At 37.8% G+C, this 144,179-nt stretch overlaps 5 protein-coding genes and 1 long non-coding RNA gene across 9 annotated transcripts; 5 read left to right on the top strand and 1 right to left on the bottom strand.

Annotated features, from left to right (window-relative positions):
• The first annotated feature begins 2,851 nt into the window (after positions 1–2,851).
• On the top strand, positions 2,852–11,796 carry ccdc126 (coiled-coil domain containing 126). The gene is made up of 3 exons (XM_062990170.1): positions 2,852–3,020; positions 9,454–10,058; positions 10,780–11,796. Exons 2-3 carry the CDS (start codon positions 9,821–9,823, stop codon positions 10,989–10,991), a joined length of 450 nt encoding a protein of 149 aa, XP_062846240.1. The 5' UTR covers positions 2,852–3,020; positions 9,454–9,820; the 3' UTR covers positions 10,992–11,796.
• Positions 11,797–23,748: 11,952 nt separating this feature from the next.
• tra2a (transformer 2 alpha homolog) lies at positions 23,749–28,172 on the top strand (the record flags this gene model as incomplete). The annotated part of the gene is given in 7 exon segments (XM_062985666.1): positions 23,749–23,754; positions 25,777–25,914; positions 26,006–26,137; positions 26,139–26,183; positions 27,064–27,252; positions 27,782–27,897; positions 28,031–28,172. Coding segments are annotated over 7 exon segments (768 nt in total), but the record flags the coding sequence as incomplete, so codon positions are not given.
• An 11,422-nt stretch (positions 28,173–39,594) lies between these two features.
• LOC134305564 (uncharacterized) lies at positions 39,595–44,226 on the top strand. Its single transcript, XR_010008642.1, has 3 exons — positions 39,595–39,659; positions 42,847–42,913; positions 43,007–44,226. It is a non-coding gene; the product is annotated as an uncharacterized LOC134305564 (long non-coding RNA).
• A 6,886-nt stretch (positions 44,227–51,112) lies between these two features.
• Positions 51,113–88,986, top strand: igf2bp3 (insulin-like growth factor 2 mRNA binding protein 3). Its single transcript, XM_063011751.1, has 16 exons — positions 51,113–51,287; positions 52,167–52,227; positions 68,068–68,116; positions 74,981–75,032; positions 75,134–75,197; positions 75,491–75,769; positions 76,748–76,882; positions 77,003–77,125; positions 77,230–77,365; positions 77,698–77,832; positions 78,915–78,974; positions 82,615–82,731; positions 82,822–82,896; positions 83,442–83,573; positions 85,355–85,468; positions 86,544–88,986. The coding sequence occupies exons 1-16, from the start codon at positions 51,113–51,115 to the stop codon at positions 86,643–86,645; spliced, it is 1,809 nt and encodes a 602-aa protein (XP_062867821.1). The 3' UTR covers positions 86,646–88,986.
• A 6,783-nt stretch (positions 88,987–95,769) lies between these two features.
• gpnmb (glycoprotein (transmembrane) nmb) lies at positions 95,770–123,805 on the bottom strand. Of its 2 annotated transcripts, none has more exons than XM_063011708.1 (12): positions 123,688–123,805; positions 122,289–122,426; positions 110,574–110,705; positions 109,616–109,789; positions 109,358–109,519; positions 108,126–108,446; positions 106,826–106,867; positions 106,025–106,261; positions 105,775–105,880; positions 99,249–99,469; positions 96,988–97,081; positions 95,770–96,137 (listed from the first exon to the last, which is right to left on the bottom strand). In XM_063011708.1, the coding sequence occupies exons 2-12, from the start codon at positions 122,413–122,415 to the stop codon at positions 95,999–96,001; spliced, it is 1,755 nt and encodes a 584-aa protein (XP_062867778.1). In that variant the 5' UTR covers positions 122,416–122,426; positions 123,688–123,805; the 3' UTR covers positions 95,770–95,998. The 2 variants fall into 2 exon arrangements, with proteins under 2 accessions (XP_062867778.1, XP_062867784.1); XM_063011714.1 differs by having other exon boundaries at positions 106,826–106,864.
• A 1,063-nt stretch (positions 123,806–124,868) lies between these two features.
• Positions 124,869–143,372, top strand: oxnad1 (oxidoreductase NAD-binding domain containing 1). Of its 3 annotated transcripts, none has more exons than XM_063011726.1 (8): positions 124,869–124,906; positions 133,535–133,759; positions 133,956–134,016; positions 135,426–135,532; positions 138,394–138,535; positions 138,765–138,995; positions 141,454–141,562; positions 142,092–143,372. In XM_063011726.1, the coding sequence occupies exons 2-8, from the start codon at positions 133,671–133,673 to the stop codon at positions 142,247–142,249; spliced, it is 897 nt and encodes a 298-aa protein (XP_062867796.1). In that variant the 5' UTR covers positions 124,869–124,906; positions 133,535–133,670; the 3' UTR covers positions 142,250–143,372. The 3 variants fall into 3 exon arrangements, with proteins under 3 accessions (XP_062867796.1, XP_062867801.1, XP_062867809.1); XM_063011731.1 differs by lacking the exon at positions 124,869–124,906 and adding an exon at positions 132,559–132,660; XM_063011739.1 differs by lacking the exon at positions 124,869–124,906 and adding an exon at positions 132,638–132,668.
• Positions 143,373–144,179: the final 807 nt, after the last annotated feature.

Raw genomic sequence — 144,179 nt, 5'->3', positions numbered from 1 at the left:
ACCATCTTTCCTTGGGTAAACAATGCAACAAGTGCTTGGTTGTCCACATGATCTTAGGGAAAACAGGATTTATCTGATCAAATAACTTTTTGCATTTAATTATTGTCCAGTCTGTTTAAAGAGATGTAAAAAGGTGAGTTGGTCAAATCAGTTATTCTTGCAAAAGATTTTTTAAAAGGGTTAATGCATGTGTGCCATACACAAAGAAAGGCCTCAATGCTGGAGTGCCTCCAGTAAGTGGTGTTATACAGTGAAGTTATTTTGCAAGTTATTGATTGATTAGTTGGATACTGTATATACCACTGTTTTGTGTTTTAATTTGAGGCGTACAATTTTAGCAATTAATCATCCTAGAATTAAAATCTTTTGGCATTATCATTTTAAATGTATTTTACACATTAAATAAAAAGGTAAACTGAGAAAGAACTGCTCTGATATAAAATGTAACCAAATTTCAAAACTTGAACCTTATGAAGAACACCTTAAATTAGACAGTAGGTTCCACATAGCAATATTGCACTGTTTTAAAAGAAGAATCAGTATAGCCTTTTTTGTCTGCAGTTGAAGTCTAGTTTAAATGGTTTCATTCCTCATTTCTGTATTACTTGTTTAAGTATATCATCTCTCAATACCATAGCTATGAACAGAATTCCTGCCATATCAACACCTGCCATATCAACAACTGCAACCCATAATACTGTATGTGCACTACTAAACAATTTCTGACTCTAGCCCATCAGTAAACATATTTCTTAGAACAAAATTTGCTTCTTTATAAATATGACAAATTATGTGTATTTTTAATTTAGAATTACTAATCTGCATCATTTTGTGAAGACTCTTCATAACACTTTTACACAATTTTTACATTTACATTTTCTGCATTTAGCAAACACTCTTATCCAGAGCGACTTACAGAAGTGCTTCCATAGTGAACATTTCAAGTTTAAGTAAACAACAGTCGAAGAACACAAATCTGCTGAAACCTGTTAGAACCAAAGTGTTTTTTGTTTTTTTTTGGAAATGGAAAAATTTTTTTTGTAAATAAGTACAGGTCAGCCTAAGTGCTTAGTAAAAAGGTGGGTTTTTAATCGTTTTTTAAAGACAGCATAAGACTCGATGTTCGGACAGACAGAGGAAGTTCAATATTGTCCAAATAAGAGTAGTGAATAAAGTCGGGTAAAACTGGAGTATGGAATAAAATGTCTTCAAATTATTTCTTAAAGCAACAAAACTAAAATGATTCCCTTTGGAAAAGATTTGGAAAAAGTCATTCTAAGCATATTTTTCATCCCCTTTATCAGTAACAGTAAACTTTATTTACTGCTCTCTAATTCATCCTTCACAGAATGTACCACCAGTTGTCTCTGTGATTAGAGAAACATAGCACTCTCTAAGCATACTCTATACAGTATATTACTATACTATACTGTACTATACTATACAGTAGATTAATGCATTTGTGCAAACTGTATGTGTGGCTTTTGGTCACTGTGGCAGCCCATTTAGGCCAAGCTAACAAAAAATGTTACAAACCTTTGCTTCCATATTGAGTGCAGAGTATTTGGGGAAAACAGTCAACACATTTCCAAAACTATTTTGTTAAAATTCCACAATTTTTTTGTAAAATTAAACACTGAACCATGTTTTTTCCGTCTCAAAACTGATTTCTTTCACCAAAACAATACACACAGCTTTCATATGCTTATCTCTTACAGAGCATCAAATAAATGCTCATAAGGTTATGTCAAATATTCAAATGCATACGGGTGTGTGAAAATAAAGTTTATTTTTTCTTGTTTTGATGACATATAGGGTTTTTGTCCCAAAATAGCATTTACAGTATTTCATGTATATAAAACACAAAGGTTGCCTAATAGATAGATAGATAGATAGATAGATAGATAGATAGATAGATAGATAGATAGATAGATAGATAGATAGATAGATAGATAGATAGATAGATAGATTCTTTATTAATCTCGAAGGAAATTAAGGCCTCAGTAGCAAGTTACATAAATCAAAAGGTAAAAGTAATAGTACACACTACAGAGATTTACAGTTTACAAACAAGTATCTGTATAATCACAATAACACTCAGACAACACACTACAACAATAGGACCTGAGGGTACATATGGAGGTGTTATTTCGGTTTACATCATATATAATATAATTTAAAATTTAGTTTACGTAGTATATAGTACAGTACAATGAAAAACACTATAAAAAAAGTGATACAAACAGATACAAAAAGGTTAAAAAAATTTATATTTATTACTGCAATACATGTTTGCTGTTCCACCTTTTTGCTTAACACATGTAACCTGTAAGTCACTTGAAGCCTCTTTTATACTCAGACAAATGATTTAAGTGCTCTTCTAATCGAGTTTGCACAGGTGCAACATGAGCCAGACTAACTGGCTTTATTTTGAAAGCCAGTGTTTCTAGGTGAACCAAGTGTGCCAAATGATGCAATTTGTGCACAGAGATTTGTAATTTGCCTTGTAGGCCTAATTTGTTACAGTGTTTGAGTGAAAAGATGAAATTGCGCATAGAGTTTAACATGGGGTCATGTTGCTGATACATGTGTTTCAAGCCTTTTAGAATTGTGTGCATAGTTTCATTTTTGTGTGTATAAAATGAGGAAAACTATAAATAGAAGTATCAATAAGTGTGGCGAAGATACAAGCAGGCTTCGTTCGGTTTTCGAAACCTTTTGCCACAGTAGACGTTGAACGCACCCCTACTGTTGAGAGCTTACGCAGAGAGGAAACGACCAACCATATCAGTGCTGAAACATACGCTGCTGATTCAGGAACTGTTCGTTATAACAGCCCGCTTCGTAACAAGACACTGACTCTTAATTATGATGTAAACTATAGATTGGTTTTATGTAGTACTGGTGTTTAAAGGAGATTGACTTAAAGCAGTCACAGTGTGTTAGTCATAGCGCAGACGTGACAGGAGGGGTCAGAGAAGATATTCATGTTCACACTTTTAACGCTTCGTACAATAAAGGTAAGTGCATGTTAAACAGGCCATAAAAAGCTAAACTCTCGAGTTTATAAATCCCTGTTAGTTTACTTAAACTAGCAGTATTAGTAGTAGTATTAGTTAATTAGCTTGTCAGCAGGCTCCGCGTGTGCTTACTAACATCCCGATGTACCATATAATAGTCAATGCAATAAGGTCACGGTGTTCCGTTCATTTTCATTTCCGTTCGTTGAGGTCAGGGTGACAGCACAGCTGCTGGAGAGACGTAGCTGCATTCCAAGCACTAATAGCTTCATAAACAGATATCCATACTGCATCATCAGCTAGATCACATGTCCGTTTTACATCACAGGACAGGAGAATGTAAACAGTATTCTCACTTTCTCTGCCCATGAAACACATACATGTGCATACCTCAGGTTCCTAGTACTGAGACATAGGCTGGCCTTAAGTTCTAGATCATACTAAAATTTTAGAATTCCAAAGCTTTTGGTATGGCCATGTTTAAAATAGTTGATCAATGGCTACAGATTTACACAAGCTCCAACTTTAACACGCTTCAGATGAGTAGATGAAATCCACATGTTGAACAAAAAGAGATTCAGTTGTTTGAACAGACAGGGTAAGTTCATTCCACCTCCTGCGTGCTTGTATAGAGAACAGCCTTGATTAGGAAACCAAGCGTGTGGCTGCATTTTGAATCAGTTGAAGTGCTCTGAAGGTGTTCATGGGAAGGTGCAGTAGTCCAGCCTTGAAATGGCTTCTGTAGAGAGCAAAGGAAGAAATGGCATGATCGGTCAGGTCAGCAGGGACGACAGAAATAGCTGGCTATACTGGACAGCAAGTTTTTGTACATTTTCAGAAGGTTTGATCTAAAAGGTAACAATAAACACCTGCTTCTAAATTTACATTCTATAATTACACAATTCAGCAGATCATTTTTAATACAAAGCAACTTAAATTCATGGTTGAATACAACCAAAGCAATGAAAGTTTAGGGACCTGCTCAAGTTCTCAGAATGGCAACCTGGCAGTGGTGGGGCAAGAACCAGCAGCCTTCTGATTACTAGTTCAGTCTCTTCGACGTTAAGCTACCATTATATAGTTATGCAGATTTTCTGATTTGTAATGCAAAATCTGAGATAAATGCAAAATGTTTACTAGTGGTCTCAGACATGTGTGGTCTCAGACATTTGGCCCCCACTGTAAAAGTAAGTGTACGTAATACACTACCAACCAAAGCTTAATAAATATATTAAAATGTTGTAGTTTTATAACAAGTTTTGCAATTAGTGATTGCAGTCTAGGTAGCATATTTATTTAATTACTGACTATCTACAGACCCAAAAAGTTAATCTTATGATTTGCCTTTTCCTGCAAATGATAAACATCAGAGTAGAAAGAAATACTAAAAGCTAGCCATGTCAAAATCTGACTGTACAGGATGTTTATTCACGTTATAAGTAAGAGTGACCCAAAAAAGAGACTAAGACATTGGCAATGGCTATCGAACACAACAATGCTGTTTGAGGTCTCAAGCTCCCATGTGGCCAATATAACGCGAAGAATACAGAGAAGAAAGTCTAAATGAAAATAGTGATTGATGCCCTGTGCAAATATTGAACTGTTTTTCTTAGCAGTGAAAAATAATAATGTTTAAGAAATCCAAAAATGTTTTACTACCTTATCAAATTTAAAGTTGGACACAAGCTTTTCACTACTTTTGTACTCCTTATATACTACTGAATTGATGAGTGAAATACTACTAGAAAACAGCTCTGCAAAAATACACGCCAGTATTTTTTTCTTTACTCATTTACTCATAGCATTTTTACATGTATGGCAGCCTGCTATATTCCAACACAGTCACACCTCATTTTACTTAATAAGTTACTGATTAAATGATCACCTGAACCCAATCTTGCCTATGAGGACAAGTATGCTGTGGTCACGATTACTCTTGCAAAAAGACAAGCTGGATTGCAAAAACTGTGCTATTAGTACATAGAATTGAGGAAAACTAGGCTCATGCTAAAAGAGCTGAAATGAAATGAAGGGTTCAAATCTGGCTTTACTGGCAGAGGAATACAGTGAGCATCAGGTTGGCAGAGAAACAGAGTGAACGTCAGGTTGCTTCCATTCTTACAATTTTAAAGACGGTGGTTCATGAGATGAATGTCAAGCAGCAGACATTGGCTACATCAAAGCTACAGATGGGCACAGAAAGTGCCTCTACACTGACCAGGATGACCGCCATCTCGTTGAAAGGGCAATTAACAACCATATGTGACATCCAGTGACCTAAAAACAGAATGGCAAATGGCATTTGTGGTAAAGTATATGGTGAGGATGTTTCAGAAGAGGCTCAGAAGGGCAGAGGCCTTTTTAAATAAGAATGAAGTTTGCAAAAGACTGATGAAAGGACTGATCTCTAATGAGTCCAATATTCAGCTTGGCCCAACACATAATTGCTTAGTGGTTAGATGGATACCTGGAGAGGCCTTCAAGCCACAGTGTCTCGCACCCACCTTGAAATTTGGTGGAGGACCAATTATGATATGAGGGGGCTGTAGCAACACTAAAATCAGGTGGATTTGGCTTTGTGGAGGACGCATAAGTTAAACCATGTACAAGGTTTTTCTGGAAAAAAATTCTCTTTCCATTCTAAAAATGCCCCCAACAATGTTGATTGTTTTTTTCCAACGGGAGAGTGTTTTATGCCACATAGCCTGGTTAATCTAGTGTGGGTGGAGGACCACCAGATCAGACCATCTCTTGGACAGCCCAATCTCCAGACATGTAATCCATTAAAAAGCTCTAAAAAGAGGAATATGGATGGTTGCATCAAACCATTTTTAAAGTTGTGTCAAAGACTGGTGGAGGGCATGCTAAGATGCATCAATCTGTGAATAATTGATTTTAATTATAGTTGGCTACGAATTTCATTATTAAAATCATTTACCAGCCCAACTTTTTTGGAATGTGCTGCAAGCCTAAAATGAGTAGATGTACATTAAGTATATCCACAAAGTTGAATCAGTTCATCTGGACACAAGTTTGTTGTAGAGATACTGTACGTTTCGTCACTCAATCCGAATGACTTCTTGAAGAAGTCATTTGGATTGAGTGACAAAACGTATCTCTACAGCAAACTTGTGTCCAGATGAACTGATTCAACTTTGTGGATTTGTGTACCTGGATTATTGAGCATGCATCAACAGATTACATTAAGTATATTTGACCGAAAAAAAAATTAAATGTCTTTGGTTCATACTGTCTGCAATGACATAAAAGCTCAGTGGTTAAGGTACTGGACTAGTAATCAGAAGGCTGCTGGTTCAAGTCCAAGTTGCCACTGTTGGGCCCCTGAGCAAGGCACTTAACCCTCAATTTATCAAACTGTATCAGTCATAATTGTAAGTCACTTTGGATAAAAGCGTCTGCTATAGGGCTGCAACAATTAGTCGACGTAATCGATAACTTCGACTATAAAAATTTGTCGACGTGGAATTTCATTGTCGACGCGTCGTTAGTATTGCAATGCACTAAAGGGACTGCAGGGGGCGCAGCATCGCTTCCATGGCGCAGCGGGGAGTTTATGAAGACAGAGAGGCAAAGATAAAGAGACTGAAACTTTCTAAAGTATTTCAGCCAAAATAACCCAAAGAAACGAGCTGGACGCAGACACTACAAAGCAGAGTTATGGTTTCACACCAGCAACACGGTGAAACGCCTTGCAGCCGTGATGACCAGCGTTATTCCGGTAAGTTTTTACACCTCTTTGTGCTTTAACCAACGTAGTTAATGTTTGTTAATGCTAGAGTACTTGTCGGAAAAATATCTAAGAGTTCGCCATTTTTCAGGTTTGTTTGCTAGCTAACTCATTAAGTGCAATAGTTAATCAGTCATTTATATGAGTAACGTTATGCTCTCGTTAATGAGAGCATTCATTCTAAATAATAAGCCTCCTCCACTTAATGATAGCTAGTTAGCTCAGCAGATAATTCAGTTAAGATATTTAACCCGTTATGGTTTAGTTGGCATAGCCAGTACACTATTTGTAATAAACTATGATACATAGCCTTCAGTTTGTGATAATTAATACAGCTTTCTCTTTTGCTCTTTCTATTAATAGCACTAAGCAATGGAGTGTGGATGACTTTGACCAGAGAAGAGGTTGATGCACCCCTCAAATGGCTGAGGTCCTCACAGACAGCATTCACATGTTTCTCAACAACATGTTATATATGTTTTTGACTTCCAGAGTGATAACTTCTGAAACATAACAGCTTCTAATTCTGTCCAAAGCTTTCTTATTAAATTGAATTTTTTTATTGTGATTGTGTATTAATGTTTCAAATATATTTAATTAAACTATCAAGCTTAAGTTTCATATTAATGTTTCATGGGTCATTATTTTAATTTGATATTGGAACTTAAATGACATAACAGAGTTTTGTTATGTTAAGGCAGAGATGGAGGGTATGACATAAATAGTCGTTGACTAGTCGACTAATCGAAAAAAAAAAAAAAGTGTCAGATTAGTCGACTACTACAATAATCGTTAGTTGCAGCCCTAGTCTGCTAAATGCTGCAAATGTAAATGTTAGAAACACTGTTGGTTTGTTTATTTGCATTTTCCATACTGTCCTAAATGTTTCTGATTTGAGGTTGTAATAACACAACTTTAAATAAACCAATCCATTAAAATAGTGCTGCTTTATGACACAGCTTGTGCTATGATTTAAATAATTCAAATTGCAAAAATCTCCAAGTTGCTGGGTGTATGGCTGGTGTAATAGTAAAACCAAGAGCTCTCAAGTTCAAATCTTATCTCTGCTTTTGGCTAGCCAGCTGACTACACAGACTTGACAGGTTTTGTTTGAGGATGGAAGGGTCGAATTAGGGTTGGGCGGTATGACGGTATTACGGTATACCGCGGTATTTAAAAATGTTGACGGTATTTTATAAATGTGACGCGCCAAATTTCTGCTTAAGGTCCACCTTGAAAACGGAGACTTTAAGACCTGCGCGCATCCACAATAAGGGAGGGCGGGAGTTGTAGGTGGTTGGAGCTCACTGATTGGTTGTGGAGGTGCTCACTGTTTGAGGTGATAACACAAAAGCTAGGGAGCGCTCTACATAGGGTGTGTTCAAACACCTAGTGAGCTGCCTTGCTGTCTTACTGCTTACATAGGCAGCTGCCTCAGTAGAGAGGATTCTAATAAGTCAATGACTTATTATAAGGCAGGTTATTCGGACGCACTACTTAGACAGCGATTCCATCGGGTTTTGCTTGCTAAGCTAACAGTTAGCATCTTGCCATTCAAAACCATGGGATGGGGTGGCACAACGCGCTAGCATGTCACTATAACATCTCCGTGTACCGAATACGGTTACATTCACCGACAAGCCCGAACTTGCAAAAAACACACTTGTGCAAGTTTATACAGTATAATATTATCTGTGTGTGTGTGTGTCGCGCTCACTATTCGCGATACTCGGATTTCGGATTTGAATTCCGACAATAAACAGCTTTTATTATGACTGATTAATTCCCCGTACTGATGTGAAGCAGAATGGGTGTATTACAGCCAATAAGAACGGCGCAAAAATGAAAAGAACACATAAAACATATATATAACGGTTCCCAGAGATGCGACTCGGTTCATTTGAAAGAGCCGTTCAATAGAATCGGATCGCTCGCGAACGACCCATTACTAACAGAGAGACCCCCCCCCCCGCGGTAATACCGTATACCGTGGTATTTTATGAAGACGGTATGAAAATCGGCAATATTGCCCAACCCTAGGTCAAATGCATTTTTCATTGCCTCTGCATTTGTGGCCTCTGTGGCGCTTGCACAGGAATGGGGAATACTAGAGAGCAGTGCATGACTCCATGTACGTAATACTGATGTATGGTAAACTGGTGTTGATGGGTATGGCTCTCTTCAGTCAGGGTAGGGGTTTGCAGCAGTAGAGGATATACAGCTGTGTAATTGGAGACTGCTAGATTGGGGGGGAAAAGAAAATACATAAATAGGATTTTAAATAGAATTTTAAAAGTTCTTAGTTGCCAACATGCGTTCGCAGTGGTAGTGTGGTGTTCATTAGCGCTAAGTATTATGTTTAGTTCAAGTTTTTATCCTTTGTTTTGGGTATTTCTCCTTTGCACTTCTCTGTTTCTTCTGTTATTTTTGGCCAAAGGTTTACATTAAATAAACAGGTAAAAATGGGTGAGCATATGAATAATTATTATTCCTGCCGAACCTTTAGAATGATAGTGAAATTGAGCACAGGTACTTGTGTTTGTTAGCCATGACATAGGAGCCATGACCAAATCAAATCACATATTTTTAACTCTTAACTGGCATTAGAAAAGCAACACCATTCCTTGTTTAGAAATTTAATTTGTATAATAATGCAGATGTTCTCTGTCAATGTTTCCCTTACAGACAGCTGCTGAATAGACCAAGTGAAGTATGAGATTGCAGGACTCATCAGGTGACCAGAGTTTGAGAGGAGATCAGACTCTTCTTCCCACTTAGTCTTGTCCCATTCCAAATGTCCTAAAACTCCCCTGGTGGTTTTGCCAGCAGCAGTCTCCTGGACATCTGAGTTTGTCTTGTCATCTTCTATACATGTAATCAACCCTTTCTATTAGTTATCCCTCCAGCCCTAAATACAAAATCCAGTAATTCCTTCTTTAGCTTACGTATCCATGTATCTACCAGGCTTAACCAGAGCATTTACACATCTCTAAACCTGCCCTCTTAGTCCCCTCCCCTGGCCCTGCTGGTTGCAGTGGGCACAGCTGCAGCAATGCTGGCCTGCCTGCTGCGAAGCAGAAGCATGTCTCAGAGGCTGAGCGTCTTACTCCTGCTGTTTGGCCTGGTTTGGTGCCTTCTTCTGCTCCATTACACAGTGTCACAGCCACGACGCCAGAGCAGCACAGAGCTCCGCAAGCAGATCCTCGAACTGAGCCACCGCTATGTCAAAGCCATAAGTGAGGAGAACAATGAGCTTACAAGGCCACACAACCCCTCAATGGCCGGATACGGTAAGACAGTCATGCTTGAAAACAAAATTAATCAGACTGATTAGGTATGATAGAACATTTTATCTTCATGAGATATTCATCTTCATGAGTCCCTTTCAGGATAACAATGCCCCGTATACAAGAGGTCAGGGTGTCAATGAATTCGTCGATAAGTACATAAATGATTTAAATCATATACTTTTGGCTATGCAGTTACCAGTACCTAGTTGAACACAATTGAATTGATTTTGGACTGATGTTAGACACTGCTCTCCACTATTATTATCAAAGCAACAATTCAGGATTGTTTTGTGTTTCATCCCTAATGTACAAGTTTAAAAACGTTGTAACCCTATGTTCAGACCAGCAAAATCCATCTGAACACAGATACGTGTGGAGCTTTCAGAGTGAATTTGGCGGTTATTCCACACAAATGCAGATTCGTCTCATATTCACACTTTGATGACATTTTACCGCACCGCTCAAGTCAAGCGCTGAACAAAGCGGCTGTTCATTGTTAATTTGAAATTAAATAAATTTAGGGGGGTTTTTTTAATGAAAACATGTCAAGTTTAAGGGTACAAATTTCTCCACAAAGTGCGTCAAGTTTTAGCGATTTTGAGTTTAGGGGACATCAAGTTAAAAGGTACCACTGTATTTAGTAATTTGATAGATCGGATGTCTTTTATTTCTGTATTTTTAATATTTTTGTATTCTTTTTCTTCCTCTCTGTATTTACTAGCTGATTTGAAGCGGACTATTGCTGTGCTACTGGATGACATCCTGAACCGTTTGGTGAAGCTGGAAGGCAGGGTGGATGCTGCTGTAAATGCTTCTCTGCACAATAGTTCTCACACAGCTGGGGTTGTTATACACAGAGCAACTAAACAGAACAAATCTGGCAATACTGTGGACGCTGGCAGCAATCAGCCCCAGACACTGTCACAGACTTAATGTCTCACTGGAAGTTAATGGTGGTGCTGGGGACATTTTGGCTCCACCACTGTTTTTGAGATATTTAATATATAGCTAGCTATATTTTTAGATTAGCTTAATATTTTTTGTTGACTTTTTTTATCAGATGGTTGATTGAATATGCACATATTGGTACAAATTTTGGAAAGAACATATTTATTGACTTTCATCTCACTATAACTTAGATGTATTTAGATATAACCTGCAATTATGACTAGTTTTATCACATTAGTTTATCATTAAAAGTAGTTTTAGCTATCCATAGACTATACCTAGCAGGAAGAGAGCATCCAGAGATCCAAAGGATGTTATCTGTTTAGGTAATGAAGACACTTGTCACTGATTTATGATATTATAATGTGATATTGTTTTGCTGTAAAAAATAATTTCGTTTGAAGTCAAAACAAATAGCAGTTTATTAGAAAGTTTTTTGCCTAAGCTTGCTAAAACCTTCAACAGAAGTTGCCAAAACTAGACTAGAACTGCCCAGCTTTAGCTCTGTCTTGCTCAGAATCAGAATAGAGCTGTGTGTTATTAAAATGGTATTAAAATCTCATTTAAAAATAAAAACAATAGGAAAACAATATAAACAGTGATTGACTTGGAGAATGGAAGCTGTCATTTGAAGGAATCTGAAGTACAGCTGGGTGCCAAAGGAAAACCCAACAGAATGCCTTAGTACTGTGTTGGACTGTCATGTGTACTGGTGTATCATTGCTCATTGGTGTAGATTTTAAGTATTTTTAACACTGTTCTTAAAGGATAAAACATTGTCCTTCAAATATTTCCTTAATCTTTGTTTTGTTTAATGGTGCTGAAGACTGCTTATCAATCTGATCAGTTTAAAATGTCCCTAAAATCATTCTTACATTTGTCAAACTTTATTGACCATCTTTATGGTCTGTGTCATTTTGGAAGAGATTATTTCTATCAAGATAAAAATTCCTTTATTTATTTTTACTAACAGTTTCATTTTAGTCTGTTGATTTAGCATCTAAATAGATACAGTTGCTCTGAGCTAGGGTACACAACACAACCTAGGTTTACAAAACACGAAGTTTAAATATTCCATCATAAAGCAGTCACCAAATTATCTATGGAAAATCTTAAGAGGAAACATTTGTAATTGGCCCATATGTAAGGAAAATGGAAAGGTATGCTTTAAAACCAAGAACACATTCAAAAAATTACCCATTTACATCACAAAACAGTCTGCTGTGAAACAAAGTTAGTGCACACTTTTTGTCTGAATGATTACAGACATAATGGCACAACTGCATGTGTAAGTACTGCACAGCAACATACTTCTACTTCTAAGTGGCCTCTAGCTGTGAGTGAATGTGCAAGTGTGTGAATAGCTTGTGATGGACTGATACCTTGTCCAGGGTGTATTTTTGCCACGCAGTGTTTTCAGGTGATGCCGATCGCAGTGACCCTCTTTAGAGGAAGTAGTCAAAAAACTTGAATAGAAAAACATTTTGTAATCATTTTATTTATTTGAGCTAATTAACAAAGATATAATCCTTGTAAAACGTTTAATAACTTGTAGCAACAATGCAAAAAATGCTTTTCTTTATTATGAATGGCTGTTAGTCTTTGACATCACTGTGGAGGACTTTAAGGCCACTCTGCTTTAGGAAACCACTTTAAATAAAAAAAAATGCTTGTTTCAAGTATTGCCCCAGTACAGTACAACTCAGAATCTTAAATTATGTTTATTTGATGGTGGCCATATGTGTGTTGGATAAATGTTCTTGCTTAATGAATTGTTTTATACAATGTGTCATGTTTTAACATTTTTAAGATTTCCCTTTGTTTGACTTCATGTTTGGTTTAATGATATGAATTTATTTAGCACTAAAAATGACAAAAATAATTAACAACCTTTTTGCTTGTACTGATTTGTACAAAGAAAAACTAATGCCAATCTGTTAAGGATGAAGCTGTCACAATGTATATGCAGGTAACTTTGTTGTACATCCCACATTCCGGGAAAAGTTGGGACATTTTGTAAAATGCAATAAAAACAAGAATCTGTGATTTCTAAATTCTCTTGAACCCTAAAACTGACAAAAATACAAATGACCAAATATTATGGCTGACCAAAGTGGTATTTTGTAAATATAAACAGATTTTCAAATTGATCCCAGAAACAAACTCAAAATATTTGGGCTGGGCAAATTAAAAGTGAAGTTTACATAATGTTATGGTTACACCATTGGGTATAAAATTAGTTTACTGTATGTTGTGAAAAGTTTTATGGAATCCAAATCTGAGTCCATGTAAAGCAAGGCTGAAAACCACTGTTGACTGTGTGTGACCGTCGAGCCCATAGACGGCAATACATGAGAAACATGTTGCTGTGATAAATATAGCCAGATACACTCGGGAGTCATTTCGAAAACTGAATACAGTCCACCGCTGCATCCAGTGATGCAACCTGAAATTCTGTTAATGCAAAGAGAAAGTGATGAGTTCATGGAGAAGACTTTATATTAAGATTTTAAGACATAATCAGCCATCAAAGTGACATTACAACAGGAATGTAATAATCCCACTTGCAAAATTGCAACAATTAGTATACTCATTTATTAAATGATTAAAACATTTAATTAACAGGAAAATGCAACACAGTGGTGAACATCCCTGTCCCAACTTTATTGTATTTTTGTCAGTTTAATAAAGTTTCAAGAAAACTAACAAATAATTATTGTTTTTTATTACATTTTAAAGAATGTGCCAAAATTTCTGAAAATATTTTTGTGTCAACAAGAGAGAGAGCACTGCATGGTATGTATATGCAGTATATTTATTGATGTATGTATCTAATCTTCCCCGTCATTCCTTTTGGCTCGAGATTTTTTCTATACTGGAAGTTTTCTAACAAATTACGGAAAAATACATAATACTTGTGCATTAATATTATGTAAGTTGGGACAGCATGGAAAATGCAAATAATAAAAAAAACAGTTTCTTACGTTTACTTTGACTTTTATTTCATTTTAGACAGGATAAACCTGAGATATTTTATGTTATGTCTGGTCAACTTCATTTCATTTATTAATAAACATCCATTCCTGCATTTCAGGCTTGCAACACATTCCAAAAAAGTTGGGACAGTAAAGCCACTTTGTAATGTTGTCGTTCCTTTTTACCACACTTAAATGATGTTTTGGCACAGAGGATACTAAGTGATTTAGTGTTGCAGCTTTTATTTTGTACCATTCCTCCTGCAAACACGTCTTAAGATGTGCAACAGTACGGGGTCGTTGTTGTCACATTTTTCATTTAAAAATTCTCCACACATTCTCTGTTGGGGACAGGTCAGGACTGCTGGCAGGCCAGTCCAGTACCCGTACCCTCTTCTTCAGCAGCCATGCCTTTGTAATGTGTGCAGAATGTGGTTTTGTATTGTAGATGGAGAAATATGCAAATCCCTTCCAATTCCAACTTTCTTTGAAGTACATTGTTTTTAAACATTTTAATAATTTTCTCACACATTTGTTGCAACAAACTGGAGATTCTCTGACCATCTTTGCTCATCAAAGACTCAGCCTTTCCTGGATGATGCTTTTGTACCAAGCCATAATTACAATCACTTGTTTACATTTACATTTTCGACATTTAGCAGACGCTCTTATCCAGAGCGGCTTATAGAAGAAGTGCTTCCATAGTAAACTTGTTGACATCACCTGTTTGGAATCACATCATTATTTAGTTTTTTCACCTCATTACTAGCTCTAAATTGCCCCTGTCCCAACATTTTTGGAATGTGTTGCAGACCTGAAATGCAGGAATGAGGAAGTTGAGCAGACAAAACATGAAATATCTTGGTTTCAAACTGTCTGCAATCAAATAAAAGTCAAAGTAAATGTAAGGAACACTGCATTTTTATTTTATTTGCATTTTCCCTACTGTCCCAACTTTTCTGATTTGGGGTTGTATTAAAATAATATGTTCGGACTTATAATCTAAAATGATACACCATTTCTATCCAGATGAGAGTGGTGTTTTTCAGGTGCCAACCCAGCTGAAAACCTAAACCTAAAAGTTTTTTGACCAATCTGTTAGACACTGCTGCTCACACTGACAGTACTGTGGAATATACTATGTCCATACATGTAATATACACTATATGGCCAAAAGTATTTGGACAACTGACCATGAGCTTGTTGGACATTCATTTAAAAAACAAATGGTATTAAATTAAAGCATCCATGTGATCTTTTCAGCAAAAAAAAACAGCCACTCTGATGAGAAGACTTTGAAGTATGTCTGTGTGAATTTGTGCACATTCAGTCAAAGGAGCATTTGTATGGCTGGGCACTTATTTTGCATAAGAAAGCCTAAATTGATGTTCCAGTTTATCCAAAGTTGTTAAGTGGGGCTAAACCCAAGGCTCTGTGCAGGCCACTAAAGTTTTTCTTCATGTCTTTATAGACCTTGCTTTGTGCACAGGGCACAGTCATGCTGGAACAGGAAAGGGCCTTCCCTAAACTGTTGCTGCAACATTTGAAGCATTAAATTTTCAATGACTAAAACACATGAATTTAAAAATTAAAAAGGGTGTCCCAATATTTTCGTCCATATAGTGTATGTACATCTCACTTGTCTTAATCTTACAAGCATTCAAACTTTGATAGGATAATTGTAGCACACTTTTATGTATTTAATATATACTATATTTATTATATATATCATTTTGGAAAGGGGTAGAAAGTGTTTGCAAAAAAAATCTAAGTTTTGAATTCTAAATTCAAACCACAAAGAAAGCCATAATATCAAAGAGGAAGAGAACTTGGAACAGTGCTAAATCTTTGGAGAAGTGGTCAGCCTGCTAACAAATCCTAAAGGGTTGAGCGACAGTTTATCTAGTTACAATACATTCAAATTAAAAGTAAAGAATTGCAGTAGTATCTAACTTTAGGGAGATGTAGGCTGTGAGGTGATGCTAAGGCAGACTTGTTTAATGCAGCACAACAATGACAAAATCCAATAAAGATTATAAGTTAAATGTATCCACAGCATTTAAAAACATTATAACTTTATAAGAAAAACAAAAAGCACAATTTGTAAATTATGGCATTTACCCTTAGTCAAAGAAAACAGTTTTTACACATGGTGGGTCAAGTACACATAGCAGTTTGACATAGTATTTGCTGTAAGACTATACCAAATTTGATGTTTATCCTTATGTTATGTTGTAACATTTTAGGTTTAAGTCAAATGGTGATGGGTAAATGGAGTCTTAATATCCATAAAATATATTTTATTTTAGAGAATGTGTGTGATTCTTAACTGCATGGCCCTTTTCTGGGTTTCTTTAAAATAACACGTAGCTAATTTGTCCAGTTAGATATTGCAACCTAACTGGGATAGAGCACTACATCTTATGAGTCCAGAAGAACAATATGTCCTTCTGTATACTTTATACCCTTTTTTACTAAATGTTGTTATGGCGTGTCGCGCCGTGGAAAACGACGCTGTCTGTGTATTATGTTATATGCTATAGCACCATCTACTGTTAGGATGTATGTTTATGAGGCCTTAGCCTGTGGTTCTCAAAATGTGCAGGCTAATGCCTAGTTCACACTACACGATTTTTGGCCGGATTTCGCTCGGAGACTGGTCGGCGATTGATTTTCCGGGTCGGAAGCAACTCAGCGTTCGCTCGGCGATCAAAACTCGGCTCTCAGTCGCTAAGTGTGAACTATCCAACAACTCGACCCGACCGGCTCGCCGACCGCTCGGCGACTGGATCGAGTTTTCTAGCAAGCCAGATATCTGATCTCAGATGTACGACTGGAAATGAGTGACATGTCGAACAGCCAATGAGAACGCAGGATACAGCGTGAGGGGAAATGCAGGAGAGGAAATAGTTTATATCAGGATACACCGGCACACACGTTTTACAGTATTTCTGATTTGGTCCTCTACAAAACATAACACCCACGCTGCATTACAAAATTATTAATTAACCTCCAACTTACTACAGAACCATCTATACTGTTTGTGTTGCCAAATCCACTCAGATTCATTTATTTTCCTCTTTGATTTTACGCTGCACATCAGCTCACAAACTTTGATCACTCGCTACTTGTTGACGTGCATTTTTGGACGTGGTATCATTAAACCATTGGTCACTTCTCGTGTTTGTTCTCGTGACTAAACGTAGAGAAGCTCACCTGCGATTCCAGTTGGTGATGGATCGTGTAGTGTGAAACCCCCGATCGCCGATCAGTCGTGTAGTGTGAAATATACACTGACTGAAAGACTCCCGAGTGCAGGAGATTCAGTCGTGTAGTGTGAACTGTACAGCGACCTGACGACTGGGAAAGTCGTGTAGTGTGAACTTGGCATAAGCTAAGCACCACATTTTATCCAATAAAACCTTTAAAAACAACTTCTGTAAGTCATCTTACAGGAAATCAAAATGCCTCTGTATGTAGTAAGCACTGTATTTCTGTAAAAGGGGTATGTCCGTTGTTTTTGTGTCGGTCTTTGTAACTTTAGGCAAATATAAGCAACTTTTGTTGTACTATTTTCCAGCCATTTTTTATGTTTGCTGAACAGCAATGTTGTCTGTGAATAGATTCATTTCTGATGTCACACAGCCAGTCTTTCTCCTCATTCCTAAGCAGTGTGCCTGATATATTAGAGTTGGAATTCTTTTAAATAACTGGTTGATTTCCATAAGGTATGTTTCCTGTCACTTTGTGGTTCTGGAAACATTCATCTTAAAAGTCTTGAGAGACTGAGTGTGTGTAGTGAAGAATTGTGTCTGTATAGCTTACAAAGTATTTTTACAACCCCAAATTAGAAAAAGTTGGGACAGTATGGAAAATGAAAATTAAAAAGCATTTCGTAGGTCAAATTTATACTTGTACTTTGATTCCTTGGTCCAGATCAACCATGAAAATGATACATTGTTAATTTTTTTAACCAAATAAAGTAAAAAATGTGACTAATGATGCATGTATGAAGTATGTTTTGTCGTCAGAACAATGCACCACGGTGGTACCATTACCAAATAGAAACACAGCAAGATGTGATAAAATGGATAAAGCAGTTAAAACAGTGCCAGAACTTCCTATGCTGCACATACCAAAGAGGATACTCTGTTCTCTAGCGTGTTTTAACATTTTACTTTCTTGACAGTACAGGTAGCTACAGGTTACAGATGATTTATCAGTTCAAGTTTAGTATCAAACACTGTCATAGACAGTTTACCTAACATACTTGTATTTGAACTGTAGGAGGACAACTGAGCTCCCAAAGGAAACTCACACAGACACAGGAAGAACATGCAAACTCCACACAAAACAGACCCAGGATGCTCCACATAGAAACTGGGATGGGACAATGCTACCCACTGAGCCACCGGTGATCACGGATGTGATCACAAGGTTTGTAAATCATGGCTGTTCAGCTTAGGCTTGCGCCCTTGCCCTTTACACACTGAAATTCTTCCAGATTCCTTTAATTGTTTAATGATATTATGCACCATACTGGGAAAATGGCAAATTCCCTCCAATCTTTCTTTGAAGAAACACTATGCTTTTTTAAATTTGACTTTTTCCCAACTGTCACAGCTTTTTCTGAAAACACTAAAAGAATAAAACAAATAAAACTTCAAATATAACTGCTTATTGCTGAAGAACATAAATTATAAATAAGGTTTGACAGAAATTATAAATGGTTACTTTTTTAAAAAGTTTTTTAAAATCTGAGGTAGTTTTGACACTGAAGTACAAATAATATTATATACTTTTACATGGATTAGGGATCAGATAAGGGATATTTAAATGTGTCTAGAACTTATTCTTAATGTACTTTTTTATTATGAGCTTCAACCCATACCTTATGTGGTGAACTTTTTCTCAACTGCTGAAGAGACTGCCCATGAAAAAGTGCTGCTTATTATAGTGTCTGAACAGACAAAAGTATTTCTGTGCACGCATGCCTAATTCCAAACCCTGATGTCTTTTACTGACTCATGCTCCATTCCCACATCCCTTCTTTTTACTTATTCATGAGAGTTCATGAGGTCTGAAGTCATCTTTCACTTTAGTTGAAGTGAATCGGAATAATATACAGGGGTTGGACAATGAAACTGAAACACCTGTCATTTTAGTATGGGAGGTTTCATGGCTAAATTGGACCAGTCTGGTGGCCAATCTTCATTAATTGCACATTTCACCAGTAAGAGCAGAGTGTGAAGGTTCAATTAGCAGGGTTAGAGCACAGTTTTGCTCAAAATATTGCAATGCACACAACATTATGGGTGACATACTAGAGTTCAAAAGAGGACAAATTGTTGGTGCACGTCTTGCTGGCACATCTGTGACCAAGACAGCAAGTCTTTGTGATGTATCAAGAGCCACGGTATCCAGGGTAATGTCAGCATACCACCAAGAAGGACAAACCACATCCAACAGGATTAACTGTGGACGCAAGAGGAAGCTGTCTGAAAGGGATGTTCGGGTGCTAACCCGGATTGTATCCAAAAAACATAAAACCACGGCTGCCCAAATCACGGCAGAATTAAATGTGCACCTCAACTCTCCTGTTTCCACCAGAACTGTCCGTCGGGAGCTCCACAGGGTCAATATACACGGCCGGGCTGCTATAGCCAAACCTTTGGTCACTCGTGCCAATGCCAAACGTCGGTTTCAATGGTGCAAGGAGCGCAAATCTTGGGCTGTGGACAATGTGAAACATGTATTGTTCTCTGATGAGTCCACCTTTACTGTTTTCCCCACATCCGGGAGAGTTACGGTGTGGAGAAGCCCCAAAGAAGCGTACCACCCAGACTGTTGCATGCCCAGAGTGAAGCATGGGGGTGGATCAGTGATGGTTTGGGCTGCCATATCATGGCATTCCCTTGGCCCAATACTTGTGCTATGTGCATCCAATGGTTCAAACATTGTATCCTGAAGGCGGTGCCGTGTATCAGGATGACAATGCACCAATACACACAGCAAGACTGGTGAAAGATTGGTTTGATGAACATGAAAGTGAAGTTGAACATCTCCCATGGCCTGCACAGTCACCAGATCTAAATATTATTGAGCCACTTTGGGGTGTTTTGGAGAAGCGAGTCAGGAAACGTTTTCCTCCACCAGCATCACATAGTGACCTGGCCACTATCCTGCAAGAAGAATGGCTTAAAATCCCTCTGACCACTGTGCAGGACTTGTATATGTCATTTCCAAGACGAATTGACGCTGTATTGGCCGCAAAAGGAGGCCCTACACCATACTAATAAATTATTGTGGTCTAAAACCAGGTGTTTCAGTTTCATTGTCCAACCCCTGTATATAATAAAAATCAGTGGCTCCACTGTGGCTGTTAGATTAAAAGTACAGACCCAGAATTATGATGAAGAATCTTCACACTTGTTCACACAAGTTTTTCCCTTTTTTATAATACTTTCCATGTAAGTGCTTTTGATTGCTTTCGGGGGGGTTTCTGTTTTTTTTTTTTTTTTTTTTTTACAACCTCAAATCAGAAAAGTTGGGACAGTATGGCAAATGCAAATAATAAAAAAACACAGAGTTTCTTACATTTACTTTGACTTTTATTTTTTATTTATTTTTTATATGCAGACAGGATGAATCTGAGATATTTTATGTTTTGTCTGCTCAACTTCATTTCATTTATTAATAAACATTAAGATGTGCAACAGTACAGGGTCACATTTTTTGCTTCTAAATTCTCCACACATTCTCTATTGGGGACAGGTCAGGACTGCAGGCGCGCCAGTCCAGTACCCGTACCCTCTTCTTCTGCAGCCATGCCTTTGTAATGTGTGCAGCATGTGGTTTTGCATTTTCTTGTTGAAAAATGCATGGACGTTCCTGGAAAAGGTGACGTCTTGAAGGCAGCATATGTTACTCTAAGATCTCAATGTACTTTTCTGCATTAATGCTGCCATCACAGAAGTGTAAATGACCTTTGCCAAGGGCACTGACACAGCCCCATACCATGACTTGTTGTTGATAACAGTCTGGATAGTCCTTTTCGTCTTTGACCTTTTGTCCTTTTGAGCTCTTGGCTCAAAAGGACGCAGTGAAATTCCTCCTGATTCCTTGAATGGTTTAATGATATTATGCACTGTAGAGAGAGAAATATGCAAATACCTTCCAAACTTTCTTTGAGGTACATTGTTTTTAAACATTTCAATCATTTTCTCACACATCTATAGACAAACTGGAGATCCTCTGGCCATCTTTACTCATCAAAGACTTAGCCTTTCCTGGATTCTGCTTTTGTACCAAACCATGATTATAAACACCTGTTTGGAATCACATCATTATTTAGTTTTTTTCACATTTCTAGCCCTAAATTGTCCCCGTCTCAACTTTTTTTGGAACGTGTTGCAGGCCTGAAATGCAGGAACGGAGGTACATTAATAAAATTAATTAGGTTGAGCAGACAAAACATGAAATATCTCAGGTTCATCCTGTCTGCAATTAAATAAAAGTCAAAGTAAATGTAAGAAACAATGCATTTTTATTTTATTTGCATTTTTCATTCTGTTCCAACTTTTGGTTTGGGGTTGTACATTCACTTTTTACAGCTATTTAACATAAGCCGACAATTTCAATTTACATAGGACAGAATTCACTTCTTACTACAAACCCCTCAGAATTATGTAAATGGCAGGGCTTTAAAAAAAAAAACTCTTTAAAAAACAGCATCAGCCAGAAGCTTGGTGGGAAAAAAAACCCTGGCAGGTAATCAGTCTGTCACAGGGCAGCAGTTACCAGCAAACTTTTACCTACTTACTTCTATAGGGGCGAGTTTAAAAAGCCAATCCACCCTCTGCACGGTTTTGAGAGTTCAAAGAAAACTGAAGTAGAACCCTTGACATGGTGCCAGTACTTTCTTTTATCAGGTGCATGGTATCAATTAGGTCAATTCCAAAAGTCATTTAAATAAATTGCTTGTTTTATTAAAAATTTTGATATTTAGTTGCTTTATAATATAATAAAGATACAGTGGTACCTTGTAACCCAATGTCCCCTAAATTCAAAATCTTTGAAACTCAACACCTTTCGTCAAGAAATGTGTACTCTTAAACTTAACGTTTCCCTTAAACTCAACGTGTTCAGTTTAAAAAAATATTTTTTTTATTTCAAATTAACAATGAACAGTCGTTTTGTTTAGTGCTTGGCTTGAGCGGTGTTTAGCTGAACTTTCCTCCTGTTTCACTTTTAAACTTGTGTTATAGCTTAGGGTTCTGAGAAATTGTAAGAATCATCTTTTTATTACGGTGTTTATTTATTATATTTGTGTTATTTTCAGTGTATAAGTGTCAAAAACAACCTCATTATTTGACATATGCCTAAAATACACTATATTGCCAAAAGTATTCACTCATCTGCCTTCACACGCATATAAACTTGAGTGACATCCCATTCTTAATCCATAGGGTTTAATGATGTCGGCCCACCCTTTGCAGCTATAACAGTTTCAACCCTTCTGGGAAGGCTTTCCACAAGGTTTAGGAGTGTGTTTATGGGAATTTTTGACCATTCTTCCAGAAGCGCATTTGTGAGGTCAGACACTGATGTTGGACAAGAAGGCCTGGCTCGCAGTCTCCGCTCTAATTCATCCCAAAGGTGTTCTATCGGGTTGAGGTGCAGGCCAGTCAAGTTCTTCCACACCAGACTTGCTTATCCATGTCTTTGTGGACCTTGCTTTGTGCACTGGTGCGCAGTCATGTTGGAACAGGAAGGGGCCATCCCCAAACCCTTCCCACAAAGTTGGGAGCATGAAATTTTACAAAATCTCTTGGTATGTTGAAGCATTAAGAGTTTATTTCACTGGAACTAAGGGGCTGAGCCCAACTCCTGAAAAACAACCCCACACCATAATCCCCCCTCCACCAAACTTTACACTTGGCACAATGCAGTCAGACAAGTACCGTTCTCCTGGCAGCCACCAAACCCAGACTCATCCATCGGATTGCCAGACAGAGAAGCGTGATTCGTCACTCCAGAGAACACGTCTCCACTGCTCTACAGTCAAGTGGTGGCATGCTTTACACCTTTTCATTGAGCTTGGTGATGTAAGGCTTGAATGCAGCTGCTCGGCCATGGAAACCCATTCCATGAAGCTCTATACGCACTGTTCTTGAGCTAATCTGAAGGTCACATGAAGTTTGGAGGTCTGTAGCGATTGACTCTGCAGAAAGTTGGCGGCCTCTGCGCACTATGCGCCTCAGCATCCGCTGACCTCACTCTGTCATTTTACGTGGCTACCACTTTGTGGCTGAGTTGCTTTGTTATACCACTGACAGTTGACTATGGAATATTTAGTAGCGAGGAAATTTCATGACTGGACTTGTTGCACGGGTGGCATCCTATCACGGTAACACACTGGAATTCACTGAGCTCCTGAGAGCAACCCATTCTTTCACAAATGTTTGTAGAAGCAGTCTGCATGCCTAGGTGCTTGGTTTTGGTTTAGGTGCTTCTTTCTATTCAGATAATCCAATATGAACTTACATTTATATCACGATAATTGTATTATTTTGACGATACCAATATCATATCACAAAACACCAAATCAGTTGCAATAATAATTTTTATATATATTTTTTTTTAACTAAATGCATGATTGCTGTCATTATTATATGAGTATTGTAATACATTGGATCAGTCAAATTTTATTTTGCCTTATTTTTTAACATATAATTAAAAGTATTTCTAAAAATTTATTTCTAAAAATGCAGGTATAATTATTAATAATAAATGTAAGCTACTCTATAGTGCTGGGTTTTTTACATTCATGTTGGCTTATTTCATTGCAGACAATATGAACCCAAAATACTTTATGTTTTGTTTTCATATCATTTGTCAATAAAGATTCATTCCTACATTTCTGGCCTGCAACACGTTTTTAAAAATAGAGATTAAATAAGATTAAAAACAACAAACACTAAATAATGATGTGATTTTAAACTGATTATGTCAACTGGTGATTGTAATTCTGATACCTCAGACGATACTGCATTAGTAACTGTCGTTCATCAGTAGCTGATATAATAGGCAGGAGATAACTTTGGCAAAGTTCCAACCTTTCAACCTGCCAAAAACTTGTTATAATAAAGCATATCCTAATAGAATGCACCAAATAAACCAAGGAAAGACAAGTACACATTCCTGAAACCGTAAAATAAATTCTTACATAAGACAACACAAGAACAGTTTTAACAATAACTTTTTTTTCCTGCAGCCATAAATGAGACATGATAAACATGGTGTTAAAACCCAAATAAATAAATAATAAAACTTTTTTTTTTTATTTGTGGTTCTAGTTAAGTAAAAAGAAAAAACAATTTTCAGACCCTTCTGGTTTAGAGAGTAAAATTTCTGACTTACCTTTGCTATGCCCATTTAAAGCCCACTATTCAGCTGTCAGACCACATCCAGAAACTATTGTAATGACAGCATAAAGCAATTTTGTGGTGGTTTCATGTCTCATGGTTTAGGCTACAGATGCACATTTGCCAGTTTCTTTTAACTGGTAATCTACCATCATTAGTCGATGGTTAACAAACAAGTAAAGTAATGGTTAGACACAGATCCACATGTACATAGATTACAGTTTTTCCTTTCCGAATAAAAACTCATAATACGTAAACATAGCTGGCACATGCACACTTAAGGTGGGTCAACAACATCGAACAAACAATGTCTTATCTGTTAATCACTAACATCCCTGGTTGGGGCTGTGTTTATCAAGCTTGTCATGATATAAGATGATGGTGATAAATCTATATAATAGGGAGATGTCAAACTGGTTTTCTCTTTTATTTCAGTACATTCTCCACCCCTTTTATCCATTTTAATAAAACCAGCATTACAGATTACTCATACAGGTTTAGGTGGTGAAGGTCAACTTTAGAGAACACTGTTTAAAAGCCTTGCTTTTGCTGCTTTTTCATATTTTTCCAATTTTACCTAGGATCTATTCTTATCTAATTACGAATGTTAATGTTTTTACTACCTCGTATTTATTTGATTTATACACACAGTTCAGTGTATAAAGTGCAATGTGCCAATGTTTAGATTTTGTGTTTCAGGATGAGCAGTTAAGAACTGAGTAAAAGCATTATATATTTTTTTTTTAATTACCCATGATCTTAATTTCTCTGAATGTTTTTTTTTCATTAAGGTTAATGAACGTGAAGGAGTTGAAGAGTTAAGACCAAGATTGTCGAAGAATATCCAAGATAAAAGAAGGCTTTTGAAAATGTTTACATGACAGACGGGGAAAAAGGGGAAAGGGGAAAAAGAACTGAAGATGGATCAGATAGAAGCACGCTCGTGTTATGTGTCTTAAGCAGAAAAAAAATTTTCAAATTTGGGTGAAGAAATGAAAAAGAAGGAGGTGAAAGATGAAAACTGAACAAATGAAGACAGAAGAACAATTAAATGGCTGAAGGAAAGGAATAGCGTTTAAAGAAAACAGAAGAATGAATGTGTCCATAGGTTAAGTAAATGTCCTGTGTATCTTCCAAGTGTATCTTCCAAGTGTTTTAAACATTTTTGAGGAAATTCATGTTGAGATGTTTTACTTTGGTGACTCAGAACAAATAATCTGATTAGCATTTTTGATGATTTCATTTCAGATATATTAACTTGTAACTTCTAACACTCTTCTCCACAGCTGTAAATGTATGTACAGTAAGTGTAACTAGATTTGTAACTGTGGATCGTAAGAAAGTATGACTTAATTTCTCTAACATTAGGATTCCCACTCGCCCTCCAAGTAAGAGCAGGACAATCCAGTAAGTGCTAAATCTGACAGCAGGTCAGGCTCTCACAGCCCGTCACATGCTTCCAGGCACTCTGAGTCCAGATCCCGTTCATGCTCCAGGTCCAGGTCGGTGTAAATAAATAAATAAACGCACAGCTGTTTTAGCACCAGTTTCAAAATAACTAATGGTTTTGTTGCTTATATCGTATTTCTTTGTACAGGTCCCGGTCACGTCGTCTCTGGCTCACGTTCTGGCTCACCGGAGAAAGTCCTGCTCGCGTTCTTACAGTCCAGACTACCGGCGCAGAAGAAGCCAGAACACATCACCTATGTCCAACCACCGGCGGCACACTGGAGAGTGCTGGAGTACCATACAATTCTAAACAAACTAAAACTGTGGTAAGGCTGTTAGTTGATGGTAAGAAACTCCTCAAAAGCCATCTGGATTTTAGCCAGACATCTGTTTCTTCTGCAAACAGATTTCTTTAAAAATCTACAACTGGGCATGTATTATGAAAATACACTTTACCACTGCTGTCATACTCTGTAGTGCAGTAGGACTTGATTTAGGACAATGTTTTGACTTAGGGTTAAAAAAAAGCAGTTACCTGTCATGTCAGCTTGAGTTCGGGGAGAAAGACTGTGTGTGTGCGCAAAAGGGTGTGTTCGCAAATGGGTGTGTGCGCAAATGGGTGTGTGTGTGTGTAAATTGGTGTGTGAGTGCACATACTCGTGCACACATGCGAGTAAATGTAAGTCAGCTTGATGATTTTATCCAAAGTGATGTACACCATTAAAACCGTTAAGCTTTCAATCCATTTCCTCAGGTCTGCCCTCCTGTACCAAGCTTGACTCTTCTGTTTTTTGTGTCAATATTTATTGCTTTTGAAACTAGTGCATTTTTTAACTTAACAGCTATGTACAGTCCTTATATCTGCATAATGGAGTTTCCTTTGGCTCACTCTTTGCCACTCGAAATCGAGCGAGCAAGTTATCAATCCAACTGAATACAGCTATCAATTAAATTTAAATAATATTTTATTTATTATTTAAGTAACTTGTGGAAAATTACTTAAAACTGTATTTTGTGAGTAAGGCTGTCTTTCCCTTGTAAATAAAATGTTTGAATATCTAAAACAATTGTGATGTGCAAAAATAGGAATGAAATTAGGAAAGGGGCAAATGTTTTTTATTACATTGTAAAACATGCTGCATTAAACAAGTGTGTAGAACGTAAATGGAGTGTTTTGTCATGTGTCTTGCTTTTTTATCTTTACAGGCTAATCCTGATCCTAGCACGTGTCTTGGCGTGTTTGGTTTGAGTCTGTACACCACTGAGAGGGATTTAAGAGAAGTCTTTTCTCACTACGGTCCACTTTCTGGAGTCAACGTTGTGTACGACCAGCGCACAGGACGCTCATGAGGATTCGCTTTTGTCCACTTTGAACGCATTGATGATGCCAAAGAGGTAAAGCCACAGCTGAAGTTTGTTCGTTTTGTTTATTAGGATTTTAACGTCATGTTTTACACTTTGGTTACATTCATGACAGGAACAGTAGTTACTCATTACACAAGGTTCACAAGGTTATATCGAACACAGTCATGGACAATTTAGTGTCTCCAATTCACCTCACTTGCATGTCTTTGGACTGTGGGGGGAAACCAGCGCTCCTGGAGGAAAACCACGCAGACACGGGGAGAACATGCAAACTCCACACAGAAAGGACCCGGACCACCCCACCTAGGGATCAAACCAGGACCTTCTTGCTGTGAGACGACAGTGCTACCCACCGAGCCACCCCCACAGCTGAAGAGCTGCTTGAATGAAAAATGACATGAATTGATGAGTGCTTATAGTTAGCTTTTGTCTTTGTTGCTGGTTTAATTATTTTATTTATTTACTTATTTATTTGTTTTGCCTTATATATTATTTTGTTTTATTTGTTATTTGTAGTGGTAGAAATGCTCTCAAATTATGTTTTGTCCCTTTTTTTCAGGCTATGGAGCGAGCCAATGGGATGGAACTGGATGGAAGGCGCATCAGAGTGGACTACTCGATCACCAAAAGGCCTCACACTCCCACGCCTGGAATCTACATGGGCCGTCCCACACAGTAAGTGACTTAATACAGACTGAATCTGACATGCGAAGAGGCCAGTAAGCTAAATGAAGTACCAAAATTCTGAATCTATTAGATGTAAAAGTGTTTCTCTCTTGCTCATATAAATATTTTTTTTTTTTTTTAGTATCAAGTTACCTTCTGTTGGATACCAGGGCTCTATGGGATTACAGGAAATGAACATGCAGAATGCAGAACATGCAGGTCCTGGTCCTTTCTGTGTGGAGTTTGCATGTTCTCCCCGTGTCTGCGTGGGTTTCCTCTGGGTGCTCCGGTTTCCTCCCACAGTTCAAAGACATGCAAGTGAGGTGAATTGGAGATACAAAATTGTCCATGACTGTGTTTGATATAACCTTTGATGAACTAATGAATATTGTGTGACGAGTAACTACCGTGTGTCTGTCATGAATGTAATCGAAGAGTGTAAAACATGACGTTAAAGTCCAAATAAAGAAACAAACACAGATGGAAACATAAGCACCTATGAGAAAATACCACAAAAAAATCAACACTAAAAATTATGACCATAAATATCACCAAGTATATGCCATGAATGTAATACTATTACTACATGCATGTAATACTCCTACTGTAATTATAAGTATTTAAGTCTTCCATAGCCTTCTGAGGCATTTCTTATAACTTCATTTGGTTAAACTTTCTTATTAACATACTTTTTTGTAGTGACCTGTAATTATTGTCCAATATTAACACTGCATTTATATGCAGCATCAGCTTGTGTAGGGTAAAGTTTTATTTACATTTACATTTACATTTTCTGCATTTAGCAGACGCTCTTATCCAGAGCGACTTACAGAAGTGCTTCCATAGTAAACATTTCATTTCTCAAGTTTTAGTAAACAACAGTCAAACAATACGAATCTGCTGAAACCTGTTAGAACCAAAGTGATTTTTTTTTTTTTTTTTTTTTTTTTTTTTTTTTTGGAAATGGAAAAAAATTTTTAGTAAATAAGTACAAGTCAGCTTAAGTGCTTAGTAAAAAGGTGGGTTTTTAATCGTTTTTTAAAGACAGCAAGAGACTCAGATGTTCGGACAGACAGAGGAAGTTCATTCCACCACTTGGGTGCTAGAACAGAGAAGAGCCTTGATGCTTGTTTTCCTTTAGTTCTGGGTGGAGGCTCAAGTCGAGCGAGACTAGTGGCTCGGAGGTTGCGTGGTACAGAGCGGGGTTTGATTAGACCACGAAGGTAGCTTGGGGCTGGTCCATTTTTGGCTTTGTAGGCGAGCATCAGTGTTTTAAACTGAATGCGTGCAGCTACAGGAAGCCAGTGAAGAGAACGCAGCAGTGGGGTGATGTGGCAGTGTTTGGGCTGGTTAAAAACCAGATGGGCAGCTGCATTTTGAATGAATTGCAAGGGTTTAATAGTGGACATGGGAGCTCCTGCCAGGAGGGAGTTGCAGTAGTCCAACCGTGAGATTACAAGTGATTGGACCAGAATCTTGGTAGCTTCCCTGGAGAGAAATGGTCGAATCTTCCTGATGTTGTAGAGGAGGAACCGGCACGATCTTGTCATGTGGGCTACATGAGGAGAGAAGGTCAGCTGGTTATCCAGGACAACACCAAGGCTTCTTACCTTATCAGATGGTCTGATCTGGGAGTCATCAAGAGAAATGACTAGGTCCTGGGTTGGAAACTGATCTCTGGGAATGAGCAACATCTCTGTCTTGCTGGGATTAAGTTTCAGATGATGAGCTGACATCCATTGTGAGATATCTCGCAGACATGCTGAGATGCGAGCTGAGACTTGTGTGTCTGAAGGAGGAAATGACAGAATGAGCTGAGTGTCATCTGCATAGGAGTGGTAGGAGAAGCCATGGGAGGCTATGACCTTACCCAGAGAGCGGGTGTAGATAGAGAAAAGAAGTGGGCCAAGTACAGAGCCCTGTGGAACACCGGTTGAGAGAGTGCATGGGGGAGTTATGGATCCCCTCCATGACACTTGGTAGGAGCGCCCTTTGAGGTAGGAGGCCATCCATTGCCATGCTGAACCTGTTACTCCAAGGTTGGAGAGAGTGGACAAGAGAATGCCGTGATTCACTGTGTCGAAGGCTGCAGAGAGGTCAAGAAGAATGAGGACCGATGACAGTTTGGCTGCTTTGGCTGCATGAAGCTTCTCAGTAACAGCTACAAGTGCTGTAGCACTTGTACTTTTATTCTATTGCAGGTGTACATTAAGAACCTCTCCTCTGCAAACGTCTTGTTTTTCTCTCTGCAGGACGATACTAAGACCAACTTTTTTTCATCAACCTGGATTAAAAAAGTTATTACATATCTATAAGAAGAAGAAGCTCTTATTATAGAGAATACACTCTGTTAAATAGCTTATTTGTACTTTCCAGTGTGATGTAGAGACATTGGATGTAGAAGGTTTTTGGCATGGTTATTTATCTGCTCATGTGTTTGTATATATCAAAAGATAGGTATAAAATTGTGGACATTTCTGTTGGGTTATGTGTGTGTATGTTTAATTTGTAAAAGAAAACCAGGGACAAGGTGCATAAACATTCTCTAACAATAACCTCTGTTCAAGTTTTTTGATTTGTTTATACACATTGTTTGAGAAATAAAATTAATTCAGGTTCTGTGTCTTTACGAAATCTATGATTCTTCATTCTGGTCTCTAAAGGTGTGGTTTTCTCATACTTTGGTTTGAAATCAGACAGCCAGTGGATGGTGGACCATTCTCAGCATCAAAATGACACTAAAACGGTAATGACATGGTGTTGTGTGTTTTGGTATAACTGTAGGAGGTGCAGCATCGTTGATGTTTAAACTTCTCTTTATTAGAAACACACATACATGCACACACGTATGTCAGACTAAAAGTTTCTCCTGCTTTTTAACCTGTCACACTAATTTGCTTCATACAATACTTTAAGCAACTTAAGATGGAAATAAATTAATTCAAGTGTATCGAGGAGACAGGTTCAGATTTTGCTTTTCAGTTTCCATTGTTCCTTGATAAAAGCTTTTATTATAACACTCATAAACAAATCATGTTGTTTTTATTGAATGCTTAAATGTGTACAAGGTGGTGTATGATTAATAATGATAAATGTATGAAATTAATACATTTAAACCAAATGTACTACAATATTCAGTCATTTACTTTTTTTTTTCTGAAGTCACTGCTTGAGGGTCAACAAAAGGAATACAGTGGGCATACCCTTGATGAAACCAAAACCTACAAGTGCTACCCATAAGCCTTCTTACTGAATTACAAGTCTGTTTAGAAGTACAAGGTGGTTTATGATGGTGTTTATTTTTATGTACATTTTCTGAGCAGTTCATATAAAGCACAGTATAAAAAGTTTTTGCCACTTTTTCATGTCAGACTTAATTAAATGTGGGGTAAACAATCCCAATTTTTTATATTTAAATTGGCACTGTGTGAAAAAGATAACTTTCCATTTGATACTTAATACAACAATTTACCAAAGTTAATTAATAATTGATAACTGGTTTAATGCCACCTTTTTTCAAGACATTTGGATCTTGAATTTTTAACTGATTTTCAGTGTTTGGAGGCTTATTTACTATTAAGTAGGCAAGGCAACTTTGCTGCCAACAAGGAGGAATCTGGCCAAGCAAATACATTTCAACAACTCCTTACACAGGCAGAATCTGAATTCATGCCAACTTGCTAGAAATGCCAACTACACTAAAAATACAGTACAAGTAAATCATGCCCAGAAACAACACAAGTGCCACCTACAAAATAAACATGGTTCAGTGTGTTCCAATAAAACTGTTAGGTTGGCTCAGGCTGTTACAGTAAATGCATAACATAAAAATCATTGCCACCAACAGTTTAAAGTGCCCCTAAACCACAATTTCTAAATCATTTTTGTAAACCTCCTGAATGTGTGATTTTAATAACATAGATTTGAGTCTTGAAACAAAGTAATAACATTGCCTAGGTTATATTTTTTTGTATTTAAAACAGGCACCTACTTAAATCACTATACAGCCAAATGTATGTGGACACCCCTCCTAGTGTGCCTAATGCTAATAGGTGTATAAAATATATCATGTCCTCGAAACAGTTTAGGCCTTTTTCTATTCAAGCATAAATATTCCTCTGTGTACAAAGCCAGGTAAATAAAGACTTGCTTACAATTCCAGTGGCCTGCACAGCATATGAATATGATGTAACTCTTCAGTTTAAAAATATTCCCCCACCTCCCAAAAACTAAGGAATATTTTTCAACTGAAGAGTTACATCATATTAATATGCTGTGCAGGCCACTGGAACTTGTAAGCAAGTCTTTAACTTACCTGGCTTTAGTACACAGAGGAATATTTATGCTTGACTAGAAAAAGAGGCTAACTGTTTCGAGGATTGATATATTTCTATACACCTATTAGCCATTAGGCACATTAGGAGGGTGTCAAATAATCTGGCATGTAAAAAATATATTGTTAGAACGTCAAACTAAAAATATATAAAGTAACCTGGACCAATGCTTTTTTCTTGTGTGCTGCTGATGTACAAACCCCATTTCCAGAAAAGTTGGTACATTTTGTAAAATGCAACGAAAACTAAAATCTGTGATTTGAACCTTTAACTGACAAAAATATGTCACTATATTTTGTAATTATTAACCAATTATAAACCAAATTAAAATGTATGTAATATTCAAGTTACACCATTTTAAAACCCAACAATTAGTAACAGGTGAGAGTATCATGATGGGTATAAAAGGAAAATCCAACAAAAGCTGAAGTCATGCTTTTACACATGAGTATTGGAGATACTGACATACTGGAGTGTTGGTGGGACAACCAAAAGAGATGCACTTTATGGTGGCATTTGTTTTAATTAGCCATATAAATATAAACTGTATAGATCACATATGCTCAGAGTTCTGTTTTCTGGTTTTTTTTTATTTCTTACAAGAATGAATACATTTACCTTTTTTCTGAAGTCACTGCTTGAGGGTCAATAAAAGGAATATACTGGGTCCACCCTTGATGAAACCAAAACCTACAAGTGCTACCCATGAGCCTTATTACTGAAATACAAGTTCTGTTCAGAATAATTCTCTCACTTTTATCTGTTACCATAAGGACACAAATCAAGCTTTGAGAACAAGTTGAACTATTTTGTAGGCATGTTGACACATGACTATCTATCTTTGTTATTCTTATATGTCTGTAAACACTGTATTTATTATTAAAATATGTAATCCTCATGCTGTCTGAACATTGTCACCTCAATGTTATTTTTATTTAACAGAGATTGTGTTAAAGCCATCACGTGGTGAGATCGGTGGATGGCGCTGTGGCACAGCAGATATTGTGAGTGCTTTCAGGGTCCTGCGAACTGGGGTTTCATCCTCGTCTTTGGTCATTGGCTGTAAAGAATTTGGCATGTTCTCGTCGATTACATAAGAAAAGAACCGATACCGAAATTTATTTGACTGTTTTAAGTTCCACTTGGTGTAAACTAATGTGAGAATGTGTACAAACATGCGATGAATCGGTACACTAGCCGAAGCTGCCCACACAGACTCCGTGCCCAGAGGATTAAGTTGATATGGTCAATAACTTTTATAATATCTGATTATTTCTAAAACATTTATTTTGATATTTATGTTGAGTGATTTACCAGCATACATGTAATACTGATTACGAGTTACTATTGGGACATAAATATTTTTGCCACAGGAGCAACCGGTTTTTAAAAATGGCGTATATGTTTTAATATGATTATCTTTAATACCAGGAAATCCTAGGCCAATTGCATTACTTTATCTACAGTATATCAGGCTGGATAGGACTCCTCAGACTACTTTTTTTCTATTAAATTGTGCACCTCCTGTGTTTAGACAATACATTGTTTTTTAGGAATTGTCAGAGACTGCAGGTTGAAGATACTGGGTTGTCAATGTCCCAGTTTTCTCTGGCTTTTTATCTAAAATTGTTAACATTAAAGTAGTGTTGATTTATTTAAAGCTCTGGCATTAACCAGACTTTTCTGATATTTATAAAATAGTCACGTTTCCTTTAAATCACATGTATATTACTTTTTGTGGTATTTTTTAGACGTCATAGATAAACATTTAAATGTAAAATGTTTTGCATTTATTGAACAACTGCATATTCCCCTAAAGAGGGAAAAGGTTTGCCCACTCTCCCCTATTTCTGTATTTCCTCGTGTATTAAAATGTTTAGTAAAGGCTTTAGAAGTATTTAAAGCAAGACTTACAGTGGTGTTCAAAAAAATAGCAGTGATTTTAAAAAAGTGAATAAAGCACAAAATCATTATAACATTTTTTATTTCCATAAATCCAAATGCACTGAAAATACTACACTTTCAATTCTAAATCAAAACATTAACAAAATTTTGCCAGTTTGTATTAATCCTTTACAGAAAGTTAAGAAAAATGAATATTAGAAAAAATAGCAGTGCCAGCATTTTTCTTTAAAAACTCAAAAATTTATGTATAACATGAAAAAATGTTTGAGGTTTCACTTTACTTTAAATTACTGAACTAATATTTAGTGGCATAACAATTGTTTCCGAGATCTGTGTTGCATGGAATCGACCAACTTCTGGCACCTCTGAACAGGTATTCCAGTCCAGGATGACTGGACTACATTCCACAGTTCTTCTGCATTTTTGATTTTGCCTAAAAAAAACACGTTTCAGATGTCAGCCCACAAGTTCTCTATGAGATTTAAGTCAGGGGATTGGGCTGGCCACTCTATTACCTCAATCTTGTTTGTCTGTAACCAGGATGTTTTGGGTCATTGTCATATTGAAACACCCATTTTAAGGACATTTCTTCTTCGACATAGGCCAACATGATCTCCTCAAGTATTCTGATATATTCAAACTGATCCATGATCCCTCGTATGTGATAAATAGGCGTAACACCATGGTATGAAAAACATCCCCATATCATTATTTTGTACCACCGTGCTTTATTACCTTCACAGTGAACTTTGGCTTGAATTCAGTGTTCGGGGGTCATCTGACATACTGTCTACGGCCACTAGACCCAAAAAGAACAATTTTGCTTTCATCAGTCCACAAATGTTGAGCCATTTCTCTTTGGACCAGTCAATGTGATCCTTGGCAAATTTTACCCCATTCAGGACACGTCTTTTTCTTAATAACGGGACTTTGCAGGGAGTTCTTGCTGGTAAATTGGCTTCACTTAATCATCATCTGTACTCACTGGTAACTTCAGATGTTCCTTGATCAATCTGGAGGTGATCATTGGCTGAGTATTTGCAATTTTGGCTACTCTTCGATCCATTCGAACAGCAGTTCCACGCTTCCTTCTGCGTCTTTCAGGTTTTGGTTTCCACTTCAAGGCATTTGAGATCATTTTAGCTGAGCAGCCTATAATTTGCTGCACTTCTCTGTATGTTTTTCCCTCTACAATCAACTTTTTAATCAAAGTACGCTGTTCATCAGAACAATGTCTGGAACAACCCATTTTACCCAATATTTCAGAAGGAAATGCGCTATGACCAACCTGTGCAACATTTGCCACCCTCCAACCTAAAATAAGGGCGAAAATTTACACCCGTTCTTCTGCAGAATAAATGACTTCAGCAATTGAACTCCTCACTGCTATTATTTTGAACAACCCCCTTTTAATCAATGCTTCGATTACTCAGAATGAGCGGCATGCATGTCCTAATTGTTGGGTTTGTTGGGTTTTGTTTTCATTACTCTACTACACTTTCAAGTAAATTTTTTGCTATGTAGAAATAGCATTTCTACTAAAAACAGTGATTTATCAGGTTAATGGTGTTGGACTGCTATTTTTTTGAACACCACTGAAAGTCACTTAAAAAACCTTGAAGTAAAGCCTCCAGGGTTTTGTACACTGTTTATGTCCTTTGGACGGACAGAATTTTGAAGTTTGGGCCTCCAAGAGTATGTTGTTGGTGAAAACATACACAAATAAATAAAAACAAGTCCTCCTGACCACACTGCTCCATTGAGCAGCAGTGACCCATAAAAATAAAAAAACCTTATAACCTTTTCTATTTTTAGCCATATTCACTGTCACCATAGGTCCAGGACCCACCCAGAAGAACTGAGCACAAGACTGGGGTGGCAGTTAATTGCAGGGCATCACTCATTCAAACCCATTTACTTACTCTCACCTAGGGGCAATTTAAAACAGCCAGTTCAACAACAGTCGTGTTTTGGGAGGTCAGGAAAAACTAGGAGACTATGCAAAGTTCTTCACAAACTCTGACTCAGATGCAAGAATAGAACCCAGGACCCTGGTTCTGGGCTGCACTTACACTACCTGCACTCTCAGAATTGGAAGTAATGGATCTTTGCCTTTTGCCATGGTGGTACCCTTGAGGATAGGTCTGTGCATTTAGGATGTACATTTTTACATGAGATAGAACCTGTATTGTAACTTAAACTGAGCAACCACACAACAATCATAACTACATTAGGTTTAATCCTCAGAGTGTGCTGCTGCACTGTGACACCTTACTTACTTCTTCTGGTCCTGAGTTTGATCCTCGCTTCTGGTCCCTGCCTGTAAGAGGTTTCTCCCCCACCAAAATCATACAGAAAGTAAGTTGGCTACCCTAGATCGTCTCTGGGTGTGAGTGTGTGTTGACCTGGGATAGATGGCATTCTTTCCAGGGTGTATGCCTGCCTTGTGTCTTGAGTTTCCGGGTGGCACAGTGAGCCTGACATGGATTAAATCATTGATAAAAATTTAAGAATGACATCATTAATCACAATCATTTGAAGTAATTAAAATTAACCAGTATATTTCACTGCCCAAAGTTTGTGTGTAAATATACTTTGTTAGACATGCCAAATGCATCAACAAACACCAGGTTCATTGGTAATGACTTATTAATACAATCAAATTACTGTGCCTTGCAAAAACATAGACTTAAAAATGCATACAGTAATGTAATCACATTAATCATGCTGGTATTAACAATGTGCTCTGAAAATGGTTTTACACTGTGTAATGAATGCCAAAGAACAGAAAAAGTTTTAAAACGTTTATATTTTAATGGTTTTTATAATATGTTTCAATGTAAAAAAAAATTTTAATCAAAGTCTGTTTAGGTTGAAATAAAATCATATGGAAAGTGGTGTAAAACCGTAACTTATTTGAGAAACATCAAGAAAAAAATTAATTGATCATAATCTCTAGCTTGATTCTGGTCAATCTTAACCGGAAAAGAGATTCTAATGTCAGTTTTTGTACCTCATAATTTATTACAAAAACAGCAATATTAATAGAATAGATTTTTATGCAGCTCCAACATAGAAACGTTCGTAATAAGAAATGACGTTATTGATTATTATTTATTTATTTTAATATAAAATTTAAATAAATGTAAAATTAACTGTGTTATTATTGGGCTATAGTGTGTTAAGGAGAACAATTGTGTTAAATAAGATACATGTAAAAAAAAAAAAAAGGACTATAAGAGAGTGAATAAATTTACATTTATAGAATAAACACTGTTGTTATAATTCAAGCTAACAGGTACAGTCCTGAACCATTTAACTATTGGTAAATGTAGATGCTTGTGTACATCAAAAATTTAACATTTCTAAAATATATAGCACAGCATGGCATAATGAATATGCAGCTAATTATCAGTTTTTTGAGATATTACAATAAGTTTACATTAACTGACGAATTCTTTTAGCAATCAGTAAAGTCATTTAAAGCCATTCTTACATTTATAGCAGATCTTTTGTGTATTTCCATGTACCCTTATTTGGCCTTTAATGAGGAACCTACAAGCTCCTCCTTTTGAAGTGAACAGGAAGTGACATGACATGAAAAACAGTTTTACAGGAAACGCCTTCAGATTTCTACACAGGTGCAGGCCTAAAGTAGTATTAAGTCAGTACTTTTAAACACTGTGTTGTACAGACACTACCATAAAGAGGAGACCATTTGGATGTTTTAATAGCTGAACTTCGAAATAAATGGTTTATAGTAATATTTGGCTCGTAATCATTTACTATTTAATAAAACAATACACGGATAAGTCAACATTTCAAACAAGAAAAAATTAATTCTATTAACTCGTTTTTATGCCATTATGTGTCACTTAACACAGTAATTTCCATGTTGGTCCAACTTTGATAAAAGCATTCAGCATTTCATTAAATTCTGAACTGGTTTAACCTTAATGAAGTAAATTTAACTTGTTTTAAACATTTACCCTCTTTAAACAACAGTGTACTTTATAACATTATTATTAAACATTGAATAATGTGCTGTATTATCATGAAATGCATTACTTTTCTAATTGTATTCCTTGGTAATAAACAAATGCATCTTAATGCCAGATTTTAAATTATATTAAAGTAAATCAATGAGACAGATGTTACCGGAACAATTAAACCACTGACATATAATACAAATAACAAAGACAAATACTAAGACTGTAAAATCCACTTAGATTTTTATAACTTTAAACAGCATAGTAACACAATCTCTAATTTACAGAAAAAGTACAAGATTCCTGGTGAGGGTGTCAACACAGTTTGCAGTGATATAAAGCATTACAATGTACAGTAAAAATATGTACAATGCAAAATATAAAAGAAAAAAATATATATAATATGTGGTGGGTATACTTAAATTGTAAAAAAAAAATGATATATACCATTTAAGATGAGTTTACATGAAAAGTTGTGTGTACAATTACATGCTAAAACGAAACGTTAAAAGAACTTAAAAGTATAATATAAAATAATTCATGACAATGATTACTATGAAAATTTCGATGTATTGGGTTTTTTCCCCTAATACACAAGGAAAACCTTGATCAAAAGCAGTATTATGATAACCTTTAATTTTGTTCCTAAAAACAAATATACAATTAACAGCTTACTAGCTACACTTAAAAAACACACCTAGTTAAGATTGGCAACATTTTTTAATTAAGCTCTACAGTCTAGTTGAAGTTATAGTAATACTATGTGTGTTTTTCTGAGTAAAAAAAAAAACTGTCAATGGATTACATTGTAAATTAGAAATTTTTATGTCCCAAGAGTCAAAACTATTAGATGATGTGATCACACATTTAAACAATAAACAGTGTGATAATCATCTAAAATTTCAAATAAAGTCAACATTGTATGAAACAATAAACAATAAATGATTATTTGTTTGCTTTTTGTCTAAGTATTGTCATAGTAAATAGTAAAATGTGTGGTTCAGTCAGTAATTTTTGTTTTCATAAGTATCATACATTTTAAAGACATTTATCCTTAAGCTTTTTTACAATCTCTAATGCAGTATGGTACTTTAAAAAAGAATTAATATTGTATTTTGTTGGTTGTTTTTGACAAAGTCTGCACACCACAAAACATGTCATTCTGGCCATAAAATAAACACTTTACACATTTAGACAAATAATGCTACATAATTTAAAGTAAAATCTTACAGTTAAGATCCTGCAAATGTGAAGATATATTCAGTGTTAGCCAATAGTACAAAAACTTCAAATAATTACTATTAAAATATGATCAAATTAAGTGAATTTAAATTAAAGATGTTTAATTTTATTACAAATTAATGATGCATTTTACATAGAATAACAAATGTAATTATTTTGCAAAATAAAAACAAAGAATTTGTTTAATCAAGTTAAGTAGTTAGTGAGTGAGGAGTTTCAAATTCCGCCATTTTCTTTGATTTGTAGTTTATGGATTCATTGCTGAGACCATTTAACGAAAAACAGGCAAAATGTCAATAAGGTTTGTTTAAAATATGGGTGAGAAATAATGTATCTACCAGAATAGGTCGATCTTAAAAACAAATTATAGTTGTTTATTCTAAAACGCTGAACTCGACACCATTTTCCAGCAGTCAAATCAAACATGGCGTGTGTGCACTTCCATAAATTTAAACTACACTACTAGTGGAAGTCGGATTAAAAGACAAAATCTTTTAGCTAAACTTTGATTGTGATCATACTCACACCCGAAAGAAAAAAACATACTCCTCCGGACGAAAAATACGGTCGACTTACATATTGGTTAAGAAACATCCGTGTCCTTCAACGCAAACAAAGAATACGTTATTTCTTGCCATCCGGAGCTGCTGCTGTTGCCATATATATTCATATTTACTGTTAAGTACTACAAGTATAATCATACGTTTTAAAAGAGACGACTGGAAACTAACTCTGGGTGCAACGTAGCCTACTTGCATGATTTACGTTCTTCCTACAAAACTTCTTTGTTAGAACAGTATGCACACATGTGGCGAGTACAGCCTATAGAAAATATCAGATTACGGGCGGAGCTGCACCTCACATTCCTCAGTAATATAAACATACATGCATAAATATGCATACCATAGATCCTTATAGAGAGATCATCAAGCATAGAATGCGTCACATTCACACTGTAAAATACACCATGGTGACCCACACTCTGATATAGGACAGATAGGAAAAACTCATGTTTAATCGACTGATATAACGTTGATGTTCTGATTCAGGCTCTTGTATATGAATTGAATGGCTTTTCGCGCCAGGATTTGTATAAAAACGGCTTAGCAAACCAATGAATGAATCCTGCTGCGCGAACATGTGGGTGTATAGTATGGGGCAGAGCGGTAGAGAGAACAGAGTGGCGACACTCCCATAGGGAACCGTTGGAAAGGGGGCGGGACATATTTTCTGTGCAGCTTCCGGGTTGTGGAGCTCTGTATAGTTCCAAACAACCCATAGAGCCTCATTCATTTCCACTACTTATCCAGCATTTTTAGCTGTTTGTTGCTTTGTTTTAAAAAAAATAATGAATTTAATGTCATTAATATACTTAATACTGTTATTGTTTAGCATTTGCTCAGCACTAAATGTTACATGTTTATCTTAATTAATAGATATAACTGAATTTAGCTTAGTCAGCTAAGCTAAATTATTGACACGAGTCTTTTCACCTAAAATTGATTAATTAAAAGTTGATTAATCAAGAGTCTTGTTACAGAAATGATAATAAAACATCAGAGCCATAATAAATCATTATACTTTTACTTTCATACTTAAGTACATTTGAAGGTAAATTTAGTTTAGTACTTTAGTGGAGGTATTTTTACTTTTACTACTACTTTTACTGGAGTAATATTTTACCTTGGATATCTCTACTTCAACTCAGCTACATGGTTTGTGTACCTTGTCCACCACATACATTAGACAAAATGAACTAGTGCATATTAATTATGAATTAATTCATGTATTACATGTAGAAATAAATTATTACTTACTCATGAAATAGATGAATGAATGCTATGTCATGTACATGCACTATAATGTTAAAGGTGCGGTAGTGTGTTTATGAACCTGTTCATTTAGTGCAGGTAAACCTTATGAATCCAGCCACATGGCTTAGTGTTTAACCAAAATGATTATTATTATGAATCCTCAGGAAAGTGAAGGGAGATTAGTTTATGTAAAAAACAAAACATAAAAAACTGTTTAAACTACTTAATGATATCGCATTATGTAATGTATGCTAATATAATGTACTGTGTGTTAACAAGAACGACCTATTAAGTCATTATAAACATCAATCTTCCACTTCATATACCAAATTGACATTAAAGCAGATGCAGTAAATGTAAACGCAGTTGAAAATACCCAGAAATTGTACAAATGTTTATTATTTACTGTTTAATATTTCATTTACTGCTGCCTGTCCCATATGAGAACATGACAGCGCCGGGTTTGTTTGGAACTATCGGAGGGTTACATGAACCACGTGACCGCGTGGCGGCGAGATCAAGGAGTGTCGCAACTCTCTCTATCTACGGCTCTGGTATGGGGCGGAAAACCTCTCTCTGATTGGTGTATCACACCGACCAATAGGATCACTCAATACGCTTGTCATACTACTGTAATATTTATTGAGTGCCCAGTGAGTCATATTTAATGAGTCATATTAAATAACTCGGCTCAGCAAAGGGAATTGTTCAGTAGCTCTAAGCCGCAATTGCAGAAAATACGTTACTTTTTCTATCGTTCCTGACAAAAGTACGTCATAAAGTAAACAGAACAGTTGATTTAGCCTGAATGTCGATAGCAGTTGTGTTCCATACCGTCCACTTTGAGATATTCGGTTGTGTGGTGGACAACAAACAGCATGATCCACAGCATGTGTGTTGTATTTATTGTTAATAGATACAATTACATTATTGGTGCAAAACTTGATGTTTTAGAACTGTTTGGAACCCTGCCACTATTGATAGCTCACATCCATACTGAGTACAAACTTGCAAAAATGCAAAAATCTAAGATAAATCATATATTATTAATAGATGTATGATATTAATAATATTGCCATTGTATGGACTACTTAAGTTGTAAAATGTAACGAAGCGAAGAGTTACAAAAATGTTTTGCTACAAATCAGAATCAGATTTAATGCCAAGTACATTTTCGCATACAAGGAATTTGACTTTGTGTGCTGGTGCTTGACATACAAACACAGAAATGATTCTTATTAAAATGATATCAATTAAATTAAGCTTTTAGGTAACCTGCCATGTTAAAGTGAAACATTGCCAATGTGCAAATGGTTTTGTGCAAGGAGTGTAGATGTTTTTATTAATGTGATATGCACTGTCTTTGAGAGCCCTTTGTCTTTTAAATGGACAGCAAAACTCATTTAGTCTGTTGGCTAGGCGAGTCGTTAGTGGAGTGGAGGCCTTTTGGTTTAAAATTGGTGATTTGTCCGAGTCATTTTCTGAGAACTGCTGTTTCTCAGTTTCTCTGAGTACAATAGTCATATTTTGTTTATTGGTTTTAAATCAGTCAGAGTGACAAATGTGCAACATGCGAGGAAAAAGCAATTATCTGATTAATCACTTTTTAGTGTAAAAATAAGTGCAATAGATGATGTATTTTAAAGCATTCATTCACTGTCTGTTTTGCCACAGCTTCATCCTCTTCAGGGTTGCAGTGGGTCTAATTTACTGGATAGAAGATAGGAAACACCCTAGAGAGGTCGTCAGTCCATCACAGGGCAAACATACTCCCACACACATAGGGCAATTTTGTTTTTCCAATTAAACTGACTGCAATGTCTTTGGACTGTAGGAGGAAACCAGAGCACCCGGAGGAAACCCAACACAGACACGGGACAACATGCAAACTCCACACAGAAAGGACCCAGACAGCTCCACCAGGGAACTGAACCCAGGGCCTTCTTGTGAGGCGACAGTGCTACCCACTGTGCCATTGTGCCGCCCTGTATTTTAAAGCAGTATAAATTATCTCCTCTCACTCAAAGAAGACTGTAAGTTATGTATTTTACAGTATTTCATGTAGGGTGACTATTCGCTATGCGGGTTGTTTTTCACAAGAGTTTTCGTTTGTTTTGGCTTAATTTGCCCTAAAGGTAATTCGTAAGTCTGCTTGAAAGTCTCAAAGAGTCGATTCAAATTAACCGACTCATTGTCAAACTTTATAATTACTCAACACAGGAGTGCGTGTACAGGCGCGTGCTCTCAAAGGATGAAAACTTGCTCATACTATTCATTTAGACGGAAAATATTCAGAACTTCCCATTACAAATGTTCCCTTTTTAACCTCTGAGCAGTAGGAGGTTCTTTTGCGATGTGCAGGCTGTCAGTCAGAAATGGGCTGGTGAATAAACAGCGAGTATGAAGTGAAAACATGTTTTGTTGTTGTTTCTATTTGAACAAAACTAGGAGGTTTGTGTTATAACAGGACCAACACGTTCTGTATCGGTTATTCTCTCGTTAAACGTGTTCATTTGATCACAGCAGTTGGATCTCCCGCTGATACACACCCCCTGCGTACGTCACTTCTGGCCAATCAGAGCGGAGCTGGCAGGCATTTCTGGTGCTCGTGTCTGAGAGAGAGAGAGAACTCCTCTCTCCTGCCTGAATGCTCTACAAACCGAAGGCTTAAGAGAAGCCTGCTGGAAGGAGAAAAAGCCTAGTAATGGCGGTTGTATTAAATAGATTGACGTCACCAATGAGGCAATTACTGAACATTTATGGTTCTATCAAAACACTTAGGTTCCCATTCCTGGATGTGTTATGTTTCTTTAGTGATCTAATATGTTAAAACATAAAAGTAGAAAGGGGGCAATTACTGTTCTATACCATTGTATATATGTATTAAAACATGTTCCTTTTTATGTTTTACTTTTTCTTTAAATATAAACTTGTTTTGCTACTTGGTAAAAATAGGTAGACCTCGAAGGTTTACTGACTGTAGTCTACCCTTTTGCTATGCATAAATTGTGCATAAATTGCTATGCATAAATCTTCTGGCCATCATTAAAGTAATAAACAGAAATAATTTGGTAGTGTCATTGCTGTGTAATGTATGCCATATAATGTATGGAAAAGAGTGGTCCTATAGAGAAACACTACATCAAAAAGGACAAGGTATACAGGGGGTGAAAATGCACATACAGAGCTGTACTGTTATCTCTATTATCTACAACTCTCATTTCCAAAAAGCCAGGGCATTTTGTACAATGTTAAGAAACAATCGTTTTCTGAAGTACTTATTAGCCTGTGTTGCTTTATTTGTCGCAGTAGTATGTAAGTCATCTGAGGGAAAACCTATTTTGAGAATGTTTTTTAACAGATTGACAATTCTCTGACAAAGTTTTTCACCAAGTGTTGAGCCATGACAGTCTTTGCTGGCAAAGACCTTCTTTTATATCCGACCATTATACCCCTAACTCTTACCAGTTTATCTGATTATTGTGCAGTTGTTTAAATCTTATATTTTATAAATCTATGATAAATCCCTTTTGCTCTTACATGCTTTCTTAAATAGCATAATATGGTGTTTACAGTTTTTTTAGTAAAAGCAGCATATATATGCTATCAGAAAATACAGGAAAGATGTACACAAAATTTGTCTTGATGTTTTCTGAAGTAATTCTTTCAGCACTTCCCAGTTCTTCTTTAGATTTAGGCTGTCTTTTGTTTCTTTGTCTGTCCAGGTGATCCCATACTGCCTTCAAACTATTCAGGTCTGGACTCTATGGAGGCCAGTCCATTACTGTCAGTGTTTTATCAGTTCTCTCCAAATATGATTTCACTGCATTTGCAGTGTGCTTGGAATTGTTTTCATGCTAAAAAAATAATAAAACCAGTCCCAATCAGGCGCTTTTAAGAAAGAATGGCATGAAAAATAAAACCTGTCTGTACTTTTCTGCATTCATGCAGCATCCCATCAACACCACTAGCAAAAATGCAGCCCCAAACCAGGACAGACCCTCCACAAGCACTCTCTTCAACTGTTCTGCTCACATATTGTTGACAATTCAATTCAAAAATCTTAAACTTGGATTTTTAACTCAATAGTTTTCTTTTCCAATAATCTCCATTCCAATCTTTGTGGGCTTTAGCATATCATAGCCTTTTACCCTGTTTCCCTTGTTTAAAAGTGGTTTATTGGCTGCTACCTATCCAGAAAGATAATTTCTAATCAATCTTATTTGGACTGTAAAAGGGTCAGCTCCCAGATGCTAAACCAGCTCCAGACTGGATTTTTTTTTCTGGTGACTCAAAGAACAAACTTTAAGACACTTTCTTTATTATATTATATTTCTTTATAACAGCTTAAATACCACATTCTGAGTAGCCAGTTTGTTTGCTGATTTCCCTTTAAAAGTGGCAGACCTTAATTGGGCTACAAGGGAGGAATTTCCAAACATGCATTACCACTCCAAAACCTTAATTTAGTTTCATTTGGCTTTCCATACTAGTAGATATCAATGACTTTTTGCATCTGTGTTTGAGCCTTATTAGAAGGTGACATTTTGTGATGCTTTTTGAGACCTTCTAACCTGCTTCACATGGCCAAAGTGATGTTTAGATTCAACAGGTCTGGCAGTAATCATACCTGGGTGTGGCTAGTAAAATTAAACCCAGCTGTCAGTTGAACTTAGTCATCTTATTTTACTTAGTTCACATTTGGTTGTGGAACTTCCAGTAGTAACAAATGCAAAGAATTACAAATGTGTGTAAATATAGCTTGGAATAGGTCATTTATTAATGGCTTTTATTATTTATTTATGTATTTATTTATTTATTAGGATTTTAACGTTTTACACACTTTGGTTACATTCATGACAGTTCACAAGTTTTAATGTCAAACACAGTCATGGACAATTTTGTATTTCCAATTTACCTCACTTGCACGTCTTTGGACTGTGGGAGGAAACCAGAGCTCCCTGAGGAAACCCACGCAGACATGGGGAGAACATGCACTCCACACAGAAAGGACCCCGGATTGCCCCACCTGGGCAACTGAGCCACCGTGCCGCCCAATGGCTTTTATTAAACACCATTAATATGAGAGTCTCTCTCTTGTGTATATATTTCTTAAATTGTTTATTTACTTTTCTGAAATGTAAAAAAAATCAACTTATTAACCCGTAACCCGAGATACACCATAGCTCTGTTTGTCATGTCAATAAAGCAGTAAGTATTCCATGTGCGACAGCATGCTATGGTGTTGTTTGACATTGGTGTGGACTAGCATGATAGATCTGGTTTCTGGTCTCTTACATAAACTTTACAATATATTACTGATTGAAAGTCTCAGATCTAGTACATAAAGTAAAAGCAGGCATGCAAGCCTGTGTTTCTTTTATGAACTGGTCGAGGCCCACCCTATAAAAACACTTGCCACTTTTCATGTCCTAAGGCGCATACACTCTTTCTCCACAAACATGTACTGGAAACCACCTGCAAAACAACATAAAATATACAGTGTATCACAAAAGTGAGTACACCCCTCACATTTCTGCAGATATTTAAGTATATCTTTTCATGGGACAACACTGACAAAATGACACTTTGACACAATGAAAAGTAGTCTGTGTGCAGCTTATATAACAGTGTAAATTTATTCTTCCCTCAAAATAACTCAAAATACAGCCATTAATGTCTAAACCATCGGCAACAAAAGTGAGTACACCCCTAAGAGACTACACCCCTAAATGTCCAAATTGAGCACTGCTTGTCATTTTCCCTCCAAAATGTCATGTGATTTGTTAGTGTTACTAGGTCTCAGGTGTGCATAGGGAGCAGGTGTGTTCAATTTAGTAGTACAGCTCTCACACTCTCTGATACTGGTCACTGAAAGTTCCAACATGGCACCTCATGGCAAAGAACTCTCTGAGGATCTTAAAAGACGAATTGTTGCGCTACATGAAGATGGCCAAGGCTACAAGAAGATTGCCAACACCCTGAAACTGAGCTGCAGCACAGTGGCCAAGATCATCCAGCGTTTTAAAAGAGCAGGGTCCACTCAGAACAGACCTCGTGTTGGTCGTCCAAAGAAGCTGAGTGCACGTGCTCAGCGTTACATCCAGCTGCTGTCTTTGAAAGATAGGCGCAGGAGTGCTGTCAGCATTGCTGCAGAGATTGAAAAGGTGGGGGGTCAGCCTGTCAGTGCTCAGACCATACGCCGCACACTACATCAAATTGGTCTGCATGGCTGTCACCCCAGAAGGAAGCCTCTTCTGAAGTCTCTACACAAGAAAGCCCGCAAACAGTTTGCTGAAGACATGTCAACAAAGGACATGGATTACTGGAACCATGTCCTATGGTTTGATGAGACCAAGATTAATTTGTTTGGTTCAGATGGTCTCAAGCATGTGTGGCGGCAATCAGGTGAGGAGTACAAAGATAAGTGTGTCATGCCTACAGTCAAGCATGGTGGTGGGAATGCCATGGTCTGGAGCTGCATGAGTGCAGCAGGTGTTGGGGAGATACATTTCATTGAGGGACACATTAACTCCAATATGTACTGTGAAATACTGAAGCAGAGCATGATCCCCTCCCTCCGGAAACTGGTTCGCAGGGCAGTGTTCCAGCATGATAATGACCCCAAACACACCTCTAAGACGACCACTGCTTTATTGAAGAGGCTGAGGGTAAAGGTGATGGACTGGCCAAGCATGTCTCCAGACCTAAACCCAATAGAACATCTTTGGGGCATCCTCAAGCGGAAGGTAGAGGAACGCAAAGTCTCGAATATCCGCCGGCTCCGTGATGTCGTCATGGAGGAGTGGAAAAGCATTCCAGTGGCAACCTGTGAAGCTCTGGTAAACTCCATGCCAAGGAGAGTTAAGGCAGTTCTGGGAAATAATGGTGGCCACACAAAATATTGACACTTCAGGAACTTTCACTAAGGGGTGTACTCACTTTTGTTGCCGGTGGTTTAGACATTAATGGCTGTATATTGAGTTATTTTGAGGGAAGAATAAATTTACACTGTTATATAAGCTGCACACAGACTACTTTTCATTGTGTCAAAGTGTCATTTTGTCAGTGTTGTCCCATGAAAAGATATACTTAAATATCTGCAGAAATGTGAGGGGTGTACTCACTTTTGTGATACACTGTACCTAAGGTTTGAATAATTCAAAAGTAATGTTATGTGTAATTAATGTAGCTGCTGATATGCTGTAATTCACCACAATAAACTCAATTAAATGTCAGTGACACGCATACATGAACTGAACCAGACAAATGTGGAGTAATCTAGCTGATTAATTATGTGCATGCATGAAAAGTCAGAACGGGGGTTGTGCAATAAACATATTCAGGTATTCAATTACAAAAATTTGGTAATTGTATCCAGTCCAAAATAAGGCATTTCAGGAATTATTTCTTTCTTATCAGATTTACTTTTGCAACTTTGATCTTTCATTTTGTTAAAGCCCTAAAAGCAAAACAGAAACTATGGTTTGTTTTTTTTCCACTTTTATTTTCATTTTTATGTCAGTGTCTTCAGATGACCCAAGCCTAATACCTGAGCCTGTGAAATTCATGGAAAACCATGCATTCATTCATTTTCACTACCACCTGATCAGGTGCAGCATCACCTGAAAACATGGGGGTAAGGCAGGCAGACTTCACCACAGACACAACCAAAGACAGTTTAAAGCAACCAATGATGTCACTGTTAGTGCTAAAGTAAAATCCCAAAAATCAATTTGGTGACAAAAACAAGGAGCTCCATCTGTAAAACAGCAGTCTGAGTCTTCACCTTGCTTTAAAAAAGCAATCATGACTACCTATTTCTTCTGCATTTTTCTCATTTTTTTAAATTACAAAAGCTTTTCTGTGATTAAATAGCCAAACATCAAAAATTCTGATGCTTCTTAAATTTGTAATTTATTACATCACTAAAATATTACATACAGTGGAAGTAGAGATACAATCTCATTATATACTCCACCAATTCATTTCTAGCTATTGCTCAGTTTTGGGTAACAGACATGAGCTCCAACATGCATGCAACAAAGAAAGAGTGAAACTGTGACTAGTCAGCTGAATATTTGTATTTTCTTACTGCTCAACAATGCGTAAGCATTTTTTTTTACTAAAAATGTTTATATATAATATACTGTATATAATATTTAATATATATAATATATATAATATTTTTTTTTTAACTTAAATTCTATTTGAAAGTGAAATTTTGACAAGTTTAAATAGACCAGTGTACAGGTTTATTATTAACCTTTTTTATATGAATGTATTTAGGAAGTATTCTTCTGAAATATTTTAAGTTGTAGAGTAGGTTCTTTAAAGCAAAATGGTTCTGAGGTCCTAGGTTTGACCCTAGCTTCAAGTCAGTGTCAGTAAATGTTTTGAATTTTGACTTTGTGTCTGCCAAATCTGCAGGCGGTGAATTAGCTACTCGCATAGGTGTTCGGGGTGCTTGTTGGTGGGTTCCTGCAGTGAAAATACATGTATTATTTCAAAATTTATTTTAAACTATATACAAATACTTAATTCTTGAATTTTTCAACTGCCCAAACCTGCTTATGCATTTCTTTTTAAAAATGTATTCTAAATCAAGTAGTTTGCCATGAATTTCACACAGAGGAAGTATGGAGGGGGGCTGATTCTAACATTATGCAAAGCAAGTGAGTGGAATACGTTTATTTAAACTTCTTACATTAGTATATTGGGGGCATTTTTAATATTGGGGGACATATGTACGTATATTGTGAATATGGCCTTGTTCTTAATGTTTTCTGAATATGTTACTGTTACGTTTTAAAACAATAGGTTAGTATATACTTTAAATACAGTGTATTCAGTATTCAGCCATTAAAACTGGATCAAGGGAGACAATGTGATTGCTTACTGTAAACCCTGCTGTTCATTACACTTAATCATTACACTTACACTTCATTACACTTAGCATAGAGCATCGCCATAAATACTATTTTAGAGTATTCTGGTTTTACGTTAGCATGCAATGTGAACTGTGTAAAAGGTTACCATAATATATAAGGGAGGGGTGGGTCGCGTGTAGTACAAGAGCCAGATCATGCAGGATGTTCTTTATGAATGGCAGACCCTCCCCCTCTGCTCCTATACGGCAGGCCTCTATAGGCCCATGCCATAGGCTTGCCCCCCTCCCCCTCTCCCACCCCCTCTCCCACCCACAGTGAATATTACGTAGCCACGCCGCTTTACTACCTCACCGCCAGCCAATAATAGACAGGGAACGAAATCCGCCGAGACGAGGGGAGTTTGCATGGAATCCCTTAGTGCACACAGCCAGGTTTTACTTCGGCACACAGCCCCCCCCCCCCCCCCCCGTCCTACTGCACTTATCCTAATTATACAAGCGGCATTCCTCACGTGCGCAATTGATTTGCGAGTTGAACACGTCGCCCAACCAACAACATTTTATAATTTTTCACAAGAAATAAAAAAAGCGAAAAAAGTGCCCCCTCGTCTTCCCTTGATTTTATTAGGAGGCGGCGCTTACATTCACGTGTGACTTTTTTTTCGTGCTGCCTACCCAAGCCCCCCCACACCCCCACAAAAAAATAAAAAATAAAAAAAAGTTGCTTGCTTTTTTAAATCACTCAGAAAGCATATGCAGTAAGAACTTCGGGCAAGTCAGCAGCCAGTGCAGAGTTCCCTTGCCGTCCATCATAATTTTATTCTAAGCAGGCAGCTTTGGAGCGAGTGCAGGGAGAACACGCCCGCCCCGACTGATAGACAGACAGTGCGCTCTCTCATTCTCCCCCTCACTCTCTCACACATACACACTATCCTAACGCTGCCCATCTGAGGGAAGCGATTAAAAGGGCTGCTCTCTCTTTCTACCGCGGTCGCTCTTTCTTTGCTTTTCTTTTCCCCTCCCTCTTGTTTCCCCCGGCCGTGCGGCAACATGAACAAGCTGTATATCGGTAACGTGAGCGAGCAGGCGAGCGCTCTGGACTTGGAAACTATCTTTGAGCAGTGGAAGATACCGTTCAGCGCGCCCTTTCTAGTCAAAAGTGGCTACGCGTTTGTGGACTGCCCCGACGAGAAGATCGCAATGAAGGCCATCGATACACTTTCAGGTGAGAACTGAGATTGTGACCTGCTAACACCTTAAACGTGCACCACATTTAAACGTGCTTTAAAACAATAGGACTGTATAGTCTAAATGTACCCATAGCCTTTTATTACGTAAACTGTACCTTTTCTGGGGGATACAAGCTATTGAACTGGCTAATAAAGCCCATATTGTTGTATATGACTTAAGTCCACTCCATCCATCACATGCATGCAAACCAGTACTACGGAAATCACAAACTTTTTAAACTCAAATCATTCACCTATGTGTGTTTTAGTGGTAAATCTTGTGTACTGTTTTAAGCACGTTTTCAGAGTCTAATTGAATATGCTTTAGTGTCAAAGTATCTTTTGAGTCAGAAACTTGGATTTATTGCTATAAAACCGAATTCAACTGATCTCTGGTGCTGACCCGCCAGGTGGTTACATTTGGATTTGGGTTGGGTTGTTGGCGTGGAGGCCAGGACTTCCTTGTTAAACACAAACCATTTATTTTTAAAATAATTTTACGTTAAATATGTTAGAAGTGTTTCTGTTGATTTGGGAAGATATTTTGAAAGGCATTTCTCTGGTGTTTTGTGATATAAGCCAGTTTTTCGCTCGACTGAGGCCTGCACAGGGTTCAACTTTGTCTCCATGTTTAACCTCTAGGAAGAACTAGCGTGCATCTGTGCTCTGTGTATAGTGTGTGTATATAGCAAGATTTGTTGTAAAAATAAACAGATTGCACCCACAATGCAAATGAAGTCGTTATTGAGATGTATGCGGCAAAACTAATCACGACCATCAAGTAGCCGTTTCTTAGTACATCATTACATAGCTGTATTATTAGTATTGTTTAACATTAGGTTTTAATTTTCTGCTTTGGGTTTTTTTTTTCTCAGGCAAAGTAGAACTTCACGGGAAGCTTCTAGAAGTGGAGCATTCTGTACCCAAGCGACAAAGGTAATCAAAAATACAAATTAGCCCATAATTAATTACTAGATTTGGGTTTTGTATGTAAATTGTATTTGTGGTCTTTTAATGTGGATCCTGATTGTTGGGTTTCGTCTCAATAATGTGGTGGCGTATGCATGTGTATATTTATGTGTTGGTGTACGTAAATATGTTTAAATATATACACGTTAATAAGACGACGCAAAGCTAGACTTATGATGTGAATTGCTTGTATGATCTTGACTGGTTTGCGAGCCCTACTTACATGTAATTGTAAAAACTCATTGTTTAACTTTAATTTATTCATTTATTTATAGCGTATCGAACGCTAGTGATGTTAAAAAACCCATGAACATTCACACAACACTTTTTTTTTCATAAATGTCAGTATTTACACACGAGCACCCGTGTGTGATTGTTTTTTTCATTGGCGAAATTTTTTTTTTTTAAATGTGTTACATTTCATAAAATTAAGTGACTGTGGAACACTACGTTTAACCATACGTTAGTTTACGTGACTAGTGTTGCAGCTTTTTCATTAATGCGTAGTCAGATTTACGTGTCAGTTTATCGTTTAGGGATTTTAAATTATTTTTTTGTCTTAAATGCAAAATTGTATCCTCGGATTGATTTTTAACACGGTATTTCGAGTTGCATAACCACAACAGAACAGCATGTGCATATTTCCGACAATTATCATAATGCAAATAAGGTAGCACAATCGTAATCTTAGCAGCTGCAATTAAGCAGACAGGCCTGTGAGCGCTCAGCTCCATGCATGCAACGTAAGAACAAAGTGTTCAGCACACTCAGTTAAAGGATGTATTGCAGATCCTGTGTATAAAATGGGAGTATGTTAGGCCGTAGGGCCATGCTTTTTCCTGTGCTGTCTCTTACAGAAGGAACTGCTCTTCCCTCGTGCTGTCTCGCGCTTCCGTTTCTTCTTCTGCTCATGCGCATTGGGCGTAGCTCGCAAGCCTGGTTACGAAAAGCAGCCATTGTGAGGCAGGGGCCCACTCTGCATTTTACTGGATTTGATTAAAAAGCGCCGCTGTACACTTTAACACGAGCACACTGCTGTAAACAGCTCACGCTAATTGTACATTTGAACGAGGCAGGTAACGAAAAAGCTTCCCACATTGGGTTTAGCTGAAAGTCTCGTTCCGTCAGCACACGTAACGGTAAAACATTTAAACTGCTTTACAAACTGCCCACCCACTTAACATATATGTATTTAATAACTACATATTTAAACCATCCATATGCAATAACATAAAAACAGAAACGTTGCGTTTAATTTAAAGACATAAACCTTGACGAATGTTTGGTCATACTCTTGTAAATTTAGCCTGTAAATTTTTTTTTCATGTCGATTAGAATTTGTTTGTTATATGTGGATCATGGTGTTTTGTGGATTGTTAATTATTGCACACCAGCAAATAAACTCTAGAAACTGATTGTACAGTGTTGTGCAAAAGTTTTGACACTCCTAGTTACTGCTTGTTTTGATTTTCTGTGTATATATAAATAATGTGTATAAAAGGGAAAACACATAAATGTGCCTTAACTATTGCGCATGCAGAATATTTTTCTCACAGTAAATTAAATTTTTCCATTAGAAGGTGAAGACGTTTCAGATTAAATGTTTAAAAAAAAAATAATAATAACACCTGCACACACTAATTGAACTGAAGCATGTCCATTCTCTTATAATTTACAGTATTTTTATGCATGTTCATTAAGTCCCCCCCCCCCCCCCCCCCAACTTAACAGGGACAAAAAGTAGACTTTAACTTCTCAATAACTGCTTTCATTTAAAACTTATTCTTTTAAAAAACAGTCTATAAATGTCTATACACTTACACTGTTTTCTAGTGAACTAAAAGGAGGAAATTTTTTTTTACTTTATTGTTGTAAGTCCATCCCACCTCCAAAACAACAAGAGGTGTAACAATAAGTCTTTTGTTGCATTTGTTGGTATTATATAGGTTAACATGTAGGATTCTGTTATAGCACACTAGGTATGGTTGAACATGCTAGAACATGCTAGTTTGTATTTATTTAGCTAATATATGTATTAAGCACAGAGTTGAAATGATCAGTGTTATATTGTAACTTTATTGCTAATTAAATTATTGTTCTTTTATTTTTATGAGTAAAATAAGAACGTAAGTGTCTCTTCTTTCCTAATATGCTAATAACTAAATCCACCTTACCAGTAGGTCAGTTTGAAGCTCAGTTTGCATGATGCAAATAATTATCTGTGGTTTTCACTTGATACTAAAACTTTAAACAGTTCAATGCGTTATTATTTATTTGAGTTTGCTTTGCTTGTAAAAATTATTTTAGGCCATGCATGTGGTAAAAATATGCTACTAAAAAAACTGTATTGAGTAAAAACTGTATTAAGACTCATCTGCAAAGTTAATGAATGTAAAACTGTTCAAATCAAGCCAATAGGAATAAAGTTAATTAGGGCATGCTGCTAAATCTGCTGCATGCACACAAATCAACTATTTTTTTTTTTTAATTGATTGAAAGTTCATGTTTACATTTCAAAAAATTGGATGCTATTCTTAGGTTTTAATCTCCAGTTCACTACAGTAACCTGGTGTAAACAAATATTTGCATTTGGACCACTAAATACTAAAAAGATAGTTTTATTCTATTTTTATTTATTTAGTTATTAGCGTGTGCTTCATAGCATTTCATTTATGTTTTGCTTCATGAGCGAAAGTAAATAGTGTAATAATGAAGTTGCTTTAAAGACCTTAATATAGTATAGGTTAGTATATTACTTTTTACCCAGTAAGAATTGGGTATCTGTTCACTCTGGTCACATGACAAGGCTGCGATTCTATGTGTAGGCCATGTGATGTTAAGCTTATTGCTTAAAAACAGCTAAATATTTATAAGGTCTCATACTATTTTACTGTATTTCTGTTGGAAACAAAAACTAAGCCAATTTTGTATTTTATTTATTAAACTCATAATTAATGAAGGTTTGACTTTATTTCCTGTTTGGAAATTACACTTAACCAGCTGTAAATGCAATCATTTTATCTGCAACCTGAGATTGAGTTGGTAATATGTTGTTTGGTGGATTTGGTTGTTGTACATATGTTATTTATTTAAAAACTGTTTATGCTTCATTTCTTTCCTCATTATACCCAATAAAAGTTATCTCCACAATTAATAAACAGGCTGGTCAGTTTATAGTGGTGTTGTAAGTGGAAGAAATAAATAAATGATTGCATTATCTGTTTAAAATATGTATTTTTTCTAGACCAAATAAATTTTAAGCTGCTAATAACAGAAAATATAGTGTCATTGCGATCAATCTGTGTGTCAAAGGTCATAAACATAGAAGTCAGAAAGCGCAGCCAATAGGAATGCTAAAAAGGTGCATGCTGGGAAATTTGCTGCATTCCATCCAGTAAGCGTCAGAGAATCTGCCACACATTTAGGCAGGACATGGCAGTGATTTCTTTTGGGCATGTATGGCTTGTATAATGTTTCTATTAGGCTTATTGCTGGCACAAATAATTTACCTAATTACAGTGTTTCAAATAGAATAGTAAATGTACTATAGCAACATGTATTGCTTTAAGTTGGTTAAGTTGGTTGTGTATTGAATAATTTACTTATCTAGGGTTAATTCAGAAGTTTTTAGGGTCATAGATATCCATGTTTACCTGAAATACAGAAATGCCTAAAATTACCTTTATAATATTTTATATTAATATTTAACAAGTTGGCCAGCTTACTGTAAATATGTAATAGTTAATTAATTGCATAATAAGTCTGAAATGGCACATACTTGTAGTGTGTAGTACTAGGTACTAGGTTTGGTTATGGCCTGCTTTGATGCCCTACGTGGTTGGTACATTTATTTTGATTGTGTGCTGGATAAGTGTAAAGTCATGCAACTTGATGTTTAATAACTTAATCTCTTGTAAAACCGACTGATATATTTTTGTAGTTGAGAGTAAATGAACAAATGTTAATGCTGTAAATGTCCATTTTTATGATATTTGTTTCCTAGGCTGGTAATATAAAATGGCATTATCCAATAGGCTAGGGCCAATATGTTGTCACAGCAAGTTGGATTTTAGAATCTGTTTTACGGTCAGAGTTGACTTGCATTTACTTCTAGTGTAAACTGTTTAATTTCATTGTTGCAGTATTCAAATGTATTTAAGCTTATTTAAGGACTATGTAGTTGCTAAGTGAAGTTACTGTTCAATCCAGTTTTTACATTTATGACATTGTTTTTATGCACATAGCCAGTAAGAATAATGTAAAGTATTGCATGTTGGGAAATATGCTGCATTGCACAAATTGTGTGTTTTGTATGATGTCCCATCAGTACATATTTGGGTGTTTATTTATTTGGTTTTTCCACTAGTAATGGCTGGTTTCTAAAAATTGATGGGAAGATTTATAAAATAAGTTTCAAATGAAAGCAAAGGTCATGGCATTTTCTTAGTCTGCAGTGCCTATAGGGGAGACTGTCGATGTTTTGGAATTAAATTACTGTGGGGATTTTTGTTGTACCAGGTAATTCTGGGTGGCTTAAAAGGCTGTTTTTTCAAGGTGTGTGTGTGTGTGCGTGCTACAGTTTAGGTAGTGGGGGGGGGGGGTCAAGAAATTTGGCCTCAACAGCAAGGCATGTAGGACCAATATAGGACCACTATAGTTTATTCACTGTGTGAATAAAAGGTGCATTAGAAATGTGTTGGCTAGCGACACAGAATGATATGGTAAGCGTCTTTGCATCTTTGAACAAATTTTGATATTAAGCAGTGTATTGTTGGCTAATACTGATTTGTTGACCTATCAACTAAAGGTTTTTAGAACAGTATTTGTTACTAGCTGCAGGAAATGTGGATAGGATTTCTGAAAACAAGTGAACCTAAGATGAGTCATTTAAAGCTAAAACTAAACCATGACCAAACTTGAATCATTCTGTGTCATAGACAGTGATTTGTCATGATGCTTTTTGCAAATTGGTGCCTACTAAACCTTGTGAATTGTTGCTGTATCTTAAAATGAAGCTGATAAGTGATTTAAATGAACCTAGTTTTTCCTGTATTTGTTGGTTTATTGGTGTAGTTATGTGTATGATATTTGAGATTTGGGATGTGAATTGCTGAATTGTTTATTTAGAATAAACTTTGCTACACATTGTGTACATATTTTAAAATAACAAGAAGTGCAGCCTTTATGGTTTCTAATATCAAGGTATATGTAGACAGAAATTTGCCATCAGTTTTTTTTATAAGCGAATGTAGAGTATTATAGATTGGTTGTTGGGTTTTTAGAGTAAATAAATATGCCATTTAGTTCTGCTGTGTAGGAAGCAGTCATATCCTCAACACACAATATCTGTGTTTAGGCTAACCTGTAACTATAGTAACCAGGCCCCACCCCCATGCCAGAAGGGGACTCGCTCTTGTTCTGAAATGGGGTACTGAGAACTCCTATCCCCTACACCCATGCTCCCGCTCCTATAGGTTAATCCGCCAGAAAAGAACATTCCATAGTGCATTCCCACTGTAACGCAGGCCAGGGCTGGAAAAGTGTGCTAGTTTCCTACAAATGTAAGAAAGTAAAATTGTAGTCAAAATTAGACCCGTGTTAAATGGTGACTCTTTATTTTTTTGTTTTATAAATATTTAAGACTTGCAGTGTGGGAGGCTGTTGGACAAAACCTACACTCTCCTTTGTATGAGAGTTTATTACAAAACTGGTGTAAATCTCTGCAGTCAGATAACCTGTCACTATAACGTTTTAGCTATCAGCCAGCTTACAAATAACTGGACATAATTTCCTGTTGACTTTTACAATATATGCATCACAGCATGATACTAAACGCACACTTACATTTAGCACAACTTACAAACGCACCGTGTACAAGTCGTACCTATACATACAATTACACTGTCTGTAGAGCTGTTCAATTTCATACCCCCCCCACACACACATACAGTGTATCACAAAAGTGAGTACACCCCTCACATTTCTGCAGATATTTAAGTATATCTTTTCATGGGACAACACTGACAAAATGACACTTTGACACAATGAAAAGTAGTCTGTGTGCAGCTTATATAACAGTGTAAATTTATTCTTCCCTCAAAATAACTCAATATACAGCCATTAATGTCTAAACCACCGGCAACAAAAGTGAGTACACCCCTTAGTGAAAGTTCCTGAAATGTCAATATTTTGTGTGGCCACCATTATTTCCCAGAACTGCCTTAACTCTCCTGGGCATGGAGTTTACCAGAGCTTCACAGGTTGCCACTGGAATGCTTTTCCACTCCTCCATGACGACATCACAGAGCTGGCGGATATTCGAGACTTTGCGCTCCTCCACCTTCCGCTTGAGGATGCCCCAAAGATGTTCTATTGGGTTTAGGTCTGGAGACATGCTTGGCCAGTCCATCACCTTTACCCTCAGCCTCTTCAATAAAGCAGTGGTCGTCTTAGAGGTGTGTTTGGGGTCATTATCATGCTGGAACACTGCCCTGCGACCCAGTTTCCGGAGGGAGGGGATCATGCTCTGCTCAGTATTTCACAGTACATATTGGAGTTCATGTGTCCCTCAATGAAATGTAACTCCCCAACACCTGCTGCACTCATGCAGCCCCAGACCATGGCATTCCCACCACCATGCTTGACTGTAGGCATGACACACTTATCTTTGTACTCCTCACCTGATTGCCGCCACACATGCTTGAGACCATCTGAACCAAACAAATTAATCTTGGTCTCATCAGACCATAGGACATGGTTCCAGTAATCCATGTCCTTTGTTGACATGTCTTCAGCAAACTGTTTGCGGGCTTTCTTGTGTAGAGACTTCAGAAGAGGCTTCCTTCTGGGGTGATGGCCATGCAGACCAATTTGATGTAGTGTGCGGCGTATGGTCTGAGCACTGACAGGCTGACCCCCCACCTTTTCAATCTCTGCAGCAATGCTGACAGCACTCCTGCGCCTATCTTTCAAAGACAGCAGTTGGATGTGACGCTGAGCACGTGCACTCAGCTTCTTTGGACGACCAACGCGAGGTCTGTTCTGAGTGGACCCTGCTCTTTTAAAACGCTGGATGATCTTGGCCACTGTGCTGCAGCTCAGTTTCAGGGTGTTGGCAATCTTCTTGTAGCCTTGGCCATCTTCATGTAGCGCAACAATTCGTCTTTTAAGATCCTCAGAGAGTTCTTTGCCATGAGGTGCCATGTTGGAACTTTCAGTGACCAGTATGAGAGAGTGTGAGAGCTGTACTACTAAATTGAACACACCTGCTCCCTATGCACACCTGAGACCTAGTAACACTAACAAATCACATGACATTTTGGAGGGAAAATGACAAGCAGTGCTCAATTTGGACATTTAGGGGTGTAGTCTCTTAGGGGTGTACTCACTTTTGTTGCCGGTGGTTTAGACATTAATGGCTGTATATTGAGTTATTTTGAGGGAAGAATAAATTTACACTGTTATATAAGCTGCACACAGACTACTTTTCATTGTGTCAAAGTGTCATTTTGTCAGTGTTGTCCCATGAAAAGATATACTTAAATATCTGCAGAAATGTGAGGGGTGTACTCACTTTTGTGATACACTGTACATATATGTTTAGACACACACACACAAAGGGATCTTCAAAAAGTTTCCGCACTTTTACATTTTCGTGTGAGGGTGGGAGGAGTAGTAATTGGTCGTGTCTGAGAGACAGAGCGCTTATGGTCCGTATTTAGCGGACCATTTGATTTACACCGTTTTGGATGCACAAAGAAGCTTTAAGGGGAAGAAGATTTACATGTGGTGGTGATTATGTAAAAGCAGCGATGCATCAGTGGCTATGCGCTCAACCAAAAACATTTTTTGCTGATGGCATTAAAATGTTGGTATGATTCTAAGAAAATGCATTGGTGGTGTAATTTCTAGAATTTTTTCATAAATAAAGTTAGTGTATGTATGTGTATGTATATATGTGTGTATATGTGTGTGTATATATATATATATATATATATATAGTATTTATGTATATATATATATATATATATATATATATATATATATATATATATATATATATATATATATATATATATATATATATATATACATACAGTGTATCACAAAAGTGAGTACACCCCTCACATTTCTGCAAATATTTAATTATATCTTTTCATGGGACAACACTATAGACATGAAACTTGGATATAACTTAGAGTAGTCAGTGTACAGCTTGTATAGCAGTGTAGATTTACTGTCTTCTGAAAATAACTCAACACACAGCCATTAATGTCTAAATAGCTGCCAACATAAGTGAGTACACCCCACAGTGAACATGTCCAAATTGTGCCCAAATGTGTCGTTGTCCCTCCCTGGTGTCATGTTTCAAGGTCCCAGGTGTAAATGGGGAGCAGGGCTGTTAAATTTGGTGTTTTGGGTACAATTCTCTCATACTGGCCACTGGATATTCAACATGGCACCTCATGGCAAAGAACTCTGAGGATGTGAGAAATAGAATTGTTGCTCTCCACAAAGATGGCCTGGGCTATAAGAAGATTGCTAACACCCTGAAACTGAGCTACAGCATGGTGGCCAAGGTCATACAGCGGTTTTCCAGGACAGGTTCCACTCGGAACAGGCTTCGCCAGGGTCGACCAAAGAAGTTGAGTCCACGTGTTCGGCGTCATATCCAGAGGTTGGCTTTAAAAAATAGACACATGAGTGCTGCCAGCATTGCTGCAGAGGTTGAAGACGTGGGAGGTCAACCTGTCAGTGCTCAGACCATACGCCGCACACTGCATCAACTCGGTCTGCATGGTCGTCATCCCAGAAGGAAGCTGACGCACAAGAAAGCCCGCAAACAGTTTGCTGAAGACAAGCAGTCCAAGAACATGGATTACTGGAATGCCCTGTGGTCTGACGAGACCAAGATAAACTTGTTTGGCTCAGATGGTGTCCAGCATGTGTGGCGGCGCCCTGGTGAGAAGTACCAAGACAACTGTATCTTGCCTACAGTCAAGCATGGTGGTGGTAGCATCATGGTCTTGGGCTGCATGAGTGTTGCTGGCACTGGGGAGCTGCAGTTCATTGAGGGAAACAGGAATTCCAACATGTACTGTGACATTCTGAAACAGAGCATGATCCCCTCCCTTCGAAAACTGGGCCTCATGGCAGTTTTCCAACAGGATAACGACCCCAAACACAACCTCCAAGATGACAACTGCCTTGCTGAGGAAGCTGAAGGTAAAGGTGATGGACTAAACCCAATTGAGCACCTGTGGCGCATCCTCAAGTGGAAGGTGGAGGAGTTCAAGGTGTCTAACATCCACCAGCTCCGTGATGTCATCATGGAGGAGTGGAAGAGGATTCCAGTAGCAACCTGTGCAGCTTTGGTGAATTCCATGCCCAGGAGGGTTAAGGCAGTGCTGGATAATAATGGTCGTCACACAAAATATTGACACTTTGTGCACAATTTGGACATGTTCACTGTGGGGTGTACTCACTTATGTTGCCAGCCATTTAGACATTAATGGCTGTGTGTTGAGTTATTTTCAGAAGACAGTAAATCTACACTGCTATACAAGTTGTACACTGAATACTGTAAGTTATATCCAAGTTTTAGTTCTATAGTTTTGTCCCATGAAAAGATATAATAAAATATTTGCAGAAATGTGAGGGGTGTACTCACTTTTGTGATATATATATATATATATATATATATATATACACTGTATATATACAGTATATACTGATGAGCTTCATGAGTTCTCTTTTATATTACCAAATCTCTCTTCTGTATTGATTACAAATGCTGCATACAGTTGCATGACAGTAACTTACAAACAGTGAAGTTTGTATGAAGCAAAAAACTAATAAAGTGAATGGTATGTAATGGTACATTAGTGTAGTTATTACTGGGTGACATTAGATGGTAGTTCTGTCTTTATTCTGGGACATGATACAAAATATTCAAATGTTTGTTTAAAAAAACAATAATAGATCCACAGACACACTGATTACCATGCATTGCTGGCACAAAAAAACTGCAGTGTTCGTTCACATTAGCACTTCTGCACTCTTTCTTTGAATAAGTATGTAAAGTCAACTGGTGCATGCACACTGAGGGTGAATGAAGAGAAGCCTCAAATCACTAGTCTGAACTCTCTAAATTGTGTGTACATGTAAGCTTTAGCTCTGCTCTTAATTCACATTAAGTACCAGCTGTTTAAAATAAATTAAAATTACAATGACCTTTTTAACCAAGAGCATCGAACAAGGACCTCTTTGTTATCTGTAAACCGGTTGATCAGTAACATCACTTGTATGATGCATTTTATCACTAGTATCAGTAAAAATAGTTACTTGGCCATTGCTAAAGAACTGTGCATGCACATTTGCTGAAAATGAGTTCTTGTTAAATGTCTGAGCTTCCTAAAGGACTAAAATAATCTAGAGCAGATATAACATGTTTGTCATATGTACAGTGGGCTGAGAGGGTTAAGGGCTTTGCTCAAAGGCCCAACAGTGACTCCTTAGCAGAGCTGGGATTCAAACCCAAGTTTACAAGACCATTCAGATGTGATTTTTTAGCATGTAGCTAGGAAGAAGTCATGACCAGCCCTTAGTGGAACTTTTTATTGTCACAGTTCAGACTGTTGTAAACAACTAGAAAATTGAAGTTGCTAAAATGATTGTAACTATTTCATATTTTATGAAGTCTGTCTAAACCCTGGCTGTTTAGTGTATTTAGTACCAGTGTTTGAAAGGCAAGTACCCATCTGACTGGTTAATAATGATAACTCACCTCTTATTCAGCATTAGTATTATTTTTATGATTATTTTTAAGCCACTTGACCTCTCTTAATGATTCATCGGTACAGTGTTTTAGGGCTCAGTAAGGTCCCATTTAGATGTTATTGTGCTTAGTGACCTGTTTACATTTAGTAATGTGCAAACATGCACTGTGTGAACTTTGGAGTCATTTGAAGGAGCTTGTTTCAGACTGATGAAATGTACACATTTCTACCACAAACAGTGGCACAAAAATTTATAACCTTAAGAGCCTACTGGTCATAACCAGCTTTTGACGCAGTTTACACATTTATTTAATTAACATTGACTAAGCATAATTTTGTATTTCCATTTACTTCTTTACTAAAACATCTACAGAAACTTAATGTATGGCAAACACTGTGTATGCTTTTGGTCTTAAACATTTTAGTATATGCATGTTTGGAATTTGCTGGCCACCTTATGTGATTTCCTTTCATTAGAAAAAACATTAATGGCTTTGGAAAAACTCACCTTTGTTTAGATAGGTAAACTTTGTTTCAGTTTGTTGCATTTAAGCTGATTGCGAATTAAAATGTTTGGTTTTGGAGTGGCTTCTCAAAATTCAAAGCATCCAAGTTTGGTCACCTTATGTTTTGATTATAAATTAGGTAGTTTCTGATAGAATAGAGGCCAACAATTAAAATGATGTAAAAACAACTGTAAACAAGTACATTTGTACAGTAACACTCATGTGACTGATCTTACAACTGTACATTATAATTACTCATCATCTTATTTAATAATTTGTAAAGTCAGATAGTTAAGACATTCCTGATTGTTTGTAGTGGGGTGGGGATTTTCATTTGTGGTTCGTGATGTTGCATGAGGTTGAAAACAGCCTCCCTGTACACAGGCTAAAATGAAGGAAAATATGTAATGTAGGAATCAGCTGGCCTGTGTTAACCTAAATAAATTTTTCTTTTAAGGTAATAAAAAATGTTTCCATGTATCATCCATGGCTTGACTGCATGCTTACAATATTGGAAAGTCTTTCATGTTTGCTTAAATAAGTCAGAGAAAAGCATGTGGCTCACTGTTACATTGTATGAATCATAGGATCACAAATTTTAAAGAAACATACATTCATAGTACATGTGGCTTAATACCAAATGTCATACATGGAAGAGCAGTACATTACTACATGTTATGGGCTTGATGATATAGTCATGTTGGTACATAGTTGAAGAGGAATTGCATTGGAAAGGCCAATGATGACTTGGTGGTAATGCACCAGCTTATTTTAAAATAGTGTTTGTTCAGTCCTAATATTGTGTTGAGTATTTACTGCATATGTGACAGACGGAAACAGGCAGGGCTCTCTAAGCCCGCATCAAGGACCTAAGATTAGTATGCAGTTCTAATTTTATTTTATGTACTTTTAATTTGGCAATCAACATTTAAGCAAATACAAATCAGAGCAAATAAACTCTTATATCTGCCTTTTCAATTTGTGTTGGAATTTAAAGGGTTAAATTAAAGAAGCTTTTTTGTGTCCCTCTTCCATGGCTAGATTGTTGGTTGTTGGTCCAGCTGTAAATTCTCAGCGGGCTGAGCAGTAAAAATTTATAAGAATTTTAAATGACAGTAAAATTGACGATTCTTATCCTCCCTCTAGGTGGGCGGACTTTGTTATCGCCAACTATGAATAGTTCCGCCCTCTGTGGGGACACGGGTGTGACAGTAGTTGTTTAATAGCGATGGTTCTGCACGAACATGTTTAGCACACAGTCCAATGTGAGTATAGTGAAGTCACACATGTACCGCTTGTTATGGTTGTTCATGTATTCAGTGAGTAAATATAGGGTAAGCAAGGACAATTGCTTTAATTGTCCATTCTGTTTATTTTATAGTATAAAAGAACAGAATGAAACAATGTGCATGGTGTATTCTACTCAGAACTTGTGGGATAAAGCAAATATTTGTAAGAAGTTATGGCATTTTGCATAAAAAATGAGCGATTTTTGTTTAGGTGTTAACCCTCTCTGTGCTGGTTGCATTTCTAACTCTGAACTATTGTCTTCTTTTTAGTTTCTTATCTTTTGCGGGACACTATGTCAGTGATTTAGGGTCAGTGGTCATTTTATTTATTTTATTTCTATTTTCTTTAAATAAAGTCAAAATATCAAGTGAAAAAGTGTGCAGCCGTAGAAGTGAAAAAGTGTGCAACCGTAGAATAGCAATTAAGCATCTTGTGTTAAAATGAGGAACATTGAGGATAAAGTTATACATTTATATCAGTTTCACAAAAAAAAAATTCAAACTGATGCTGTTTTGCTAAGAGATTAAGTAAGTATAAGATTGCTGAAACAGCTTTGCAAGAAAGTGCATTTATAAAGTATTATGCCCATTCTTGAAATATTGTGACTTTGTTCTTGAAGTCAAAATTAAAATTTAACAGTGGCCCTAAAATGCTGTTGTGGTGCACAGTAAACTATGCTTCCAACTTTGTGGCAACATTTTAAAGAAGGCACTCCTGCCTTCTTTAAAATGTTGCCATAAAGTTGGAAGCATATAATTTAGCTTATTTAATTTATTCATTATTAAAGTGTTTGAGATACAATAGTAAATTATGCTAGCCCATTACTGCTGGGATCCAGGACTTGAATCCCCAGCAGTGTGATAAGCTGGTGGTGCATCTACATACAGACATAATTAGCTACATTCAAGGGGGTGGGATGGCTGATGCCCCATGATGCATTGGTGTTTATTGCTGCCAGAGATTCCGGGCAGGTGGATAAACTGCAACCCTGACCAGGATTAAGTGGTGGTAAAACATTGGAAAGAATGAACAATTGATTTATTATTTTTGTTAATAATTATTTTTTCAAGAGCTTTAATTTCTTTTTTCACTTGTGTCCTGAAATGGTTTTTAAAAAGTTTGCAGGCCAAGCAGCATCACAGTTTTATTAGTTTGAGAAGAAGTGTGATTGTGCGTATGACTGAACAAGCGCATTGACAATGGAATTGACAGATTACATCTGTCTTTTTAGAAGTCTTGAAAGAAAAGCTATTGAATTTTTTTATTTACATTTGACCATTTGACACACTGTCATTTAAGTGACGGTTTGTCCAAAGCAACTTAGTTATGACCAAATACCATGAAATCAATTGAGGGTTAAGGGCTTTGCTTAGTGGCCCAACATCAGCAACTTAGCAGTAGTGGGGTTTGAACTGGCAACCTTCTGATTACTAGTCCAGTACATTAACCATTAAGCTCCCACTTCATTAATGTGTTTTTGCACTATCAAACACTTATTGTGCCATAATGCTAGTAGGTTAAGGTCACTGGTATTACGTTGACTGATGGGACAAATTACTAACAAACAAGTGAGCCTTATTTCTACTGCAGCTGTTTTCTGCATCAAGTTAATCCTTCATACATTTGTGTGAAAATGGGTTTACAATTTATTAGCCTCATCATGGATGCCGCTGGGAAAACTACTGTAAAACTCTTGTAAAATGCAGTTTAGCTACAAAAATGTAGTAACCCACAGTTCAATCTACACAGTAGATATTACAGTAGCAATTTATTGCATTTTTTTATGAAATAATTGTGCTGACTGAGTGTAGACACTCCCCAGAGTGGTAAAAGGCAAAGTGGTGTCACTTCAGCTAAACCAATACAGCTACATAACTCTTACTAGTATTAATTACCAGGTCACTATATTATCAAATGTTCATGGTATAACACTATTGTAAATTACATAACATGCCCACTTTTTGAGATTACATCTGTACACATTTTGTACTGTAATAAAATAACTATGCATGAGGTATATTAGCTATAAAATGATTAACCAATACCTTATATTTGAGAGAATTTAACTACTTCATGTTCACAGCCAATTGAAATAGTGGACTCTTGCTTAGTTCACTGTTTGCAAGTTGAACTGGCTTTTTTGAATTTCTGAGTGCTTGCGATTTAGAAATCAGTTTTTCTTGGGTCCAGTTTGGTGCATACCAAATACAGTATGGCAAAGAAAAGCAAAATATAGAATTGAACAATGTTTATAGTTTGTGTTTTTTGTAAAGTAGTCCAGGCTTGGTTTATAAAATAGTGTAGCTACTTGATTTAATACTACATTACTGAGAAAAGTAGTTAAACTTCTAGCTGCCTGCTTACAAATCGGGGGTTATCAGAAGTTTTTATTCAGGATATCATGTGATTGATTATTTGTATGTATGCTGATAATGTGTAGAGCAGGTGTGTATGAGACTCAGACTTGAGGTTTAATGAATCTTTCCCAATCAAATATTAGGATTATAATATCTCAGAAAGAGTGATGTTTGGGAACATGTCTTCTAGTGTTACTGAGTTGCAATCCTTAATATATATGGCTGAACAACCTAGCCATTGGTAGGTACACTTGTCAGTGTGCTCTTAGTGCCAGGCTGGGAAAAATAAGGACTATCAGCAAGGTGTAAAACTGTGCCAAATCAGATATGCAGAACGATCTTCTGCAAGCAACCAAAAGCGGAAATAAATTGAATATTTGACAAATCTTTTTTTAAATTATGAAATACTGGACATTTGGGTTATTATTAAGAATAGCATATATAAATATGTTTTAAAAGCATGTTTGAATACCAGGGGAAATCTGGACCAGATTGTATTTGTTTTTTTTCCTTTAAATGTTTTGGATGAGCACAAGTCACAGGTTTTATGGCCTGCTGGTTTGCTGGACTGTAATCTTTTATTTTAGACCCTTGATCATGATTTGGTATTCTTACTCAATTTGATAAAAATGACCTCAGTTTGTTTCATTTAGTCAAGCTACTTAATTTTTTTTTATTGTGAAACTTTGTGTAATTAATTCAGTAGTCAAATACAATAGTCCTACACACCATCTCTCTGCTTTTGTAAACGGATATAAGAAATTGCTCACTTATTTACAGGAGGAGCCAAGTAGTAGTAGAGAGTAAGTGGAGTACCAATAGTATAGAGACCCATAGTAGTTTATTTTAATGACATTTCTTTTTATTGTTTTTCAGAAGCTGTAAACTGCAGATCAGAAATATCCCACCACACATGCAATGGGAGGTGAGTGAACTTTGGTGAATAGAAGTTGATATAAGAGGTCAAACATTTCTTGCCATTTTTACTTCGATGTAGTTTAGATTCCTCTGTCTAGAACCTAAAGGTTTATTAGGAAGTATTATAAATAAATATGCATTCAGCTTGGACTTGTCACTTCTACACTTCAGGAACAATATTTAACACCATAGATGAAAGTCAGGGTTAGTGCCCAAAAATCATTAAGTATTGTAACAATTTAAAACACACAGATAATGTTGTAAAGCTTAGCTATCCTCATTACTCTATGCCATTTTGAAAGCCACCCCTGCATTTTTTTTTTGTAACAGTATGTGAGTAGCAGTTTTCCAGTCTAGCTTTGATTCACAATTCTGCATGTTCCGTGCTCTGACCTCCCTGCCTCTACTCATCATTGATAGACATTCCTTCTTGGTGGAATGCACGGGTACAATTTCTCTTTACATAGATAATGGAGGATGAATGGAGGATGGTTAGGGACACATGAGAATACAGACTACAGCAATAAAACCCATAAACCCTACTATTTATTTTAACCTGACAACTTTTTACAGGTATCTCAGTTTTTACATTTTGACAGTAGAGTTGCCTGTGTATACCAATTTAAATGAAAGATATTGCTAACTGGTTACTGAGATGTGAGTTTACATGATGGATTAGTATATTGCAGTGTCTGAGATAATGAAAGTTTTGACCTTACCTAGATACCTATATTCTTTATGTATTTTACTATAACTATTTTACTGTAACTATATTTTAAATAATTAAGATACTGTCTGAAATTAGAAACAAGGAACTGTCACAGCCCTTGTCTCACCTTAAGTGAACAATTCCTATTTTCACAAGTATCCTTGAACCATTTGAAGCAGGCAATACCATATTAGGTATACTGCAAATAGTTCTGGACTTGGATGTATCCTCTAGGTCACCATGCAATGGGAAAGGGGCTCCTGATTCCAGTGTACCTTAACAATGCTTAGCAAGTGCAAAATTTGCGTGATCTTGTTAAACACAAATGTGCACATTTTTTCTATGCTGTTTAAGGCAATACTCATTGCTAAAATAGATGTACCATAATCACAAATGCAAGCTTAAAAAAAAAACAGAAAATAGAAGTTTTATAGTGCCTAAAATGTCCCTTGCATTTTGAAATGTAAGAATATAATATACAGTACTGTACAACATTCATAGGACACCAGACTTGTTGTTTTAGCAATGGTATAATGACTATATATAATTATCTCTCTTTATTAGTAAACAAACAGAAAATACAGGGAATTTGTATGCAGTATTAAAAAAGAAAAAAAATCTGAAAAGGTGGCAAAAAAACCTTTCAATATATGATAAGTTTCTTCTTTGAGAGACCATAAGAAGTCCAGCAAGGATCTGGCTCAGCATCTAGCAACTTCAGGGGGTGCCAAGTTGACACCTCTATAGATCGAAGAAGCTTCATCAGGGATGATCTTTTTGGAAGAGTAGCAAGTAAACCACTTTTATGGAAGGGAACAGGGTAAAAAGGTTACAATATTCTAAAACTCATGAAGATTAGTATGAAAATCATTGGAAAAGAGTATTATGGGGTGACATCCTAATTTAAATTTTTTTTGGGTCCACTTGTCAACAGTATGTGAAAAGAAGTGCTTGAGGCCTTCAGTAAAACATGGTGTCCTGGTTTGAGGCTGCATTTCTGCCAGTGGTGTTGGCGATATTGTCTGAACTGATGGGATCATAAATGTTAAAAGAACAGACAGGTTGTAATTTATCATGCTGTACCTTCTGGAATGACATGATGAATTATGATAACAATTCCAAGCACATTGATAATGCAGTGAAATCCTGTTTGGAGAGTCCAAACCTGAATATTATAGGGGTAGTATGAGATCATCTGGACAAAAAAAAAAGAAATAAGAGACTAAATTTTATAAAGTTTCTTTATAAAGAAAACGAAAGATAAATATGGATAGTCATAAACTTTGTTAAAATAACAATATGAGTGGTGGCCTCAGACTTGCACATTACTGTATTTTAAGGTAAAATAAAACGCTCTGGAGCTGGTTTAGGCCATGTGAACATGAAAAAAGAAGTGGGGACCCACCATGTTTACCCATTTAGCAAAAGGAGTCTTTCTTCATGCCTGAACTTGTTTGACTGATTGTTGCTTTTCTAAACTGTACGCTAAATGGTTAGCTTGGCCAAAAATCACTAACATCTCTAATGCCACAGTCCAGATGTTTTTTGCAGATCTAAAGAACATTTCTTAGTTTCATTTAATTAGAAGTCCATCTAGCTTTTATGTTCTGAGTGGTTTCACATATTTTTACACAAGAGAATTCAAGATGAGACTTGGCCTGTAATTTGTGACAGTTATGATATGTACAAATATTTTTTAAACCATTCATGAGGTTAAGAAAGAAGTTTTCAGAAACAGCTGTTTTGGTTTAACTGGCTCTACGATCAGTTCTACTAATTCACAGTGGACAGTGTATAGAGAATTACTCTTTCAATGTGGCATACTCTAGTCTCATTCATCGTGGCTTACTGCTTTTACTGCGTCTAAAGTTACACTTGTTGGTGACTCAATAAGTGAAGGTCATGTGGACATTCCTAAATGTACCATGCCACCTCTCTTAACAATTAAAATTGAAACAGTGCTATAGGGAGATAAACTTTTGGGGTGGTGCAGTGGTCTGGGTTTGAACCTCAGCTATTCTACTGGCCAGCTGGGTGTCTACACAGACAATAGCAATTAGACTTTACTACTATAAACCAATTAAAATTATTCTTGTTTTTCTAATTAAGATTTTAAACTGTATTATTATTATAAATAGTTACTACTAAGATTAGGCTGTGTGCAGAATGTTGCCTCAAGTACTTTTTTTTATTTATTTATTTTATTATTTATTAAATATTCATAAAATCTTAAAGAACTGAACTTAACCTATACAGAGATGAGTTGGATTGCCATACGTTAAGAGCTGGGCATAAAACTAAACGCTACTGTTCATATGCCATAAGTCTTTTTACTTGTTGTTCATGGGCCCTTATATTTATTTTATTTTATTTATTTTTTTTACTTTAGTTATTTTACACAATTATCCCAACTCTAGCAGCTTTTGTCATATTTCATTAATCATGTTTTATTAATCCTATTTGCATATTTATGTTTAAAATTTGTATTTCTACACTGTGTTAAACATCTCCAGATTTGGGAGTGTGTTAATGTGAAAGATATTATCCCTTGATGTCTGTTTAAATGTAGTATGAACTCTATATTTGTACTGGGGTTTTTTTGTTGTTGAATTGTTTTGGCCGTGTGTGTGCGTGTTTGTAAATTCGAAAATAATATTTTTGCGATTAATTGTATGTATTTATACAATATGTTTAAATTTTAATGTTTCTTACTAAAGTACAAAATACATAATCTTTCTACATGTATTTCTACAGAACATTCGTTTAAATATCTAATGTTTTTGTAACCCGCTGCGTCAGTACAGACATGCATTTTACATGCAGTCGTTACTTTTCAAATCTGAACCTCACTGTGGCTTTGTATTCCTGTAGAATAAGCGAAGGTCGTGAGGTGTACGTCAGTGAAATGTTTGTAGTTTCAATTTGTTATAAGGACGCTTAGTTTGCCATTCTTTCTTTGTGAAATTACGGATGGCGCTTCATATTTAATTCACCGCTAATACAGCTGTTTCAGTCCAGCAGTAGCACTGCGTAACATCAGTTTACGTTTATCTAGTGTAGTTTTCATGCTAAGGGCTTAAAGCGCGTATGCAGCAGTGTTTATAGACAATGAACAAGGCAGTGTGAGCTCGCGTTTAGTGCAGAGTTGATCTCGGTTGGATTGCACGTTAACAATCCATTATGGTAACCCAGTGCCCTGCGTGCCTGTAAGGCCTCGCTCTCGACATGTGTAGCCTTTACCCCGCCCATCGCCACCATTTCACTCTCATACAGACATAACTTGCATTCAATTGGGCTCCTCTTGCTGATTGACCGCTCTTTCGTCCAATGACTGGCGAGTCTTTGCAGCTGACTTAAGTTTCATAGTAAAGCTGGGCTCAACCAATAGAAGCGCGGTGAGTAGAGCGGAAGTGGGTGTGCTGTGGTAAATGTATAGAGGGGCGTGCTTGCAGCTTCTCTCCCTCCCCGTGCTTACTGCTAAACAAACCCCCATTTTACCCTGTTGATTCCCGAACCTAATCTCTCCGCCAAAAATACAAATACAGGAAACTTTACCCGAAACCTTTTTGTGGTTTTTAAAATACATATAAAATTACTGTAATGTATGGATATGACCAACATTAAGCAATTAAATTATAAAAATCACGTTATTGCAATATATTTTTGGAGGGTATACATTTATTTTGATATTAATCTTAACCAAGTATTTAGGGTCTCAAATGTTTATCAAACTTCACATGTCTTAAGTTTTACATTTAAATTTTAGTTTTAAACTTTAAAACCGTTGATGTCCTGTAATTTGCCTTATAATGTAGTGTAACCTGCACAAGACAGGGGTGAGTGTTAAACAAGAAGTAACATTAACTACATGTTTTAAATGCAGCACGCTGAAACATTTATTTATTTATTTTTATTAGTTGTGAATTGAGAATGGCAGTTATCCTTGCAGGTTAGAATCTTGTCATCAACTTTAAAGCTCTGGGCATGTTATGCCATCAAATATTCATTTGCCAATCGTAACCATACACAGTGGCAATTAAAGCACAAGAAAAAGTACAAAATTATGCAACAGCTTGTCAGATACCTATTACTGGCTTTTATGTTCTTTCACACACCTAAATTATAAGACCTTTTTGGACTTATGTAATTTTTAAAACTGACTGTGGAACAAATTTTACATTAAATAACTCACAAGACAATTAGGTTTTAAACATTTTATATTTTTGGCATTCAAAAGTTAATTGTGGATTACACTACCCCAGCTTTGCTGCAATACATCCATGAGTATATAATTATATACGATTAAAGGCATAATATTTTCCCATTTTTTATTAGTTATTTAATTATTTGTATGCACCTACAGGATATATAAAAACCAGACCAGTAGTGTTAATGTGCTGCCATAGGGCATTAATGTTTGAGTGATTGACTTCCCACATTTGCTGTACACCACTAATGGAAGACATAATGAGTGAAATAGGCAGAAATGTGCAGTGCAGGTCAAGTGCTTTAGAACATATGCTTTAAAAGAAATTGCATTTGTCCAATTGTGGTAGCATTAGGCAATATGACAGTTGACAAGGTGTTCTTGCTGATATAACAATGATCCTTGTTTGTAACAGAAACAGGCGAGTGCTACATTTGTCAGTTGAATGATTTGCAGATATTGGTATTTTCTAATTGTCAGGTAAAAAATGGAATAATACACATTTGAATGATAAAACTTACTTGAACTTTCCTTTAAGTTTAGCTATGACATTGTACATTTCACAAAGTACACTTTGACTCTGGGAAGTAACACACCTTTTAGTTGTGTAATGAACTGCAAAGCTATGGTCTATAAAAACAATCAAGCAAATGAGATGTGGCATATGAGCACTGGGGCTGTCCTGTTCCCACTTGTTCTGTTGCCAAAACTATACCAATAATAAATCTGATAATATTTTTGGAAAATTGATTTTCATCTAATTCTTACAATTATCAAGCAATGATACAAACAATGAATGTGAAATTTCACAGATTAGATAACTGCTGGAATTATGAAGATGTTCGTCAGAAGTTAATATGCTTAATAAGTGTAATGCCATTATGGTTACCTACTCAATGTATCAAATCAGTGCATCTGTAAAGACATAGTTGTTGAAATAAATCATTGATGCTGCTGCAGATTGCCTGTCATCAATACACGTTATATTAAATGCATGATATCATATGCATAGTATATGTTGCCCTGTGCACCAGCTGTCTGGTTACCCGGTGCTGTTAGTGCAGTACCCAGTATTGAGTAAATTAGCTTCACGAAATATTCTTTTGAATCCTATTTTTTTTTTCTGCAGAACAAATCACATTGCATTTGTATTTAATATTACAGATCTGTTCAGTTAGTTACAAGTGGTAGCCAAATTGCAAAAATATAAGGGTATAAGAGCCTAGCAGGAAGATTGAGTCCAAGTTACAAGTGTCTTGTCTTAATGCCTTTGCAAGTTAAACTTCTTTTTCACTACCGCCTGCATTGCACAGTAGCATAAATCTACAAACTTTGTACCAATATGAAAAATAGGGGCATTTCTGAGCATTTACTGTACACTGATCCTTACTGTCAAATTTTTTGTTTTATAATACAAAAGAACATTTTAACAACATGAGTCACTAGCTTTTCATAACTGGCTTTATATGTGTATATGAGTGGAAATTAATACTTACCCAATTATTTACAAAATTTACTTTTTTAAATATATATTTGGTTAGCTGAAGAGACTGTAGTAGTTAAATAGATTTTGCTTACTATAGTTATGCTATCTAACATGCCAAAATCTGTTTATAAACTCTGCTGCAATGTGCCAAAATTGAAGGTTTAAGATTTTTGCGAACCTTTCAGGCAAATGCTAAGCAGTCTGGTTTTTTTTACTGTATATTTGGAGTATCATTCAAAGGTCAATATTGAATGTATTTGGCTGGAGACAAAGATCATAGTACAGTGGTCCAGAGCTGTAGATTAACACTAATAACAAATGCTGGTCTCAAGACAAGCACTAGTTTAAAAAACAAAACAACAAAAAAAACTACTACCCAGTAATCTATTAAACTTTAGCCTGTGTCAGTAGGCATTTGTCTAGTTGGCTTGCTAACAAGTCATGCTAACAAGACCTGTTTCTTGCTCAGGTATTGGACGGGTTATTGGCTCAGTATGGCACAGTGGAGAGTTGTGAACAAGGTTGGTACACACCAGACTCCTACGTTATTATATTTCAAACTTTTTATCTTCACAATGTTTGCGTATGTGTAACACTCTCTTTGTGCCTCTCTTTACTGTAGTCAACACAGATACAGAGACAGCTGTAGTGAATGTGCGATATGGAGCCAAGGACCAGGCGAGACAGTGAGTACTTCAGCTCACTCTGATAACGGAGCCGTAGCGCCAAGCGTCAAACTTGAATCTCACTGCTGCCACCTAAAGTTAGATTGAAGGCATTGTTGAATCATCACTTCTTCTGCTTTCAAAAATTATTACAATTCCAAGCATTTTAGTCTTATATTATTTACATGAATATTTTTCCTCTGTTATTTCCTCTGTATTTTAATTTTTTTAAACTCAACAGAAGTGTTCTTCTTGGTTAAATATATTTTCCATTATGTTCTTTTCCACACCCAAACTTTTTTATCTCCCTTTAGAGCAGTAGAGAAGCTGAACGGTTTCATGATGGAGAACTATGCGCTAAAGGTATCCTACATCCCGGATGAGGCAGCCGTCGCTGATCCTTCAAATATGGGTAACAGAAGAGGAGCAGCACCACGCGGTCCCCCTCGCCAGGCTTCACCCTCACTTGGTGCCCGGCCCAAGCTGCAGTCCGACATCCCTCTGCGCATGCTTGTGCCCACTCAGTTTGTGGGAGCCATCATTGGCAAAGAGGGTGCCACCATTCGCAATATAACCAAACAGACACACTCGAAGTAAGCATGGTGTTGAAGATATGGTGCACTCTGATTGGGCTTTGTAGTGTTTACAGTGTTATCATTCTGCTGTCAAGCCATTACATTTCCAATTTGTTGAATGACCTTTACCTGACATTTATCCAGCCATTTAGATTATGTAAAGTGGTATAATACTGCTTTAGTAAAGGGTGTATAATACTGCTTTAGTCTTGTATACCAGCCAGGCATAAAGTGCATTTAAAGACATGCATCTGGAAACAGGGCCACCTTTGATATGCATGCTGTTTGCAACTAGTGACAAAATATAGAATCAGTGTTTATGCTGTAATTTGCTAACAGGCTGGCCGTAGTCAGGTGGCAGCTGAGTCATATCAGCCTTATCAAGCTTTTTAATATTACAAACATTGTTCAAAGTCTACCGGCCAATAAGAATTGAAGTGTAAATCTCGCTGTGCAAATGTGCTTTTGTTGAACATGAACATATGCAGTGGTAACTTTTGCCTATACCTTTTGATTGTCTGTACAGACACACACATTTTAAAACCATGGGTGTTAATATGGAGTTGGAATCCCATTTTTTGTTACTTTACCAACCCTTACTGTTCTTGAAAGGCTTTTTACAAGATTGTGGAATGCATTTGTCCTCATCCAGTGAAAATAGCATTTGTTATGAGAGGAATCAGTGCTGGGCAAAAAGGCCTAGTTTGTACTCTGTCACCTGGCCTGTACATTATGCTTCAACTTGCTGTGAACAACATTACAACCCTTCTGACACATTAATATTATATACGTTAATGTTATAACTTTTGTTTCTATTGGACAAGAATATTACTTACAATAAAACTTGACTAGGAAGTTGGCTTAGACTTGGCAACAAACGTAAATAATTGGTCTAAGCATTTAATATGATTGGGCTAGCACACATCTTTGTGCATTGTTTTTGTCAGTGTTTTTTTTTTGCTTTTGGTGGTAATGGTTAAATGTTGTGAATTGCAGAATTGACATTCATCGTAAGGAAAATGCTGGAGCAGCAGAGAAACCAATTACAGTTCACTCGACTCCAGAAGGCTGCAGCTCTGCATGCAGAAGCATTTTGGAGATCATGCAGAAAGAGGCTCAGGACACAAAAATGTTAGTCAATATAACACAACACTAGCACATTGTTGCTTCATCTAATGAATGTTTTACTTTCCCATAATAAATTCTTACTTCTTCTAAGCCTGACATGTTTGCCCTCTGTCTCTCACACAGTACTGATGAGATTCCGCTGAAGATTTTGGCTCATAATAACTTTGTGGGGCGCCTGATTGGAAAAGAGGGACGTAACTTGAAAAAGATTGAACAAGACACTGGTACCAAAATCACCATCTCACCGTGAGTGACTTGTAAACAGTACTATTTTTTAGTAGTGTTTATAGTGTCATTTTTACTTTATGTTTATTATTATTCTGAAGACTAACTCTTCTTGGGTATCTCAGTCTGCAGGATCTGACTCTGTATAACCCAGAGCGCACCATCACAGTAAAAGGTGCCATAGAGGCGTGTGCCAGAGCGGAGGAGGAGGTTATGAAAAAAGTCAGAGAGTCCTATGAGAATGATGTTGCGGCCATGAACGTAAGTTGACTGTACATACTCACTACATTTGCTGAGCAAACTAGAGAACAATTTTCCTAATAATCAGAAATTATTACCAGAAATGTCTTCATATGTTCTTTTCAGCCTTAAATGTAGCATGCAACCATAATCTTATAATTATTTACCATTATTTTGACTCTACACCTACAGTTAATATAATTGCTATTAGAATAAGAGAACAGAGATCTATAATATATTAGTTGTGTATTAGTTAAAAAGTGTAGTTACTCTTTTTGAAAAGCAATACTGCTACTACATAATTGCTTAATGAAGAAATTAAACAGTAAATAATTTCTTTTCTGTGTCTTCAGTTACAGTCTAATTTGATTCCTGGCTTGAATCTGAATGCACTGGGTCTTTTCCCGGGTGGGTCAGCAGGGGGAGTGTCCCCTTCAATGGGTCCAGGACCACTTTCTGGCCCGCAGGCTGGCTACCCATCATTTGGGGTAAGTGTGGGTTGAGTACGTTCAAGCCTTGAAAACATTGCAAGCTTTCCACTTGGTTTTACTATACAGATCTAGTCTAGTCTTAACTCTTATTATGATCTGTTCAGTGATTCTCTTCAAATATTTTAACATGGAAACTGGAAAAAAAATAAAGATATCAAACAGTATACTAAAAGGTTTGCCTTCAAGGCATTGTGGGATTGCAAAATTTAGGATTGTTTATCCCAGTCCCGGGAACTCTGTAACAAAGGTTCGGGGTTGTGTGCTCCCAAAAGGTGAATATTTGTTGGTGACTGCCGTAGGTGTTTTTTTTTTTTTATGTAGGGCAAAATTTGCCAACTGCAATATCTTAGCATTGTGTGCCTGCCAGACTGCCTAGCAACTGTAACCAGCAACAGTCATCAAGTTAATAGGTATTTACAACATGCAGTAATGTGTTCCTGCGAAGCACACTATCATATTGATGTAAAAATATAATCACTGTTAAATACCATGTACTCAATGTCAGTTTAGTTTCTAGATCATATTATTACATTGTAACTCTTAAACTTGTAGCATAGGATGTTGTATACTAGTTACTGTGTGTGTAATTTAAATCTCAAATCTCTATGGTTAACTATTTAACCACGAATGATTCAATCATGGTTGGCAAAAAGGTCCATTAGATGCCAGCTTAAAAAGTAAAGAGCCATGGTAATTGTTACCGATAGCAGCAGTAGCAGCAGCAGGATGACTTGGTTTGCCCCACCAATTTTTTTTTTTATCAGCACCTCTTAAATAAAATTTCTTGCTTGTGGGTTTTAAATATTGCACTTGTATCGTTTCAACTTGCGAATCACCAGTTAACAGTCAACAACATTTTTCAGTTTCACCAAAACAGCCTACTTTGAGATTATTTTATGTCCGTTTAAACACACAATCGTGTTTAAGATCGGTATTTTGACAAGACAGGTTGAGCCTTATTTCAGATGTAAGATCACTTTACTGTATGTAAGGGTTTTCTGGCCCAGGAGACTGTTGTTTTTGAGACTTTTTGTAAGTGGGCACTAGTGTGCCTGTGTTAATGTGTGTTTCTCCCATAGTGCAGCGTGTTTGGGAGTGAGGTGCCCTTATGCTCCTCCAGCGGTAGCCCACCTTTTTCTGTAAGTCTCCTTACCCACAACTCACTGCACGGCTTTTGGCTGCTCACTACTTAATTGGCTGAAGGCCGGAGACAGCTGAGGCTTGCTTTTTTCTGTGAGGTGGACTTGCCCTTAACTTAAATGCTAAAGATAATGTGGATTGGATGTTAGTGTTTGTGCTAGGTGTGAGTGGTATTTCTTTGGACATCTAACAGCTTAACTTGTTTTCTCTGGTGAGGTTTGCTCATACAGACTCTGCTTAAGGCTCTGCTGTTTCCTCTGATAGCTTGATTTTGACTGGCTGCTCAAAAATCAGTTGCTCTCTAATATAATCATATTTCCCAACTTTTAATTATTTTAATAGCCTGGTATGTTGGCACTTACTACTAGTAATGCATCACTAACAGTCTTGTAGCTTTGCTTTGCCATGGCTTTACTGCAGTTACTCAAAGTGCCTGTTAGTTTTCTTTGTACTGAAATGATTGGTGCAGACTTGAAAACCCACAAACCTGTTAATTATCAACATGAACTACACTGTCAGACTAATTGCGGATACTTATTCAAAACATCTGGGCAATTTTGCAGCAAGATACACTTTATGGACGAAAGTATTGGCACACCCTTTCTATTTTTTTTAGCCACAAACGTTGCTAACAGGTTTAATAAATCAATTATATAAGGGAAATTTTATGCTTTCAACTTTGCAATAACAGTTTAGGGAGATCTAGTTCCTGTTCCAGCATTAGTGTGTCTGCGTCCACGAAGCAAGTTTGCTAAATACATAAAGAAAAGCTTGGTTCAAAGAAACTCCAGTGGCATGACCAGAGCCTTGACCTCAGCCCAACTAAACCTGAACATTAATGCAGGCTTTCTTGACATCCCACAGAAATACTTTAAAGTCTTTTTAGAAACTCTCTCAGAAGAGTGGCTGTTATAGATTACAGAGGTCATTTTTAATACCTTTTGTTTTGGAAATAAAATGTCCAACAAGCTCATGGTCATTTGTCCAAATACTTTTGGCCATATAGTGTATTTAATTACGTGGGTAGTCAAAACAAGTGCCATGAAATCTCTGATCACTAAATGTAGCTTAAGAAAAAAACATGTGTAGAGCTCTGGGTTGTGGGTTTGAATCCTGGCTCTGCTAAGCAGCCACTGTTGTGCCCCTGAGCAAGGCTTCTAACCATCACAGGCTCTGAACCCAGCTTCTAAACAAGCTGAGATAAAAGAGAAAAATCATTGTAATGTACGTACATCTGTATATGTACATATGACAAAGGCATTTTATTCCATTCTGTTTTTAATATGCGGTTAGTACTGATTTGCCAAGACATGGACTTTACTTGACATCTGTAGGAGTCCTGTGATGTCTGGTATCAGGACATTCAACTTCTGTATGTTGTGAGGTGCATTATCCTATAGTGCATCGTCCTGGTGCCTCTTGCCTTTGGAAGAAAGTGCACCTGTGCCCGTCATTTAATATGATCCTGAACTAAAAGATCTGCTCACCATTCTTTCATTGCTTTTAATGTTGGTGGGTACTCACGATGACTACCTGTGAGCACCCTTGCTGTTTTGGAGATACTCCAACCCAGTCGCCCAGACAAAAATTATTTGGTCCTAATCAAAGTCACTCAGGTGTATGCTTGCCATATCTGCTGCATTCAACACGTGTACTATTAATAACAGGCCAACTTTTGATATTTTCCTGGCTGTGACATACACAGTCTTTACTTTATTTTTGGACTTTGTTTTGATTGCTTTATATGTGTGGATTACTTGGGTTGTTACCAACATCTGGTGAAAACTTCATGTCAATAGTCCCATCAGAAATATATTTACTGAGAAAAATGTTGATGCGTTCAATACTTATTTCCCCCGCTGTATATACAGTGAGCGAACATTTGGACAGCGGACGGTGTTTTTCCGGTGTTTTCTTTATATTTTGTAAAATTCAATATTAAAATGTCCCCAAAGAATGTGCAGAGAAAGCCTAGTGTTGAAAAATTTTGAAATCTATTACATTTGTTGTTGTATAATTACTCCTGCCAGTAGGTGTCACTGTGTATCAGACAGAGGGGACAGTGAGTGAGAGAGAAGAAGGAATTCGGCTCAGTAAAGTAGCTTTTCTTTCGTGCAATTACACCTACAAAATACAACACTACTGAAATAAAGAAGGAAATAATAGAGAAAAATGAAAGTTATTGTTGTTTCTGGTAGATACATTTTATAAACACAGCACAGCACACACACTACTGATGTGATGTGTGTTTTTTTGTATAGTACTACTGTGTATTGTTAATATTGTTTATTACAGGAATGTCTTCTATAATTTAAGATTTAAGGGAAAATATACTTGTACTTATAACAAAAAAGATCATTTAAGACATTAGAAAGGTTAGGTAAGGGGGTGGTTTGGGGGGTCTGGCACGGATTAATTCTATTTACATTATTTCTTATGGGAAAGATAGGTTTAACTAACGAACATTTTGACTTCGGAACAGCCCTTTGGAACCAATTAAATTCGTAAGTCAAGGGTCCACTGTTTGTTTCAGTTGGAGCTCAAACCTTTGCATACAAGTAATGGCAATTGTAAAGAAAAAAAACTTTTTACAAGTAAGGAGTACGGAACTCCTCTTATCCTAATCAATAATGAAAGTATACTGTGTAAAAAGCCTAACCTAGCAATCCAGTGTGTGCTTAAACTTGGATATCTACGTTTTTAAAGCATTTCTACAAACACATCCACTACAGGAGCCATGCATTATTATAGTTAGGAAGGAAATCACCAGTCAAAAAAGCAACATTTTCAGTAAAGTCTCTTTGTATTTTTAATATGCATTGAAGTTATGGACATCAGACATGAATAAAAAAATGATGTCATAACATGGCTTCAGATTACTTTCATCTGACCAGTTAAATTTACATTTACAGCATTTAACAGACACTGTTATCCAGAGCGTCAGAAGCGCTTCCTCAGTAAATATTTCCTCACTCGTACAAATAGACACCAATCTATAAAAACAAAAAACAAATCGTTTAAACAAACATATTTAGGTAGAAGATTGTAATGTCTCTAATTTTCAAAAGCAACAAAAAGGCCAAAGTACTTGAAATAGAAACTAACTGTGCACTTACTAAGAAGGTGGGTCTTTATGCAAGTTACGCCGCAGGTTCCATCTGAACAGCTGATTTTGGACACCTTACTGTGCTGATGACTAAAATCAGCTTAATCGTTGAGGTTAACTGTTCATGTTTTTTTGTTTTACTCAGATCTGATTCTTGGCCCCTTCTTAACAAAGCATGTAGCCATGTAGCCTACGAGCTATTTACACTGAACCCAAATGCAGTGAATTACTGAATAAAACTACATTTGTAATATGATTTATAGTGTTAGTTCTTTAGAAAGTGTGAAATTAAAGGTCTCAGCAGGATCACAACCAGATAGCTGAGCTGCCAAAAGACTGAATGGATGCATTAATGTAAGATCTAAGCATTGTCACTTGAGGGGGGAAAATTAAAATTTTCACAAGTTTTGTGGTTTTATTTAGTTTGTTTCTGGTCTCCTGTATAGTACATCTAGCTCCTGTAGCATGTTTAGATAAAGGCATGTAGGATTAGATTTTTATGTGTGAACTTGACTCATTTATTTTGTCCACAGCAGCCCGAGTCTGAGACGGTGCATCTCTTCATCCCTGCTTTGGCGGTGGGTGCTATTATTGGCAAGCAGGGCCAGCACATAAAGCAGCTCAGTCGATTTGCTGGTGCCTCAATTAAAGTAAGTATCTGTTTAAAACGAGCATTTAACTCTCAATGCTTAATCTTAAGTGAAATCTTTTGATTCTCTCTCTTCCACTTCTTATGGTAGATTGCCCCAGCAGATGGCATGGATTCCAAGCAGAGAATGGTCATTATTTCCGGGCCACCTGAGGCCCAGTTTAAGGTACTGGACTTAAAAGCAAAAACATTTTGACACAGCTTTATTAACTGCCAAAATAAAGTTCAGAGATTCATCATCATTCATCCAAATGTTCATTTTTAGAAAATGCTTTATTTTTTATTTAAAAACAGCATAGCAAATTATGCTTTAGCAAATACAGTGTTGTAGTTGCATAAGGTATTACACTGTAAATAGAAAATGTAGGGAAAACATTTTACATTTAGTTGTACTGAATTGAATTCTTAATCACTTAAAATACACACACATTCAAATAAACAATACACATAGGAACTTTATTTACTTATGTTTACTGATAATTAAACACAACACACTGGGTCTGTTTGAGGTAAACAGACCTTTCATGCACGGTGTGTTAAAAATAAAAAAACTAGGCACATTGTTTGCATGTATGAAATACTGCTGCTTTCATTCCCAATTACAGTTAATGTTGTTTTAGTCTTCTAATTAATGAACTAAATAAAAAAATCCAGTGTAACAATTCCAGTGTAACAGTTCTGTGTTAATCTTTTTGTCTCATTCTATCTTAGGCTCAGGGACGTATCTTTGGGAAACTGAAGGAAGAAAACTTTTTTGGGCCAAAGGAAGAGGTGAAACTAGAAGCTCATATTAAAGTGCCATCATTTGCTGCAGGCAGAGTCATTGGCAAAGGTGGCAAAACGGTAATGAATGACTCATTCTTATCAGTCTAAACTATAATGAAAAGCTAATTTTATATTTTAGATGGGATGCCTATTCATGCATTAGTCAATACTTATGTCAGCACTTTTGAACGTGGTGGAACACTTATCCTGTACTTTGTACACTGTGCATCACTGTACTACCGCCCTTATCCATCTATGTCAAGGTTCTAACAATATACATGCTTCTGGTTGTGTACATATGAAGGTTTGTCAGTCACTTCTGTACGGTGAAATCAAAAATGGACTTTACTTTTGGGGGAAAAAAACCTTTGTTTACATATTTACCGACAAGGCATAACATTATGAAGTGAATAACACTATCTCATCACGGCACCTGATAGTGGGTGGGATATATTATGCAGCAAGAAAGCATTTTATCCTCAAAGTTGATGTGTTAGAAGCAGGAAAAATGGGCAAGCGTAAGGATTTGAGCGAGTTTGACAAGGGTCAGAGAATCTTCAAATCTATCAAAAGTGGTCCAAGGAAGGAACAGTGCTAAACTGACGACAGGGTCATGGGTGGCCAAGGCTCATTGATGCACGTGGGGAGCGAAGGCTGGCCCGTGTGGTTTAATCCAACAGACTGTACTGTCGCTCAAATTGCTGAAGAAGTTAATGCTGGTTCTGATGGAAAGTTGTTAGAATACAGTGCATCACAGTTTGTTGTTTATGGGGCTTCATAGCCGCAGACCAGTCAAGGTGTCCATGCTGACCCCTGTCCACCACCGAAAGCACCAACCATGGGCACGTGAGCATCGGAACTGGACCACGGAGCAATGGAAGAAGGTGGCCTGGTCTGATAAATCAGGTTTTCTTTTACATCATGTGGATAGCCGTGTGTGTGCGCGTCGCTTACCTGGGGAACACATGGCACCAGGATGCACTATGGGAAGAAGGCAAACTGGCGGAGGCAGTGTGATGCTTTGGGCAATGTTCTGCTGGGAAACCTTGGGTCCTGCCATCTCTGTGGATGTTACTTTGACACGTACCACCTACCTAAGCATTGTTGCAGACCATGTTCACCCTTTCATGGAAATGGTATTCCCTGATGGTTGTGGCCTCTTTCAACAGGATAATGCGCCCTGCCACAAAGCAAAAATGGTTCAGGAATGGTTTGAGGAGCACAACGACGAGTTTGAGATGTTGACTTGGCCTCCAACTTTCCCAGATCTCAGTCCAATCGAGCATCTGTGGGATGTGCTGGACAAACAAGTCAAATCCATGAAGGCCCCACCTCGCAACTTACAGGAGTTAAAGGATCTGCTGCTAACATCTTGGTGCCAGATACCACAGCACATCTTCAGGGGTCTAGTGGAGTCCATACCTCGATGGGTCAGGGGGCCAACACAATATTAAGAAGGTGGTCATAATTTTATGCCTGATCAGTGTATGTAAGGGAAAGGTTTTTCATTTTTTTAAAGTTATTTGAACTGTGGCAAAAATCCTAATATATTAATGATGTAACCATTTGTTTGCCTATATTCGGGATGGGGGTGGGGGGCTGAAATGGATTGGTATGCTATCCATGGTATTCCTGCATACCAGTGTTTCCTGGTAAAACCAGATGAGTTGTGACCTTGATCAGTGGTTGATAGTAATAGGTTGTGTATAAATAGTCCATTAAATGTTCATGTTGTATAACTACCACCTTCTGAGTGGCAGAGCTGTCTTAAGAAACCTAGAGGAGCCAGTCTTGTTTTGGAATGGTAATTAGCTTTTTAATTCTCTTTATAACCACAATTACTTCCTACCCCTGTACAGGTGAATGAACTGCAGAATCTGACTAGCGCTGAAGTGGTTGTTCCACGTGATCAGACCCCAGATGAAAATGACCAAGTCGTAGTGAAGATCACTGGCCACTTCTATGCAAGCCAGGTAATGTAGAGTCTGACATCATTTCAGTATCATGCCCATATTCATTTGTTAATCTGACTAGAACATTTACATTTTCAGCATTTAGCAGATGCTTCTATCCAAAGTGACTTACAGTTATGACTGAACAAAATTTTTTAACAATTGAGGGTTAAGGGCCTTGCTCAGGGGCCCAACAGTGGCAACTTGGCGGTGGTGGGGCTTGAACCGGCAACCTTTAGATTACTAGTCTAGTACCTTAACCACTGAGCTACCACTGCCCTGTCAGCCTCCACTCCTGTCAGTGCATTTTATATTGGATAACACTGATATTGGATAAGAAAGGCTTCGCTCAAGAGTAATTTTTGAGTTTTTTCCAAATGTGTTAAGTGAAGTTGAGTTCAGGACTCGGTGCAGGTCACAATTAGTTTTACAGTCAAACCATTTCTTTATAGACGTTGCTTTCTGTACAGGGACTCGGTTATGCTGGAACAGGCCTCTGGCACACTGTTGTACAAAAACAAATTATATAATTGATTTTTATACACCATTTTAAAAGTAAACTAGACTATTGCCAGAGGTATATTGACATCTCATAATTGAAATAATAAATATGGTGTGAGTAGAAATAGTTGGAGTAAAAAATGGGAGAAAGAGTATGATGAAATGCATTTGATGCCATCGATAAAATGCATCACGATAAATTTTTTTTACCCCAATGACGAAGTTATGAGGAATCCATTTCGACAATCCCACCTGCAGACGAGCCAGTCATTGTTGTGTATTGGTGCGTGTTACCTCAGTGCCCCCTAAGCACCCCTTAATGTGTAGTTGTTTGCATTTGATGACACTAATGTATACTTTCCTTTTCTCTAAACTTTCTTTTATTTTCATTGCACACCACTCAAATGGCAAATAATCACAACCAGTTAAGACTTCACAAATCTTAAAGAATTGCAGCCCCTTTTTCAAAAAGTAGAAACTAAGTTGAGTTTGTTTAAGTACATGGTAAAAAGATGCTACTCTTTCAGTTTCACTTTTTCAGCTGTCTGTCTGGTTGAGGAACTGATGATGTATGTTTTGATATGTGTTTCCATAGCTGGCTCAGCGTAAGATCCAGGAGATTCTGTCTCAGGTGAGGCGGCAACAGCAGCAGCCCAAAGCCTCACCTACCGGTGCTCCGATGACTAAAAGAAAATAAGAGCCTGTCATGGAGACGAGTGGGACATGGGACATGCCCATCTCAGGGGTCAGGGGGTTGTGCCTGACCACCCCACTTACTCTTAAACCCCACCCACCTCCCAGCGTTTCTGTGAGAATGTATTCAACCGCACACTATTCTTTTGTTTAGAACACAAGAAAACACGGCTATGAGAACTAGTTTCCCCTTCACTGCCGTAGTGTGGTAACTGCACAATATTACATTTTTTTTAATTGATTAGCATTTTCAGTGTAAAAGTCAAGGCATTGCTCACCTTGCCTGGCTGGAGGTGGGGTCTAAGAGCTCTGGGTATGGGATGGGACTAGGTGTGGCAAGGTTGGAAGGATTATGTCCCAGTATTGTTAGTGGCATTTTATAAATTCGGATGCATTTTATAAAGAAAAATTATATAGATCCAAGATTATGAAAGGAGGTGGAGCAACACTGCCACTTAACGAAAGCAAGTGTTGATTAGTGTTGGCCAGGAAACCAAGTTAATATGCATTTTACTGATCTACCTCAGGCTAGAATACCTCAGAAAAAAGAAAATGATATATATGAAAATGTTTTTCTTTTTTATTTTGCTTTGTGGTATTTTGTATACTTTATAAAAGCTAATAGTTCTTGAACATTTTTATTTTTTTAAGAAAATTTAAAATTCAGTCTGCTGTTAACACAAGTCTTTAAGCTCCACTTGCATTATGCTCCAGACAGAATAACTGTATATAAATAATGTCTGTGCATGTGGCTAGGAGTGGGGTTTAAATGCTTGCTGTTGGTTGCAGGCAGGAATATTGAGAGAAAAGCGCCTCAGTGTTGCCGAGGAGCCACCATCTTCTGAAAACATGCTAAAAATATAAATGCCGAATTATGCCAACCGTACATACTGCAGCAATGCCATTTAGTTTAGCAAATATACTAATACCGTTCTGGCTGGTACATTTACCGCTTTGTGTTCAGGATTGAACAGAGGCTAGCATCAGAGGTCAGGGATAACAAGTCTGTCCTGCTGTAAACTCTCTGATGTGTCTTTGTCCTCCTCAACACATTTACCTATTTAGCAAATACTAGCATGGTCCAGCCTTTTGTGGTGCTTAACAGTTTTCCCCCCGCTGCATCAAACCAAGAGTCTTTTTCTGCACTCAGTTATGAGTATTTTGTGTGTGCTAAGCCGTAGTCACACCAGGCTTTTCCACACTGCTATTATCCATGTCAAGTGTCAGTCGCTGCATGGTGAGGGTCGGGGTGGGGGGAGTCACACTGTTTCAATTGCCTTTTTGACATTACAGTACTAATGGATGGGTCTTTTTAATTCAGCAGTAATGTAAAAAAAAAAAACAGACGTGAACGATTTTTCTTTCATTTTTGTCATTCAAAGTGAAAAGTGCAAGATAAAAATGATTTTCACAACTTTATGGAATATGGAGAAAAAAAAGAATTTTTTGTTTTCATGCGAATATAAATATGATTTGATTGTGGTAAAACAGTGTATTCATGCTTCCACACTAGTAATAATGTCTACCTCAGCTAAGTCGAGGGTGGGTGGTGCTGAAACTTGTGCCTCCTGCTCCATCTCTAGAAAATTAGCACGTGGCGATACCTCGAGTCCCTCGCGAGCACTCGTCTCATGCTTTCGGCCTGTCACGCCTTGCGCTTACAGGAGGGGCACAAGTCATTTTGTTATTTCATTTTTTTCCTTCTACACTATTTTTGATCTACCTCCTAGACACGTATTTGAATTAGAGGCATATTACTATATGTTAGAATTTAGGGTCGCAATTCTCAGCTCTTTCCTTACCGGAAAAAATATGTTTAAAAAAATCATGTATGCTTAGATTTGACATGAGTGATTTTTAAGATATTTCATTTAGCCTGCATTGTGTTCTAATGACTGATTTAAAATCTCAACATGTTGCTTTTCTTGCTTCTTGGTTTTGGTGTTGTGGCTTCCATGTATTGAGCTTTACTTCATGCATAGGTATTATCAAGACATTGTTAATTTGGGATCTGATTAATAATCTAGTTGTTTGCTTTATTTCTTAAAGAATTGGCTTTGCCCTCTGATTTATAAATGATTCAAAATTTCTTCCCCATTACTTGTCTTAAAGGATGCTTCATTTATTCTGATATATACTTTTTTTTTTGACTGGGATTTGATCCGATTTCTTGGCTGTGTTGTGTGGTGAGTCATGTTTCAGTGGGAATGTGATGTGGAATTTGAAGAATATGGTCCTATTTCAGCATGATGAGCAGCAACCCTTCTGACAGTGCTTGTGCACCCTCACACACTTCCACTTGTCAAATGCCTCTGAAAAGATAAATAAAGTCAAGTTGGCTCCTAGCATCTACTGTCTGTAAGATTTTTGTGATCAAAGGTTAGTTTATAATTCAGAATTGATTCAAGGGCACCTTCATAAAACTTCAATAAAACATGCTACTGTATGCCATGTCAATAAATGGCATAATCTATTAATCTGAGCAAAAAGTAGAGGGTTTACCATGGCTCAAGATTAGAACAGAGGCTTTCTGGGATTAAAATGCTTAGTCACAAACACAGTTACAGACCTTGAATAATTTAGTTCAGCTGCCAGTTCTTAGCTATTGTAGCCCATATACATTTGTGATAACTAAGATAGTGATAAAGAACATCAATATAAAAAAATGTCCAATAGTAAGTGTTAGACCCAAGCCTGTAATTAGGTACACAATATAGGTTTTTCGTGCTCGTGTGATTCCAGTTTCTCACAGAATTTTTGGTGTTCATGAAGTACTATTTATTAAAAACACAGACCTGCTAAATACTTCATGCGTAGTTTTTTTTCCCCCCTTACCACCTTAATCCACTGGCGCAACACATTTTTGTTGACACTTTATCAAAAACGGGTGGTAGGACGTGCGAGAACACTGTAAAGACTCAGCAAGGACTCACATTTGGGACTTTGGGATAATTCATTTTTCAGTTTAATTTTGGAGGTACTCAACACAATAACTGATGTTAGATTTCGATTTAATGACTAATATTTCAGTTGGAGTTTTTTTCACCAATGTTATTTAGTTACTTTTTTGTAAAAAGTGGTCACCATCACCATATTGGTTAAAGTGAAACATATTTCAGCCACAGTAAGTTCAAATACAAATGGATAACATTTTTCAGTAACATAAAGCGCCCAGTGTGTTTTTAGTGTGGTATTTCGGTCCTGTGTCTGCTTAGTGGATAAATTACAGAACCAATACATTAAGGAAACCTCATAGTGTGGGCTAAAAAATTTTTTAAATATACACCGATCAGGAATTTACATTAAAACCACCTCCTTGTTTCTACACTCACTGTCCATTTTATTAGCTCCACTTACCATATAAAAGCACTTTGTAGTTCTACAATTACTGACTGTAGTCCATCTGTTTCTCTACATACTTTTTTTTGCTTTCACCCTGTTCTTCAATTGTCAGGACCACTACAGAGTAGGTATTATTTAGGTGGTGGATCATCCTCAGCACTGCAGTGACAATGACATGGTGGTGGTGTGTTAGTGTGTGTTGTGCTGGTATGAGTGGATCAGACAGCAGCGCTGCTGGAGTTTTTAAATACTGTGTCCACTCACTGTCCACTCTATTAGACGCTCCTACCTAGCTGGTCCACCTTGTAGATGTAAAATCAGAGACGATTGCTTATCTATTGCTGCTGTTTGACTTGGTCATCTTCTAGACCTTCATCAGTGGTCACAGGACGCTGCCCATGGGGCGCTGTTGGCTGGATATATTTTTGGTTGGTGGAATATTCTCAGTCCAGCAGTGACAGTGAGGTGTTTAAAAACTCCATCAGCATTGCTGTGTCTTATCCACTCATACCAGCACAACACACAATAACACACCACCCACACCTACTCTGTAGTGGTCCTGGGAGAGTCCAGACCCTTGAAGAACAGCATGAAAGGGGGCGAACAAAGCATGCAGAGAAACAGATGGACTACAGTTAGTAATTGTAGAACTACAAAGTGCTAATATATGGTAAGTGGAGCTGATAAATAGACAGTGAGTGTAGAAACAAAGAGGTGGTTTTAATTTTATGGCTGATTGGTGTATAAATAGAAAAGAGGTGTGGTGAGCCAATTTGATCTTCACTGAGCTGGGGTGCGTTTCCCAAAAGCATAGTTGCTAACTACAGTAGCAACTTACATAGTTGGAACGATGCAGTTGCGATGCAAGTGTTTCCCGAAACCGTAGTTCGAACTACTGTTGTAACTACGTTGGTAAGTTGCATAGTTCAAAACATCGTAAGGCAACACAGGTGTTTCTCAAAAGCATGGTTCCAACGAACGTTCGTAACTACTGTGGTAAAGTTGTGTAGTTCCAACTACACCTGTAGATGTGTGGTTAGAATCGTAGTTCCTGGTGACTACGTCATCGCTGACGTAGAACGCCGTTAAAGGACAGTAATTTTGGACGGTAATCTTGGTGTACGAACATTTACAATGTAAAATGTTTAATAATGTAGTTCTTAATGGACTTCTTAATGTATTAATGTAAATATAGTTGCATTTGTCGAATAATTATTTACATATATAAATATAATGTATGGGAAAGGATGTGGATGTTGTTTTCCCATTTGTGACTGTGATATTTGGTAGAAACCATCATCTGTACATAATGGATTCATACAGGAATGAATTAATTAATTAATTAATGAAACGGTTGTAACATAAGTGAGAATTATTATATGTAAAATTACAAAATGAATAGTGAAGGGAAAAGCTGTGGGATAGATGGATGGATGGATGGATGGATGACAGACAGACAGACACTTTATTGATCCTGAAGAAAAATCCTGGGAAAGAGTCCCAGTAGCATTGTACATCAAATCAAATACACACTATAAAAAATTTGATTGAATTTTTTATAGTGATGATTGAGTTTTACATATACTGCATAGCTACAGAGCAGTTATTGATAATGAGGATGGATTGAGTGTAAATAAACAATGGAATGGAATTAGAAAGTGCAAGAAGGTGCAGTTCCAAGTATACAGTATATGGTATAGATTAAATCTTAAATATAAGGTGATAAGTGACAAGTATTGCACATTAGATTGGGCCAATATAGCCATAACTATATGTACATTAGCATGCATATGCATGTGTATGAATATACTGTACTTAAGTACTTCTAAAGGGTGTGTGAGAGGGTGGGTTGGGGTTATAGGCCAAACATAGTTTCTATTAATTGGTGATGTCTTTCTTGGCCTGCATGCATTGCTCCACATTGCTTAATTATTACATGACTTAACCAAAGGTAAAAGAACTAAACAAAGCATAAAAAAGGTGAACATAACATTTACCCTTTAAATTTATAGTTTATGTGGAAATGTGTTTACTTTTAGGCGTAGGAAAAAGTGTTGAAGTGGTGAAAAGTGTTATTTTACTACAAACAAATCAGAAGAGACAACATTGAAAGCTTTACAGTTATTTAAACCATTTGGCTGATCTTACTTTGAGTCTGAATAACTGGATAAAAATAAACTGTATTTGAATAATCTTGTTTGGGCCATACTTCTTGCTTGACATATGTTCAACTGGAAAATATTGGGTAGATTGTTTCAAGAAACCTATATGTAAAATTACAGCCTGCAGCTGAAAAAATACCCTTAAAAGTTCATCATTTTTGTGATCACCTCAGCTATTTGGTAGAGGCTCATTACTCTAATCACTTTTTTTTTATTATGGACAATCATAATCACCCACTGCACACAACTTTTGTGAAACAGAGAAGGAACATAATTCTAAATGTAACAGAATTGTGGCACGTGTATATCTATGTATGTACAGTGTATCACAAAAGTGAGTACACCCCTCACATTTCTGCAGATATTTAAGTATATCTTTTCATGGGACAACACTGACAAAATGACACTTTGACACAATGAAAAGTAGTCTGTGTGCAGCTTATATAACAGTGTAAATTTATTCTTCCCTCAAAATAACTCAATATACAGCCATTAATGTCTAAACCACCGGCAACAAAAGTGAGTACACCCCTTAGTGAAAGTTCCTGAAGTGTCAATATTTTGTGTGGCCACCATTATTTCCCAGAACTGCCTTAACTCTCCTGGGCATGGAGTTTACCAGAGCTTCACAGGTTGCCACTGGAATGCTTTTCCACTCTTCCATGACGACATCACGGAGCTGGCGGATATTCGAGACTTTGCGCTCCTCCACCTTCCGCTTGAGGATGCCCCAAAGATGTTCTATTGGGTTTAGGTCTGGAGACATGCTTGGCCAGTCCATCACCTTTACCCTCAGCCTCTTCAATAAAGCAGTGGTCGTCTTAGAGGTGTGTTTGGGGTCATTATCATGCTGGAACACTGCCCTGCGACCCAGTTCACCCAGGGAGGGGATCATGTTCTGCTTCAGTATTTCACAGTACATATTGGAGTTCATGTGTCCCTCAATGAAATGTAACTCCCCAACACCTGCTGCACTCATGCAGCCCCAGACCATGGCATTCCCACCACCATGCTTGACTGTAGGCATGACACACTTATCTTTGTACTCCTCACCTGATTGCCGCCACACATGCTTGAGACCATCTGAACCAAACAAATTAATCTTGGTCTCATCAGACCATAGGACATGGTTCCAGTAATCCATGTCCTTTGTTGACATGTCTTCAGCAAACTGTTTGCGGGCTTTCTTGTGTAGAGACTTCAGAAGAGGCTTCCTTCTGGGGTGACAGCCATGCAGACCAATTTGATGTAGTGTGCGGCGTATGGTCTGAGCACTGACAGGCTGACCCCCCACCTTTTCAATCTCTGCAGCAATGCTGACAGCACTCCTGCGCCTATCTTTCAAAGACAGCAGTTGGATGTGACGCTGAGCACATGCACTCAGCTTCTTTGGACGACCAACGCGAGGTCTTTTCTGAGTGGACCCTGCTCTTTAAAAACGCTGGATGATCTTGGCCACTGTGCTGCAGCTCAGTTTCAGGGTGTTGGCAATCTTCTTGTAGCCTTGGCCATCTTCATGTAGCGCAACAATTCGTCTTTTAAGATCCTCAGAGAGTTCTTTGCCATGAGGTGCCATGTTGGAACTTTCAGTGACCAGTATGAGAGAGTGTGAGAGCTGTACTACTAAATTGAACACACCTGCTCCCTATGCACACCTGAGACCTAGTAACACTAACAAATCACATGACATTTTGGAGGGAAAATGACAAGCAGTGCTCAATTTGGACATTTAGGGGTGTAGTCTCTTAGGGGTGTACTCACTTTTGTTGCCGGTGGTTTAGACATTAATGGCTGTATATTGAGTTATTTTGAGGGAAGAATAAATTTACACTGTTATATAAGCTGCACACAGACTACTTTTCATTGTGTCAAAGTGTCATTTTGTCAGTGTTGTCCCATGAAAAGATATACTTAAATATCTGCAGAAATGTGAGGGGTGTACTCACTTTTGTGATACACTGTATGTGGGTGTGCACATGTATGCACAGACAGGCACATACACACCTCTTTGCACGGTACACTTTATAATTTATACTTTGCATTTATCTGTCTGTCTGTCTGTCTGTCTGTCTATCTGTCTATCTATCTATCTATGAAAATACTATGTGCACTAGTAAAAACATATTAATGTTTGTTGTTGGTATAATCCACGGGAACTAAGATTTAGAACTAAGATAATATTTTTTAAACATTATTTTCTTGGTACCAAGGATTAATAAATCAATTGTTCATCAATTAGATATTTCACTGCCATTATGAAAAAGATAAAAGAAAGAAATAAAGATTCTTTTCATGGGATTCGAACCCCCCACTCCCGCAAACGCGTTACAATGCCTTCAGCAGTTTATCCTCTTGAGCCTCTTTTTTTCCCCCTTTAAGAAGAAGATTTGTATATAATTCGAATTGTTTTACTTTAATAATTTAATAATTATAATATATTAGTATTAATTATTTTTACGCTTATTTCAATAATATTGTCATTTCTATGAATGTTTTTGTTGGTGGCGGTGGCGGTGATATGAATATATATTATTAGATTAAATAATAGTGACGTTATTTCGGTCACAGCGCTCATATTTTGGTCTAAAATTACAAACTTTGTGAGTTTCTCCACGTTTCTCGCTGTGGAAATCAAAGCGAACACGTCGGGAAACATTGTAGTTCAGACAACGGTGGTTTAAACTACTGTTGTACCAACATGTTACGACAGTTTCGGGAAACGGTCGTAATTCGGATGTTTGTTAGTTTAACGATGCATCGTACTATGGTAGTTCAATGCTAACCTCCGTGGTTGTTCGGGAAACGCACCCCTGATCAGTAGCTCTAGGTTTATTTAGAAGAAAGTCCCCTCACCCCTTTTATGTTATTGAAGGGTCCTACCTATGTCTTGAAAGTTGACTAACACAGGGTTTTTTAAACTCTGGATCATGACCCTTAGATGGGTCGCTAGCCGACAAAAATAAGTCACAGATAAAAATAATAATAATTAAAAAAAACTTCTACGTGAACGCCCCCTTGTGGATGCTTTATGTTACATCTTGTATAGAGAGAGAAAAGCATTTTGTTGCCCCTGTGGCGTAAAAAATCATAGATAAAATGTGGGTCGCTTGAAAAAAAGTTAGAAAAAACCCCGCACTAACATTTGCACCTGAGAAACCTTTTTTTTCCTGGCATGTTGATGTGGAATACTATGTCACAACATGCAAACGGTAATAAAGTGCCCTCCTGTAGAGATTCGTCTGAATAACTTAAGCTCAGTCACAGGGTTGGGCAAAAAGTACAGATGGGAAAACTTTATTGTAAAAACTGGTTATTTTAGTAAAAACATTACCATGCTTGGCTGAAACAAACATCAAATTATTAGAAAATAAACATTGGTTTTTCTGCTTTATATTTAATGATAAAAATAGCAATTTTTAATGCATTATGTTTTGAACCTTTCACATTACATAAAATTGGATTAAAATACATGGTTAATTGTACCTGATAGGGAAGGTGTTGAAACATTTTTAGAAACATTTATTAGAATAATGTCTCAAAATTAGTAACATAAGGTTTATAAAATTTCTTTTTTCATATTATAGAAGTAGAACCATGAAAAGAAGTGTATTCTAAAGTCCTAAATGGATTATAGCAGTTTACTTGCATTGCTCCTTTTTCCCAAGCTCAGCCTACAGCAAAAACGTTTATATACTAACCAACACTGTTTTTGTTACAATAATGACGGTCAGTTATTAAAGTCTTAAGCAGTCATATACAAGCACAGCATGTACAAATATTTAATGGTTAATTTGATTTAAAATTTGTTAGAATTTATTAATACAATTTGTTTTCTCTCACTGAGTTAAGCCTGTTAACTCAGCAGGTGGCTTCTTTCCTCACTGGTTCGAAACAGTGCCAACCTTAGCTTTTTCAGATGGCTGCCAGCTACCTTGTGTTCTTCAGCATCTTCCAGCATTGAACGCCTTACTGGTCGATACATCTTGTTGCGCCTATAATGAAAGGAAGACGATATCCGAAAATGTTACTGCTGCTGTGTATGCTTAGTTCACACTACACAACTTTTAAAGTGTTCAGATTGCTGTACACTCTACACAAATTAAACTCTTGTAATCGGGAGTCTTTTAAGTTGTTGTGGTTTTCACACTGCACGATTAATTGGTGATAGGGGTCACACACTACACAATCTATCACCAGGAGAAATCACAGGCAAGTCTTCCGAACTATGTTTTGTCACAAAAACACATGAGAAGTGACAAGGGGTATAATGATACTATAAATGTTAACAGAAAGAGAATATTTATTAATGTATACAAGCAATTTTTGTAAGTTTTCTTGACAACTTTGATTGTCGGTCCTACCGACTGTAGCTGAACTAGGTTATAATGATCCAGTGCTTATACACTATATGACCAAAGGTATGTGGGCATTATTAAAAAGTTAGGTGTTTTACCCATACTCCTTGCTAACAGGTGTAAAAAATAAATTATATGCCTCCAACATTGTAGCAACAATTTGGGGAAGGCCCTTTCCTGTTCCAAGACTGTCCTGCATTGAATAAAATGAAATCCATTAAGACATCAGCCATGACCCTCAAGCCTAATGTACACCTTTGGGGTGAAATTGAACGCTGATTGCTTGCCAAGCTTTTTTTCATCCAACATCACAAGATAAAATCTTTTTAAAAGCTTTTACAAGAAAAGCGGAGGCTCCTATGGCTTCAAAGGCCCATGTTTTTTAAATTAAAAGTTCAACTTGCATTTGGCTAGGTGTCCACATTTTTGGTGTATTAAGTAATCTGCTTCAGAACATAATGTTCTACATTTTTACTTGTAAAATTACCTGTACAAAATGAAAGCAATAACACCAAAGATTGCAGCAAGAACAGCACTTGAAGACAGCACAACCTCAGCTGCACCTGGAGAGCCGATCAAATCTGAGTGAGAGAGGTGATGAAGAACATTGGTTTACCACCAAACTCAAGAGTGTTTTCTCAAGTATGAACAGATCAGTAAAATGTACGAAAGCATTAATAATATGACATGGATCAGATAAATCTTTGCTAGTCCGGAGAATTTGTAGTAATGGCTATTATTCGCCAAAATCTTAGTCAAGTCTAGGAATGCTGGATTTGTAGTTAGTCATCACTAATTCCAATCTCATAAACAAGATTATATATATTTAAAAAGAACCAGCCATATTGTAGAAATACACCATGAACAAGGTGCCCTTTCTTTTCATTGCATCTTACATTTATTCACACTAGGTACAATATAGAGATAATCAGAAAAAAACTGTTTCTGAAAATGAAGAAATAAATAATCATACATGAATAAAAAAAGTAGGTACCTCAAATATTTTAACTCAAATGTGATTTTGGTGATGTATTAAAAAAACACATACAGTCATGTGAACAAGTTAGGACACCCCATGAGAACCTTTGTCTTTTTGAACATATTTAAACATATGAACATTTGAGCTTCATTTGAACAGTATTGAGAGCTTATATAACTAAACAAATAAAACTGAAAATTTCTTTTAAACACAAGTTGTAAAATGTAATGAACAAAAATGGACACCCCCACATTTATTACTACTTAAAATGTCTAAAATTAGAATCCGGTACCACATCAGCTGCAATAGATAGACCATTGTTAGAGGACATTGGAGTTTTATTTAAACCTCAGACATTAGTTTAATCTGCTCTTGATTGTTGAAGTGAGTGGTATCACCATGGTGAGATCTAAAGAGCTCTCTGAGGCCTTCAGAAAGAAGGTTGTAGATTCATATGAGTCTGGGAAGGGATTTAAAAAGATCTCAAAACAATTAGAAATCAGCCATTCCACTGTCCGAAAAATAATTTACAAGTGAAGAACATGTAAAACAACTACCAACATGGTCAGGTCAGGCCATCCTAGCAAGTTCAGCCCAAGAGCAGACCTCAAGATACATAAAGAAGTCTCCAATAATCCTGTCATCACGGGACCTACAGTTAGGTGTGCAAGGAGGAAACCCTTGCTGTCAAAAAAAGACATTAGGGCAAGACTAAAGTTTACCAGAGAACACCTAGACAAAGACCAGGACTTCTGGAACAATGTGCTTTGGACAGATGAATCCAAAGTTGAATTATTTGGGCACAGTAACAGAAGACATGTTTGGCACAAACCCAACACAGCATTTGAGCACAAGAACCTCATACTCAACTGTGAAGCATGGAGGTAGAAATGTCATGGTTTGGGGCTGCTTTGCAGCAGCAGGGTCTGGCAAGCTCTCCATTATAGAATTTACAATGAATTCTTCACTGTATCAGAGGGTGCTTGAGAAAAATGTAAGACCATCTGTCCAAAAACTAAGGCTGAAGCGGAAGTGGACCATGCAGCATGACAACGACCCAAAACATTCCAGTTAATCCACCAAGGAATGGCTCAAAAGAAAGAAATGGAGAGTTCTGGAATGGCCAAGTCAAAGCCCGAATCTTAATCCTATTGAGATGCTGTGGGTGATTTGAAACAGCCTGTGCATGCAAGAAACCCCTCAAACCTCACACAGCTGAAGAAATTCTGCATGGAGGAGTGGGAAAAACTTTCCACCAGTCGATGTCAGAGACTGGTAGATGGTTATAGGAAACGTCTAATTGAGGTTATTTCAGCCAAATGGGGAAATACCAGCTACTAGGGCATAGGGTGTCCTAACTTTTTCCTCACAATAAATTTCCATTTTTGTTCATTACATTTTACAACTTGAGCTTAAAAGTAATTTTTAACATTTTTTTTGTTTAGTTATATAAGCTCCATCTCTCAATACTGTTTAAATGAAGCTCAAATGTCCATATGTTTAAATATGTTCAAAAAGACAAAGGTTCTCATGGGGTGTCCTAACTTTTTCACATGACTGTAGATGGCAGATTTTCAAACCTTTCAAACCTGTTTTGGTCTCTATATTCCTGTGATATCAATACATTTTAATAGTTGTTTTTCCAATTACAGTTAGCACTTGTTTTATTGAAACTTAAATGTCAATGTATCAGAAACACATTAGACTTTTAAACCAATGTGTTTTACTCCAACTGGCTTGTAGAGAACTTACTAAACTTCCCAACTTACTGTTCTCTGAACTGTTGGCAATGGTCACAGTGGAGGTACTGAGTGCCAAGTGGCCAGACGCCCCCAGAGTGATGTTGACACAGTAGGTACCAGGCTCTTGAAATGCACGTTTCAAAGTGAACTGACAGCCTTCATCAGTTGGCTTCACATCATCACACTCAATGCTTTTTAACTGACGGCAAGTGGAATCAGCCACAATGGTGCATGCTGAGAAAGGCATACTAAACAAAGTGGATTAAAAACAGGTAATTACAATGGATATATATATATACAGTGTATCACAAAAGTGAGTACACCCCTCACATTTCTGCAAATATTTCATTATATCTTTTCATGGGACAACACTATAGACATGAAACTTGGATATAACTTAGAGTAGTCAGTGTACAGCTTGTATAGCAGTGTAGATTTACTGTCTTCTGAAAATAACTCAACACACAGCCATTAATGTCTAAATAGCTGGCAACATAAGTGAGTACACCCCACAGTGAACATGTCCAAATTGTGCCCAAAGTGTCAATATTTTGTGTGACCACCATTATTATCCAGCACTGCCTTAACCCTCCTGGGCATGGAATTCACCAGAGCTGCACAGGTTGCTACTGGAATCCTCTTCCACTCCTCCATGATGACATCACAGAGCTGGTGGATGTTAGACACCTTGAACTCCTCCACCTTCCACTTGAGGATGCGCCACAGGTGCTCAATTGGGTTTAGTCCATCACCTTTACCTTCAGCTTCCTCAGCAAGGCAGTTGTCATCTTGGAGGTTGTGTTTGGAGTCGTTATCCTGTTGGAAAACTGCCATGAGGCCCAGTTTTCGAAGGGAGGGGATCATGCTCTGTTTCAGAATGTCACAGTACATGTTGGAATTCATGTTTCCCTCAAGGAACTGCAGCTCCCCAGTGCCAGCAACACTCATGCAGCCCAAGACCATGATGCTACCACCACCATGCTTGACTGTAGGCAAGATACAGTTGTCTTGGTACTTCTCACCAGGGCGCCGCCACACATGCTGGACACCATCTGAGCCAAACAAGTTTATCTTGGTCTCGTCAGACCACAGGGCATTCCAGTAATCCATGTTCTTGGACTGCTTGTCTTCAGCAAACTCTTTGTGGGCTTTCTTGTGCGTCAGCTTCCTTCTGGAATGACGACCATGCAGACCGAGTTGATGCAGTGTGCGGTGTATGGTCTGAGCACTGACAGGCTGACCTCCCACGTCTTCAACCTCTGCAGCAATGCTGGCAGCACTCATGTGTCTATTTTTTAAAGCCAACCTCTGGATATGACTCCGAACACGTGGACTCAACTTCTTTGGTCGACCTTGGCGAAGCCTGTTCCGAGTGGAACCTGTCCTGGAAAACCGCTGTATGACCTTGGCCACCATGCTGTAGCTCAGTTTCAGGGTGTTAGCAATCTTCTTATAGCCCAGGCCATCTTTGTGGAGAGCAACAATTCTATTTCTCACATCCTCAGAGAGTTCTTTGCCATGAGGTGCCATGTTGAATATCCAGTGGCCAGTATGAGAGAATTGTACCCAAAACACCAAATTTAACAGCCCTGCTCCCCATTTACACCTGGGACCTTGACACATGACACCAGGGAGGGACAACGACACATTTGGGCACAATTTGGACATGTTCACTGTGGGGTGTACTCACTTATGTTGCCAGCTATTTAGACATTAATGGCTGTGTGTTGAGTTATTTTCAGAAGACAGTAAATCTACACTGCTATACAAGCTGTACACTGACTACTCTAAGTTATATCCAAGTTTCATGTCTATAGTGTTGTCCCATGAAAAGATATAATGAAATATTTGCAGAAATGTGAGGGGTGTACTCACTTTTGTGATACACCCCTCACATTTCTGCAAATATTTCATTATATCTTTTCATGGGACAACACTATAGACATGAAACTTGGATATAACTTAGAGTAGTCAGTGTACAACTTGTATAGCAGTGTAGATTTACTGTCTTCTGAAAATAACTCAACACACAGCCATTAATGTCTAAATAGCTGGCAACATAAGTGAGTACACCCCACAGTGAACATGTCCAAATTGTGCCCAAATGTGTCGTTGTCCCTCCCTGTTGTCATGTGTCAAGGTCCCAGGTGTAAATGGGGAGCAGGGCTGTTAAATTTGGTGTTTTGGGTACAATTCTCTCATACTGGCCACTGGATATTCAACATGGCACCTCATGGCAAAGAACTCTCTGAGGATGTGAGAAATAGAATTGTTGCTCTCCACAAAGATGGCCTGGGCTATAAGAAGATTGCTAACACCCTGAAACTGAGCTACAGCATGGTGGCCAAGGTCATACAGCGGTTTTCCAGGACAGGTTCCACTCGGAACAGGCTTCGCCAGGGTCGACCAAAGAAGTTGAGTCCACGTGTTCGGCGTCATATCCAAAGGTTGGCTTTAAAAAATAGACACATAAGTGCTGCCAGCATTGCTGCAGAGGTTGAAGACGTGGGAGGTCAGCCTGTCAGTGCTCAGACCATACGCCGCACACTGCATCAACTCGGTCTGCATGGTCGTCATCCCAGAAGGAAGCTGACGCACAAGAAAGCCCGCAAACAGTTTGCTGAAGACAAGCAGTCCAAGAACATGGATTACTGGAATGCCCTGTGGTCTGACGAGACCAAGATAAACTTGTTTGGCTCAGATGGTGTCCAGCATGTGTGGCGGCGCCCTGGTGAGAAGTACCAAGACAACTGTATCTTGCCTACAGTCAAGCATGGTGGTGGTAGCATCATGGTCTTGGGCTGCATGAGTGTTGCTGGCACTGGGGAGCTGCAGTTCATTGAGGGAAACATGAATTCCAACATGTACTGTGACATTCTGAAACAGAGCATGATCCCCTCCCTTCGAAAACTGGGCCTCATGGCAGTTTTCCAACAGGATAACGACCCCAAACACAACCTCCAAGATGACAACTGCCTTGCTGAGGAAGCTGAAGGTAAAGGTGATGGACTAAACCCAATTGAGCACCTGTGGCGCATCCTCAAGTGGAAGGTGGAGGAGTTCAAGGTGTCTAACATCCACCAGCTCCGTGATGTCATCATGGAGGAGTGGAAGAGGATTCCAGTAGCAACCTGTGCAGCTCTGGTGAATTCCATGCCCAGGAGGGTTAAGGCAGTGCTGGATAATAATGGTGGTCACACAAAATATTGACACTTTGGGCACAATTTGGACATGTTCACTGTGGGGTGTACTCACTTATGTTGCCAGCCATTTAGACATTAATGGCTGTGTGTTGAGTTATTTTCAGAAGACAGTAAATCTACACTGCTATACAAGTTGTACACTGACTACTCTAAGTTATATCCAAGTTTTATTTCTATAGTGTTGTCCCATGAAAAGATATAATAAAATATTTGCAGAAATGTGAGGGGTGTACTCACTTTTGTGATACACTGTATATATATATATATATATATATATATATATATATATATATATATATATATATATATATATAGCATTTAGCGGACACTTTTATCCAAAGCGACTTACACAATGAGCAACTGAGGGTTAAGGGCCTTACTCAGGGACCCAACAGTGGCAACTTGGTGGTGGTGGGGCTTGAACTGGCAACCTTCTGTTTATTAGTCCAGTACCTTAACCACTGAGCTATCACTGCATAACATATAATATATATATTGATATATATTATATATAAGTAGCCTAGTAGTTGTATCAACTACTGCATGTAATCAATAACTGACTGTCAAATCAAATGTGTTTTATTTATTAGGATTGTAACGTCATGTTTTACACTTTGGTTACATTCATGACAGGAACGGTGGTTATTCATTACACAAGACTCATCAGGTCACAAGTTTATATCCAACACAGTCATGGACAATTCAGTGTCTCCAATTCACCTCACTTGCACGTCTTTGTACTGTGGGAGGAAACCGGAGCACCGAAGTAAACCCATGCAGACACGGGGAGAACATGCAAACTCCACACAGAGAGGACCCGGACCACCCCACCTTATCAAACCTTTCTCTTATCAAATTAGGAGAAAATAAAAATAAATTGTGCTCCAGTGGGAAGTAAGAACAGAAATGAGTCTCTCCATCACGGATTAAATGCTGTAATTTCGCTGTACACGTTTCTTTTTTGGAGAGCGTCATTTGTCTCCTGTCTCACTCGTCTTTTTCTCAACTTTCTCCGGCACGGTCGTCTGTATCTCTCCCTTCGTTTTTTCTACGTTCGCTATCTTTCTTTTTCTTTCCACCGTCTTTTCACATGTAACTCGCCTCTAACTCTCTCATCTGTAGAGTTGCAGTGTTTACCGACTGGAATGCACAGACTTGATTGGCTGAGTGGTGTCACGTGATCTCTGGTGTCTGTGCGTTTTCTCATCCACTAAACCGCTACCGTAAATGGTACAGAAGCTGCGCCGGTTAAAATAGAAGCGCTCCGTCAGGTTTCAAATCATAACTTTCTGTTTTGGCTGTAGGTCCGGGTCCGTATGGGACAGCTTCTGGGTCCGGACCCGGACCGCGGTCCGCCTGTTAGTGACCTCTGGTCTAGAAGATGACCAACTCAAACAGCAGCAATAGATGAGTGATCGTCTCTGACTTTACATCTACAAAGTGGACCAACTAGGTGGGAGTATCTAATAGAGATACTGTGGTCCTGGGAGAGTCCTGACCATTGAAGAACAGCATGAAAGGGGGCTAACAAGCATGCAAAGAAACAGATGGACTACAGTCAGTAATTGTAGAACTACAAAGTGCTTCTATATGGTAAGTGGAGCTGATAAAAATGGACAGTGAGTGTAGAAACAAGGAGGTGGTTTTAATGTTATGGCTGATCAGTATATATGTACATTGAGTTTGTTTTGTAATTGTCTAATCTGCCAGTCATGTGACAGAGGAACAAAACATGAAAGTTTAATCTGCAATCAGCTCCGGCTGGTGGTGGTGTTTTTGATGGTGTGAATAGTGTTTTCTTGGCAAACATTGGGTCCACTTCCAATAAAGCATTGTTTGCATGGCAGACAATCTGAGTATTGCTGACTATACGCACCCCTTTATGCCCACAGTTATACTGAATTTAAAGTGGCTACTTTCAGCATAATTATGAACCAGATCACAAAAAAACTAAACATCTCAAACTGGTTTTATTAATTTGATATTTAACTCCTGTAACTTTGGATCTAAATCCAAAAGAACCGATTGGAATGTAATAGAATAGGAGATTTAAATTAAAGCAAAGAAAGGGGGATTAGTATGGTGTAAGAGTATATAAAAGTGTATATACTGTATAAAAGTAAGTGTTTTAACTGTCTGCATGTGTGGTTGGACTGTTGCTGTTCCTGATATTTATGGGATACATTAATCACTAAACTGCAATTTTATTTGAATCTATTAAACAAGTGTGGTTTTTGTTTATGTTTAAAAAACAATTTAAAACAATTATTTTACTCACAGCCCTACACTGTCAAAACAATCCAGACTCCCCTGCTAAGTACAGGCATATAAGTCAGTAAGATAAAGCAATTTATACACTTTTAACTTTGTGGCACCAGTTTATAGAATAGAATGCCTTATATAGACATGCGCACAAATACAGAAAAATGAAATGCTTTTTCTGCATATACAAGCTTGTTTGCAAGCTGGGGTCAGAGTGCAGGGTCAAACAATGTACAGTGCCACTGGAACAGACAGGGTTAAGGGCCTTGTTCAAGAGCCCAATTGTGTGTGTGCATAGCAGAGCCAGGATTTGAACTGAAAATCTTTGATTAATAGCCGAAAGCTCTAACCACTAGGCTACCTCTGACCCAAAGGCTACTAGAAAAGGCCTCTTTCTTTCCTTTTATGGTTGTGTTCCTTGTAAACAAAGCACAGTCCATAAAGAAATGCTTTGACTAGTTTGGTGTGGAGGAACTCCAGTGCCCTGCACAAAGCCATGCCCTGTAATTCCCTTATAGCTTATCTTTATCTTTTAGCTTTATCTTATCAGAAGCAATAGTAATTAAAAATGTACACTATAAAATAGTCCTTCTTATCCAACTTATTTGTGGCAGACAAACGCTCTGTCAATTAAATGGGCACAAATTCTCAGAGACCCATTTAAAAATCATTGGTGAGGGTGACTCCATATCAATGTCCATAAGTGTTTACCTGATTGGACAAAACCCCACACATGCAAGGGACTGAACGTAAATGTTTACAGTGTAATTATGTGTATTATTAGCTGTATAGTTTTATGCTTGCTACTGTGGCACCCAAATTGGTGTTTAATAAATAACATCTATCCAAAATACATCCATCTTTTTGTCTCCTTCTTTGTAAAGGTTTGGTAAAGTAATGTGATAAATGACATGCATTAATTTTCAAATGAAATGCATGCCATGTCACTGTAACTGATAGTGTGTACTTAAAGGGTTTCATTTGGAGAACATGCACAAATCTTGCTTTTGTTTTCACTGTTTTTTCTTTTTCTTCTTTTGAACTTTTTCTTTTGGCATTATGTGAATAATTTGTGATGATGTTCTTACCTGCTCAGACATGTCACCACAAAGTTTACAGTCGAATTTGCCACCTTGACAGCAGACACATTAACAATTCGGATAGGTGGTAAGCTGAGCAGAGGTGGATGAGGTTCTGTTCCAACATGCAACAGAATAATTGATTGATTTAACGATTTAACAAATGTAGTAACACACCAAGACAGTAGTTCATCAGTCCTTTTTGGTGGTGGGTAGTGATTTAGCATTAATGTATGTACTGTGTGGTGTGGTACCTTACCAACAATAAAAATTTGCTCTTCAAAAGTTCCATACATGTAGCGGAAACACTGTGATTCAGTGAAGTGTGTGTCGTGCACTATAGAGAGGAATGTAGGAATCACACTTGTGAAATTTATTTCTGAACCAGGAGTCACTGTGGCATTTATCATCTTGGGGTCAGTAGGCTCAGGCTCAGTTGAGGGAATGGCAGTTGTTGTTGGAACATGCTGATCAGTGGTTGATAGTAGAGTGGTAGCTGGGGACAAAACCATACTCATTTTTATGCTATTTTGATACATTTTTTTATCTCCTACAGTGCTAAGCCAAAACATAAAGACCACCCCCTAAAAATGTGCATAGCAATGGTTAGTTTGTAACACGTGCATGTCACAGTCAGGAATATATTAATTGTTGGGCTTGACAGCCACTTGTAGTACAAGGCATAAAGACATGAGTAAATTTTATGAAATTATTATGGCCAAATTACTGGGTTGAAGTATTGCTGAAAGAGCAAGGGGGCCACCGGAATCTGGGGTGGGTACATAGTGACAGTAGTCCAAGGAGAGGGACAAACCAACTAGTTGGGTGTCAAAGATACCATAGAACACAAATGCTGTGGTATTTTGTACATAACAATAGAAGGGTTACTGTTGCTTAAATTGCAGATCATTTTAATACTGGTAATGAGGTGAATGTATCGTACTATAACAGTGCATTGAAACCTGCATGGGTCTGCATAGTCGCAGATCAAAATTCCCATGCTATCTTTTGCTCAACCTAACATCAGAGCAATGACAAATAAATCACATTTGTTACTCACCTTTTGTGGTCTCCAGTTTGGCAGTGGTCATGTGAGGACCTGCTGAACAAGCATTTAGAAGTGAAGTTTTATCACATGGTCTAATTGTTCAAATAAATGTTGAGTTAATTCTTTATGTGCAAGAGATAACAATGTTAATGTTTTAGACTTCCACATAACATTGTAGTTTAGAGAATAATAAGCAGAAAAGTAGGAAAATGTGTTACTGGCAAAATACTGCTCATTAAATAGTGTTATAAAAATTGTGATGCTTTGTGAAAGAATGCTTTTTTTTATTTTTTACATGATAATTTTGATTTGTTTAATATTAATCATTTTGTTTTTTGATTAGGGTCAGAAACACTCTCAGAACAGGACATCAGTCCTTCCTGGGGCAATTCAGATTAGCCAATCCTATTAATTTGTTTTTGGTAAGTGCAAAGAAACCACAGACAACAACTAGAGCAGAAAATTTAACCCAGCAACCAATACCACCTGCTGCATCACTGAGCTGTATTAAATGTTTTACATTTCTGTTCAACAACCCAAAAGTGTAAACTGCTGTTTTTACATATTTTACAGAGAGTAGTACTGCATGTCCTAATAGAGACATGGACATAACTTTTTTTGTCAGCTGCTCATGTATTTAGAATTTTCTATGGGTTGCCACAGCAAATTATTCTGGCTGATAATGCCTTTCCTGATGCAACCCTCCTTACATTTTCCACTGGCACTGAGATTGCACTGACTAGTGGACCTCCAAATGGCTAGGCTGTTCAGCCATCTCTACCAAGAAATAGCCAGTCATGTTTTGAACCTGTTATCTTAGCAATAGTGAGCAAGTGTGATAGTGTGTGGGCTGTACCAGTTAGTTGGGTGGGGTGGCGCTCATGCATTGCCATCCCCAACCTGTTCTGGGTTTCCTTTCCTTCCTTTTTTGGAAAACTTGGTAAAGCACTCTTGGCACCTTGCCATATTGTGACACCACTTTTCATTTCTGCGCTATCCAATTTTCTATCCACTTTTGCCATACCAGACAGTGGATGTTTTGTGTCTTTGATTTGTTACTTTGGTTGTGTCTGTTAATTTGGTCACTTTATTTATTCTTTACCATTTTTGTTTGTGGCTTTTGGCCACAGTATTGTTCTACCTTTGTTAAGTATGATGCAATTTGGGTTAATTTTCAATTCTGTTAGGTACAGTGCTAAGTGGGAGAGAGAGACACAATGTCCTGTGTTGTATTTCATGAGTGCCTGATGCCCTATAAAGGATTGTTTGCATTTACCCTGAAATAAATGTAAAAAAATAGCTGATTTTATACCTTTAGTGTGTGACTGTGTGAAGTGCATGATTGTAGTTGTGGGTGGAGGGCACATAGTACGGAATGCTGCCTGTACTACCAGCTTCACTGTTATGTTGCCTATCATGCTGTAGGCATGAGTTGCCACATTGCTGTGTGTGATCAGCTGGTTGCCATCGTGAAAGTCCCATATAAAGTCAACTGCATTGACAGTCTTCAGGTAGTTGCTCGGGTCATGAACCTGTACTTTGAAGATGATGTTGTAGCCCTTAATAAAAGTGTTTCTCTCTGTGATGTTTGCTGCTTCTTTTTGGGAAATATTAACAGCCAAAGGGATCTTATCTGTTAATGAAGAAAAAAAAAAAACTTTGTTTAGTGTTATACTGGGGATTTAGGACTTTGATTTCCTCTCAAAAACATGCAAATGGTAAATTGGCTGCTTTAAATTGCTCTTAGATAGGTAGTAAAAGGGTAAATGTGTGTTGCCCAGCAATATACATGTGCCCAAAACTGGTGCCCTGAACAGGCTAGTTGCACCTTTGGAGAATACTACAACAAACAAGTCAAAGTAAATAAATAAATAAAAAACAAGATAAAAATTGCTTTTAAAACCTATAAATTCTTTTTTAAGGATCATATATATAAATAAGAACTTTTCAGTTATTCATGATCTGTTTTACCACCAATTTATCCTATTCAGTTGTAGCCTAGTGGTTAAGGTACTGGACTAGTAATCAAAAGGTCTCTGGTTCAAGCCCCACCACTGTCAGATTGCCATTGTTGAGCTCTTAACCCTCAATTGCTTAGACAATATACTGTCACAGTACTGTAAGTTGCTTTGAATAAAGGGTCTGCTAAATGCTGAAAATGTAGCCAGTCCAGGTAGCCAGTCCATCACAGGGCAAATACACACACACACACACACACACTTATACCTTGAGGGACTTTCCAATTAACCTGACTGCATGTCTATGGACTGTGGGAGGAAACCCACGCAGACATGGGGAGAACTCCACACAGAAAGGACCTACAGAAGGCGACAGCGCTACTTACTGAGCCACCATGCTGCCCACAAACTGCCCTACAAATATTTTTGAAACTGAAAAAGGAAACTTCACCACAGGTTAAAAGAAATCACCAAAGTAACTGAACTGTACATTACAAGAAAGCTTAAAAGACATATTAAAGCCAAAATTAATCAAAACAATTAAAACTGTAATAGCATCGGTATGTACACATGTTGAGAGACAGACCTGTGACCCAGAACACTGTGCTATCAGTGGAAAAAGGGATGTATTTTCTGCGTTCCTGTTTGCGGTACACCAAGACCTCCATCATGCCGGCTCCAAGTGTCCAGTCTGTTGTATTGAGCTTAAGACTGGAAGAGGAACCATCACATGTCTCATAGTACTGACCTGAGAGACAGACATATAAACTGGTGAATAAATAAAATATGGGATAGTGTTGCATAAAGACCACAAAACATACAACTATAGCCTGAGTGTGCATACCCATAGTATGCCAAATGTAGACATAGCCCTTGTGTCTCCAGTCACTTGATTGTGGAAATGGCTTTCTATCCGGGAACACGTCACAGTGCTTTAGGTCTGTGCACTTTTCAAATCCATAATAATCCAACCAGGAACTCCAGTTACGCATATGTGCAGAAAGCGCCTGTCCATTAGCTAAATACGCACAACAATAATAGTTATACAATACAAGGCCAAGGCAACGTAGACACTCGTTGAATGCAACATTTTAGCCACACCCACTTTTAACAGACATAAAAATCAAGCATAAACAGTCTATACTAAAGGCTATACATTAATACATAATTTTTTTATTTTTACTAACTGCATCAGGTTACAATGACCTATGTTGCAATGTGAAAGCCATAATAAAATCAGGCTCAAGTAAAAATATAAATTTACTTGAGGATCAGTGATGGTGGTGAAGTAGTGGTGATGTAGTGGTGATGGCTGTTGGTGTTCCTTGTTGTAGGAAATGTAAATTATTTATGGGGATGCAGGAAAGAAAGAACCAGGGGGGCAGAAGGCTATAAATGTCTATAAATTTCCCATTTATTTATATTCACTGTCTGTTATACTGTGTTGGCTTATTTATTTCTTTATTTTTAAAGTTATACTTTTTATACTTATTTAAAAGTTTTACTTTATGTTTAATCTTTAAGATTTAATTTTTAAGATTGTAGTTTGTAGTAACTATCAAGCAATTGCATTGTCATTACAATGTTAACATTTTAACAAATATAAAGTTTTCTTAAAATGTTTACAATTAGTATTTTTTCATAAACTGGCTACTTACTTATACATAATCAAAACAGCATGTTTAGATTAGATTTAGTTTAGATTAGATAAGGTTAGTTGTAAAATCCTATAAACAGAATTAAAATGTAAGGTAAATTATATTATTCATAGAATGTAAGAACTGCTTAAGGCCTGACCATACCGTCTTCACAGTGCTGGTCGGATAAAAGGTTTCCATTAAGGTCCTCTTTCTTGCACTCCAGTCTAGCAGTAAATGTGATCAGAGAACCACCGATAGCTGGACTGTTGCTGGTAAGATGCACACTTGCTTTATCTGAAAAATGTGAGAAGTTTGAGAATAAGGAAAAGCTTCAGTGCATGGTTACAAAATTATTAAAAATACTGAGGCTTGGATTATACAACGGAAGGCTTGTATTATTTAAGGTATTCCACTGTAGTGGCCATAAAATGGATGATTCCATGAAACATATACGTAGATTAATATAAAATTAATGAGCATGGGTGTCACGCTTTGAGCCTCTCTGTGCTCTAGTGTGCCACGCCCTTCTCTCCCCAGTCTCCAGCCAGCCTCCCTCTCCTGATTGGTATTTAGGAGAGGATCAGGGAAAGGCTGGTTGGAGGATAGGAAGAGGGGGGATAGGAGGGAGGTGGAATGATGATGGACGGAAGTGACGATAGCTCAGACAATGAGCCAGAGATGTTTGGCTGTAGGAGCGGAAATTGGGCAGATGGGGCAGAGTGGCAAACTGTACGAAAGAAAAAAGGTAGGCGCTTATCTGATGACAGAGATTCTATTGGTAGTGGGGTTCAGGGAGAGAGAGTAAAGCGTCGGAAGGAGGAATATATTGTATTAATACAGTTTGAGTCAGAATATGGTGCTGTGCTAAATCCGATCAGATTGACATCCGAAATTAAAGCAACTTTAGGGGAAGTAGCAGGGGCCAAAGTGTTGAAAGGAGGTAAACTTTTGATAACGTGTAAAGATGAACGTCAGAGGGATAAAGCACTAAAATTAAAATATCTAGGGAGCAAAAAGATAATACCGAGATTGTTTAAAGACAAACAGTGGCTTCGGGGTGTAATCACGGGGGTACCCCTAGATGTATCTATGGACCAGATCAAACAAAATATGTCAGGAGGCACTGTGGTTGAAGCTGTTAGACTAAAGGGAATAAGAAATGGAATTAAAGGAGATAGCCTCTCTGTGATGATACGTTTCGAGGATGCAGTTTGTAGAGGAAAGAAAAGATGTGGGGTCTGTGGAGGAGATCATGAACTGTAACTGTGGTGGGGAACATAAAGCTGCATATGGGGGATGTGAGATGAGAAAAAGGGCTGCAGAAGTACAACAAGTACGAGTAAAACAAGGTCTAACTCATGCTGAAGCATTGAAGGAGGTCGGTAAGAATGTTCATGTGGAAAGTAAAATTAGCAAACACAGATACAGATGCTACCAGAATCAAACAGAGGCATCAGACACACAGTACTATCACTAAAGATACCCTGGTTGTTGATAAAGAAAAAATTTTTATGTTTATGGCAGAAGTGGTTAACTGCACTGCCCAGACTAATAGTAGAACGGAAAGGATCAAAATCATTGTGAGATCTGCAGAGAAGTTCCTAGATGTTAGAGGTATTACTTGGGAAGTGATAAGCACAGGGCTAGCTGGGAGAGTTATTCCAACACAGTCAAGTGAAGGTTTGTGATGAGTTTTTTAATAATGCAGTGGAATGCAAGGAGTCTGATTGCTAATGGTCAAGAATTTAAGAAATTTGTAGATAGTAGACAATCATTACCTGATATTATATGTGTACAAGAGACATGGCTAAAACCTCAGTTAAATTTTAATTTATCAGGATATGTAATTGTCCGAAGAGATAGACAAAAAGGTAATGGTGGCGGAGTAGCAACTTTTATTAGAGAAGGAATTGGGCACAAAATTGTTCACATAAGTGGAGAATTTGAGTCTATAGTGATGGAGATATGGGGCACGAAAGGGAAATTCACAGTTGTTAATATACAGGGGTTGGACAAAATAACTGAAACACCTGGTTTTAGACCACAATAATTTATTAGTATGGTGTAGGGCCTCCTTTTGCGGCCAATACAGCGTCAATTCGTCTTGGAAATGACATATACAAGTCCTGCACAGTGGTCAGAGGGATTTTAAGCCATTCTTCTTGCAGGATAGTGGCCAGGTCACTACGTGATGCTGGTGGAGGAAAACGTTTCCTGACTCGCTTCTCCAAAACACCCCAAAGTGGCTCAATAATATTTAGATCTGGTGACTGTGCAGGCCATGGGAGATGTTCAACTTCACTTTCATGTTCATCAAACCAATCTTTCACCAGTCTTGCTGTGTGTATTGGTGCATTGTCATCCTGATACACGGCACCGCCATTGGATGCACATGGTCCTCCAGAATGGTTCGGTAGTCCTTGGCAGTGACGCGCCCATCTAGCACAAGTATTGGGCCAAGGGAATGCCATGATATGGCAGCCCAAACCATCACTGATCCACCCCCATGCTTCACTCTGGGCATGCAACAGTCTGGGTGGTACGCTTCTTTGGGGCTTCTCCACACCGTAACTCTCCCGGATGTGGGGAAAACAGTAAAGGTGGACTCATCAGAGAACAATACATGTTTCACATTGTCCACAGCCCAAGATTTGCGCTCCTTGCACCATTGAAACCGACGTTTGGCATTGGCACGAGTGACCAAAGGTTTGGCTATAGCAGCCCGGCCGTGTATATTGACCCTGTGGAGCTCCTGACGGACAGTTCTGGTGGAAACAGGAGAGTTGAGGTGCACATTTAATTCTGCCGTGATTTGGGCAGCCGTGGTTTTATGTTTTTTGGATACAATCCGGGTTAGCACCCGAACATCCCTTTCAGACAGCTTCCTCTTGCGTCCACAGTTAATCCTGTTGGATGTGGTTTGTACTTCTTGGTGGTATGCTGACATTACCCTGGATACCGTGGCTCTTGATACATCACAAAGACTTGCTGTCTTGGTCACAGATGCGCCAGCAAGACGTGCACCAACAATTTGTCCTCTTTTGAACTCTGGTATGTCACCCATAATGTTGTGTGCATTGCAATATTTTGAGCAAAACTGTGCTCTTACCCTGCTAATTGAACCTTCACACTCTGCTCTTACTGGTGCAATGTGCAATTAATGAAGATTGGCCACCAGACTGGTCCAATTTAGCCATGAAACCTACCACACTAAAATGACAGGTGTTTCAGTTATTTTGTCCAACCCCTGTATATAACCCTTGTAAATATCATTAGATATTTTAGTAAAAATGGCAGGGACATATCAGGGTAAGGCATTTTGGTGTGGAGATTTCAATGCACATAGTACGCTATGGGGTAGTTCTGGCACGGATGGCAATGGGTTAGCTATTGAAGAGTTAATAATGGAAAAATAATTGGTATGTTTAAATGATGGTAGGGGAACTAGATTTAATATATTAAATAACTCAGAGTCTGCAATTGACTTAACGTTAGCTTCCCCTGACTTGGCTGGAAAGAGTACTTGGGATGTATTACAGGGGACCACTTTAGGCAGTGATCATTATCCTATATTTTGTGTACTGGGAATTGAGGTAATCAGAGAACAGAGAGTATATTTATACAGATGGAATTTTAATAAAGCGGACTGGACGAAATTCTCTGATCTATGTGAGATGAGGTTGCAGGACTGGTCAATGTCAACAGATATAGAGAAATGTAACAAGGAATTATGTGATATGATATATAGGTCTGCTGAAGAAACCATTCCAGAAAAGAAACATTATGGTAAGAAGGCAGCAGTGCCCTGGTGGACAGCAGAGTGTTCTGTAGCAGTCAGGCAGCGTAATAAAGCCCTGCGTGTGGTGCGGAAAACACTTTCACCAATAGATTTAATCAAATATAAACAAGCCCAAGCTAGAGTTAGAAAACTTATAAAATCAGCTAAAAGAGAGTATTGGAGGACTTTCTGTAGTAGCATTGGAACTGACATCCCTGTCAATGAGGTATGGACTATGATTAGGAAAATGAGGGGTATAAGAAAATCTGGGACAATACCAGTATTACAACAGGGAGACTGGGAGGCAGTATCTGATATGGACAAAGCAGAGGTTTTGGCTCAATCTTTTGTAAAGATTCATAGATATGCAAACTTGAGTAATGAAATGATGGCTTGCAGAGAAAGAGTTGTAGCACAATATCCTGAAGTGTTACATAAAAGAAAGGGGTTGGATAGTGTATTAGATTGTGATCTTACATTAATACAATAGCAAGATCTGGCCAGACATCTCCAGGTAAAGATGGCATATGTTATACTATGTTTAAACATTTATCTGATAAATCACTGGGTGTTACTTTGGAATTTTATAATAAAATTTGGAGAGCAGGGCAGATTCCCTCTGCTTGGAAATTGGCTATAGTGGTTCCAGTAGGGAAGCCAGGGAAGGACCTGTCTGATGCAAGTAGTTACAGACCAATTTCATTGAATTCCCATATAAGTAAACTTATGGAACGGATGATAACAGAGAGGCTATCTTATTATCTAGAACGGCGGAATAGTTTTTCTCCATATCAGAGCGGATTTCGTAAAGGAAGAATGACTATGGACTCAGTACTATGTCTGGAATCTGACATTCGGAAGGCACAAATTTATAAAGAAGCTGTAGTTGCTGTGTTTTCTGATATAGAAAAAGCATATGATATGCTGTGGAAAGAGGGTTTGCTGATTAAGATGTCCGAGCTAGGAATTGGAGGGAGGCTATACAACTGGGTAATGGACTTTTTGCAGGATAGATCAATACAGGTCAGGGTAGGAACTAAATATTCTAAAGTGTATCAGATTGAAAATGGTACTCCACAAGGCAGCGTCTGTAGCCCCCTACTGTTTAATATAATGATTAATGATATCTTTTCAGTGGTTGGAACAGATATAGCTAAATCTTTGTACGCAGATGATGGGGCATTATGGAAGAGAGGTAGAAATCTGGCATTTGTAACAAGAAAGATGCAGGAGGCAATAGCAGCAGTGGAACACTGGTCAAAAGATTGGGGTTTCAAGTTGTCTGTTCCAAAAACCCAGGTTATTTGTTTTTCAAATAGACCTAAAACAGGTGCACTAGGGCTCAAAATGTATGGGCAGGTTCTGGAACAGGTCAAGGTGATCAGGTTCCTCGGAATGTGGATGGACTCGAAGTTGACCTGGAAACAACATATTCAGAAGATATCAGATAAATGTAAGAAAGGCTTTAATGTCCTTAAGTGCCTAGCGGGATGTGACTGGGGAGCTGACCGTTCCTCCCTCTTGAGAATATATGATGCTTTAATAAGGGCAGTGTTTGATTACGGCTGTATGGCCTATAGGTCAGCTGCTAAGACAAACTTGAAAAAACTAGATGTAATACAAACACAAGCGTTAAGGATATGTTGCGGGGCTGTTAGATCCTCTCCAGTGGCCTCAATACAGGTAGAAACAGGGGAAATGCCTCTGTATTTGCGACGAGTGGCACTGTCTACCATGTATTGGATAAACCTAAAGGGGCAAAATGAGAGTCATCCAGCGTTAGCCACATTACATGATTGCAGTAACCATCCCCACAGTCCTATTACAAACTTTGGGTGCCTGAGCAATAAAGAAGCAGACAACATGGGACTACAGGCTTGTAGATTCAGCTGTACAGTGCCTAGGTCAGTGATACCACCTTGGATGTTCGAATTACCCAGTGTAGACCTGACACTGCATGAAAAGCAGTATAATAATTGAGAAATTCCAGCTGCTACAGTATTGGTGCAACATCATCTGGCACAAAAATACTATAATATTCTGCAGATATATACGGATGGATCAAAGCATCCTACTACAGGAACCACAGCAGCAGCAGTGTATATCCCAGACTTTCGAGTAATTATCAAAAGACGACTAACAAGTAATCTCTCGGTATTTGCCACTGAAATAGTTGCCATTCTGCTGGCGTTGCAATGGGCCGAAGAGGTATGCCCAATGAGAATAGTGATTTGTTCAGATTCCTTGTCCGCATTACAAAGCATCCAGTCGGGGCAGTCTAATTGTAGGCCAGATCTCATTATAGAAATTTATCAGACAATGTTCAGATTACATATGAAATTAATATCAGTAAAATTCTTATGGGTTCCAGCACATGTAGGAATAATCGGAAACGAGATTGTGGATGTAGCTGCAAGACAATGCCTAAAACGAACAAGATGTGATTTTGACATCCCAATTAGCAAGGCTGAGGCAAGAGTGGTTGTTAAACAATTTGTGAGAAAGGTATGGCAGGGTGACTAGGAACAGGAATTCAGGGGAAGGCATCTATTTGCAATACAGCCAAAAGTTGGTTCGGGTACAGGTGGAGGATATGATCGAAGACAAGCAGTTATATTAACTCGGCTCAGGATAGGTCATACAGTGTTAAATTCTTCTCTTCACTTAATAAAATATTGACACAGGGCTTTGTCAATACTGTCAACAGAGGGAAACTGCTGAACATGTATTACTTATTTGTAAAAAACATTCTGCACAAAGATCACTATTCATTGATATTTTAAAGGAAAAGGGACACAAAGATTTCACTATGAAGGGGTTACTTTCTTATGGGGCAGGGATGGGTATAGTACACAAGCAGGTGTTTTGCTTTCTAAAGAATATTGGTAAATATAACATAATTTAATTTAGGAATTTTAATTTTAATTTTAATTTTTTTATGTATCATTAGTATTATTAATGTTAATGTTATTATTATTATTATTATTATTATTATTATTATTAATATAAACCACTTGAGGGTAGCATTGAGTAGAAAAGTCACTTCCAGAAATCTCATTCCACACACATAGTAGATGTGGTAATGCACCTTTAGTTGGACTGCCACCCGCCATTAACCTAAAAGAAGAAGAAGAAGAAGAAGAAGAAGAAGGCTGGTTGGAGACTATTCTTTGTAACTCTGTTTGCTCCTGGTAACTCTGTTCGTTTGCTCCTGGTAAATCTGTTCGTTTGCTCTTGGTAACTCTGTTCGGTCTTGGTAACTCTGTTCGGTCTTGGTAACTCTGTTCGGTCTTGGTAACTCTGTTCATTTGCTTTGTATTTCCTGTGACTGTTGGTTTGAATTTGGACTTTGCCTGTGACTTTGCCTGTGACTTTGCCTGTGCATTTGCTTTTGCCTGTGCCTTTTGTCTGTTAGCTTTGTCTGTTAGCTTTAGCCTCTTTAGCCTTGTTCATCCCTGCTAGCCCTGTTAGCCTTTTGCTTAACCTTTGTTTGTTAGCTTTAGCCTTTGTGTTTAGCCTGTTCTGTCCTGTTAAGCTTTTGTAGTTATTGTTTAGCTTAGTTACTGTCTGTTTAGATTTAGCATTTAGTTTAGCATTTATCTTTATTTATGTGTTTAGCATTTATAAGCATTAACATTTAGCTTAGCATAGGTTGTGTTTTGTGTACTTTTGTCTTGTCTTGTTATCGCCTGTCTCTTGTCTTTGTTATTAATAAATCTATTTAGTTCATTACATCTCTGCATGTGTGTCCGCCCCTCTCGTTCGTCATAGCCCATATACTGTTACATAATAGTCTCCCCCTTAGGACGCAGCAAGATGTATTTGGTTTATGTGTTCCCCGATTTTAACTCCATGAGGTTTCCTCAAACCTTCCCGTTAAGTAGGCCAGCTCCTTATGATGGAAGCGACCCGTGTGTCGAAGGCTTCCTTCTGCAGAGCCAGCTCTACCTGCAGAACCTTCTGGACCCCCAGCCAGCTGAAACCGACAAAGTGCGGTTTATGATGTCTAGACTGAGGGGTGCTGCTCGTGAGTGGGCTAAGCAGCTTTGGTCTGACAGGGGAGTTGAGCTGAACTCGGTGAAGGATTTTGAGGGCCTCATGAGAGCAAAATTTTCACGTAGCAAAGTGCCCACTGCAGCTTATACCCGGCATCCAGTGCCCACTGGGGAGGTTAAAATTCCCCCTGTATCCACTGCTGATGTGGTCCGGGTGCCAGTGCCTGCTTATAAAGCTCGTGACCGTCCCATGTCCATGTTAGGAGCCAGCCAAAATTATTTAGGTCCTGTTTCCTGTTTCGACCCCAAGGGCTCCGGGGGTCCTTCTGTTTGTTCGCCGGCTCCAGTCCCGTGTATTCAGGTTCAGGTCAGTCCTCTGCCAGTTCCGTCTGTTTCCTTGACTCATAGTCAGTCCAAGCCTTTGTCTAGAAAAGTTTATGACTGTATCCTGCCAGTTCGGTTGTGTTCATGTTCGCCTGTGTCGAAGTCAAACCAGTCCATGTCATGTTCGCTAGTTCACACTAGTCCAGTAACTGTGTCTAGTACCCAGACTCAGGTCAGTCCTCTGCCAGTTCAGCCTATGTCGCCACGTTTGTCGGTTCATGGTAGTCCCATGAATTTACCTAATGCTGTTAATTCTGCTGGTTCGTCGTTCTTGCCTCTTCCTAGTCCGTCTTTACAGTCTGTCCAGTCTTGTCCAAGTCTGTCTGTCCAAGTCTGTCCTGTGTCTAAGTCAGGTTCAGTAAGTCCTAGTTTGTCTAGTCCTGTTCCAAGTTCGGCTGTCTCTATCAGTTCTAAGTGTAATTCAGCACGTCAGGATCTCCTAAATAGTATATCTATACTTTCGGGCACTCCCACCACCCAGACAGAGTCGAACAGTTCCAAGTCCTCTCCAGTTCTGTTTCCAGTCAAAGTTCCAAGCGTTATGTTCCCGCTTGCAGAGTTCAAGCCACAGTCTACTACAGACAATTCTCCTTCAGCTCTGCTGCTGCCGCCTTCAGGTTCCAAGCAACTGATTCAAGACGAATCTTCAGGTTCCAAGCAACTGATTCAAGACGAATCTTCAGGTTCCAAGCAACTGATTCAAGACGAATCTTCTGGTTCCAAGCAGCTGAGTCAAGAAACCTTACCAGGTTCCAAGCAGCTGATTCACGACGTCCCTCCAGGGTTCAAGCAGCTGATTCACGACGTCCCTCCAGGGTTCAAGCAGCTGATTCACGACGTCCCTCCAGGGTTCAAGCAGCTTATTCAAGTCGTCCCTCCAGGGTTCAAGCAGTTGATTCACAACATCCCTCCAGGGTTCAAGCAGCTGATTTCCGATGTTTCTCCAGTGTTTTTGCAGCTGACTTTGGATGCCTCTCCAGGGTCCTCACAGCTGATTCCAGACACCTCTCAAGGGTCTAAGCAGCTGATTCAAGAACTTTCTCCAGTGTTTGCACAGCTGACTTCCGACGCTGCTCCAGGGTTCAAGCAGCTGACTTCGGATGCCTCTCCAGGGTCCAAGCAGCTGACTTCCGTCGCCTCTCCAGGGTCCAAGCAGCTGACTTCCGACGCCTCTCCAGGGTCCAAGCAGCTGACTTCCGACGCCGCTCCAGGGTCCAAGCAGCTGACTTCAGATGCCTCTCCAGGGTCTTCGCAGCTGATTAAGGATGTTTCTCTAGTGTTCTCGCAGCTGACTCCGGACGCCTCTTCACAAGGGTCCTCGCAGCTGACTCCAGACGCCTCTTCACAAGGCTCCTCGCAGCTGACTCCGGACGCCTCTTCTCAAGGGTCCTCGCAGCTGACTCCGGACGCCTCTTCGCCAGGGTCCTCGCAGCTGACTCCGGACGCCTCTTCGCCAGGGTCCTCGCAGCTGACTCCGGACGCCTCTTCGCCAGGGTCCTCGCAGCTGACTCCCGAAGCCTCTTCGCCAGGCTCCACGCAGCTGACTCCCGAAGCCTCTTCGCCAGGCTCCACGCAGCTGACTCCCGAAGCCTCTTCGCCAGGCTCCACGCAGCTGACTCCCGAAGTCTCTTCGCCAGGCTCCACGCAGCTGACTCCCGAAGTCTCTTCGCCAGGCTCCACGCAGCTGACTCCCGAAGCCTCTTCGCCAGGCTCCACGCAGCTGACTTCTGTTCCTGAGATGGCGCCCTCCGATGGCGCTTCTGTTCCTGAGATGGCGCCCCCCGATGGCGCTTCTGTTCCTGAGATGGCGCCCCCCGATGGCGCTTCTGTTCCTGAATTGGCGCCCCATGATGGCGCTTCTGTTCCTGAGATGGCGCCCCCCGATGGCGCTTCTGTTCCTGAGTTGGCGCCCCCTGATGGCGCTTCTGTTCCTGAGTTGGCGCCCCCCGATGGCGCTCCTGTTTCCTCGTTGGTGCACTCCGATGGTGCTCCTGTTCCTGAGTTGGCGCCCCCTGATGGCACTCCTGTTTCCTCGTTGGCACTCCCTGATGGCGCTCCTGTTTCCGAGATGACGCCCTCAGATGGCGCTTCTGTTTCCGTGTTGGTGCTCCGTGATGGCGCTTCTGTTCCTGAGTTGGCGCCCCCCGATGGCGCTTCTGTTCCTGAGTTGGCGCCCCCAGATGGTGCTTCTGTTCCCGAGTTGGCACCCTCTGATGGTGCTTCTGTTCCCGAGTTGACGCTCCCTGTTGGTGCTTCTGGTCCCGAGTTGGTGCTCGCCTATGGCACTCCTGTTCCTGAGTTGGCGCCCCCTGATGGCGCCCCTGTTCCCGAGTCGGCAGCCCGTGTTACAGCGCTTTTATCAAGACTGCCTCAGGACATTCTTAATGACTTTGAATTTGGCCCGGGACCTCCTTGTTTTTTTGTTTTTTTTTGGGCACTCCAGGAGGCGTGCCTTTGGGAGGGGGCTACTGTCACGCTTTGAGCCTCTCTGTGCTCTAGTGTGCCACGCCCTTCTCTCCCCAGTCTCCAGCCAGCCTCCCTCTCCTGATTGGTTAGCTGGGGCTAATTAGCCCCAGCTGCCTGTATTTAGGAGAGGATCAGGGAAAAGCTGGTTGGAGACTATTCTTTGTAACTCTGTTCGTTTGCGCTTGGTAACTCTGTTCGTTTGCGCTTGGTAACTCTGTTCGTTTGCGCTTGGTAACTCTGTTCGTTTGCGCTTGGTAACTCTGTTCGTTTGCGCTTGGTAACTCTGTTCGTTTGCTCTTGGTAACTCTGTTCGTTTGCTCTTGGTAACTCTGTTCGTTTGCTCTTGGTAACTCTGTTCGTTTGCTCTTAGTAACTCTGTTCGTTTGCTCTTGGTAACTCTGTTCGTTTGCTCTTGGTAACTCTGTTCGGTCTTGGTAACTCTGTTCGGTCTTGGTAACTGTTCATTTGCTTTGTATTTCCTGTGACTGTTGGTTTGAATTTGGACTTTGCCTGTGACTTTGCCTGTGCATTTGCTTTTGCCTGTGCCTTTTGTCTGTTAGCTTTCTCTGTTAGCTTTAGCCTCTTTAGCCTTGTTCATCCCTGCTAGCCCTGTTAGCCTTTTGCTTAACCTTTGTTTGTTAGCTTCAGCCTTTGTGTTTAGCCTGTTCTGTCCTGTTAAGCTTTTGTAGTTATTGTTTAGCTTAGTTACTGTCTGTTTAGATTTAGCATTTAGTTTAGCATTTATCTTTATTTATGTGTTTAGCATTTATAAGCATTAACATTTAGCTTAGCATAGGTTGTGTGTTTGGTTTTGTGTACTTTTGTCTTGTCTTGTTATCGCCTGTCTCTTGTCTTTGTTATTAATAAATCTATTTAGTTCATTACATCTCTGCATATGTGTCCGCCCCTCTCGTTCGTCATAGCCCATATACTGTTACATAGGGACTGTATTTATTAGCTGGTCGGAGGTCATAAAATTTGGTTTCCACTTACTGGTTTTATTGCAATGTCTTAATTTGTGTACAATAATCTATGAACTGGCCAATGTAGTAATTAAATATAAACAATGAAAAAAGCTTTTAGCATGCAAGGGAATAACAACTGATCTTAGTGCATTGTGGCTGCTTAACTATTTTTGTCTTAAGAACACTGAATATAATATTGGGACACAGTAATTATAGCTTATTTTAACTATGTTTTAGGAATTTTTTCAGTAATTCAGTTTGTAAAAGTGTAAAGTGTAACAGCTCTTACTGTGCCTGCGGGTAAATTCTCTGGCCAAAGGAGGGTACAGCGACTCATCCCAGGAACTGGTGTCAGGGTTCCATCCATGAATTTGAATTGGGAACGGTAATGGAGAGTTGTGCTTATGAAGAAACATGTCCCCATATGCTGCAAGGGGGCAAAGCAGAGATTGAATCAACATGAATCTAAAAATTGAATATTTAAATTATTAAACTTAAATTTAATAATAGGGCGGCACGGTGACTAACTGTCGCCTCACAGCAAGAAGGTCCTGGGTTTGATCCCCAGGTGGGGCGGTCTGGGTCCTTTCTGGGCGGAGTGTGCATGTTCTCCCCGTATCTGCGTGGGTTTCCTCCGGGTGCTCCGGTTTCCTCCCACAGTCCAAAACATGCAAGTGAGGTAAATTGGAGATACTAAATTGTCCATGACTGTGTTCGATATAACCTTGTGTGAACTGATGAACCTTGTGTAATGAGTAACTACCGTTCCTGTCATGAATGTAACCAAACTGTAAAATACCACTACATTAAAATCCTAATAAACAAACAAAATTTTATAATAAAATCTAATAGAAAATAAAAAATAATAATTTGGATAGCTTTAGTCTGTGTAATTATTCTTCTCTCATTGCTTTTTTTATTTGTATCCCTGTATTTGATTTGTAATTCCTAAACTAACCATTTACATATACAGCATTTAGTAGACAATTATTAAGTGCAACTTACATTAGTGCTTTCCTTACTCTAGTACAAGTAGCAGTCTAAGAACACAAGCTAAAACCCTGTTAGAATAGAAATATGTCCATAGAACAGAATTTCTTTTTTTTCTTTTTTTTTTTAGATCAAAATGTAACAATAGAGGAAAGCAAGGACGATTGGCAGTGTCTTCCGGTACTGGAATACTATTCATTAGGGTAACCCAACTAGCAGCAAATAAAAGCTTAACTAAAGAACTGTTCACTATCAGTAAACTATTAAAAACTATTATTAGACTGTTACTGACTGTATTCAAAAAGTAAAGCATCAAACTAATCAAAGCTTTTAATTTCACCTTTTAAAGCTTTTAATTGTGAAAATCAATGAACATTTTACCTGCAAAATTATTTATAAATTATTAATTATTTAACTGTAATTAATCCAAATTAAATCCATATAATACATTTACTTTTAATTTTAATATGAACTTTCAAAAACTAAAACATATATAGTTTGGGTTTAGATGTTTATGTTAATCTTAAAACAAAAATAGGTTACAATTTAAAGTAAGAACAATTGTACTAATAAAATATATTAGTTCATATTCTGTAAATATTTCATTTTTATCAGTAAGGCAGTGGGTTCAGAGCCTGCTTGAAAACGCTGGATGCATTCTGGACACGATGAAATTTCCAAGGCCAACACTCACTAACCTGTTTACACTCTCAAACATCCGGAGAAAATTTGAAGCAGCCTATCCACCTACTGGTTTGTATTTAAAACATGGGAGGAATAACATGTTAAATATTTGACAAAAAAGGTTGGTTAAAATATGTGCCAACCCGTATCAAAACAAGTATTTTTCATCTTACTTAGCAAGCATATAATATAATTTAATATAATATAATACGTAAAATAGAAAAGAACAGAATGGAGAATGTTGCAATGTATGAGGTTAAACATCACATCTCGTCCTCAGTTAGCAGTTAGCATTACCCACCCCTGACTTTTACTCTTCGTGTAAGTAGTTTATCTATTTTGATGTAACAACTCTCTAAACATGTTTTATAAGTTTACTCCTTAGGGAATTTTACCATAATTTATAGGATTATGGTAAATAAACGCAGGTTAAAAATCCAACAAAATGACATCCCAGCTAACACAGAACGTTCCCGTAACGTTAGATTTTGTTTCCCCTATGGTTATTTTTAGGGAACCATCCCATAACGTTATGGGAACGTTCTATTTTCGTTAAAAAAAATTAGCGCTGTTCCCGGAACGTTCCGGGAACTATGAAACCTAACGTTCTCTCATGGTTTTATGAAAACTAACAGAGAACGTTATCTAAAAGTTGTCTGCCTTAAGGTTTTCTTTCTTATGTGTTTAAAGTAACGTTCCAGTAACGTTCCCGGAAGGTTTTCTTATGATCTTTAAACTTTTTTGGTAGGAACTTACCAAAAAAGCAGCCTTTTGCTTGAGACGGTCCATGTAGATCAACCTTTACTTACAAGTACCAACTATAAAACTATGAAACCTAATGTTCTCTCATGGTTTTATGAGAACTAACAGAGAACGTTAGTTAAAGCTTGTATAAGGTTTTATTTCTTATGTGTATAAAGTATCGTTCCAGTAACGGTCCCGGAAGGTTTCTAAGTCAACCCAGCTAGCACAATCATCTGGCCCAGTTCCCACTTTTCTATCGGCACAGTCGGCCGAGTGTCAGAATCGGCCAGAATCAATGTAGCCAGATCCGGCCCAGTTGTTACCACAGCTGGGTTTGGCTGGTGCTCGTAGAAACGCGTGCGCGCCGACGCTGGTTGTCCGGCTGTGGCCCAGTGTCCAGTCTCTGATTCAGCGGCGGCAGAACGAGCGTCACCATAGCAACAGTGCGACGCGAGCCGTTGAAGAAGAGGAATCGTTCGTTCGTGTGAGGTAAATAAACATTTAATCTTAACAACTTTTTACTTAGTAAAATGTAAGCAGAAAGTATATTAATGAGTTTTGGATTAAGATAGAGAACAATTTGGAAATGGAAACTGTTTATGGTAATGTTATCTAGTGAGTTTCAGGTTAACTGGTAGTCTGAACTGAAACACTTCAGGTAACGTTAGCTAAAAGGCTAACAGTTTCTAGCATTAGACAACAGCTGCTAAATAATTAAAGTTCATTGAATACTGTGGATAACGTAAACTTAAAAGCTACAATAAGTAACAAGAACAACAACAACAATAATAGTAATACAATAATAAGCAACAGACGACCTACCATCTCTGACTACAGTACATCCACAAGGTGGACCAACAAAGCAGGTGTGTATAATTTAAGAGTGGACAGTGAGTGAACACGGTATTTGAAAACTCCAGCAGCGATGCTGTGTCTGATCCAGTCATATAAGCACAACACACAGTAACACACCACCAACCACGTCAGTGTCACTGCAGTGCTGAGAATGATCCACCACCTAAATAATACCTGCTCTGAGGTGGTCATGTGGAGGTCCTGACTATTGAAGAATAAGGTAAAAGGGGGCTAACAAAGTATGCAGAGTAACTGATGGACGACAGTGGAACTGTAGAGCTACAAAGCGCACCTATAGATAGATAACTTTATTAATCCCATAGGGAAAGTCAGTAAATGGTTAGTAAACTACATGGTTAGTGGAGCTGATAGAAAAAGAGTATACATACAAAGAGGTGGTTTTAATGTTATGGCTGATCGTATATAATTTTATAACCCAAAGATTGTCCCTTGTATTTTTTGTAGATATTCAAGTGTCCACTACCATCACCGAGTCTGGCATCCGGATTTGGGCCAGTGTATTTGGCCCGATTCTGGGCAGTCATTCAAAAAGAGTCAGAGCCGACACGGGCTGCCGGTGTTACCGGAGTGTTATTGCAAGGTTGTCTAAAGTTTTCAATAATTTAAAGGTTAGTACAAGGTTCCCTTAAGGTTTCAAGAATTTTAAGGTTACGGGAACGTTAGGGAAACGTTCCCACAACTATAATGCACAACCAAACGGGAACGTTCTATTTCCGTAAAGAAAACTTTCCTGGGGAACCAAAGGGCAACCAAAATGATCCGTTCCTAACGTTCCCGGAACGTTCTGGGAACCAAAAATTGTTAGCTGGGATTAAACTAGCTGAGAGAAAACACTTTAATTAAAGTCACGTTCTTTAGATTTAACGGGCGCGCGCGCGTATGATTGGACTCATGAGACTGAGCACGCGGAACCAGGCAGAAAAAAAACAACTTAGTTTTCCAAACGCAAACAAACAAAAACAAACATGCGTTAACACATTTCTATTGCATTGTATTTTAACGCATTTATGACATCTGAAAAATTTAATAAAAACCATCAAAACAAAAAACGATTTGTTAGCGTGACAAGCTTGTTTTATACAAATGTCCTATTTTTGTGTGAAGTTTGCATGTTCTCCTTCTGTCCGCGCGGGTTTTCTCCTGTGCTCCGATTTCCATGCAGTCAGGCCAATTTGAGCTACGAAAAATTGTAGGCCAATCTGAGCTAAAAAAAATTGCCCTGTTTGTGTACATGTGTGTGTCTACCCTGTGTTTGACTTGTGACCTGTCTGCGGTGCATCCTGCCATTCGCCCAGTGGATCGGATCCACCGTGACCTTGATCAAGATGAAGTAGTAGTAAAAATAAATTAAATAAATGAATGTATTAAAGTTAACGAAAGAGAGTGGCCACTGTGTAAAACAATAAACACATTTTACTGTACGGAACACTGACAATACTTTAAACACAACATATAAACAGTTTAAAGTTCATTTATTATTAATGTTGTCTGGTCGGGCTAAAATGACTTATATATAAGCATTTTTTTTGTTTGTTTTATTGCATCTTCTGTGCATCTTTAAAAAAACAAACGTTTTTACACTATACAGACCAAAATACTTTATAAAGCTGCACTTACTTTTTTTGCAATCAGTCCTGGCAACCAAAAATGCACCGACCACACAGAAAATAAGTTTTAAGCGCACCATACTGGCTGATGTAACAGTGGATGATATTACAGAAGTTCGTTTTGGTTTAGAACAGATGTTGTTTGATAGGTTGGAGCGCCTCTGTGTTCTCAGAGCAACGGCTCGGTTTTAATAGCGTCCCTCAGTGAGCGCGAGCATGTGATGCTCTATAATGAGTTGCATGTCTGTCCTAATTAGGAGCGCCGCGCACGCGCACTGCTCACGCCACTCACGACTGATCTTCCTTATACACAGATAAAAAACCTGAGGTTCTTTAAAAAAATTAATCACAGAGATTACTTTATGTCCTTATTACTGTTCTTTTTTTCCATCCAGGTTCATAATGTCAGTATTCCTGACTTGACATGCTTGCTGTGTTACAATTAGGGTAAAGTCAGATAAATGGGACGATTGTAGGTAGACCATCCAGAAAACCACCTAAAATTCTTTAAGACCACCTTAAGTTTTACTTTTAAAATTTGTTATGGATATCTGCTATATTTCTATAAAAAGTGAGTTGCCAAGTAAAATAATGTCACGTTAAGGTAAAATGGGACAGCCGTTAAGCTAAAATGGCACAATGTCAATAAAGTTAAAAAGGACACCAAACAAATCATCCTAATTAGAAAACAACTGTATTTCATTGTTTATTTGTTATTTCCAAAGCATTAAATAGTTAATTTATTTATTTATTAAATCATTAAGCCTAGAGTGGGGAGGCTGTACATACAGCCAAAGTTAATAATAGTAACATATTAACTACATATTTTAAGCTACTAGGTTTGATATTTGTAGAAATTGTATGTAGCCGAACTGAAAAAGTGTCCCATTTTAGCTTATTTGTTTTTACCAATTAATTTGGGATAATTATGAAAATGATTTCCAATAAAAAGTAAATTGCATTGTTAAAATATTTTGAGTAGAAGTCAAAAAATTAAAAAATGTAACATTCCACAAACATTTTGGTGCCATACACTTATTGTTTTAGTTGCAGTACGCCTATTGCCATAAAGAAAAAATCAACATGCCTCATGGCTTACATTGCATGGCCAAGGATTGCATGGCCAAGGATTTTTTTTAATCTTTGATCCGCCAAACCTAGTTATCTTAGACCAATTTAAATACTTAACATATTTGTGATTGACTGCTAATATTTAAAGAGTTTGTGATGCACAACCTTATTTGCTATATCATGTACAGTATATCTATTGAACACACAATGCCTGAACTTTGTTCCTATAAATATGAACAATATGTATTCAAGACAAATAGTTCACAGGGGAAAAGTATTTAGAGGTTACATAAAAAATTCTAGATATTAATGCTATAGGCTCTTGCAGATTGCACCTGTTTTCATGATAAATGATGTTGCCAGTGGAAGGAAAGATTTTACGGATCAGGTAGATCATTGCGAAGTTAGAGGAGAATCTCCGGGACAAACTTGAACACTTAAATAGAAGAAGCTACATGCAAAACAAGTTAAACATCCCTGTTAGGAAAATTAGTTTAATAATCTGCAGATCAAACATTAATAGAACCAAAAATCGTCCCTGGACATTTGCGCAAAGCAAACTTTTACAGCATGCCTTTAGATTCACAAGAACCATATGCAGTCACTTAAACCAAGTTGCAGCATAACCTGAAACAACATGGAACAATAAATGTACACTTAGAAAAAATCAATAAACTGCACCACAGTTATTTACATTTTTGCACCTTACGAAAAACTAATTAAGCTATAACAGAAGCATGATGCACAGCATGTGTATTTAGACTAATCAGAAAAAAATACAATAATTTGCCAATAATTCAGCTTTTGATCCTCAGAGAAAGAAAGGTTGTAAGCATGATCCTAATAACACCTTACCCCCGTGCCGTGGAGGTAGAGGCATCATGACATGGGGTTACATCTCGGCAAACAGTACTGGGTCATTACATGTCACTGAAGAAAATGTAATTGAAACTTCATACGTTAATATGTTACATTTAGCCAACTATGACAACAACATGGAAAACTACAACTTTTGCTTCGTGGAAGGTTTAGAATTTGTGAAAAATGTTTTGGGTTTTTTTTATTAGAAAACGATTAGAAGATTATTTCGTTGACCAATTTCAGCTAATTAATTTTGCCTGTGAAATAAATGGTCTTGACAGTTAAAATAGGAAAGAAAATTATAAGGAGGAGTGTTTTGCACAGTATGTTAAATGTAATAAATGTAAATTATTTTCTATTGTATGTCATTTAACCGAAGCTGAAATCACTCCACTTTTTTATTGATTACTTTACGTAACAATACAACATACCACATTAACACAAAATGTTTTAGTGTTACTTATAATAAATTGCTCAAGGCTTTAAAGGTAATATAACATATAAAAGAATAAATTTATAATTAAATAAAAGACTTACAAATAAGTAGAAGTAATTTTTAAAATACATTATGCATGACACTTGTTATTACACAGTGCTAGGCTTTATTTTTATGCAGTATATAAATGTGAGGAAAAGAGCTTAATGTTTAAAAAAAAGTAAATATTGTTACTTTTTTTTTAACCACAGGTTCATTATTTTAGCAGCAGAGAGTACTTATGACCACAAATAACTGACATAGGTTTGATGTTCCTAAGCCATTGATTTAAAAAAAAGGTCCCATGACAATCTTCTATGACAATGTATAGACTATAAATTAAGTGTATGAACTGGATCAATTATATACATTTTTGTTTTAAAAGGGTGGTCGGGTGGTTATCACTTTTGCCTCACAGCAAGAAGGTCCTGGGTTCAATTCCCAGGTGAAGCGGAGATTGCATGTTTCTACCTGATTTCCTACCACAGTCAAAGACATCACCAGCCTCAATGTAATGTTGCAACCCACCCCCTGTTCTCAGTGTAACAGACTGATCTATAGATTACACTTGTTCTGCATTATGACAACTCTTACAGCACTTATTAAATGCATCACCAGCCTCACTGTTTTATAAATCCTCACAGTTTGTCATCATTAGGTGGCGATGTTTACTAATAAGTGGAAGCTAGTCCCTTTAAGGCCGTGCACAAACTGGAAGAGGGAACGCGTTTTGGTTTATGTTAAATACTTTTGAAAGTGTTTGAGAAATATTGATAATGTCGTTTTACAAATAAATAGATCGTTAATTATGAGTTAAATGTGACGTGTTAAATGCAAACAAATTCCTATTTGTACATCACAAATGGCCAATTGATTATTTGTTGTATAGTTTTTTTTTTGGTTTGTTTGTTTTGTGTTGCACCATGGACATGAAGTAACAATTAGAAATAGAAAGTTAACCGCCACATCTTAAGTTTGTTTGTTTGTTTAATTCTTAATGCCATGTCAGCTGCTATGGCTATTATCATGGCTAGCTAACAGATTCAGACTTTAAACGTCAAAGTGGTGGGTGGGTTTGATTTGTTTACTTTTGCGTATGGTGGTTAGACTGCCACATGATGTACAAAATGATGCGCTGATCATGTAAGAAATAGGCCACGGGCGCAGAGGGGAGGTCATGGTCACATGATCGTGATGTTGTGGTTGTTAAACTAGTACATATTATTGCCTTCAAATGCTGTATGGCAGGGCCAAATACTCTTTTGTAATAAAACAACTAAAATATAATAGACCTACTTAATTACTAGTACTTCCTTTTACAGTTCCTTTTGATTGGAGTGACTAATTATCTATCTTTGACAGTGTTGTGTAAACTAAAATTTTGCCAATTTCACTCACCAGTTTATAATTCTAATAGGAAGACTATTATACTTCTGTAAAGTAAACGTACACACTTTCCTCCGAACTTGGTGAAAAATATTCATTTTTCCAACGCAACTGAAATCTTATGCATTTGCTGTCTAGTTTTCTTTTTTTAACCTGCCATGTTTATACAAAACTCTGGAACATTAAGGTTAATGCTTTGAGTTGGGGGAAAGAAGATTTAGATTTAGTTAGTTGGGGGAAAGAAGATTTAGACGTTTCAGATTTGTTAGCGACACCCAGAGTTAAATATTCAAGCACTTTTTTAAAAACCTGCTTATTAGCGAGCCAACTTTAATTTAAATCTAAATTACCTCGCGAGCAGTTTTAAAAATGGTAACGGGCTGCAAATGACCCGCGGGCCATAGTTTGGACATCTTTGCTGTATGGCAACATAGGCAGGTATGTCATGGTGCATAGACACTGTTGCAAGCAATGTTAGCATATTAATAATATTGATTACCGTACGTAAACCGCGTCACGTTTTGTCCAGGTCCTTTACTGACTTGCAAATATATTCACATATAATATTTCTGATTGGCTTTAAGATACCAAGACGTAAATACACATGAAGTTTGCCATCTTTACACATGCTTTGGTCCCAATTGAATGTCATACAGTATTCCTTGTGAAGTAGACTACACAGATAATTTGGGCGTTTTAAGTAAAATTCCAAACCATAAGGAGTAAAAGCCAGTTCGAAGGGAACTTTAAACTGCATATGGAGTAGTCAAGTCAATTTTATTTGTATAGCGCTTTTTACAATGGACATTGTCTCAAAGCAACTTTACAGACTCCAGGACCAACAGACCAAAAAACCCTGTTGAGCAAGCCGAGGGCAACAGTGGCAAGGAAAAACTCCCTTAAAAGTACAGAAAGAAACCTTGAGAGGAACCAGACTCAGCAGGGAACCCCATCCTCCTTGGGTGGCCTGGAGGCGAATTTAAATGAAAATAATTTACATACATTAGTTTGCTGATTACTTTAGAAAGCAACGGAACGGTCGACCTCGGACGTTTACGTAATGACACTGCCGGGTATCCCGAACAATGGGATTTAACCAACTGAAGTGCCCTTAACCGATATCACGTGACTATTATGAACGAACTACAAGGGCACTGCGTATGGATGTAGGCTGCGTCCGGAATCGCATACTTCCATACTCAATAGTACGCGAAATGAGGACGCGAGAGCGTTATTAATTATTGAATTAATAACAAAAACACGATAAATATCCAAAAGTTTGGCGAGTGGGGTTTGTAATGAGTCTGTAACCATGGTGATATTACGTCATCACGTCCACGTCATCACTTGACGTTGGAAAGATGGCGGATGTAGTGCGTAGCAGTGTTGTGTGCATACTGCATACTTCCGTACTGGAAGTATGTACTTTTTTACCAATCTAGAACATACTCTCTAAGTATGCGATTCCGGACGCAGCTGTGAAATGTAATCCAGAGCATGAATTATGCGCATGCGCATTAAAGGGGAAACAGAACTGAATCTTCCGGAGCACCGGTAACTACATCCGCGTTTCCAGTTTTATGGTTGTGTTCTAAATAGCATAGTTCTTACTTCTTAGTGTTTAAACATTACTACGACATTAGGAGATATAGTGCACTAGTTTAACCCACTATTAAGTAAAGCAGTGCGCTATTTGGGACACAGTGCATGAATAAGGTTACACAGCAGTACCGGTATAGTCGCTGTAGATCAGGCAGTGAGTGTTAGTTAACATTCACTTATAGCACACACAAACACATAGCACGAACGTTATGTTTATTATTGTCATTTATTCAGTAAAACAACAGACTTTGTATAGTGAAACATGAAAGATTGAGATAATTAAACGTTATACAGGCAGTCTGTACAGAGTTCATATATCTTTTCACTTGACTGTCCACACCGAGCAGTGGTTGGTAATTTTTGTGGTATGTATGTAAGTCATTAAGTCTTATTATTATTGATATTATTACTTGTTGAAAACTTACATTTTAGATGCACCCTCCTGATATTATGACATAATTGCTTTGTGGATAAATGTGTACACGCTAGACAAAATATAGAAACTAGCTAATGCACTTACTTCAAAAAGCTAATAAAGAGTAGGGTCATGCTTTACATACAAAAAGCATTAGTCCTACTTGGGATGTTTCCGTTCAGGTTAAAAAACAATAAAATCTGGTGATCAAAGAGGCATGGAAGGTGCTTAATGGAATTCTTAATTATTAAATCACTCTGACATAAGGATAGAAGATTTCCACCACAGTGGTCACACAGTCTTCAGTGTATATATCCATGTAAATAAATCATGCCTAGTCACTAGGTTTTAAGTTTGATCAGGTTGTTTTAGATTTCGCCCCAAGCATTTCTATTGGATTTAGGTCAGAACCTTTGATTAGACTTCTCTTTGACTGTCAATTAATTCTGTTTTATTCAGATCCATTGAATTGAATGAAAAAATTACATTTTTGTAAAAAGTTTTTTAATAGATATAATTAGCAAAGCACCACTATGTAGACATGATGAGGCCTAAACCTTTTTTGTTGCTGTTGATTAAAAGTAAGCGTTTCTAGAAAATGTAATGTTTTACATTTTGCACCACTAATTCTTGTTGTTGTGTTTATAAATGTTGCCTTAAACTCAAGCTGTTTTAAATAAGCGTTTCTGTTGTTCTAGGTGTGATTAAATAGTGAAAAAATAGTTTTTAATTGTAGAGCTGTTAACATTTCAGTTTCAAACAGCTTTCCTTGGGTTTGATGAATTGCTGTGTTTAACTTACAATCTGTGTTTTTCTCTGTTTAGAATATATTGTGCTTTTAAGGGTGCAAACATTCACCAGAAGAATTGAGACAGCCCTCAGGATTTCCCTTCAATATTAGTTACACAGTAACTGTGTGTAACTGTACCCAGTGCAAAGGCTGCCTTAGTTCAGAGCACAATGAGCATGAGGTGGTTTTCAAGTTTTGTCAGAGCTGCAGGGTCATTACGAGCCACATCTAATCTGCTCTGTTCATTTAATGCTACAAGGTTAGTGCATTTAGCTCCACATTTATTCAGCTTCATAAAATTAATTATGTTGCCATTTACACTAAAACACATACTGTGCATGTCCATTTTGTTCTCCTCATGTATTTGGTACACCTATTTTTGTTGTATTTGCATTTTGTAAGCACACTGCATTAAATGTTTTTTTTGTGAACTTTGTAATTTGTACTACTTCCAGAACAATGTCAACATGGCAAGTCGACCATCTTGAAAGGACAGCCAATGTTTATAGGCAAGCGGTAAGTCTGTACTAATTTTCATAGCTGCTTATTATTCTACTAAATACACACCCATTTTCTAAGGGCTTAGGTTGGGAGATTTTGACAGAAGCTATTAAACAAAACTCTTGAACCTTTATTTAACTGACAAATGTACAAAATGATTTTCCTTGTTTTCATTGACCAACTTTTATTTTGTTAATATAAGCAAATATATCATTCGATTCCTACAGCACACTCCGAAAAAGTTAAAACAGAGGCTTGTTTACCACTATTGCATCCCCTTTCATATTAGTTACAATTTGTTGTTTGGAAACTTAGTCAGTCTCTAATTCTTCTTGTAATTTTTTCCATTCATTTTAAGAGACGGATCTGGACTGCAGACAGGGTAGTCAATGCACTTTGTGTATATGAAGCCAGGCTGTTTTAGCAGATTGAGACCTGGCATTGTCTTATTAAAATAACCAAGGACCTTGTAGGAAAAGATGTTACCTTGATAGGACCTATGTGTTCCTATGCATGATTGTTACCTGGTACCTTTACATACATGCAAGTCCCATACACCCCCATGCCATGACAGACTTTTTGCACTTTTTTCTGATAAAGTCTGGATTGTCTTCATTTTTTTGTCTTGCACAGAGTTCTAAGGCTCGACCCATCTTTGCTTGCAAAGACTGAGTCTCCTACTAATTCACCTACAAAATTCAATTAAGTCAGTCTATGAAAACATTAAATCTCTTTGTACTTCTGTCAGTTTATTTAAGGTTCAAGAGAATCAACAAATCACAGATTTTAGTTTTTATTACATTTTAAAAAATGTCTCCCAAAAATCCTTTTGGGAAATGGGGTTTTGTAGTTAATTAAAAAGGAAACTGATCTTGTAGGAATCATGTTGTAATAGAATTACAGTTTAGTATTTGGATGAGAGCTAGGTTTCCAGTAAATTTGAGTGACATTACTTTGGAAAAAGGAAAACACAAAGCTAATGCACATACAAACTACATTCTCTGAGGAAATTAAAAAATGTAATGAGGAAAAAAATGTAAATGAAATATCATGTCATATTTGTTTTGAACATGCCACATTTAACATTATCTTTTTTTTAACAAAATATGTAACATTTAGCAGGTTTTCTGTATTCTACTTGGCGATTTGACCTGACATGCCCAAACGTTTGAGTATGACTGTATAAATGTAGTTTCTGCAATTTCCTTCGGGATCAATAAAGTGTTATCTTATCTTAGTTTTGTCTGTGCCCAACACTTCTTTAGGTTTACAGTTCAATTTAGAAAAGTTTGGTAATGTGGTTATATGCATAGAAAGCATAAAATAAATTGGATGCTTTAATGTTCTGCTATAAACACATGATGTTTGGGGCTTGATATACATAATAGCAGTTAAAATGACTATGTGCATGGCTTTGTGTGCAGGTCTTGTACCCAGCAAGAGTGTGTAGCATTGCCAATGAATCAGACCTAGTAAAGAGACTGCGGCTGGAGGTTCTGCATCCTAAGTTTAGCTTTCGTGCTGGCCAGTGGTAAGTACTGATTTTGCAATTATTGACATAACAGGATCCAGTTTTCATCTCTTGCACTTTAAAGCACTGTAGTAAAAAGCACATCCTTAAATGATGTGTAATATGTTTTCTACATAAAAAAGACAGAAACAATAACAATAGTAACAATGGACATAGAGGTGAATGATATTTATACCACATTAAAAATGCATAGCTCAGGAAGGCTTTTCTCCAGTAAACTACTTATAATCTGAAGCTAATTCAATGTGGTAGACCAGCAATGCAGATGTTGGCTCATTATTTACATACTCAATAATTATATTTGATAAACACAAGACTACCAAACCCTACATGCAATTAGTTAAAAAGGAGAATTGTTAAAGCCAGTTTATTTAATTCTGGTAAAGATCTTGATTCATCTGTTGAAGTTTTTGTGCAGAAGAACATTTTAAAAAGAAGCATACAGCTCTAAACATCGATGCACTGTGCTTTTTTGAAAGAAGAAAAAGATTATGTATACTAGTGTCTATTATGGTTCAATAAAATAAATTTTCTGAAAAATCACTGAAGTTTAGCTGAACCTCTATATAACTGGTTGGACAATTGTATCACACCTGTCTCTAATAATGTGTAGGGCTCATTTCATTTCATTGAAAGCCAGCACAGCTGGTTGATTTTTTTTTCTATGCTCGACTCATCAGTTAATTATCTAGGATTGTATGTGTCTTAGATCAGTGCAATCCCTAAACTGCATTCTGGCCCTTAGGGCTGTTGTTTTTGTTGCCCTTTGTAACATCCTAAACACGCACAACCCAGATAATCACTCATCTGCTACTAATGGAAAGCTAGCTGTCACTACCTTTCCTGGGACAGTGATGGCCTAGTGGGTAGAGCTGTGGGATACTAACTGGAAGGCTGTGGGTTTGAATCCTGGGTCTGCCATGCAGCCACTGTTGGGCCCTTGAGCAAGGCTCTTAACCATTTTCTCTACATACAATGGCTGCCCCGTGCTCCGACCTTTCAAATGGGATATGTGGAAAAAGAATTTAATTATACTGACAAATAAAGGCGTTTCATCTGCCCTAGATTATCCTTATTATTGTTATTATTATTCACACTTGCAATGTTCATGCATTGATCTACCAGGTTGCACCCATTTACCTTTTTCCATGTTGCACACAGTGTGAGCTATAAAAAACGTACACTGCTTCCTTTAAAAGATTTCTCGGTGATTTGCTTTTGTCCATGGCTTAAATGGTTATCAGCATCTTTTTCACTGACATTTCTCTTTTGACTTCTTGGGTGACTTTAGTCCCTTATTGTTGTCACTTTACTGTGCTAATGTTTTAGATCATTTGTTTCCCAGCTTTACTTGCACATTACCCAGAAATTGTACTAGATCTTGAGCTGGTAAATTGCATTGTCAGTGGATCTGGGATTTATGTTGTACCCATTTCGGATGAAGTTTACATCAATTCCTAGGTGAACTTGTGCAAAGGTGGCTTGATGCTTTTATTGGCTACTGGGGATTTAATTTCAAAACAAAACAGTCTAGACATGAGGGCACACTTAGCAGTTAGTGTCCCAAACTTTGTGTCCCAGTTAGTGTCCTACTTTACTAAATAGTATGCCAGATTAGTACTTAGTAAGGTAATTGTTAGTATTTGAACACTACTAAATACAGTAGTATGTGTTTTAGGGCATACTGAATGTATCTTTAGAGTGGGAGCGGCAGGTTGTTTTTTCTACTGCATTGAATGTGTGAGATGCTGTTGGGTTAGGGTATTATAGGATCAATTATGAGGCCTATGTTGTTTATTAGCAAGGACTGCTTAATGAAAGACTGAGCAAGCAAGTATTCCACTGGTTTAAGAACAATATTTATTGAGTAATTTACCAGCCAATTCCATCTCTATCTACTTTTACCATAAGTGGTTTACAATAGGCTTAGTGGTTAAGATACTGTACTAGTATTCAGAAAGTCATTGGTTCAAGCTCCACCACCAAGTAACTGCTGTTGGGTCCCTCAGCATTAAGATTTTGAAAAAGCAAAAACAGAAAGCAAATGTATTTCAAGACTCTACTTTGCTAAGCAGTCACCATTTCTGGGCTTAAGATCATAGTCAATCATGTCTGTGTAGACACCCAGCCAGCTGATGACACTATTAAACTCGAAACCTGGATCAAAGCAGTAGTAGGCCAGTGTGTATTACTGCTGCACCACCCGATTATCTGGCATTGCATCCTTAAATATGCACCAATTTTATTTTTAAAAACTCTTTTCACAAGCTCTCACACAACAAATTGGACTGAACATTGCTGATTAAGGAAAATGGATTCCAAAAAAAGATCTGGAATACTGATTTGTCTGACCATAATACATGTTTCCACTGTATGATTGTCCATCCCTGATGCCTCAGAGCCCAGACTGCTTCTGGACATGGTTAACATATGGCTTCTTTTTTGCACAGTAAAATATGAAGTGGCATTTTGGCTTTTGTCCACCTCACTGTAGAACTGTTTTAAATGTATGTTATTGTAAGAGTCCAGATTAAAGCATTACTTTTTTTAAATCTAGACAGCAGTCAGCATTTTTACTTATGTACTAATTCATCAATTAGCATAAATATTATTGATTTAATTTATGTTATTGGAACCAATCCGCAAGTTCAGTACTAACAGGTTGTCTTATAGGAATACCCTGGTAAATTGAACATAAAATACATTTTTCAAAAAGTCCCAAATCCCAAAAGATTCAGAGTTATGAAACATGTTTGGTGGCTATACCTCAGTAATTGGATGTAGTTGCTGCAATTCATGCAAATTCAATTTACAGTGAACATTTGCACATTCATGTAGCAGGAACTGTTTATTGTGTTTAGGGTGGACTTTATCATCCCGGGTATGGAGAAGGTGGGTGGTTTTTCAGTGTGCTCCAGTCCTGGCCTCCTGCACAGAGAGCGATGTATAGATCTTGCTGTCAAATACACACAACACCCGCCAGCACACTGGATCCATACCAAGGTGAGTGTGTTTGTTAAAATGTATATTTACTGCTGTACAGTGCCATAAAAAACCCTAAAACAGTTAAGCTTAGGCAGCACTAGACAGTGAAATCTAGATGTTTATTGCCTTGCCAAATACGAACACAAGATAAATCTGTTCTTAATCTATTTGTTTACTTTAATAGACTTCCATCCATTACTTTTAAGCTTCAGTAAAAAGGTAAACTCACTCTCTTTCTCTTTCCCAGTGTACAGTAGGCTCCGAGGTTGAAGTAAGAGTTGGGGGAGAGTTTTATTTTGACCCTGCACCTTCTGACCCTGCAGTGGACCTACTGTTGGTCGCCGGTGGCGTTGGCATTAACCCACTCTACTCCATACTAATGCACTCTGCAGATCTGCTCCAACTGCTGCACTCATATGCTCCTGGAAACATACACCTCTGTTACAGTGCCAAGAACACAAACGAGCTGCTGTTCAGAGTAAGTGTGCATATATAGACACTATAATGGTAAAAAGTATGGGGACACCTTATTCAAGGATTGAGTGCAGATGTTTTAACCACTCCCAATGCTAACAAATTGGGTGTAAAGTTAACTATATAAGGTAAATTACACACCTCCAGCTTTGCAATAAAGCTGTTACAGCATGGTCAAGGCAAGGTGTCCACATACGTTTAGGCATACTGGTGCTGGTCATAAAATTAGAATATCATGAAAAAGTTGATTTATTTCAGTAATTAAATTCAAAAAGTGAAACTTGGATATTATATTCATTCATTACACACAGACTGATATATTTCAAATGTTTATTTCTTTTAATGTTGATGATTATAACTGACAACTAATGAAAACCCCAAATTCAGTATCTCAGAAAATTTGAATATTACTTAAGACCAATACAAAAAAAGGATTTTTAGAAATGTTGGCCAACTGAAAAGTATGAGCATGTACAGCACTCAATACTTAGTTGGGGCTCCTTTTGCCTAGATTACTGCAGCAATGCGGCGTGGCATGGAGTCGATCAGTCTGTGGCACTGCTTAGGTGTTATGAGAGCCCAGGTTGCTCTGATAGTGGCCTTCAGCTCTTCTGAATTGTTGGGTCTGGTGTATCGCATCTTCCTCTTCACAATACCCCATAGATTTTCTATGGGGTTAAGGTCAGGCGAGTTTGCTGGCCAATTAAGAACAGGGATACCATGGTCCTTAAACCAGGTACTGGTAGCTTTGGCACTGTGTGCAGGTGCCAAGTCCTGTTGGAAAATGAAATCTGCATCTCCATAAAGTTGGTCAGCAGCAGGAAGCATGAAGTGCTCTAAAACTTCCTGGTAGACGGCTGCGTTGACCTTGGACCTCAGAAAACACAGTGGACCAACACCAGCAGATGACATGGCACTCCAAACCATCACTGACTGTGGAAACTTTACACTGGACCTCAAGCAACGTGGATTCTGTGCCTCTCCTCTCTTCCTCCAGACTCTGGGACCTTGATTTCCAAAGGTAATGCAAAATTTACTTTCATCAGAGAACATAACTTTGGACCACTCAGCAGTCCTTTTTGTCTTTAGCCCAGGCGAGACGCTTCTGATGCTGTCTCTTGTCCAAGAGTGGCTTGACACAAGGAATGCGACAGCTGAAACCCATGTCTTGCATACGTCTGTGCGTGGTGGTTCTTGAAGCACTGACTCCAGCTGCAGTCCACTCTTTGTGAATCTCCCCCACATTTTTGAATGGGTTTTGTTTCACAATCCTCTCCAGGGTGCGGTTGTCCCTATTGCTTGTATACTTTTTTCTACCACATCTTTTCCTTCCCTTCGCCTCTCTATTAATGTGCTTGGACACAGAGCTCTGTGAACAGCCAGCCTCTTTAGCAATGACCTTTTGTGTCTTGCCCTCCTTGTGCAAGGTGTCAATGGTCGTCTTTAAGACAACTGTCAAGTCAGCAGTCTTCCCCATGATTGTGTAGCGTACAGAACTAGACTGAGAGACCATTTAAAGACCTTTGCAGGTGTTTTGAGTTAATTAGCTGATTAGTGTGGCACCTGGTGTCTTCAATATTGTACCTTGTCACAATATTCTAATTTTCTGAGATACTGAATTTGGGGTTTTCATTAGTTGACAGTTATAATCATCAACATTAAAAGAATATAATATACAAGTTTCACTTTTTGAATGGAATTACTGAAATAAATCAACTTTTTCATGATATTCTAATTTTATGACCAGCACCAGTATAGTGCAAATTCAGTTGATGTACTGTAGTACAAGACATTCAAACTTTATTTTTGGAAAAAAGTTGGGACAGTTTGTAAAATGCAACAAACATTCATTTAGCTGACAAAAATACATAGAAAAGAGAATAGTAAAAACCCTAAATTATTTGTTTGGGCACCTGGTAGCACATTGGGATATTCTGCTAGCGTACCAGCGCTGGCATTCTAAACTCTCCAAGTTGGAATCTCAGCGTCAGTGTATTGCACTTGCGCTTGCAAGAAAGCATGTGTTAGGCAAATATACCCTCCTCGTACGTGATTGGGGTCCCCAGCAGCAGAAGACTAATTGGCTACACAAAATTGGAAGAAATTACTAGTTATTTGTACATGACCTGAAGTGAAATGGCCTGTTGTGGAAGTGATTCACTTGTGCATACATTCATGAATATTTGTAGATGATGTTTTTTATGAGGGGAAATATGTAAAGATGTTCATAACCTATTCTAGTCACTTTATAAAATTAAGGAAGTACAAAATTTTATAGGTATAGGTGTTTAATTTGTTTAAAATTACTTGTATAGAGAGAACTTAAAACAAATAACTAACATTTGCAATTGAAACCCAGCTAGTGGGTCGTTCAGGTGGCACAGCGGTACAACACGCTAGCACCTCGGAGCTGACATTACGAACTTGTTTAGCAGATTATAGTGTGTATTTTTATTTTCCAGAACAGCATTGTTAAAATTTGCCAGGAATTTCCAGACAAAATCTCCTGCGACTTCCATGTGACGCGGCAAGATTTTGAAATCGAGCAGAAACTCCATCCCTATACAACCAGTGAGTTTCACACTATACTGTATACTTAAACTTAAATGTGGATTTAACCTTCTGACTGCATGTACAGATTCATTGTTTTCCTAGTTCTAAGATGATGAAGGCCTCTCCTTTTTGTGCATAGTTTTCAGCATTAAAGCACTAGCACAGGAGAGTACCTCAGCATTAATAAGATAAGCAAAGACTGTTTGTCTGGACACCAAGGGACATGCTTACTTATGTGTGTGTCCCCTTAAGCTACCTTGGGTCTTGGACTGTGGACATTACTGCTTATTAAGATAATTGCAAGTGAAAGTCATAATGGAGCACTGAGCTGAGATTAATAGGCAATGCCTCTAACCAAGCATCATGAAGCTAGGATGTAGTGTTTGCACAAAAGGGTCAAAGCAAAAGCTGAGTGTGCCAGAAAAGCCATGGACTGTTAGTAAGGCCTGGTTCAGAGCTCCATTGGATTAACAGAGGGGCTAAACTCAGAGTGGAAGTAGCTTATTACTGATTTGCACATTGTGAATATGGTTTGATATTCCTGCAGGTGAAAGAATTTCAAAGGAGGTGCTGAGGAGTCACGTAAACCCTAAGCGCACACTGTGTTACCTGTGTGGCCCACCACCCATGATCGAGAGTGTGAGCATAGACCTGCAGCATCTGGGCCTGTCTGAGGACCGAATACTTTTTGAGAAGTGGTGGTAGATGTCTACAGCCTTTTAAGTCTCTGGGGTCAGACACAAAACTGACCACAAAACTGACCACAATTCCATACAACCTGCAGGACCTGGTTTGCTGTGCAGTACACTGATCTACCAGCAGCAGCTGGATTATAGAAGCAGAGACTCAACAAGCTTTTTGTTTAGTCATACCTCTACACTGAGTTAGGGGTTTGTGCAGATAAAAAACAATCATGTTTCATGGCTTTTTTTTTACACTATGAAGTGGTTTTGGTAGAACATTGTGCATACAGTTGCAAAAAAAATTATTAAACCCTGCATATAAGGTTTTAACTTTTAGCTGTTTCAGCTGTAATAAACCAATAAAACATAGATATTTAAATTGCTTAACACTACTAATATAACAAGTGGTTTCTAAAATTTCAACACAAGATGCCACTTTTAATGACAGAAGCTGGTGTCTGACTGTGCATCACGTTTGTAGCAGCAGGTCATAACAACAAAAGCATGCTCTAATAAAACTAATTTGCAATGGGGGGTAAATCATTTTGATTGCAAATGTAGACTTTCTTTTTCTGCCCTGAGAATAAGAGTTCGCTCTTTACAGGGCAAAGAGTACATTTTTAATGTAATTTACATATTTAAAATAAAAGTCTGAAGTATTTATTAATAACAGTATATGTGCAGAAGCTGTACTGTTTATCTATGAATGACTTCGTCATTGGAGGTCAATAGAAACTAGAGCTTATAATAATTTCAATTGTTTAGGGAAAAAAAGAATGAACACTGTGCCTCAGGTTGTGGATTAAACAAGATTGTTTTTAAGGTGGAGTGCATTTATTTTTCATAAATTAGTATTTGTATACTATGAAGTGGTTTTGGTAGAACATTGTGCATACAGTTGCAATGAAAGTACAGTTTGCCCTGTAAAGAGTACATGTGCAAATGCAGATAGCAGAGGGTGGATGGCCACAAAGCTTCAAAACAAATAAGAATGAAACCTGTCTTTGTTCCTCTTAACTGAATTGCATTTTGATGTTCAGGGTAAATAATTCTATAAATTAGAATTAGAAAGCACTTCACCCAATTATAATAAATTATTTCCACACATTTGTATACATCTGAATATGTCTACACATAAATGAACACTTTTCGTGGTAGTGCTTTGATTTATCACAGCATTTATTTGATGCTCTGGAAGAGATAAGCAAATGATAGCTGCAAGTATTGTAACATTCTGTAAGAGATTTGTAGAGTTTAGACACAGTAGTTAACTATTTTTCAGTTTGTGTTAAAAATTTTGAGAAATTGAGCCACTGTTTCTGGAAATGTGTTAACAGATTTGGGAAGAACTGTAAGAGGCAGACCTCTGTACATACACTATAGATGACAAACTTGAAAGCAATACTATTATTTTTACATAAATTATGTTATGTATTCTTAGCAAAGGGGGTGGCTTACTGAGCATTTTATTAGGTACACCTATCTGGTACAAACATGAATTGCGTATTTTATGAGCTACACCATACACCATACAGATAAACTTTGCGGGTATATATTTACTGAATGTATTTATCAATTTCAAGGACCACCATAGGATCCTCATGGACCAGATAATGTTTGGTTAGTGGACCATTCTGACATTGTAGTACTGTGTAAATGTATTGTTTAAACTTACTAGCCTTATAATTAGGAACACACCTGTTAGCACTTGTTATAGGTGTTTTCATTCAACATGCACATTAATCCTTTTCTAGTCTTTTAACAGCTGACACTTTCAGATCACAGGTTGCTGTTAGCTTTATATTTTTGGTTGCAGCAATGGTCTCCTACCAGCATTGATGCTAATGTGTTTACAAATCCCAACAACACTGCTGCAAATGCTACACTCATACTAGTATTAGCATTGTAGTACTTAGAACGTTCCACCAGCCAAATAATCTCTGGTCATGTGG

Source organism: Trichomycterus rosablanca, chromosome 2 (genome assembly GCF_030014385.1).
Source record: "Trichomycterus rosablanca isolate fTriRos1 chromosome 2, fTriRos1.hap1, whole genome shotgun sequence".
Lineage (NCBI taxonomy): Eukaryota > Metazoa > Chordata > Actinopteri > Siluriformes > Trichomycteridae > Trichomycterus > Trichomycterus rosablanca.
This window is presented reverse-complemented; position numbering and strand designations above follow the sequence as displayed.

Coding starts and splice junctions, on each gene's coding strand:
- ccdc126 (XM_062990170.1), top strand. CDS start 9,821: ATGCTGGCCTGCCTGCTGCGAAGCAGAAGCATGTCTCAGAGGCTGAGC. Junction 10,059..10,779: donor CCCCTCAATGGCCGGATACG/GTAAGACAGTCA, acceptor TGTATTTACTAG/CTGATTTGAAGCGGACTATT.
- gpnmb (XM_063011708.1), bottom strand. CDS start 122,415: ATGTTTCTTCATAAGCACAACTCTCCATTACCGTTCCCAATTCAAATT. Junction 109,790..110,573: donor CGACCAGCACTGTGAAGACG/GTATGGTCAGGC, acceptor GTGCGTATTTAG/CTAATGGACAGGCGCTTTCT. Junction 99,470..105,774: donor GTGGTGACATGTCTGAGCAG/GTAAGAACATCA, acceptor CACTTTGTTTAG/TATGCCTTTCTCAGCATGCA.
- igf2bp3 (XM_063011751.1), top strand. CDS start 51,113: ATGAACAAGCTGTATATCGGTAACGTGAGCGAGCAGGCGAGCGCTCTG. Junction 68,117..74,980: donor CACCACACATGCAATGGGAG/GTGAGTGAACTT, acceptor TTTCTTGCTCAG/GTATTGGACGGGTTATTGGC. Junction 82,732..82,821: donor TTGCTGGTGCCTCAATTAAA/GTAAGTATCTGT, acceptor TTCTTATGGTAG/ATTGCCCCAGCAGATGGCAT.
- oxnad1 (XM_063011726.1), top strand. CDS start 133,671: ATGAGCATGAGGTGGTTTTCAAGTTTTGTCAGAGCTGCAGGGTCATTA. Junction 133,760..133,955: donor TGTTCATTTAATGCTACAAG/GTTAGTGCATTT, acceptor TACTACTTCCAG/AACAATGTCAACATGGCAAG. Junction 141,563..142,091: donor ACTCCATCCCTATACAACCA/GTGAGTTTCACA, acceptor ATATTCCTGCAG/GTGAAAGAATTTCAAAGGAG.